At 33.5% G+C, this 144,179-nt stretch overlaps 1 protein-coding gene and 1 pseudogene across 3 annotated transcripts; one reads left to right on the top strand and one right to left on the bottom strand.

The window, feature by feature from the left end:
- Positions 1–24,869: 24,869 nt before the first annotated feature.
- LOC118200035 (AFG1-like ATPase) lies at positions 24,870–82,846 on the bottom strand. Of its 3 annotated transcripts, none has more exons than XR_004760017.2 (13): positions 82,693–82,846; positions 65,643–65,788; positions 59,369–59,426; positions 59,122–59,223; positions 58,488–58,618; positions 57,849–57,948; positions 42,412–42,470; positions 42,247–42,326; positions 37,393–37,463; positions 36,463–36,563; positions 31,410–31,550; positions 27,832–27,935; positions 24,870–25,206 (listed from the first exon to the last, which is right to left on the bottom strand). XR_004760017.2 is itself a non-coding variant. In XM_035371954.2 (13 exons), exons 1-13 carry the CDS (start codon positions 82,829–82,831, stop codon positions 25,087–25,089), a joined length of 1,350 nt encoding a protein of 449 aa, XP_035227845.1. In that variant the 5' UTR covers positions 82,832–82,845; the 3' UTR covers positions 24,870–25,086. The 3 variants fall into 3 exon arrangements, 2 of the variants coding, with proteins under 2 accessions (XP_035227845.1, XP_035227844.1); XM_035371954.2 differs by having other exon boundaries at positions 27,832–27,957; positions 59,393–59,426; positions 82,693–82,845; XM_035371953.2 differs by having other exon boundaries at positions 27,832–27,957; positions 82,693–82,845.
- On the top strand, positions 44,244–45,013 carry LOC146999123 (uncharacterized; annotated as a pseudogene).
- Positions 82,847–144,179: the final 61,333 nt, after the last annotated feature.

The raw sequence follows: 144,179 nt of genomic DNA on the forward strand, positions 1-144,179 counted from the left end.
TCTTGACGCTCACAAACTACGCCAACTCGGCGGTAAAATAAAAATAATAACCTGAAAAGAAACTAAAGACAAGACTCTAACTACGAGACTTTCTAAAAGTAACTAACCTCACCGCGTTTTACAATACCGCTGCTAATTCAGCAAACTTGAAGATCACTTGAACGATTAACAATTCTTCCAGGCAAGCACACATGCCGAAACGCGGGGTTCTTCAATTTCTGGCTAACTACCTCCGCGCTCGTGAAGTAAGAACAGCACACCTCGAACTCGTTTCCTTTCTATTTAACTCAGAATACTTCCGCTGATAATTTGAATCCTTGCGCGTTCTACTAAAATTTACATACTCTGGCATTGGCAGTTCCAGGGGAAAGTAAGGCTTGACAGGAAAGATAGTTTAAACTTAAAATAAATGTTAGTTAAAACAAATATAAACCCTACAGGGTAAACTGGGAATTTAGTAATACTATTCAGTTTTCTGTAATCGATAGCAAACCTTCAAGCCCTTTTATCCGACGGAGGAAACTCGTTCTTTTTCCTACATAGTACAACTGGACTCGCGTACTCACTATTTATGGGCGTTATTATTTTGTTCTTTAACATTTCCTGAATATGTTCTTCTATGATTAGCTCTTTCTGTTTATCATAGCGATAAGGTTTAGTCCTACAGGGTTTGTCGGCAGTTAACTGTATCTCATGCGTAACTGTTTGACAGCTACCAGGCCGTTCTGAAAACATGTTTGAAAAAGTACTCACCACTTGCTGGATGGCTTGACTTTCATGGTCATTCAAATGGCTAAGGTCAACTTGCGGTTGTTCCACTGGTTCCACCACCCTCCGGTCCATCTCCAGCACAATAGAACTGTAGTGAAAATTCAGTTTGGCCTTCGCGGCTTTTAAAAACTCCATACCTAAAATAAGTAGACTTTGCAAATGTTTTACTACAAAAATTAATACTTTAAGGCTTTCATTCTGAACTTTTATCTTTAAAGATAGTTTTCCGATACATTGACAACAAGTTTGTCCTTGTGCTGCTATGATTTCTGTGTTTTTATTTTTAAATAATCGAAACCTATTAAAGTTCTTTAAAAAAATATCGCTCATAAAATTACCTTCTGCTCCTGTATCGATGAGGGCTTCTACTGGTACATCGCCAACCAGGACTTGTATAATTTGCCACTGGGAGTTCTTTACGATGACCGTATTTAAGTGTCTTCTTGATGATTTTTTTAAAACTTCCGGGGTTTGGACCCTCGCTTTCACAGGCCCCTCTACTCGTTTAAAGCTTTCCTTTCAACTTCTGCCTTCTGGGTATGCGGACGGTTGTTTTCGAATTTCCTTTTTGGGCCTTGACCTTCGAGCTTCGATGAGTTAGCTTGATAGCTCTTTTCCCCATAAGAGCGGTTTGCATTTCTGGTCTGCTCATTTGAAGATTGCCTTCGGATTCTTTGAGAATACGATGCCTCTCTAGCTTTTTCCGCTATTCTGCGATTTTGAAACTTGACTGCCAATTCGAAGAGCTCCTGCAATGTGCTTGGGTTTCTAATTTCGAAGTAGTCTTGAACAGCAGGTAACAATCTTAAGATTATTTCAATAATCTCCGCGTCGGGTTTCTTTCCATACAGCATATCCGTCAGCTTAATTTTTCGCAGAATAAAGTCCGTCAACTCTTCTATATTCCTTTGATAAAAACTGTACAGTTCGGCTTCTAGCCTTGCTCGATCTTTCACTATGGGGAAGGCCTTTAATAACGATTTTTTGAAATTTTCAAATGTATACGTCTGGCCTCCAAATTTCCCTAATAAAAATTTGCCTATATTCTTCCACCATAGCGCGGCCTGTCCTCTTAGTGCAGGTGTGGCGATGGCAACTTTTTGTCTTTCAGGCAGAGGGTAGAGCTGGAAGTGATTGTCGAGGCTTTCTAGAAATATCGCCACCGAATTTTTTCCGTCGAAATTGACATTTGGCTTAATTGACGCTCTCATCGTCTGGACCAGGTATCCAAATCCTTCCAATTGGCTTGCCATTTCTTGTTGTTGTCCAGCAACTTCCATCCAATTTTCGGCCATTTCAGTTCGACAAGTGTTCGGGCGCCAATGTAACGTTGCGCGCTTCCAACCTGCACGCAACAATAGTGGTGACTGCTGAGAACTGGAAAGGAGACCAAAGTCTTGAGAAGGGTTTAAATCCCTTTTTATTCAACTTTAGAAATTACAAATGCGTGCTCTTGACGCTCACAAACTACGCCGACCCGGCGGTAAAATAAAAATAAGAAACTAAGAAAAGAATAGTAACAAGACTCTAACTACGAGGCTCTCTAAACGTAACAAACCTCACCGCGTTTTACAATACCGCTGATAATTCAGCAAACTTCTGAATATTACGTTGAAAGATTAACAATCTGCCGAGGCAAACACACAGGCCGAAACGCGTAGTTCTTCGATTTCTAACTAGCCACCTCCACGCTCGTGAAGTAAGAAAGCACACTTTCGAACTCGTTTCCTTTCTATTTAACTCAGAATACTTCCGCTGACAATTTGAATCCTTGCGCGTTCTACTAAAATTTACATACTCTGGCATTGGCAATTCCAGGGGAAAGTAAGGCTTGACAGGAAAGATAGTTTAAACTTAAAAGAAGTGTTAGTTAAAATAAATATAAACCCTACAAAGCAAAATTATTCTTCAAGGATGTTTGCATCTAATTTCTTATATTATTTCTATTCATTATCACTGCTTTTCAGTTTTTTGATAAATGAGGAAGGCCTTTAATTAATACTGTTAAATTAAAAAATATTTGTTCTCCTACAATGTTTTTCATTTAAAAAAAATTACTCAAATAGTTTATGACTTCTCATGACGTCTTTATGACTTGTTTGACACTTCTATAGATCTCAATAGATGTCATTCTCTATCAAGAATGAGAACTATTGAGTTTGTCTATTCGAGATCTTCATATTTATACCTTCAGTTTCTATTTCTATTTGGAAAGTTCAAAGAAAGGGACATTAAGATATTTTTCCATCATAATCAGTGGTATAGCTAGAAGGCGGGGGGTGAAGAAGGCCGTCTGCCACGGGCGACACATTTTTGGGGGCAGCACTTCTTATGTAAAACATTATTTTTTAGGGGTTAGTTATGTGGATTATCGAGGCAGGTAAAGAATGACGATATTCTGATTAGTCATACAGAATTAAATCGAAAGAAACAAATAGTTTTTATTCTATATAAAAGTATATAAGAAAGTTACCACGAGATTTCAGCTTATACCTTTTTTATTCCTTGGAAACTTCAGAATGAAAATTACGAATATCAGTTAAATTCTGATCAAGGTGACATTAATTTGGAAAAAATTCCAAGTTAAAAGAGAAATATTTCAGAGTTTAATTTCCGTTATTGTTGCCGGGAAAAAAAAAAAAAAAAAAAAAAAAAAAAAAACAGGAACGTGGATAGGCTGCCCATTTGAATTTTTGCAATTTATTAAAAAAATATCCGGAATAAAATTCCAAATATTATAATACTTTTACAAACTCTTCTAATTGTGGGGAGAGTTTTTTCAAATAAAAACTATTATCCCAAAGGGGCAATTTTCCCAGAAGGGTTATTAATTTCGCTTTAGCATTTTGCGTCGTCCACTACAAAACGGCATTTCACTTTTCAAATTGTTGCCACCAAATATTAGAGCCCTGAACTGTGTTTAAAGAAACTAAATAATGAACAAATTGCATGAATGTATGTATGTTTCTTGCACTGTGAAAAAACAGCGGGACCTAGAGCCATCAAATTTTGAATATTGTAGTCCTCCATTCTGATATGGGCATCCCGTAGCCCAAATTTGAGATTTGTTTAATAATCTATTTCATATTTTGTAAAACTTTAACGAATTTTTTATTAATAAACTCAAAGATTTCAAAGCGAGCAGTGGCAACACTCTACGGGGGAGGGGGAAAACATTTTTACCTCCAGCGTGCGAGACTGTGTATCGGAAATTCTAAAGATATGCTCTTTTCGCATACACTCTGTCACAAAAAAATATATGAACCCAGAAGGAAACAAACTACTATCAAAAAATTTAACATATATGTAATGTATGAGGAGATAAACAATTAATTACAAATTCAGAGCAAAAGATAGTTTTATTAAGAATTTGTAGAATGAAAAAGGTTACACATCAGTAAGTAGTATAGCCACGTCTGGCAGCTATACAAGCCGAAACACGACGTGGCCACGATCTTTGTAACTGGGCAGTTAATTCATCAATATTCGGAGACGGCTGCAATTGCCTTCCAAGCACGCCCCAAACGTGCTTTATTGGCGAGAGCTGTGGTGACCTGACGGCCACGGGAGTACATAATATCCTTGTAGACATTGTTGGGAGAGTCGCGCAGTATGTGGACCAGCGTTGTCTTGATGATAAATGGCACCTGGGCGACTTGATAGCATAGGCAGTATAACCGGCGTTAAAATGTCGTCCAGGTAACTGTGAGCCGTCATAGTGCCTTGAAGGACGACTAGAGGTCATTATGTCGCTCCCCACACTGTCACAACCAGGGATAAATAGAGTCTCTTCTAATCCTGATCACACCTTGTGTAATCGCCGTATACCGCCCGACAACAAATGCCGAATCGGACCGCTGGCTCGTTGAACTAGGTTCATGTAATCGGGCTCCTGGGTCAGAATACTATCCCAATATATCCATATAATCTTTTATTGAATGTTAGTCGTAGCATGGGAAGGCATAGTATGTAGATATGAAGTTGGAAGCAATTTTTATGGCAGAAAACGAAGTTAACGTTGATGAAAAATTATATCATTTTGGAGAGGTCTATTGCTATTATAGTCCGTATTAGTAGAAAAGAAAAATGCAGAGCGAGGCGGGTAAGTCGATGAATACCTTCAGAGCATGGCATTACGTCCATAGGAGAGGAGAGTGCGTAGCTGAATGAGGTGGTGTGGTGATGTGGTGTATTTAATTATGGTAAAGCACACTAGGGCTATCTGCTTAAGGGGAGGAATGCCTTCGCGGAGGACTTTCTAAGGGAAATTGGCTCGTATACACCGTAGCTGAATGAGAGAGCTGGGTCTGCGAGCAGAGAGTTGTCAGGAAAAGCAATAGTCCGATTGGCTCGGAGGAGGAGCTAAGCTAGGTAAGTGGACGGACCAATAATGTGCTAGGGGGGAAAAGGAGCAAGGCTCTTTCCAGTTTCATACTAATTTAGAAGGGCGATCTAAAGATTGGGGGTGAGGGTAAATTAATTAGCCTGCTTAGAGTTAATTAGTTAAATTTTTGACTTCAGTAGTAAGTGTAATCTTAAGACAGATTTTTTGACAATCATTTTGATATATCATAGTGCCTAGTAGGCTTATTTTAGGTATAGAAAGTAATTTTTTAAAAAAAATGTTTAAGGCTTTTTTTTTTTAACTGATTACATTTAAGGCAGATTGCAATATTTTTAGTAAGCTGACCTGAGGATGGCATTGGGCCTTTTCCTATTTGCTGCAGAGTTTGTATCATAACTTAGGATTGGAATGGATGGGTTATTTGGCTTTGTTAAATTTGAATAAAAATTTTCAGAGAGTTTAATAATGACTTCTAGAATTTGTGGAATTCTGCATTCTTAATGAATTGTATCAGTACGTGTGTACCATGGACAGTTAGTAATCTGCCTTAAAGGGCTATTTTGTAGCGTTTGGATTCTGCGTAGTGAGGTTTTGCATACATATCCCCAGACTGGGCAGGCATAAGTGAGAAATGGTCGCATGATGGCCTTATAAATGAGTAATTTTTGGTCTATTGCTAAAACGCTGTTTCGAGAGATTAGACAGTTGAGTTTGGTTTTACTGTCTCGAAATTTGGAGATTATCTGTTTAATGGGAGGTTTCCATGTGAGGTGGTGATCTAGAATAACATCGAGGTATTTGACTTCCTTGGTCCAGGGAATGGAATATCATAGAAAGACAGGTGATCAGAAATAATTCTTTCCCTAGTAAACATAACTGCTTTAGTTTTATAAATATTTGTTTTGATTTTCCATTTGAGTAGCCAGGACTCTAGTGCATGGATGTGGATTTGTAAATGTTGGATGGCTGAGCTAATAGATGATTTTTGGGAGAGAATCGCCGTATCCTCAGCATATATAGCAATTGTTGTGTTCTATGTGTGTGGAATATCGTTCGCATAGATATTATAGAAGTGCAAGTGACGCCCCCTGGGGGACACCAGCGCAGATTTTTTGTTTATTAGAGTAATTTTTGTTGATGCGAACGATAAAGTATCTATCAGACAGATAGGAATAAAGTGTTGGAATGATGTATTTTGGAAAATCCAGTTTGATTAGTTTATAGATGAGGCCATCGAGCCAAACGCGGTCAAACGCCTTAGCTATATCGAGGAAGCTTGCAACAGTACTGGCTTTATTCTGAAGCTCTGATGATATGAGTTCAGTAACTCTGTAGAATTGATATACAGTTGAGTGGTATTTTCGAAATCCATATTGCTCAGGAATTAAAATTCCTCGTTCTTCGTCATGGTTTATAATTGTTTTGAGGATGACAGATTCAGCAATTTTACTGCTGGTGGGAAGTAAACTGATCGGTCGGTAGGACTCTGGTTTTATTTTGGATCTTTTCATGGTTTGGAGATGGGAATGATGATCGCAGTTTTCCACTGCAGAGGGAAGTATCGAAGATCGATGATGTGTTGTATGATTCTAATCAGCCTGCATAGCATCTGAAGTCCCATTTTTTATCATTTGATTGGTGATATTATCAATTCCTGGATTCTTTTTCTTTCTCATATTTTCAATATAGCTAAGTACGATTGCCGGATTAACTGCGATACTGTTGTCAGCGCATGGTTGTGAGAAGATTTGTGTAATAGTATTCGTGACTGTTTAGTGTCAATATCAGAAATGTTGTTGGTGATAAACTGAGTAGCATAGTAATCTGATAAAGACTGAGCTTTCTCAGTTTCTTGTGTAGGCGATTTTGGTAGGGCCTTTAAGGGGCGGACTATTCGTGTAACATCTTTTATACTTTGAAGTGGCTTTCCATAGTGAATTGTGATCAGTGTTAAATACTTCAAGGTAATTAGCCCAGCGTTTGCGTGTGTGTTCTTGTGTATGGGTCTTGACTTGATGGTACGGAACATTTAATCTAAATTTATCGTCTGGATGCCTGGTTCTTTGCCAGATTTTTCTGGCATAGCTTCTTTTTTTATGTGGTCTTTAATCTGTTTATTTTGCTTGATATTATCCTCAGGAATAGATTTTGAATTGGCATGATAGGCTGTGCAGAGGTCATTAGTGAAATTTTCTACTAAAACGTCTAACTCATCTGCCGTGTGTATTGTTTTGTGTGAGTAGTGAGTGTGGTTTAGAGCTTTGGTGTAATTAGACTAATTAGTAATGACGGCTCTTTGGTGTGGTGTGCTATGGCGACTGATCTCCGGTTCAATTACTACCGGATTATGGTCCCTAGATAGTTCGTCCAGCCATGTTATGCTGGATGATATTGAATATTTTTCAGAATGAAAAAATCCAATGTGAAGGCGGAGTTCGGGCCATAGCGTGTTGGGGTGGGTGGAGCTGCAGTAAGGAGATTGGCTAAAGTTGCAAAATTAAGTAAATGTTTTCCACTAGTATTTGTTGAGCTGCAATTCCATGCGCGGTGTTTAGCAGGTGTCTCCACCTGCAATGACTCTTGTTGAGTTGAAATATCGTTTTTAAATCTGAAACAATATTATTTACAAGTGGTGTGTTATACATAGATGGAGACTAAATTGATGGGATGGTTCAGTGGGTGGAATGATGTTGAAAGCTACAGCCTCTGTGGCTAAAAGCTATGGAAGTGTGAGTCGGCAGTGGGAGATGGAGCGTTTTATTAGAAGTAAGACTCTTCCGAAAGGTCTGCCAGTTGTAGGTCTATCATAGTGTATATCGTAATTAGCAAAATGAAATTTGAAGTGAGGACCAAGAACGTGTTCTTGAAGGAATAAAACACCGGGACTATACTCATTTATAAACTCCCTTGAGTTCTTGTAACTTTTGAGAGAGGCCAATTGCGTTCCAGATGATGATGTTCATCGCGCGGGTGTAATTAGTCATGTTGGGTGTTGTTTAATTCTTCAAAAATTAGGAATATAATGTACATTTTTTCCCATTAAGGTTTCTGAATTTTTAAGTTAAGTTTTTGTTAATGAGTGTGGTTAATTTTGATAGATTTTTTAAGCCAAAAATATTTTCTAATTCTTTAATTGTTTTGAACAGTTTCATGAAGCCAGCAGAGTTGATGTTATTTGAAATTTTGTTAAGTAATGGCAAATTTCAGTGTTCTGTGTTTGTAAGGGGGTGGTATGATTGGGTGGTTGAGAGTGTGTGGTTGCGTTTTGATTGGTTGGGAGTAAAGTTTTCGATGTCAGCGTAAGATTTTATATAAGTAAACTAGTTATAACAGCGTAAGTATAACTAGTTATAACTAGTTATAACCACGTGCAGTGCTGATAAGGACCACGTGTTTCTGTGACTCCTTCTCCTTTATTTTCTTCTTTCTAGGTATTTCTTTCTCCTGATGAGGAGGGACCTTTACCTGCCCTCGAAATCGATTGAGTGTTTCATTATACCTACGCTAAATACAAGGTTGTTTTTACGATTTTGACCATTAATCTGTTTTACTTCAAGACAAAAATGTAAAAGTTGTTATACGAGGTCTAACCAATGGACTGAAATTGAGGACATTAAAGAGGAGCTTGCAGCTCTGGGTTACACTATTGATGATGTTAAACAACTTTCAAAAAAAAAAAAAAAAAAAAAAAAAAAAAACGGTGAAGTTATTAAATTCCCACTTTTCTTGATATCACTCTCCAAAAAAGAAGCTAATAAAGGCATTTTTCATGAAAAGTACCTATGTGATCTCACTATTAAAGTTGAACAGTATAAAGGACGCCAAGGCCCGATTCAATGTTACAGGTATCAGGGCTTTCATCACACGCAGATGGGATGTAATTATACCCCTAAATGTGTTAGATGCGCCCAAGAATACTTTTCTACTGAATTGCCACATAAAAATGATAAAGACCTGACACTCTGTTGTGAAAACTGCGGTTCTTCTCGTACTGCCAGTTTTAGGGGGTATGAGAAGTTCCCTAAAAATAAAAATGGCATACCCAAAACATATCCTAGCCAGGTGGTCGAGAACAAATCGTTTCCCCAGGCACTTTCGACGAGCTTATATTCAGACACGCTTAGTGAAGCGAAGAAAGTTTTCCGTGATTTAGGAGAATTAGTTTCAACTATTAAGATTATTTGGCTTTTTTTTCAAAGAACAAATTAAACAAATGAATCAACTAACTCAGGACAAAAGCCCGGTCGTAAATACTGTTAATGGGAAAATACAACATTAAAAAGGCTTCGATCAAATTAATGGTTTGGAACGCGCGCAGCGTTCTTAACAAAATTCATGAGCTACACAGTTTCCTTCTAAACTATGAGATTGATATAGCTTTAATTACTGAGACATTTGCTACGGCTAGTAGTAGCATTAAAATTACAAATTACAGATGCTATAGGTGTGACAGATTAAGTCATAGGGGTGGGGGAGTCTCGATTTACGTACGTAAGTCCCTGCAATCTCAAGACGATGGCAGAAATGGGCATGAGTCGGTCACAGTCTCTGTTGTGATTCCAAAATATGGCACGGTTGATTTCTGTGCAATGTATAACCCGCCGCTGGTATCGTTAGATGTTGGAACTCTAGCAGAACTCCTCCCGAGAGATAAGCCTGTCGTCTTGTCAGGCGATTTAACGCAAAGAGTATTATGTGGAACTGTCGTAAAGCAAATAAAAATAGTAATAAACTGGAAAAATTCATCACTGATCATTAAGTTACTCTCTACGCACCTGATGAGGCCACTTACTACCCAGATAACCCTCTTTTTACGGACATTTCAGACATCGTCCTTACTACGACTAAGATCCCTATGACATTGGAAGTTAAACAAGACTTACATCTGACCACGTTCCTGTTGTAGTTACCCTCGGGGCAGTTAAAAATATACACAAAGAACCAAAGAAGCTTACGGATTGGCAGCTTTACAAAAACTTCCTTTCTGATAATTTTCGTACGGAACGAAGAGATTCATAATGACCTCAAAATTTTGCGCATTAATCGCTATATACAGCGACTTTCGGAAAAATTTTTCAAAAATATTCAACGTGTTGCAAATCCTGTGCTTCATATGCTACCCGTATATGATCCTGCTGTTGCTTCTTCCCGGAAAAGACCCAGAGCGGTTCTTAACCGGGAATATTCAGCTCTTCCGTTTAAACGGGCTAGATATGAGCACACTGACAGCCACGTGAATAACTACCTCTCGTTCCTTTACCCCCCCGCCTCTAAAGTTATTTAATGTACACGGCATTAACTCCAGGAACCCCCTTTAACGTTTCTTTAATAAGAAACATCACAGTCAAATAGGACTGATTTAAAATATTTTAACTTATCAATTGGCTTAAACTGTAAAAGATTTTTAATTATAGTTTCTTTCTTCCTATAAAAAGGAACTTTCTCAGGCGCTTAACAGCGTCCTTTTCTGCCTTTAAATACCGCATAGAATAGCAGTCAAAAACGGAACTTCTCCCTCCCAGCTGATCACTGGCAGAACTACTTTTTCGACCTGTAAACACGTTCCCCCCTCCCTCCACCCCTGAAGAATGCGCATCGGAAAATCTCCCCTGCGTGTTCTTCATCTCTGACGTATGCAAAACATGATTATCAAGGTTCAAGGAAACTTCACCTTTTATTTTTCTAGTCTAAATTTTATGGCTGCCCCTATCTAAATTATTCTGGCCCTTTTTCGACGCAAAATTAAGACCTTTTGAGTTGTTTGCCTTTTTTTGACTCAGTGTGAAGACACTTATTCCAAGTCATTCGGCTTTTCAAAATTTTACCCTATTTGACAATCCCCTCTTTTTGATGTTGTAATTTCCTTTGAAGATGTGGAGGTAAAGGCGTAATTGCCTATGAACTCCGTAACTTGCACTTCCTTGATCCTTGATCCTTTCTGATAATTCTACTAAGATAAACTGCCTAAAGACTAAGTCCGATATTGACTGTGCGATTGACTCACTTGTGAATAGCATTGTTTCTGCAATTGATACTGCTACGTATACGATTCCAGCCAATCACAATGCTGATCGTCTCCCGAATTTTATTCAGGACCAAATCAGAGAACGAAAGAGACTCCGAAACAGATGGAGTCTAACTTGGGATCCGAAGATTAAAAAAGAGCTTAATGAGCTAAATAGAAAAATTAAGTATAACATAAGCAAATTTAGATAAGAAAGGTGGGAGGAGAAAATTCTCAAATTAAATGATTCGGACGAATCCTTCTGGGCCTTCGCCAAAAGACTAAAACAGAAACCTACTTTGAACAGGCCATTTTACGCTGGAAATAAGACTGCGATTACTAATAAGGATAAAGCAGCAGTACTTACAGATCATCTGGAAAACCAATTCAGGCCAAATGATAATCCATGCGACCATAACTTTGTTGATTATGCGGACAATTTTGTTTCTCACTGGCTCTCTCCGCCCACTGCTAAAAATAGGAACTGAATTTACGTCGCCCAAGGAAATCCTCAGCATTATAAAGAAGCTGAAAAACAGAAAAGATCCAGGGCATGATGACATTAGTAACCTGGCTATAAAAAATCTCCCTCTCAATACTATTACAAAATATGTCAGTATCATTAATGCTTGTTTAGAGAACACCTACTTCCTCATGAGTTGGAAGAGAGCTAATTAATACTTATTCCCAAACCAGGAAAGGACCTCACGAAACTAGAAAGCTGCAGGCCCAGGAGCCTTCTCTCTGGCTTGGGCAAAGTTTTTGAAAAGATCATCATGGTTAGAATGCAATCTTTTTTGACAAACTCCTTATCGAACAGTTTGGTTTTCGCAAGAATCTGTCCACGACAAAGCATCTTGTTTGCTTATCTGAATTTATTGGCGGTGCTTTCCACAATAAGTTAAAGGCAGCCTTATTCATGCTGGAGGTGGCGAAAGCTTTCGACCGCGTCTGGCATGAGAAGCTGATTTTTAAGTTAATAGAACTGAACTTCCCCGGGGAACTCGTTCTTCTTGTGCACTCTTATATCTCTGACAGAGTTTTCTATGTTACTATTGGCAATGACACTTTGGACGTCCATTGCGTGCAGGAGTCCCTCAGGGTTCTATTCTATTTAGTTAGGTCCTATTCTCTATCTATACTATGTTACGGATCTCCTCAAAGATGGAATGGACCAAAATTATTTTCTCGGCTGCTACGCCGATGATACGGCGGTAGCAGTCAAATCGAGTAATGCAAATCATGCAGTCTATAAGTTGCAGAAATACATGCCTACACTCGAAGACTGGTGCTCTCGTTGGCGTATTGACATTAATAGTCAGAAGTCACAACTTTTGGTTCTGCGTAAAACTCGTAGAAATGCTCCAATTAAAAGAAAATTATTCCTCTTCAGTGATGAAGTCTCTCTTGTGACCCATGCTACCTACCTAGGTGTAGTCTACAATAATAAGTCAGAACACATTAATAATGCTAGAAGAAAGGCCTTTGTTGCTATTAACTGTCTGAGAACACTCTTAGGAAACTTCTTGAAGCTTAGCTTACAAAAAAAAACGCATTTATACGGCCATGATTAGGCCAATTTTCTAATACGCCTCGCCCGCCTGGGCAGCTGCCTCACAGAAAGACTGAAACGAAATTCTAGATCAACTTCGAATCACTCATAATCCAAAATAAGATGCATGGCCTGGAGAATTTTACATAAATTTTAATTAAACTTAATGTTTACATATATACAATTTACGCTAAAATGCCTGAATCGAATATTAAGGAAAAAAAAAGAACTGAATAGTTCCACCAAAGAATCTAAATCGAATTACATTGCGTAGTGCATCGAATTCTACCTTCAAGAAGAATATTTTTTCAAGTCACCTGCTCAGAAGGGGAAGCGTCAAGTAAGCCAATAGATGGACTTCTAACGCCATTTCTTGGCGATATCAAAGAATATTCCTTAACAAGACATTGCGCAATTGCAAATTGTTCAAAATAAATATCTCAGGCTCATTACTGATCCCCACTTCTTCGTCAGCAACGACACGCTTCACAAGGATCTTATAGTGGAAAGAGTGGAGGAGTTCTTAAATCGCACGAATGAAAAATTCTTCAGTAAAGCCCTTCACTGTAATCATCTTTCTGAGCTCAAGTAATCAGTTATCAAGTGCTTCAAGAAGACAAAAGATATCATCCTTTTGCTGCTCATCTCACCTGAGACTCTAACTTCCCTACATGACACACTTACATCTTTGACTCGCTGTACGTTACAATTACCACCTTCTCATTCAAATGTACTCATTTTATTTTCAGAGGTATTCTCTCATTTATTTGTTTCGTTTATCTCCATAATGACGCGTTTATTTGTTATTGATCTTACGTGCTACAGATATGCTTCGCTCTGTCCTGCTATGTCTCTCCGTTGGTCTCGTGTCTCCTTGCATGTCCTAAGTCAGCCCCTGCTACTTCATCAGCCTGGCTCTCATCTGTTATGACCTTGCTACGTCATGTGCCAATGTGGCTCCATCTGACTGAGCCGGACGGCGATAACTGTCAAACTTAACTTTTCGATTTGTACAATGAATAGTGACATGTGTGTAATGTTGAATATTTCTTCTACATTTGGTGAGGGTAGTATTTGAATCTGGAATATAGGCATAACTCGCCGAGTTCTATAGCGTGTCATTTGTACAACTTTGTGGACGATGAAGCCTTCTTCTGTAAGAATGTCTTTAATTTCTGAAATCCCATGTCAGTGGGGAGTCCTCTGATAACAGCTTTTATAGGGCGTTGGTGTTTGGGGTTAATGATGCAGTGTTCTACATGTTTATCTTTGAGATATTGTGTAAGTGTTCTGTTATCGTCGGGGGTGAGGTAAAACTTTAAGAAATTCTCCACTGATTTTGCCGAAGAATTTGGCTTTTGTTTGGTCTGTGAGTAGTTTTAGGTAGGAATTGAATTTGTAATCGTCAGGTGGTTTAACCATAATTGGTGGAACAGATTTTGATTGTGATGAGTCAATGTAGGGTCTATCTGAGTTTTGAGCTGAAGTGGATGGTTGATTTGTGGTGTTAGCCGCAGTCTGGGTGAGAAAATATTGCTAATTGCGTGTAGTAGTAGTATAGTTAGTTGCGTTCTCCCAATGTCGCTATGCGTTTGCATTGCACTAATGGAAACGGGGCTTAACTCCTCTTCTGTTGGACTGGCCGCTTCCACAAGCGTGTGCGCTAGTCATTAGCATTGAGACTGAATCGGGATTCATCGCTGAAGATCACACGCATCTGTATATTTGGGTTGATGATGTTTTGTACGACAGAAGTGTTCTGCTTTATAACATAACGTAATAGGTGATTTAAAATTTTAAAAAAAGACATTAAAAATTAATAAAATAAAATATATTTGTTTTTAAAATATAAATGATGGTTGGGTGGGTTGAAGCCTATCTTATTATTAGGTTAAAAATTAAAAAGTTCTTTAAAGCCGAATAGGAGGAGCTATACATAGTCCTAGAGAAAGGCACTTCATTCAATTTCTGACAGCACCGAACGCTTGACCATTTTTTTCCCTACGAAACCAAATATATATATAAAAAAAATATCCGAAAGCTTTCAGATTTTGTATTACGTTCAAAAGGGCGGTTTTTTTTTTTTTTTTTATTTTTTTCCCCCGCGCTGGAGATAAAAATTTTTACTCCCTACAGTGCAGTATTGCAGCTACTCGCTTTGAAACTGTTGAGTTTTTAATCAAAAATTCATTAAAGTTTTATAAAATATGAAATAGACAATAAAACAAATTCCAAATTCTGGCTTCCAGGCGCCCACGTTCGAGTGGAAGACTAAAAATTCGATTACTCTAGGTACCGTTGTTTTTTCACAATGTGAGAAACATACATACTATATTTATACATTCAAAGATAGAATTGGAATTCGGCACTGAGATTTTAGACTTTATATGTTTTTTCTTATATTTGTTTTTTTCTGGCCAGTCCCATTTTTTGATCATACGGCCGGCTACAAGAATCGGGGCTGTGCCCTTATAATAATAATACATTAATGAAGATTTTTCATTATTTGGTTCTTTTAAAAATAATACAGAACAATAATGTTTAGTAGCAACAATTTGAAAAGTGATACATCGCATTTAAGTGATTCAACGCAAAATACCGTTTCTTGACTTTTGTTTACAAGACATAACAACAATAATAAATTCCCAGCTTTATTGTCTAAAAACTCTCACTAAGACTTTTAATAGGTCCAAAAACTGCTTACTCCACTTAACTCTGCAAAACAGAATCTCGGCGAAAACTGAATACTAAACTATTGAATAATGCAAATACATATATGATGAGAGTGAGCAGTAAGACAGTTTCCCTTTTATACATTTTTTGTACCCTGAAAAATACCTTCCTTTTGATATACTGTTAAAAATTTAGCCCTAACAAGTATTACTTGATTACCCCCCTTTTCATATTCGAGGAATTCAAGAACCGCTTTCGAAGACTAAGCAATACACAAAAAATAAAAACGAAAATTCCCAAATGAACGCAATATTTTGCAACAATAAAGCTATGTGTATAATGTTCCCCCACACAGAGTCTATAATTAATAATATAAAAGCAATACTTGATTTGTTTATCGCGCTTACTGCTCGAACAATCTGAATAAACAGAAAGTAACAGCTGGTAAAGCAGCGCATGGCAACCGAGACAGAAGTCACGTCACTAGAAAGTTCATCCAATGAAATAACGGTGTTGGATACTTGCCCCCGTTTCCATCACCACACGTGGAGAAACAGAGACCTTTCGTGACCTAGGTTATACATATGACTTATCTGAAACCATTCAAGCGTTTATATGACGTACTACAGCAGCAGAGCCCACAGTTTTAGAAAGGAAGTTATTACTTTTATACAGTGAAGTGTGATTTTTCCACTAAAACATGCACAGTGGGCTCCCAAAAGTCTTCGTCGACTAATGAGTTTCAGTGAAAAATTGCTTTATTTATTAATAAAAATTAATATTTGAGAATTTTTTTGATAATATCTATAAATTTTGCTTAGCAGAACTACATTAATTATTGTAAGAACACAGTAAAGCATATTTGGGGGGGGGGAAATCAGCTGTCAAAAAGTACCTCGTACAATTTAAAGAAATCTGAACATTTTAGTAAGTACAGTAAGACCCCGCTTAACGCGGGGTATGCGTTCCATCAAAGTAGAGCGTAATGCGAAGCAGCGCTAAACGAGGCTATCTTTACATGTAAATATTGGGGTTAGGGGAAGATGGCTAGGAAATTGGTTAGGTATTAAATTTAAAAAGTATGTTTTTTTAATAAAAATAAAACCAAACGTTTATTTCTTAAAGCCCAAATTAATACCACATCATTATTTCTTGCAAAAATAAAAACAAAATATAAATAACAAAACGAATATTCTTAAAAAAAAACAAATAAAATTCTAAGTCAGTCATATTTAGTTAGCCTTCCGCGTTTTCAGTGTTCTGCCTTTTTGTGACAAAAGCATCTAATGTTGTTTGCCTTTTTCTTTTGCGTTGTTCTCTTAAAAGTTCTTCATAAACGGATATAGCATCTCTAACACCACGCCTTACTTTTGAGCTCCTGTCAAAATTCGGATCATTTTCAATGAATTGATCCATTATTTCAGTTATGGTAGACAAACTCCTTTTTACAAACGCCATCGAAAGTTCTTTTTGCTCTTCTTCTGAATCACTGCTGTCAACATTTTTGTTTTCTTCTTGTTCAGTTAATTCCTTGAGCTCATCATTAGAAAGACTAGCCGCTGCTTCTTGAATTATTTCTTCGACATCTTCCACATTTACCCCTCAAAATATGTCTGTACAATACCGCACCAAACAAGAAATACAAGTACACTCTTTCGGATATGTATTTGAAACCTATCGCTGCATAATATTTCGGGGAATCCCCGTATGCTGCGAGCGATTTCGTGGAATCCCCGGGTTGAAATAAAAGAGCGCTAAACCGAAACAGCGCTAAACGAAACAGCGTTAAGCGGGGTCTTACTGTATTGTAGGATATCCTGTAGCATTTATAACAGCTTTCAAATGTCGGGGCATAGTGTTCAACGATTTTTTTTTGGGAGGGAGGGGGGGGGAATATCTGCGTCAATGTTCCTCCATCATTACTGTTTGATTCGTTTTTATGTTGTGTCTTCGCGTTCTAACCTCTAATTCTGTCCAAATGCTTTCTATCAGGTTTAAATCTTGTAACTGAGGTGGTGTTTTCAGAACTTGTGGACAATTACAGACATACCAAAGGCGAACGTTAAGGGCCACGTGCTTAGAATTCTTATCCTGATACAAAAAAGTTCAGTTGTTTTCAATACCCAAATGTTGGTTGGATAATTTTAAATTATCTTTTAAAATATTTAAATAACGAGCATGGTTCATTATGCCATCAATAAATACTAAAATTACCTAATTCTGATGCTGATATGCAGGTCTTGGGTTTTGGTTCCTTCTTTTTTGTTTACAATACAATTATACGCCCATCAGAACCAAAAATTTTAAATTTGCTTTCATCTGCAAATAAGACATGGTTCCATTATGCTTCGGGCTTATTTTTGTCACTTACAAAAAAAATTTTTTTTCGAGCAGCGCCTACACAATCCAGTTGATCTGAGTACTCATCGAACAGTTTCAGGTGAAACTAAAGTAGAAAATTTTTCAGTAAAATTCTGTAGAAATCATTACAGCACTCAAACGTGGAGATTTCACAAATTTTCTATCCATAAATCTCTGATCACAATGAGTTAACTTTGCCAGATAATCTCTTCTTACTTTATTTTTGATCTGATTTTCTTCTTTAAAGCGTTTTATCACATACTACACCGTAGAAAGGGATAAATTTACTAATTTAGCGATATCTCACATCGATTTTCCACCCGTATATTGAAAAATAATAATTTTTCGAATGTTATTTGTTGTTTATGACTACGAGCTATCTTTAAATATAGAATAAAATATAACAAAGCAAGCAAAAGAGAAAAGCCAAACGAATTTTTAAACGTCACCAAAATGTAAAAATGAAAAAAATTTCGGTGTACGATCACTTGTGCTCTGTTTTATTCGTGCCTGCGTACATTTTCAGTTTTAGAAAAAGATAAGCCACTAATTAAAAAAACAGTTTGATTAATTTTTAGCAACATAAGTGGTTAATCAATGTGAAGTGTTTGTAGTAATAATTATAAATTTATTATTAAACAGGAACACACATATCTGTATCTGAACTTAAGCAAATGAATACACGTAGATAAACATTTATGAAATAATGTATTATATGCAGTGGCGGATTGATCAAAGAAGTAGGCCCTGCCAGGAAAACATATGTCGGCCCTAAGGTCCCATATGGAATATCATTATATAAGTAAGTTATTATTGTCATCATCATCACAAAAATTAATTTTATAAAATAAAAATATACCTTTGCAGAAAAGTAACACTTTATTCCAGCAGTTGATTCATAATTTAGCCATTTAAATATTTTTTTAATTCCAGGCCACTTGGGCAAATATTTCCTCCATTATATCTTCAATTTTTGCACTAGCCAAAATATCCTTCTCTATGTTCATCAACAGCCAATGACTCCAAATTAGCTAGCTTCATAGTATTCCTCAATATACTTTTTACAAATGTTAATTTTGGAAAAGCTATTTTGCATTCAACTTACTTTTATAAATAGGGTGACTACAAACTTATAAGCAAAAAAGAGACTGGCATAGGCGTTACCTAGGAATTTATATACACACAAGACGCAATTTTTGCAAAAATTGCATTTACCTCTGCTTGGTGCTTCCCCAAAGTCCAACAATTTAGTCTTTCCTAAATTCTGCCGTCCGGTGCCGACATATTCTGCCGCTGCTTCTGGGTTAATGGTGATTAACATATCAGTTTTTCTAATTAAAATAGCACTAAATGTAATCTTTTGGCCTATGAGTTTTATTAACAAAATCTATTTTTAGCATAGGAAAAGAAAATGTTGTTGATTTTTTCGTAGTCAACATTTCTTACAGTATTTAAAAATCTATAATCATCGTCCAGCATAATGTTAGCATAAAAGATTGCCATACTCTTGTTATTCAATTACTAATATAAAACAAGTTTAGACATCACAGCATGAGTTATTACTGAAGCCGTCACGTATTGATAAACATGCGAAGATGAAAGCAAAATGTAATAATGACTCGCCAGGTTGGCATCAGGGATATAAAATAGGTGAATGTTTCAGTTTGAGATGTATGTCAAGTAAACACTCAGCTACGGAGCCAAATTATTAATCTAAAAAATTTATGCTTACATGATTGATTTTCCATAACGAGGTATTTTATTTAGTGCCTAAAGAATCGGAATTTTTAAGTGAAAATTTGAGTAAACAGAATTTCCACACGTTTTATTATGGAAGGAAAAATCAAAGCGCATGCGTAAAGCATTAATAATAATAATAATAATAAATATGCTTGTGGCTTTGAGGTTCGGATTTTAGATCATTTCAGATAATGGATGTCCGGATTTCGGACTTTGTACCGTAAACGTGAGCAGAAAAATTATTCTAAAAGTTGATATTTTATCCAGAATAGAATTTGCCATTTGTGATATCTGTGCATTTTGTATATCACTAGAAGGTATACTTCCAGTTTTGTATATCACAGGAAGGTGAGTGAAAGTATTAATTCAACGCACGTTCTCTATCACGCGCTGAGCTGTCTCGCCGAGTCATCTGCATCAATTCCATCATTCGAGTTTGTTGACCAGTCCGAAATCGATGCGCCTTTATTTGCCACTGATTATGTATCACTACTTGGGAATAAAACAACAAACATCTTAGAAATTCGTGATTTTTCATTTTTCGGCTGAAAAATAATACAGAATTATTCTATTATGTGTTGTGCAAATGAGTAATACAAAATTAATTGTATGTTCAGCACCTGAAAATAGTTTCATAAATTCTGAAATTATCCGAATTTGCATAACCCATAATCCCTACTTCACAATTAATAAAGCTGACTTTCAAGATGTATTTTAAGATATGTGATAAAATAGCTTGTAGCTTCGAGTTCTCAATAATGATATATTCCAAGTAAAATTTTATTGGAATTTTTATATAACATTTTTCCAAACTTTCCTTTTTTGATGATTGCTGGTTTTCTTCCTAAGGAACATGTAAAATTCATAAAAACGAAACAAACTGGTGTAATGAAATCTGGTTTCCAGAAAAATAGTTCTTGAAGAAGGTTTTTTTTTTTTTTTTTTTTTTTTTTTTTTTTTTTTAAGAAGACTAAATGCTAATCTATATTTTTATTGCTACAGGTAACTTTATTAAAATGACAGTCAGAATTAGAATCATGGTAGCATTAAAAATATTTTTTTCACTTTCAAGGAATCCATCAGATATTATAAAAGTTATTGTTCAAGGCATCTGCCAGAAGAAACTATTCAATACCATTCTCAATGTTATTATGACTAAACCTTAATGCCAATCCCCTCTACTGAAGAAAATATGAACTAAATATTTATATCCTGCTAAAAAGTCCTTTTTACATTTAAATTTTATGAAAACATTTCAGTTCTTCAGTTTATAGATTTAAAAAAATCTTTAGTGATTATTATATTTTATTATTTTCATATTAATATTTATTACACTTTAATTTTGCAGCCTATGTCCTTTCTTACATCTTGCAAATGTTTCATTTGCTCACCACTGCCAGGGCTGCGATAAGGTGTTCAAATAAAGTAGCTACAAGCTTTATTTAAATATTGATTCTAGACATACACTTTTAATTATGAAGTTCTTCAATATAAGGAATAGAATTTAATAAGAACTGTCTCAACAGGATGTGAGAGATTGCACTACAACTATTAAATGTAACTTTTACATAGAGCAAAAATTCTAATCATCAAAACATTCTTTATGCTGTAGCAAGTTAAGGTAAAACAAAGTTGCATATTTAAATTTGTGAAAAAGCAATAAAACATAAGTGGTTCACCTTGGCAATTAATGGTTTTGTACTGAGTAAAACAGCAATTTGAAGCCGACCTTGAGAAAATATTACAAATATTTTACTAAAATTTTGATGTAAAGGTATGGATATTCTTGCAATTAATTTATTAGTACATAACTCATACACTTGACTTATTACACTTTATTAGCACATAACTCATACTTATTCTAAGGGTATCATAAAAAGCTTAATTTAGTATTTAGAAAAGCATTCTGCCTCTTATGATAAAACTGTGCACAGGAAATTCCCTATCTTATTATGAAAAGCTTAGACCTTAACAGCAAGTTGAGGTAAGGAAGCTTATTTAATTACTAAACAAGTATATTGAAATGCATTAATTACTGGGGGGGGTTACATTTACTTTACTGCAAGTTATTTTAAATCCATAGTTTACATCTTGTAACTTCTGGCAATAAAATTCATGAAGTTTCCAACTTCATTGCAAACCACTGTTCCTAATGTTGTCTGCTAGTCACAAATAAAGTAACACTGAAAAGTTTACACAGAGCCATGGTTACAATTTTTGGATTTTTGCATTCTAGTGCTAAGGATATAAAGAAAACACAAACTCAGCTATTTTGCAACTATTTTTTTTTCTTAGTGGATAATACTAACAAAAAATAATGCATTATACAACAATCATTCACTGGAACTTCTTGAATTGAAACAGCTAGATGTTGCTAATGCATCATCAATCTCTATCACTACCCAATTTTTCAAATGCAGGATAAGGAAATAAATACAACTTATTACTTTTCAGCATGAAAACTTATCACAGTTTTAGTACTGTATCATTAAAATTAAAGCAAATTAAATTAAAATATTAAATTAAAAAATATTTTCATAGTTTCAAATTAAAACTATGCAATAAAGAATTATGTTTACAAGTCCAAATTAAAACTGTCTGTGGCACATGGGTCACATTAAAAAACCACTGAAAAATAGATTCCAACTGTATCAGATTAATCATATACAATGCACCTATATCAATTAATACAAAAGTTATACACATAAAAAAATTTAAATTACAATTTTATGCACATAAAATTCTGTTAACTATTATGCTAAGATAGTTTCTTCAAAGTAAAAAACAAAAAATTGCTTTTGATTTTTGTCTCTTTTCCACAGAATGTTTTAGAAAGAGCATCTCTAAATTCTAAAGTAGTTTGTAATTTTGAGCAGTTCATTAATCAATTTTACTTTAAACTAGCCACTACTGTTTTTTGAAATGTTTCTAATTTTTACAGGAAATTGCAATTCCATAGATCATTTACTAAGACAAACTTTGAAAATGCATATTCATAACATCTAATATTATTGTGGCATTGAATGAGTTCTCGGTATTTCTCAACAGATGGAATTACCAGAACTGCATGCATGTAATTTAAGATGGTGATGCATCTATATGGAAGTACATAAGCAAGCCTGAAATTCAGTGTACATCATTTCAGTAAAGTGTAAACAGTTTTTTTTTCATAGCATTAAACACGTCAAATTTCTTGCTAACAAAAGAGTATTTGTGGGTTATTTCACTGCACTATTTTATCAAAAACAATTCTGTAGCTGAAGCACACAGAATTCTTGTTTAAATTTACGACGGTGATGCTCTGTTGAAAACAGCATGCAGAGATTGGTTTGAGATGCTTAATAACGATTCTGATGTTGAAGATAAAGTACACTCTGACACACCAAAAATGTTTGAAGACAAAGAATTGGAGCCATTACTCCATGAAGACTCATGGAAATGCTATATGAACTTGCAGAATGCTCAGATGCTATATGAACTTGCAGAATTATTAGGATTTGATCATGCAATAGTTTTGAAATGTTTGAAAGTGTTAGAAATGATTCAAAAACAATGTCATTGGGTTCTGTACCAGGTGAAGTTCAGAGACATCAAAATGGCATCTTTACATATGTAAACAGCTGCTTCAAAGGTAGAAAAAGAAAGGTTTTCATATCATGACTGCTGATATAAAATGGTTACACTATTTTATATCAGCAGTCATGTAGCAGTCAGTATTTTATATCAGTAATTAACTATGATAACCCTAAGTGCAGAAAACCATGTGGTAAGCCTAGCCATGAATCAATATCATCGGCAAAGCTGAATATCTATGGTTCCAAGCTTCTGCTCTGCATCTGGTGGGATCAGCTGAGTGTAGTTTACTGTGAGCTGCTCAAATCAAATAAAATCATCACAAAAGATCACTTTTGACTATGGCTGATAGGTTTCAGTTGAGCATAGAAGGAAAAATGGCGACTATACAAGCAACAGTAACGATTTTCCAACATGAAAATGCTTGGCCAAATGTTGCAAACCTAGTGAAAACCTACTTTGAAATGCTTAAATGGGAAGTCCTACCTCCCTGTATTCACCAGACATTGCCCCTTCTGATCATCACTTGTTTCGATCAATGCCACATGGTCTCGCTGAGCAACACTTCCATTCTTAAATAGATGCCCCCTCCAAAAAGGGGCATCACTTGGATGGCCTTAAAAGACATGTTATTTTTCCAACATGGCATTGAAATGTTGCCAAAATGATGGCATAAACTAGTGGCTAGTTATGGAGAGTACTTTCAGTGACATATTTTTTATGTTTTTTTACCATTAATTTTCATGAAAAAACAGTGAGAATTTATTCAATAATCCAATATCAAAATCTTCCAAAACACAATAAAATATATTTTATGGCCAATATATAGCAATGCTAATAAATGCATTTATTAGCATTGCTTCATTTATGTTATGCACAATTGCTTCATTTATGTTATCTGCCTATCACTACTTAATTAACTAATGCTTTGGGAAATTGGCAGTTTATACATAGCTAAGTTTTCCGCAGCTGAAGAGGATGGCTACATGTGCCCAAATACAATGTAAAAAACAAACTAGTTTCTTTTTAAAAAGTCCTTTTTGATACATCTCTTTCAAAGCAAGAAGACTATGAATACCCCCTTACCTGCAAAAAATCCAAGAATAGATATTTTAATTTACAAGTTAGCTTTGATATTTTGCTTGATTAAGTAAGATATCAATACTTTTATTAACTAATGTTACTTTGACAACTTTAGATTATACAGGAATTCTGATTTCCTGTTTCCAATTCTAGAGGAAATATGTTGCACAAAGGTGCATCAGAAGAATTTATACGGCTTGTGAGAAATTTTAATAGAAATAATAAAAAAACTGAATTATAAATGTAAAAAAGTTTCAATCATTCCAATAAATATAGAATTGTGTTAATTGAAGAGGCTATAAGCATTAAGTCAGAATTATTCTATAAATTACATTAAAAATGCCTTTTATCAAATATGCTAATGATTATGTTCATAAAAGTAAAATGGATAATTTTTTTAATAATCTTGTTACCACCTATAATATAATATAAATTTTAGGAGGAAAGGTATTTAGAAATACATTCCTCTGCATTCTTGATATGAAATTTATAAAATATTTTAACATTTACTATTATGTTTGTGGTATGTGATATACAAATATTTTACACTTTTTAAATAATAGCATTTACAACTGTAGACCGCTATGTTTGATACATATAATTCTAGATATTAAAGTGAATGAATAGAAGTTCTAGGGTATATTTTTACATCATTTTATGAATATATGACTATAAATTTTAACAATACACTTTGTTTTTATCATTTACATAATTTAAAGCTTTAAAAAATCCATCATATGAGGTATTTCATAAAGGAGAAAAAGTAATACAACAAATTATCTTTAATATCAACAAATATAGAAAGAAACATTTGTATACTACTAATAAAAATTTCTATACAAAAGTACACTGATTCCATTGCTAATATCACAGTATAAAAACACAATCTCTGTAGTTAGTCTACGTGGTTTCAGATTGCAAAAATGAAGTTGGGATTTAATTTTTTATTGCTGCAATGCATAGAAAAGCTAAAAACTTTAAAAATTAAGAGTTAGATCGAAGCATCCAATATTCTTCTGTTTGCATCTCATTCAAACGTGAAACAGTTCTATCAAATGCAAATACTTCTTCTTCTCCACTAAAAATACTGGCAGATTCATTTTCCTACAATTTGAAGAAACAAAATAAGTTTTCATTAAATTTATCAATTCATCTTTTACTTTACTATTCAAATTAAAAAAGGAATTTTTACATTTTTCACTTTAAAAATTAATGAATTAAAAAAAAATCTTGTCTTGCTTTAAACACTTTAGAAAAGGGATATAACCTCTTTCACCCTGAAGACTTAGGGCAATTTGAAGACAATAATATTAATTATGGCTACAAGAGATATGGATTGTTTGACAATATGTGGACTTTACTTATTGAGATTCTAGAAGGGCCCCCCTCTCAAGTTCCCTGTGATTGTTCAAACAACAATCTCACACGTACATTATTTTGTTGGTTCCTTTTCTGTAGAACTCTTCAGATTTGTTGTGAAGCCATAAACAAAAAAAATTCTGCACTGTGATGTCCAATGTGGAATGCTTCGTTCTAGGCCCTCTTAATTAAGATGAACACATGAAAAAACATTTTCTTGCATAAAAGCAATGCTTCAATGTAAGTAAGGGGGAAAAAATTGCCATAATGCTTTTTTCAAATTGTTTTAACTTCTTACTAAATAGAGAGCATTCAAGATTTAAATCTTTCTTTCCATTTTTATTGTTTAGCTCAAAACTGGCCACTTAACCAGAGCAGTACACAAAGAAAGGGGCATGAAACAATTTTTAATGGGCCATGAAAAGTTTTAAAGCTTTTCATTTTGAGATTATATGTTTTGAATTAAAATGATTAATATACTAATCCATTGTTATGCTACAACTTTACATGTACAAAAAACTAGTTCCCACACAAAACATCATTAAGAAGCAAGCAGAAACAACTCTCGAGCCATTTTATGACAACACACTGTCAGTATCACAACCCTACAGTCTCAATCGCATGTGTACCGTGATTTTTGGGAGAATATATTTTCAGAAACAAAAATAATTTAAAAAGGCTGATTTACTCTATATGCTGTCTTTTAAACAAACATGAAGCCTACATTCTAAAGTGGAATATAACACAATTGCAAAATTTTATGCACATGAAGAATTTATCTCTTTTGTTGGCTTTGTGTTCTTTTTGAGATAAAAATATTTTTACTTAATTATCTTTATAACAACTATAAAAATATTTATTTATTTATTGCATAATTATTTGGATTTCCCACTTCATCTGATTTTTATAAATCTAACAGAGCATATTATTAAAAACCAGATAAAATACTCTATGCACTCTACATTGACTGAAGCACCCTGCAAATGACATGGCTGCTTCTAGATTTAAAATAGATAGTTTGATTAAGTTTTTAATTTTTTATTGGCTTCTACAGGGTTGCTCAGAATATCCATATGTATGGAAAGTTGAAGGGAAGAAGTCCATTCCAACATGGTTTGGTGATTTTAAGTGCTTCTCTAATAAGAAGCTACTTCTATGTCGAGTTTGATTTTCACCACATCCCGTTGAATTATTTAATATGGATGCTCTGAGAAGTATATTTAACCAAATATGTGCAATTTTTGTTAATGGCAGAGAATTTATAGTTTTTTTTTTTTTAAATGTTTGCCAATTTTTACTGATAGTTTTCTAGATATTAACCTACTGTTACTGAGCTGCTGTCTTTGTATCTTCATTGCAATACATGTATCTGAAGTATATGTTGCAGCAATAGCTGATTGACCTAATCTTAACACATTCAAAACGGATGGGGCAATAACAAGTTTATAAACAAATCTTTTAAACACGGAATGGATGTGTGGAGTGGGTACATTTCAAGTAAAAAAATAAAAAGCAGCTGTTTCATGTGGATGAAATGAAAAACAGTCAAATCTTATTATTGTTGTGTGAGCAACTGGTTTCTGATACACTGCAGTCTGAAGACTATCACAATTTCTAAAAATTAAAAAGGTCAAGAAACTGAATGTTATTATTGACTTCTCTATTAATCATAACCCTGGGTGGAGAAGTTTTCTGAAATAAATGTAACCTATACTTTCAGTTCATTTTCTAAATGTTTCCATAACACAAAAATATCAATATATCTCTTCCTCCCCCAAAAGAAAAAATGTTTTAGAGGGATAAAATAGGTTTTGGAGACAACAGCATTTTTTAAATGTTGCATATAAATTTCAACCAACATAGGTGATACTGATGTTACTATAAAGATGATATAATTCATAAAAAAAACTACATATATACTACTACTTTTTTCACACACATAAATTGGAAAGTGTGTGTTTAGAGTTGCACAAATATTAGTTTGGTTACAGCTACAAAAATATTTTTACTAAGCTTGATCAGCTTATACATAATGTAGCAATCCTGAGGGCTAATCAAAGCATTCAAACCACAAAGCTGTTCAGATATCCAAAACTGCTGGAAGAAGATCTTTTGTGATATTGTATGGTATTTAACTGCCATGTAACAGATCCATGACTGAATCTGAATGTTGACAAACACACTGAAAACTCATATAGTGCATTTCATATCAGTGCTAACAGATGACAGCATAAGCAAACAGCAAAGACCAAAGGTTTCACTAACAAGCTTTGTGCCTTGGGGCTGCCATAATAATTTTATAACAAAGTAATGACCATTTAGATTGAATTTGAAAGTATCTTTATTCAATACACAAACAAATATACTTACACTTCCTTTTGTTATATTCAGATCATCCATCAAAGCTCTATTTTCATCATCATATATTACAGGGTTTATAACAGCAGGGAGAAATAGCTTCTTTATAGGAACTTCTGAAGAACACAAAACTCGAACCTAAGTTGTTAATTTATCATATCACATATATAATCAGAATACATAACGTACTTATATTATAGAATATTAAATATAGAACATCAAATTTAAAATCATAAAAAAAATCAAAACAATTTTTATATTATATAAAAGCTATTGAGAAGCAAGCATAAGCAGCAGTTTTTAAATGAAATCAGATTCTAAATTAACTGACTCATAAAATTATCTACACAGGTACTGGGGGAATATAAATGAAAGTTTTTTTAGATCAAAGATGAATTCATATAGGATGTTATATGAGCAATTAATATATATTACAATGAATAATTTTAAAATTACATAATTTAGAGAGGTTTATTATAAGCAGCTACTATTTTTAAAGCAGAAGGAGGAAATAACCAAATTAAAATGGAGATTAAGGAACTATATTAAAGTTTAGATACATATATAACTTTTATTTCACAAGTATGTGCATACACACACCATATTGTAATCAAATTATAATAAATATTAAAACCATAACCTCCAACAGTATTGCAAAAATGCAAGAAAATGTTAAGAACAATTTTTAGAACTAAAGCAAAAGTTTAGAAATCGAAACCAAATGGCCAAATCATTAGAACAGTCAGATTGAAATGTTTCTGCTCTAACTGGGATATGGGCAAAAATAATTCAGTTTTTCATTTAATTAAATGGTAGCCAGGTCAACATTTCTCATGTAATTTTTAAACTATGAATGCAAGTTACAAACAACTGCATAGAAACACCCCCTATGCTAATCTAAAATAATAATAACAAAATAAAATAAAGCACTTTCTTTAAAATGCATAATATATCTAAACTCCAAAAAAGATGCAAAACTCACAAAATATGTAAGTACATAAATCGAATAAATATGTCAAAATGGTCAACTAAAAAAGACTGGAACAACTTTTCACAAGGTGGATCATCAATAACCATGAAAATGCAGAGAAAAATATTGCATTTTTGCATATGTAGCATGCATAGTTGCAATTTTTTAATATTCACGAAGTTTATAATTACAATACAATTTTGCTGCAGAAGTGGAATTATTCTTTTAGTGTAATTAGTTTTTATACTTTTAAGATTTTTATTAATCCCTTTTCCTATATACATAAAAATTATTAATATTAAAAAAATTTAAAACACTTTTCACTTTGTATTTTTTCATATATATATATATATATATAAGATAAAAACATGTGAATTAAAATTATAATTTTAATTTATTAATAATCTCTTAACTTTCTATTGTAATATATGTATAAGCAAGATAAAAAATTCAAAATTTTAATTTGCAATAATCCATTAACTCTCCATTTTAATTTGGATATTTTCCCTTTCTGTTCCAAAAACAGTACCTGCTTATAATAAATCACTCTAAACTGTGTCACGTCAAAATGAATTCCTGACATATAAATGCTCACGAGTAGACACATGACACACTGTTTCAGAAAATTAATAATATTAAATTTGTAAACTTTTAACAACTAATAGCAATTAATCTGAACTGAAACTGATTCACTCAATGAAGATCTTATCTTGGCTATGTCATATTCCTTCTCTCACTTCACTATTGCTAACACATGCTGCTGCTCCTTTCTCCAAATATATTTCCAAAACTTAAAATGTGTGAAAGTTGTTCTTCAAGAACTGGTGCACCTTCTGCACCAAGTTATTTGTGGCTGCATATGTGAATAATAAAAGAAATATTCTACTAGAATCAATGACTGTTACTATCTTTACGCATCAGCATCTAAGTCATTATGTAAATAAACTTTATTTTTTAAATAACAATCTGAAAACCTTTTTAACCGCTTGCCTGATTATCCTGAGTTATCTCGGGTTCGTATATATTGCAGTTAATTATTATCCCGATAAAACTCGGGAGCAGCAGAATTTGTCAGTCCAATTTGTTTTATCACGGTTTTACTCAGCCTGGAGGAAATGAAAGGAAATATTCAGCTTTGATTGGCAGTTTGCCAAGATTTGTTGGTTTTGCGGTTCTTTCGACGGGACTGGTCACATGTTTCCCTATTGTATAGTATACATTGGCTTGTGGATTAGTAATGTATAAAGAAGGATAGTTGAGATGAAAAAAAAGTAAAATAATGGGGATAATGCAAGACAGCGAAAGCGATGATTTTTCAGATAATGATTACGAAGAGGTGGACATTTTCCTGCTACTGAAAAATAAATCTAATCCAACGAGACAGTGTACTCTGTGCTCCCGTAAAAGAGATTCCAGAGGTAAGCCACAAAGAAAAAAAGACCACATATCAGTGTACGGAATGTCAGGTATCACTTTGCATTGTCTCTTGTTTCAAAAACATCATACAAAAACTAATATTTAACTTTTTTCATTTGCCCGAGATAACTTGGGATAGTAAACTAATAGTAAAAGCAAATGCTTTTAAACCTGTAAAAAATTAAAGATTCAACTTTAAAACTACATATTTTGTTTTGTTTGGTTTTCTTGTACTTAATAATAAAATAAAAAATGTGATGATTTTTCGCAAATTTTTTCAAAAAAATTTGTAAGGGAAGCGGTTAAGTAATGTAAATGCGAAAGGTATAACTATAAGCGGCTTCAAAGTGGACATTTTCTTATTTTATTAGAGTTTAATACATTTTTAAATACGGTATATAAATACCATAGTTCCCCTTTTTAAACTAATTTTACCATTTGAAAATCAAGATGGGAATATGTAATTTAATTTCTGAAGAAAGCAATTGCAGTAAGAACATGACAAATAAAAAGTAATTATGTATAAACTACTGGTAACTATCAGAGTATTATTTCTTTATAAGAAACCTACATTCCAGTAAGAACACACAGTAATAGTATTAACATTACAATATCTGATGTTAATTATCTGCCCAGTCTTGTACAGTCACCACATCTCCTCATCTCCTATGAATAAGTCTTGACCACAGTTCCCAAGAGGGACAATAGAGAAACGAAGAAGGAGGGCAAACAAGATATCCAGATTTTTAAAGATTGAATACATGGGCAGTAGATAAGGCTACACTGAGCTGGAATGTAAATAACAGAAGTAAGGTGAAATCACACATGTGGAAAGTTCTAAGTGCGAGAACGCTTTCTATGTTCAGGTACCTTAAAGAAATATCTGAACAAAATATATTTCAAATAATAAATATAATAAATGCATAGGAAAATAAAATACAGAAATGCAATTATAAAACAAAAATACAAATTGAATACACTGAATAATAATAATCAAGAGAATACAGTTTATATTTAACTATTCCTCAGAGTGGAAAACTATGTATGATAGAAGAAAGGAAAATTATGTGAATATTTTTTAAATTTTCAAAACTTAGCACTAAAAAGCTAAAAGGAAAATATGCAAGGAAATAAGGTAATAACATTATTTGAAGGGAGGAAAAATTAATCTAAATTAATTTGAAAACAAAATAAAAATGAATACCTTATTGTCATATAAAGTATCAATAAGTGTTATAAATCTCCTAGCTTGGGATTTTTGACTCCGAGTCAGTTGTGGGATATTTCTGATTACCACAGTATCAAACACTTGACTTATGGTAAGATAATCAATTGCACCTAAAGGCTAGAAATAATTTGTTTATCAGATGCACATTTATCAGGAATAAACTTAAAAAGAGTTTTATAAGGAAAAAATTCATATTTATTCAGATTTTAAAACTTAGTTAATTTAATTCAGATAATTTTGAATATGAAAAAGGAAAGGTTTAAAACTTAACTGCTGCATAAAATTTAGTTCTGCCTAGCAGGTTAACACTAAAGCAACAAGATGGCGTGCCTTCCTTACAAATAACTTCAAAAAGGACTTTCTAAATGAATGAAGCTACACGAGGAGCCATATCTCCAAACCTCTCAATGAATGCGGTACCTGCTCCAATCCATTTACAAAGAGAAACACATCATCGGCACATCAGATACATGTCTGAGGAATCATGCTCATTAACCATAATGGGATACAATGCTACGGGAGACTTAACCAATGAAACTGAGTATGGAAATTACATGTCTGAAAAGTGAGGATGAGAGCATTTTGTTTACTAAATTAACACATGCTGTGAACTGTTTGGAGTTTTTGTTATTATTATAGCAAACTCAATTTATGATGTGACATTTATTTTAGATCATAACTTCCAATGGATTTTTATGCTAATGGTAAAATATTTTTTTCATCTTGATATGAGCAATTTGATATTGTAAGCAACATAGTAATGCATTTTTTTACCTCATTTGTTCCCATTAACAAAATCAGCTAGAATATTTTTTTCCAGTTTAAGAAGATTTTCTTCGCACATTAACAGAAGTGTTAAGGCCCGTCCACACGAGTATGCGCGCAACGGAGTTGACACAACTTTTTTGACGCCGGCGTAAATTCGCTTGACGTAGAAGACGTAAAACTGAGTTCACTCCTGTTCAGCTTTTTTGCCTGTGACGCACGAGCCGACCGAGTTCTTATCACGTGTCATAATCAGAAAACCTTCTTGCTTACCCATTTCAATATGGTGTCAGAACCACACACAGATGAGTTTTTGCTTAGAAATATCATAACTGTATACAGCAATAAAGTAATCAGCATTGTTCATGCCATCTTCAGATTTCTCAAACTGTATATATTGGTATAAATTTAAAATTCTCATTAAAGGGGAAAACTGTATATTTATAAAGCAATGATTCGACCAGTATATCTATATGCTTCACCTATTTATAACACCGTAAGTAATAGGAACCTAAATAAATCACAATTTCTACGAACTCAAAGTTTCTGCCTTACAAAATTCTTCTTAATTATTATAAATATTGGCTATATCATGTGTAATAAAAAGCTCTATAAATATCCCAATATTAAATACACCAAAAACTAACTTCAGCAATATAATAACTTCTAAAGTAAAGCAGTTGACTGTGAAAGAGTATTCAATAAAATACAATTACGAAATTTTGGAGGAAAGTTACAACTTGTGTCATACAGCAATCATTTATTGAAGTTTAATTAAATTACCTTTGCAGCGACTTCTACTTGTTACATTATTTTTCACAAACACTGCTATCACGGATAGCTGAGTGGTCAGCACGCTGCTTTGCAAATGGAAAAGTAGCGAGTTCGAACTTCACCCGTAGACAGTATATAATTCAGTTAGCTTTTCTCGTTTGAAAACATGTTTCTTATATTTAATCATGAATTATTATATTCTTATTTTACCTATTATTATTGTTTTATTTCTTATTTTATTCATTAATATTATTGTTTTTAATTTAGTTTAAAAATGTGCAATGCAAATAGAAATCCTTATGTAATAATATATCTGCATCTCTTTATCATATATCATCTATAAATTCTCTCTTTATTTTTACTTTATTGCATATTTTATCATGCACATAATTTCTCATAAACTGTCCAAAGTTTGAACCGCATTCTAAATTCAAATATAAATAAAAAGAAAAACAAAAGTCCAAGGGAAGGGAAGTTAAAAAAATATGAAGTTGGTTTTATTATATGGTGGATGGTGTATATAAAGATAATTCTCTTAATTTAATTCTCTTTATATACTGTATTCCAAACCAATTTCATAAATCCTAATTTTCATACAATATAGAATCTGCAAGTCTGTGAAACTGGTCAATACTCATCCTGAAGTAATTAAAAAACAAGTAATAAAAAAATTACGTCAATTCCTACTAAGGTTCACAAAGAAAAATTTAAAAAATACAAATAAATAAATAAATAAAAATACAAACAGAATTTTTTAAAATTAACAATTTAAAAAATTTTAATTTGTGAAAAAGCTGTATTAACATCAAGTGTCATTCATTACAAGTTTAAAAAATAAAATAAACTAATTAAATAAACTAAATTAAAAAATTGTATTTGAACTTGAGTGAATGAATAAAAAGCATTTTTAGGTACAGTCAAAAGTCGTTAATCCGGACTCGTCGGGACTTCGGCGATTCCGGATTATCGATTTTTCTGGATTATGGATCATCAGTTTAAATCTGGTAAGATGGCATGCAGAAATTACAAAATTAAAAATATGAAACCGTGATTTATGAAATAAAGAACAATTATGATCTAAAGGGTATCAAAATTTACAAAAAGAAAAAGCTTAATATTTATTTGTTTACTTTATTAAACATTTCTTTCAATGTAAGTTGCTTCGTTTCATGTGATAATACTTTCTCTTTAATTCTATTAAACAGACATAATTTCTTGTTTAGTTACAAAGTTCCGCTGTTCAAGTCCTATAATTGCTGTGTTGAGAATACCGACTAATTTGTCAATTAAAATGTTTTCGTTTTCAACAACCTGTGGGTCACTTTCTTCACTATCGGAAGCGAGTTATAATGACAAGAAACTTGATTTAAATCATATCAAAGACGGAGTACATCGAGATGAAATACTACACTTAGTAAGGAATTATAAGCCAAATAAAATAAAAACATCTGTCCTGAAGATAAGGATAGTGCTGACAGATCAACTTCCAATCCGCGGCGTGAAATTGATAAACAGATTTCGGATTTCGAAACATACTTTCGCGTTGTAGATACAAATTACATATTAGTAAATATATATCGGAAATTCTATTTGACATAATCGAAAGTTCAAGCTTACTTTTATGAAATTGCTCTAACTGTCCGCAAAAAATAATAAGTCGGATCCAATTCGAAGATTAAGGAACAAGGCAATCTGCAACATTAACTGAATTAAATAATTTTTGCTTAGATTATACCACCCGTTACACATTAAACGCGCATGCGCAAAAACATATTCGCAGCCGTAAAGGTCTTACGTGCACTCGTAAACGCCTGTGCGCATGCGTGAACACGACGCATGCGCAGAAAGTTTGTAGCTTTGAGGTCCATATTATAGATCATTCCGGATTATGGGTGTCCGAATTAAAGACTTTTGACTGTACTGAAAACTGAAAATTTGAACAAGATATAGGGAGAGTGTGAGCTAATAGTAGGAATTTAATAATTCCGGATATTCATTTCGCAAACGAAGCAGTAAAAAAAAAAAAAAACCCTCTTTGAACAGGTCACTCTAAATAAATCTTTCGAACCCTTTCTTACCATTTTTTTTTTGCGGTTTTGCCTCTGCTTAATAATTGCACTTAATAGTAAAGTTTCAGCTATAAAAAAAAATCATCTGATTCGGAGAACTTGCCACAAACATACAGAAGCACAGCGAAGTAATAAGATACAGCTCTGTTGACACTATATTACAGGGTCACGGGATTTTTGCACAAAATAATTCTATTGGTTAAACACACTCTTTGCAAGCGTACTCGTTTGGACGCTTTTACGCTGGTAACATAAAAGCATGTTCGTCAGCTACGTCGAGCGTACTCGTGTGGACGGGTCTTTAAAGTTTACATGAACCATAACTGCAAGTTCAAATCCAGCTGAGCAATTTTCTGATTTTTCCACTATAAACAAATGCTATATTTATTTTTGGGTAACTCTGTAATTAACAGTATTTTCTTAAATTTAAATTAAAATTTTTACATGTACAATAATTTTATGTTATTTTATTATTATACATAAAATACAAGTTCTAACCAATGAATTATTTACAGGATAATTTTATGTTATTTACATAAAAATAATTATTATATTTTTATGTTATTTATAAAGGGTTAATTTCCCCCTTAAAATAGAAAAAGCTTGGATTATTAAAATCTATGCTTTATTAAAAATCCAATTATCAGAAATTTCTTTTATTTTATGATACATACACAAAGTATCAGATTTATTTTCGTTCTTCTTATAAGTAAATGAATGATCAAATATGTATGTGTATATGCATTACATTTCACAATTAATTACTTTTTTGCCTCATTAATTTTTTACACCTTTTATTTATTTTCCCATTTCAATCACTTATTTTCCATCTGCTATTAAGTCTCTTTATTATTAATTTAAAATTATTACAACTTATTTTTAAAATGAAGGTCTGAAAAATTAAGGCACTGAAATCTTTGCAAACTATTATGTTTGTTGCGAGACTGATGGAAGTTTCCTACTGGATACAAATCTCACCATCTGCTTTGACTGCTGATTGGCTTAGTACCTGACAGCAACTTAAAAACAAAATTCAGGTGACATGTCTGTGTGGTAAGCTTTACAATGCCACTGAGCAACACTGTCTCCCTGTCTCCTTGCATAGATAGACTTCAAGAGAAATTCATTTTTATTTAAATTACACATGAACAAAATCCATGGAACATGAAACTCTCATAGAAAACAAATTGATATGAACTATTGGACCATTCAATAACTAATGGATTCTATCAAAAAAATATTCAATGAAAATCACAAAAACACTATATAACAGATTGAATTATTTAGTTATTCATACTTGAATTTTGCGATTGCATAAAAAGTGTTTCAAGATTTTTAGGATACAATATGATATAATCTAAGAAAAAGAAATGTAAACTAATGAATAATATACAAATTCATATAACAAAAAATTTGAATACCCTATCACATAACTCCTCAAATGTGCAGTCTGCAACACGTCCACAAGTAGTATTAAGAGTAACATTACGATTCTTGATAGTTAAGATTCTGGAACGAATAACTATTAAAAAAAAGGCAAGTTAGTATTTCAATCTAATTTATATATCTATTAAATACAGTAGAAAATTACAAAAATGGGTACTTATGTATTAATGCAACCACATTGGCGCAACCTGGTGATTTTTTACAGATGAAAAAGTTAAAAGTTACTTTTTTGATTTAAACTGGTGATTTTTGCAAAATTTTAAAAAAAGATTCAAACTAACAATGTTTATTGTAAGTCAGGCAACATTATCAACATCTGAAAAGAAAACACACTCAAGTAATTTATATTAAATAAGGATTACATTACACATTAAAAAGTAAAACACTCATATTTTTCTTCAAATCTTTCTCTAATTTTTGCATGCTATTCCTCTCCCCAAGTACACAGAGATCTGTTTTCACTTAAACATCAAAGAATTGCAGAGACTTGGTATTGTGCAAATATATGCTGTCTACAAAACTCACCTCATCGTTGTTTGTTAAGAAAATTTTTGGCAAAACTCTGCATTCTTACAAATATTTTACCATGGTTTCTTCTATTGCTAGAAAATTCCACAAGCCCATATTTTAAAATCATGTTTAATGTAAAAAATATTGTTATTTCTTTATAAAAACTGCTAAAACTTGAAATACAACAAAAGAATGCATATGAAAATGGTGACATTGCCTGGCTGAAGGATTATTATGAGTACGTTTGTCTGAAGAATGGTTATGCACGTGGTTGTTAGAGTTTGGTACATTCTGGAAATTTGGCAACTTCTACTAAAGTATTTGCGATAACACAAAAATACCGAATAATGCACAAACTAATTTGACAGAACTAAATCTGCACCATTACTACTCACCATCATTTTCTCGACTAGCCAATATCTTGAAAGCTTCATCTAATTCCCGGTTAGCATGACATTCTGAAAAACTAAAACAAGCTGTGATACCAGAAAATAATATAAAATATTATGCATGTCAGAAAATACATAATATAAATAAAATATCGCAAGCACTCAATAATAAAATTTTTACCTATATCCTATACCTCTATCTCTATTATATACCTATTTTCAACAGTGTGACAAAGAATACAACTTGATTTTGTCCTATGCATTATTGGTTTGATATATATCTCTCAGCAAATAAATTTAATACATTCTTTCCCACTGAATAAGATTTAGCCTTTCTACACCTTTCTTAATGTATTTCAATTTTTAAAGAGCATCCTCTTATCTTTTGTTTGTGATTTAACTAAGCCTCTTTAGCATTTTAAATAAGAAATATCTTAAGACTGAAGAAAGAATCAACAGCAATTAATCCAAAGCAAATTTGAAAAAATTAGGCCACTTGTTTCCTTTCAATACTGAAATTTCAATTTCATGAAAGCTGCATCAGTAGGAAAAATGCCTTTTTCTTTATAGACATTTTGCCTATAAAAAGGCTGAAAAAATACATGCTTCTTTGTTGTAGGTAAGGTCCAAATTTGTATAATAATTAAATGTACTGGAATCTTGGGGAAAAAAATATAGAAATCTGCATGAAGGATGCTCAGAAATGGTTTCTATGTCAGTGATGGCTACAGAAGCAATAATTAGCAATTTACTGCTTGTGCCTTGGGAAGGTAAAAACACATACTTTACTTATTCTTGATGTTTCTAATTATTATTAATTTGTTTAATTTTTGTCTCTACCAATTTGAAAGGAAGGAGTATACAATATTTTGTCGAAAGAGAGCTTAAATACAGACAGAACATGGTTCTGGCACTTCTCAGTTTTTGAGTAAAATTATAATTCAAGGTTGAGCCTCTTATAAGATGAGTTCTGATACTTTTATTATTTATATTAAATACATTTCTTCTCACTAATCCTTTTATCATTTCTTATTAATTATTAATTTTTGTCTTTTTACATTCTATTTAATTTTAATTACCATTATTTTGTTCATTTTTATTTATGTTTCCTTATGGCCTTCTACAGGATTTCAGTACTTCTAATTTTAGAAATTAAGCCCTGGCAGTAAGATATTTAATTTTCAAGCTGTCAGGTAAAATTTTATCCTACATAAGCAGGTGGAAAATTAAATGATAAATAAAAGCTTTAAATCATAACATGTTACATTATGTAAAATAAAAATCTGGCTTTATAATTACAATACAAATTCTCAAATTAATAAACATGGATGTTATATGTCAAGACCTATTTAGAAAAAGACAATCAAAAGTTAACATTTTGAATTATCTGTAAATGCATGACCAATGCACCAAAAAATATAAATTTCACAGTTCTGAACCACTTGTACTCCGCATTAACCAGAAATAGCATAATTCACATACAAAAACCAATTATTTATTGTTTTGCCTGACATTATTACATAATTTTCTAAGCTTGCTTTAAGTATGTGCATCTACCTAATAAACAATATTTTCATAAGAAAAATCAGTAAAGTTAACAAGTTATACTGTCCGAAGAGTAAGATCCAGAATCGTCAGGACATTTGGAATTCTGGATTTGGTAATTTTCCAGATTTTAGATTATTAATCTAAATCTAGTAAAATAAAATCTTGTAAGTCTAAATCTTGTAAAAAGTCTAAATCTTGTAAAATAACATGCAGAAATATTAAGATCAAATATTTGAAATAGTTGTTTATGAATAATAAAGAATTTATGACATCAAGGGAATCAAAATTTCTAGAAAAAGCTCTTACTTATTCCTTTGCTTTATTAAACATTTTTTTTTCAATGCAAGTTGTTTTAAGTTGCTTTGTTTTTTGAGCTAATACTTTCTCTTTAATTTTATAGACAGACATAATTTCTTATTCAGTTAAATGTTCAAGTCCTGTAATTACCATGTCAAGAATTGTCAATCAAAATTTTGATTGTTCTCAACAACATCTCTGTCAATTTTTCACTGTCAGTAGTGATATTTTCTGGCTGCAGAAACATATTTTGCTATCCAATAATTGACTGATTCCTGGGGCACTGTCATCACAATGGAATCTGTTATATTATCTTCATTTATTGTAACTTCACATTTCCTTGCAGACTCTATTAACTAGAAAGTTTCGCTTTTTGAGTATGATATCCAGAAATTTTCAAATTTGTGACTATCATCAAAAAGCTTACCTTGCATCCAATATACAATATTAGGGGTGTATCATGAGAGTGGCATATAAAGACATCTTGTTTCGCTAAATTTTGTCTTTCTTCTATTGCGTGCTGACAAAGTTAATCCTGAATTATATTAATTTGGTTAGTTGTTATACTTATGCTTCCCCACACATGCATAAGGCTTAACTGATTCCTGAATAAATAAATTCTCAAATATACTTAAAGATTATCCAGAACTAGTGCACTAAACATTTTAGAGCCCCAGGTTCGAAACTGGGCTCCGAAGTGTCTGTCTAAATTCTAAAAATTTTGCATCCAAACGTCTTCTTTAACATCTAAAGATTTTGCAATTCCTTAATTTTGTTCCTCGGTGCTTTTCTAAATTTTAAAATTCTGCCTACTCTCAATTCACTATTGGGAATGAAACTGGCAACTAATGACATGCTAAAATTTATCGTGCACAGAGAAAGTTAAGCCTGCATTATTAGTTTTGTTATTCATTATACTTATGTCTATTTCCTGCATATGCTTAATGTCCAAGTCCTGATGAAACAAATTTGCTCATATACATTAAACTCTCTCTTAACTGGCTTTCATTTAACCGGATCTTTGCTTTAACTGGCTGTAATTAATGTAAGTATAAAAATAATAAAATAAGCAAAAAATTACAAAAAATTGAAAATTGCATAATTGTATTTTAAATATGAAATAAACTCTAAAAATGAAATTAATTAATCAACTGATTGCCCTGCAATATGGGTGGAAAAGCTGTTGACGAGAAAGCAGTTCAATAACCGAGGACATGTGTTGACCTTTAAGGGAAAAGGCCATATATACCTCAATCCAAAGAATGGTGATTGGTCAGATGATCACAATAAAGTTGGTTGCAGGGAGGGGGGAATAAAGGAAGAAATGATGAAATTTTTCACAACTTGTTCCCAATAGCATTTGAATGTGTTGAAATTTGGAAATTCGTTTAAAATGGCCAATTGTGGCAAAAGAAAATATGTTGCTGTCTCAAAGGAAAGGTAATTAAATGCCTTAGAAAGGAGGTGAAAACCTTAAATCTATTGCTTCATCTTTTGGTGTTGGCAAAAGTACTTAAGTGACTGGAAAAAAGAAAGAGGAATGTGATCAAGTTATTTTGTAGTAACCTTGATGGTAAAAGAAACAAAATTCATATGCTCACAATTTCGGGAGACAAATTATCAACTCACTGTGAAGCCGCAACAAAATTCGAAGAAAAATGGGAAGCAGTTATTAACAAAAAGCCTTATCTAACGAAAAAGTTTATAAAAAGCAAAATTATGCATCAAGTCACCAAATTTCCAGCCTTAAGGGGGGGGGGACTGAAATTTTAAACATTCCTTCTAATGCTATATAAAATTTTTGTAATAATAAATTGACACACTTAACAAATGCTTACTTTAAAAGAAAAGTATTTCCATCAATATCTTTTCTTTCTTTTTTTCTTTTTCTTTTTCTTTCTTTTTTTTTTATCATTCTCTTTTTTTAACCAGAATTTTGCTTAGCCAGCTTAACCCTGGTAAATTTAGACTGTTAAGAGGGAATCTACCATACTTAAGGTGTTACTTTACCATTATGTGATTACATAATGGTATTACCATTACTATTATGTGGCCTGGCATACATTTTGGTGGGTTTTTTTTAATGGTAAACAATATCTAGTTATAACAATACTTTATATATGGCAAACACACACACTACATGGTAGGTAATAGCCAACAGATCATTACCTGCCATGTGACAAAATGCATGGCAGGTGTATAATGGAAAAGTACCCTCAAGGTTTATCAGAAAAAATTCAAGTAGCAATAAATGGACTATGAATTTTCGTCTATAAATACCATTTACAAAATATATTTTTAGAAATTTCTGTTAAATTTCTCATCATCAACACACTTAACACTTTGCAAAGCAGTTGGCTGAAGTCATCAACTCCATGGCATTAAAAGTTACCAAGCTGTTTGGTATTCAATTACTGATAGTTAACACAGACATTGCTTTAGATATTGCTGCCTGAGTCATTTCTCAAGCAGCAAAGAGTTGATATTCATGTGGTGATGAAAGCTAACAAAAATTTAAAAAAAAAAAAAAAGTTTCGTCAGATCGGTGTGAGGGTTATATGATATTAAGCATAAAATAAGCAATAAATATTGAGAGAATTGTTTGGTTTGAGATGAATACTGAGCAATATGGTGGCTACGGAGCCAAATTATTGACCATACATATTTATGCTAATAAATGATTGTGCTTCTTAAATATGGTGTTTTGTTCAGTGGTGAAGTGAAATTAAGAATTAGGACCATACATATGCTTTATGACGAAAACATACTGCATACACATGAGGCATGACGCATGTCCCATTCTTGGAATCTAATTTTTTCTCTCTTAAAAAAAAAAAAAAAAAAAAAAAAAAAAAAAAAAAATTCTAGTTAGTCAGGAGGTCTGGATATTGACGTCCAGATTTTGGACTTTGTACTGTATTAACAGTATGTTATTGCAAAAGCTATTTCTTGAAATGCATAAACATAGTTTAAAGATGTGATTTAAATTCTAAAAATTATAACAAAATAGCATACACAAAAAACTTGTTTCTTGTAGCAACAAATTTTGTCCTATAATCCACACCAGAATCCAGCCACATTGGTCTGCAATATGCCTTTTAAAAAATAAATATGTTACTACAATTATTTAAAACATTTCTTACATTTCAACAAAATTATATAAAAATATTTAGAACTTACTTTTAAGACAGCTATAAATGGAAGAAAATTGCTCCTTTGCAGCCCATTTTTATATAAATCTGCACATAAAAACACATTTATGCAATTATCATCCAGTTAATTTTCTTTATATACTGATAAAATATCAAAAACATTCTACTAACACACATATGCATCCAGATACTCTTCCGATTTTATTAAATAAGAGTGTATGTATTTATTGGATTTTGATGAAAGTTTCCCACCACCGCAAATATCGTCTACACAAACAGTTCATGTTAATCATATTTTATCAAACGAATTTGGCATTTGAAAGAAACAGACTTGCTTTAGAATATTCTGTTATGAAATTTAAAAAAAAAATATCATTAGCATTAAGTACAAGGTGTCTGAAATGGAACTATCATGCTACCAGATTAGAACCATCATTTATTTCCAGTTCTGTTGCAAAAAGTCAGCAACAGAATGTCACCAAATCATGTGTAGAGCTTTAGGTACTAATGTTGTATCATATGACACTATGAAGGTTTGGTACCGTAAGTTAAAAAACAAGAACTATGACATACAAGAAGCATATCGCTCTGATTGGCCTACTGATGTTCATGAGGCCTGTCTGTGAGAACTTGTAGAAGAAGAATCTATATGCAACTACACGAGAGCTTGCTAAGGAGTTAGACGTTACTGACATGTCCATTAGTCGCGCTATGAATAGCATAAACTTGATGTACAAGTTCATTGGCCAGGTGCCGCATGAGCTGACTCATGCAGATAAGGACAGACGTGTTGGGGCCTACACCAATCTGCTTTAATATCAACACAAGGACAACATTCTGGACCAGATATCCCTTGCAATGAAAAATGGATTTACTTCAACAACACAGGTCAAAAAGAGGGTTGGTCTGCGCCCAGTGAGCCCATTGGAAGCATCACAAAGCACAATATAACTAACAAAAAGATCATGCTTTGTATCTGGTGGGATTGCCATGGTATTATCCATAAAGTGTATCTGGAAAAAAGTAAAACCCTCAACAGTAAGGTGGACAGCAAGATGCTAATCCATGTTGACGCTCCTATCAAGGAAAAACGTCAAACTGAGTTCCAGTGCAAAAAGGCAATGTTCCATCAAAATAATGCAAGACCACATGTGTCTGCATTCACCAGCTGGACTCTGTATGGATTTGAATGGATCTTTTGCCACACGTACCACAGAGCCTCGATATTGCTCCTTCAGACTTCTACCTCTGCTGATACCTGCAGCTACATCTTGCCGGTGATATCCTCCCTTCTGCACAGGACATTTGAAATGAGGTTGATCTGTTTTTGGACTCGCAGCCACCAAGTTTCTGGGCCGAAGGCTTTGAAAAACTATCAAAATGTTGGCAGAAAATCATAGATTTGGATGGTGATTACTACCTGCACTAAAATTACTGCTTTCATGTTTTTTCCTAACTTTGTTAAAAAAATTTTTGGCTGAAAACTTTTGATACAACCATATATGTATATGTAGCCAATCAGCAAGAGCCGCAAGAACATCTGTCCTGTTACGTCACAACTTCTGTCTCACCTCCCAGCCTCTTTTTGGCCGGTGCCGTTGGAGTGAAAAGATCGCTATGCAATGCTCCCGGTACAAGTCTTATTCCTGTGTGTATAATAAAATATATTTTTATATTGAATGCTGTTATATTGGATGCTTTTATATTGAATGCTGTTTTTCAATTATGAAGTCAGATCAACTAATATACCACCTTCAATAGCAACCATCCCTCAATGGTGACTTTCGGATGAAAAATCCTTTACAGTAACGAATACTTCTGGTTTTGATTCTTCCCGCTGGCTCATGTTCCACTTGAAATATGGCCGAAAACGAAACTTCTGCTGTGGGGATTCCACCTTTTATTCAAGTTGATCCATCTCTTGAATGTTGGAATTCAATCATCGTCACATGTTGGAATCTACCTTTGAACTAGCTACTCCCAAACTGATAACGGAGCAAAAGGCAAAATTCTACTACGTTGTAGCTCACTTACCAGCTAATATTGCAACTGTTGTTCATGATGTCATCATTCAGCCTGATAAAGTCAACCCATATGATGATGTGAAATCAAAAGTTATAAAAAGATGTTCGGAATCTAAAACTCAAGAAATTCGTCGGCTGTTAGCAGGCGAAAGCCTCGGAGATAGAAAACCTAGCAAACTTTTTGGCATCATGAAACGTTGCGCAGAGAATCACAACATAGAAGATTCACTTTTATTTGAACTCTTTAATCAAGCGATGTCTGTTCCTGCTCAAACTATTTTAGCTTCAATCTCTCCTATTACTTTGGATAAAGCTGCAGAGGTAGCTGATCGAATTTTAGCTATCAACAACACCAATATATCTGCCATCATCTCTAAAAATGAATCTTCTTCTTCAGCTCAACTTCATGAAGAAAATAAAGCTCTTCGAATAGAGGTGTCTGAACTTTGTTGTTCCAGGAGTTCATCTCATACCAGTTTTGCTGGCTACAAATGTTCTAAATCGCGGGCCAAAAATTTGTGCTCGTATCATCGGAAATTCAAGGGTAGTGCAAAAAAAGGTGTTTCTCCATGTTCCTATAAGGGGAACTTGAAAACGGAAGAGTAGAGGTGACCAACTCTTCCCATCCTTGTACATTGCGTCACCTTTTCATTAGTGACCGATCAACAGTAGGTGTTTTCCAATAGATTCGGGGAGTGATGCCAGTTTAATTGTTGCAAATAAATATGAACTGCAGGCACCAGTACTTCAAACTTTTCCTGCTGCTAATGGTTCATCCATTAATGTTTATGGCCAAAAAAAACAATGACTATTAATTTTGGTTTAAGACACAATTTTACTTTCTCTTTTTATATTACAATGTTACATGCTCAATCATAGGGGCAGATTTTTTATATTACTTTAACTTATCTCCTGATTTACGTAACAAGCGTCTAATTGATTTAGCAACAAATTTTAAAGTACCTGCCAAATTAAATACTTGTAATATTTTTTCTGTAAAATCTTCTTGTGTTGCTAATGTATTTGGTAAAATATTGTTACAATATCCAGAAATAGCTAAATTACCAGATCCCAATCAATCTGTGAAGCATAATACTGCACATTATATAAATACTAAAGGTCCTCCAGTTGCTGCTAAACCTAGACGGTTAGCTTCTGACCGTCTCAAAATTGCAAAAGCTGAATTTTAGTCATATGAGACCTTCAAAAAGCTCCTATTCATCGCCCTTGCACATGGTGTTTAAGAAAGGGTCTCTTGAATGGAGACCTGTTGGCGATTATCAATCTCTTAATGCACAGACTGTTAAAGAAAAATATCCTGTTCTTTGCATAGCTGATTTTACCTCAGAATTATATGGTAAACAAATGTTTAGTCACATTGATCTCATTAAATCCCTTAAATAACCAAATTCCCTTAAATCCAGATGATGTACATAAAACAGCTATATGTACTCCTTTTGGTTTGTTTGAAAGTTTGAGAATGCAGTTTGGTCTTTGTAATGCTTCCTCAACCTTTCAATTTTTGATGATTTACTTGTAGCTTCTAATAATGAACAAGAACACTTACAACATTTAAACCTGCTATTTTCTAAACTTCAGGAAAATGGTTTATGTATAAATGGAGAAAAATGCAAATTTGGTCATCTACCACAGATTTCCTAGGATTTAAGTTATTGGGTGAAGGAATTGAACAACTCCCTAATCGTGTAAAATGCATCCTAGATTTTCCTCAGCCCCAGACTCTCACACAATTATGCCAATTCTTAGGTTTACTTAATTTTTATAGACGCTGTACTTCCAAAGCTGTTCATATTCTAGCACCCTTAGTCACATTCCTTGAAGGCCACACAAATAAAAAGAGACATTCTCGTTCCAAAGCTTCTACTGAGCAATTACAATGGGACGATGAAGCAGCACTCGCCTTCAAAGCGTCTAAGGATGCTATCACTAAAGCAAGCCTGTTATGGCATCCCATGCCCGGTGCAAAATTAAGTCTATGGGTTGATGCGTCTGATGTAGCAATCGGTGGCTCACTCATGCAACTTGTTAAACAACAATGGGAACCTATAGCTTTCTATTCAGCTAAACTAAGTAAATCTCAAAGGAATTGGTCCACTTACGACCGTGAACTCTATGCTATGTATTCTTCAGTAAAAAAATTCAGGCACTTGCTTGAAAAGAGAAATTTTAACATTTACACTGATCAAATTTGCATTCCAGCAACATTCTGATAAATGCAGTCCTCGCCAATTACGGCATTCAGATTTTATCTCCCAGTTTAATACTCATATTGAATATATATTAAAGGCTCTGATAACATTGTCGCAGATGCACTTTCCCGAATTGAGATAGATGATATTTCATCTATTGTGATCGATTTTCAAAAATTCACTGCTGCACAATCAAGCGATGAAGAACTTCCACAACTCTTAGCATCAAATACATCCTCACTAAAATTAGAGAAACATTATTTTTCTCTCGAGGATATTCATCTGTATTGTGACATGTCACAAAAACATCCCCTTCCTTTTGTTCCTCAGTCTATGAGATTAACAGTTTTCAAAACATTACGTTTTTTCTCTCATACAGATACCTCAGCCTCCATCGATTTAATTGCTAACATTTTGTATGGCCAGGCATGAGAAAAGAAATAAAATCTTTTGTGCAGAGTTGTGATCAGTGTCAATGAGCTAAAATTGCCAAACACACCAAATCTCTTATTGGCATATTTGCTGAACCCGATGCTCATTTCGCGCACATACATATAGATTTTATAGGTCCTCTACCTCCATCTGACGGAAAACAATTTTGCATGACTTTCATAGACTGGTTCACAAGATGGCCGGAAGTTATTCCAACAACAGATATGACTGCGGAAACAGCTGCTTGTGCTTTAGTACATGGCAGGATATCAAAATTTGGATGCCCAATTACAATTACATCTGACCAGGGTAAAAATTTTGAATCTAATCTTTTTAGAGAACTTACTCGCACACTTGGGTGTAACAGGATTCGAACTTCTGCATATCACCCACAGTCAAATGGAATTATCTAACGCTTCCATCAGCATCTCAAAACAGCCCTTAAAGCACATAATACCACACAATGGACTGAAACTCTTCCACTTGTCCTCTTAGGCATACACTTAGCTATTAAGGATGATGTCAAAGCAACTTCTGCTCAACTTGTCTATGGCACAACATTAAGATTACCTTCCGATCTAGTAACGAGTGATGCCATAAACCAGACCTTAAATTCTGCATATGTAAACGGTTTACATATGAAAAATAAATTATAAATAATGAGATCTTAAATCCTATTTCTACTGCCCTACACGGTAGTCCTAAAATTTTCATCAACCCCTCATTTAAAACTTGTTCTCATATATTTTTAAGATCTGATAAAGTTAATCCTCCATTGACACCACCTTATACTGGACCTCATTTAGTCGTTGACAGAAATGATAAGAATTTTATTATTGATGTAAATGGCAAACATACTACAGTTTCAATTGATCGCGTAAAACCTGCTTACCTCCTGCCAGATGACATTACGCATACCTCATCTTTACCTACAGTTTCAACTCCATCCCCACTTATGCTTTAATAAAACGTCTACCACTAGAAGTGGGCGTAAAGTCCGATTTCCAAAGAATTTAGTCACAGACTACATTCCTTGAGTAAAAACTTGTACTATAACATTTTGTATTCTGCATATGTTTCTACAGTATCTATACCACGTACAGTATATTTTACTATAGTGTATTTCATATTCTATATTGCACTACTATATCATCATTTTCTATATATATTGTAATTTGTAATCGTGACTTCGTCACTGGGGGCATACTCTGTAGCCAATCAGCAAGAGGTGCAAGAACATCTGTCCTGTTACATCACAACTTCTGTCTTGCCTCACAGCCTCATTTTGGCTGGTGCCATTGGAGTGAAAAGATCACTATGCAATGTTCCCGGTACAAGTCTTATTCCTGTGTGTATAATAAAATATATTTTTATATTGAATGTTGTTACATTCAATTATGGAGTCAGATCAACTAATATACCACCTTCGATAGCAACCATCCCTCATATATATATAATTTATTATCAGAAAAGGTTTTTCATATATCATCTCCAAGGAACAGAAATTTAATTAAAGTGATGAATCATTGGTATAAATTTTAGTCAGTATTTTAAGTGTAATTTATTTAGATTTCTATTGTAGTAAAATTTCTTTAAAAACTATAAAGAAATAATATTTTGAACTATAAAAATTCTAAAAAGTAAAATTTAAAGTGCTGAAAAGGTAATTATTGTCATTGACTGTAGATTGACTTGTCAAGGGGACCAAAATAATCCATATATATAAGATAAAAAAAAATATCTAAATCTCAAAATTATAATTTAATTTAGCAACAGTCTCTTAATTCCTCATTTTTAATTTGGGTATTTCCTATCTGTAATCTAAAACAGTAATAATATTTCTGGATTGCATCATTTTTAGATCAATCCATGTCACTGGTCTTTCGTAACGTTGATGTAGCTAATTCAGAACCTGAACTCCAAATTTCCAGAACTGAATCTTTTCCCTTAATCAACAATCTAAACCAAAACCTTCTCTTGATGAGCCTCCTGTATTGGATATCTGCAAACTTTAGTTTTTGCTCTCGCTTCCTATTAAGACACTATTTCACTCTGCTCTCTTCCTATTGCAACAGTATCATAAAGGCAAATGTTCTTGAATAGGCACGATTAGAGTGCAAAGTGAATTGTGGCTGCAAATGTCAATTGGAATATTGAATATTTAATCTTATACGGCTGCCAATTTTCCTCTTCAATATGGATCTACATTCTATGCTATCAATATTGCTATGTCTTTCTTCATATACACATACACACACACACATATATACAAAAACAAATATATAAACAGATGTATATATATTGCTTCAAAAGAATAAAGTAAAGTTAAATTTAATTTTAAATAATTCTCTTGCGCCATTGCTGCAAGTAATGAAATTTGAATTTAACAAACATTCTCTATTCGTAAAAAGCAAATTGAAAGTTAATAAATTTAATGCAAACAAATATTACTATTGGCTGTTTGAGTTTCATTTCAGAATTTTCACCATCAGAATTATGCAAGAGTCATATGACATAGATTTTGCTCAAAATGACACAGTGCAAATAGAGGTTACTATTTTTAGAATACAGAAGGAAATTTATTTTCACTGCTAATTTAATCTTTTACATATTCTTTATTTTTTTATATATATATGTGATGTGCCAGCTTTTGTCCGGAATAAATAGATTGGTGAAGAATCATAGATGTAGTCGTAGCTTAAATTATCAGATGATAAGTTTAAAAAAGAGGATCCATTTATTATATTTCAGGAGAAATTAGCAGTTACAAAAATTAAGATCTCCGGAGTAAATAAAAAAGAATTACTAATAATTTTTTGTATGAAGTTTACTGCATTGTTACATTAAAGAAAAAACCCCGATATTCCTTCGCGAGTCCTTTTATAGCCTCTGGAAAGGTAGAGCTTAAAAGAAATGACGTCAGCCATTCCAGTTCGCTTTATATATTTCCAGAACATTCTATAACTGTACATGTAGAAAAAGGCGGGAAAAACAACTTGACTACAGGGCTGTGAATTTAATCCCACCTACTTTCAAATAAAGACCGTCGCCATTAAAAATGAAAAGAACATACAGCTAGAATTTTAAGTATATTTTTTACTATGAAATTTTATTATTACATATATGTGGGATGTATAGAGAATTTTAACCTAATAAAGTCCAGCAGAGGTCGATTGTAAAGATGTTTCAGAATTTTATTTAAATTTACAAGCCTCAAACAAACAATAATGATTTTAAATCTTATTGTAATGATTTTATTATTTTATTGTCTTAGAGTCATCAGATTTTGTACATGGCTCTTAGTAACTCAGAAAAAAAAAAATGCAAAGATAAAAGGGGGGGGGGAAATATTATCTGCAGTACCACCTTCCCAGTTTTCAAATATTTCAAATATTACAATTATTATTCAGAAATAGAAATGAGAAAAATCTTAAACTTTCATATCCTAATTCTGAAAGGTTATTGAACTTTTCATATGAAAATAACAATAATAAGAGAAAAATATCTTTTATTTAGCATTAAAGTTTTGATACATTTTGATTAATCCATACTCGCCTAAAAAACACTTACAAAGCAATTCACTGTGTTGCCAAATTAGGCAACCCATAACGTCACCAAAATATATTTATAGAGAAATTCACATATATGTATGCATGTAGCAGATGAGTACAGATTTCTACTTTACAAATTCAATAGTCATTTTTCTGGATAGTAGTTGGGCGTATTTATCTGCCCCCCTTTTTTTTTACTCATAAGGAATCACAATGAGACCGTACAATTTGCTGGCTCATGAAAAAGAAAGTGCAGCATTTCTTAAAAAATATAGCATTTTAGTCAACAGTAAAGAATGCAGAAATTTGCATTCCACCAAGATGTATTTCTTAAACAATCAACAACATGAAAAATTCGAAGTGTGTGAAAATGTTAGTTAGAAATTGGTATGACGATAGTCACATCTCATTTATGACTGCTATTTGGTTCATTTATTGTTGTGCAAAAGAATATATATATATCAGTGAAGTTTTGTGAAGAACTGCAATTATCCCTCAATACAACATGGATTGGTGTAATTAATTACCTCTGAGAAGTGTACATGTCTTCTATGGAAAAAGAAGAATGTAAATAAGTTGGTGGTAACAGTGCATCATTGAAATCGATGAGAGTTGATTCATGAGGGGGAAAATAATGCCAGTTGAGTTTTCCCACAACAGTTGATTTTCACAGGAATTTGCTGAAAAACTAACGAAAGTTTTTTTATGACTATTCCTGACTGAATTAAAATATACCCAGATACATTTTTTGCTTTCTCACATAAATATTTTTTTATAAAGTGCTTCTGCTTATTTGTATTAATGAAATATAAAAAGTTAAAGATGGTTAACCTTTATTCATCTCTCATATTACATGATTCTAGTGACTGTGCAGCTTAAAACTAATATATCAACTGTTCTTGGGCGACAATGACAATGGCCAGTGCCAAATTTAAGCACTTCTCTGATTTTTTTTAAGCGAAAACACAGATAACTGTGTACATGGGAAGAATGACAGCATACACAGTGGTAAATTATGTATGATGGCAAGTTTGTAAAAATGTCCCCCCCCCAAGTTAAAACAGATCTATCACCAGGGGATACTAGCAATTCAGAGATCCAAGTTTACTGAAACTGTAATAATTACACATTCCCACTTTTAATAAATGCTTTCAACGGATTTCAATAAAATTAATACAGTAGTACCTCCTAATAAGGGATATCCGCCAGACCAGATATTTTGTCCCTGAAATAGAGGTGACCCTTCTTTAGAGGATACATACTAAAATATGTAGTTTAATTAGAAGTTAAGGTTGCATCAAGCTTTAAATAAATGATATACAGATAAGTAACATAGTCACAAGTATTTATTTGAATTTGAAACTAATGAAAAATGAAAATTCTTAATTTAAGGTTTAATTATTTCAAAAATGTGAGAAATGAACAATGGAGTTTTGTACTTACATAAATTTATTGAAAATAGTACATTACATGGATTTGTTTGAAAGTCTGAAAATTGGAAGCACTTTTTCCCATGTGGATATTATAAATCGCTGAGAATCTTAAATCCTTCACTGTCACCAATAGTAATCCCAAATTGTTTTAATTGGGAGGTATATTTTGAGGCATTTGTGTAGTTTTTTATGTCACATTTGATCTGGTGTTTCTTCATCTTCCTCACTGATTTCCAAGCTATTTTTACAGTCAAAAGTCGTTAATCCGGACACCCATAATCTGGAATGATCTATAATACGGACCTCAAATCTACAAACTTTCTGCGCATGCGTCCACACATGGGTGTAATACTTTTACGCATGCGCATATGCGTGTGCACATGCGCATAATACGTTTATCGCATAATACGTTTATGCACGCGCGTTTAATGTATAGCTGACGGTATAAGCTAAGCTAAAATTATCTTATTATCTATTTCAGTTAATGTTGCAGATTGCGTTGTTCCTTAATCTTCGAATTGGATCCGGCTTATTATTTTTTGCAGATTGTTACAGCAATTTTATAAATGTAAGCTTGAACTTTCGATTATGTCAAATAGAATTTCAAAGGATCTACAAAGCGAAAGTATGTTTCGATGTCCATCAAACAAAAAGTGGAATTCCTGCAAAAAATGGATAAAGGCATATCCTTTGTTTCTCTAACCATTCCGAAATCTGTTTATCAATTTCACGCTGCTCTGCAGAGAAGTGGGGAATGTCGCGGCGCGCAATGAATTGGAAGTTGATCTGTCAGCACTATCCTTTTCTTCAGGGCAGATATTTTATTTTATTTGGCTTATAATCCCTTACTAAATGTAGTATTTCATCTCGATGTACTCCATCTTTGATATGATTTAAATCAAATTCCTCATCATTATAATTTGCTTCCGATAGTGAAGTGACACAAAAGTTATTGAAAACGAAAAAATTTCAACTGACAACTTAGTCGGTATTCTCGACACAGCAATTATAGAACTTGAACAGCAGAACTTTGTAACTGAACAAGAAATTATGTCTCTCTATAAAATTAAAGAGAAAGTATTATCACATAAAATGAAGCAACTTAAACAACTTACATTGAAAGAAATGTTTAATAAAGTAAACAAATAAATATTAAGCTTTTTTTTTGGAAATTTTGATACCCTTTAGATCATAATTGCTCTTTATTTCATAAATTGCGGTTTCATATTTTTAATTTTATAATTTCTGCTGACCATCTTACCAGATTTAAACTGATGATCTATAATCCGGAATCGCCAAAGTCCCGATGAGTCCGGCTTAACGACTTTTGGCTGTATTAAGATTCACATCATCAACTACAGTTGAAATAAAAGATTTTACATTGTCATTGGCATCTTTTGCATACAAGTGTTCATCAATTTCTAAATACTCTTACATTGGAGCACTGCCACTGATTTTGACAAGTCCAAACAATTCACTTTCATCAGTAGTATCTTCATTGAGGGATATCGAAATTGCAATTTCAGATACTTTCTTAAAACAGAGCTGAATATAATTTTGTGACACAGATTTTTGTTATCCACCGAATGGCATTCAATACACTGACACATTTTGCAAGCTGATCGCTGTTTCCACAAGCAGCTTGACAAAGAATATGCCATAAAAACAGTTTTCTGCAATGAATCTTAAAGGTTCTAATTATACCTTGGTCCAAAGGCTGTAATTATGCATTAAGTGATAAACCATTGATTTCATTATGCTTTGTGTCATCCATGACCTTTTACTGTGATGCCAAAGCATCCATAAAGATTTTGGATTGATGTGGTTGAAGGAGCCCCCCCTTTTTTTTAACAAGTGGTTGCTCAAATTCTCATCCATGTTACAATAACAACATAATGAGACATGGCACAGAGAGGTGTTCCTTAGAACTATTACCACCAGAGCACTTTTCTCCTTTAAAGTATGAAGTTTTCTTTCGCAATACTCAATATAATATTCCAATTTCATCTGCACTGTAGATGTTTTTAGCCTCACAAATTTCACTTACCAATTTAATCCAGTCTGTTACATGTTGCACATCTACTGATTTTTTTTCACCACAAACAGCCTTAAAAGTAATGTTATGTCTTTGCTTAAATTACTCTAACTAACCATTTGATGTTTCTGTAGTCCCAGACTTTCTGAAATTTCTTTTGCCTTTCCTTGCAATAATATTCCATTTAAAGGAATATGGTTTGCTATTAAAAACAAAACTAACTGAACATGAAATTAACATTATCAATTTACCATGCTTCAGTTTTTCTAAATTTTACAGTTATGGAATGTTCATTTGAATTAGTAATCCACAGTAATTTTACTTCTCTATCCTTTAGTACATGGTGGTGGTGTATTTAATTATGGCAAAGCACACTAGGGCTATCTGCCTAAGGGGAGGGATGCCTTCGTGGAGGACTTTCTAAGGTAAACTGGCTTGTATACATGTTACACATGATGAAAACACCCATGCAGCCAGCCTGTTCGTGGGATTCGAACCTCGGACCGAACTACGAGTGTTCAGCGACTTTACCGCTCGGCCACTGGTGGGCCCCTTTAGTACATGAATTACTTGATTCTTACTTATTTCTGCCCTGCATTTCTCAAACTAAGCTTTTCAGTTTCTGCTACATGAATTAAATCAACCTTTTGTTTTAATGTTAATCTTTCCCTCTTTGAAGCCATGATAATTAAAATATGTAAAAATAACACAAGTACAAAAAATGGACTTCTTTGGCTCCCCAATCCTAAGCAATTTCTAAGATTCAAGTTTTGAAATTTTGAATTTTAGATTTATAGGATTTAAGTATTCAAATATCTCATCCTTATTTAAAACTGTAAAACAGAAGCTCCTGAAATAACACAGGCAGCAGCAAAATGTCTTTTATAGAATTTTGATTTCTAATTAAATCTAGACTTAACAGGAGTGAAAAGTGAGAAGGCATATAGCTCAATTCCTTCCAATCAACAAGCTAGAAATCCAAAATATGAATTCTATTAAAAGTGTGCAATTATCTGTCATCAAAGTTTTAATAGTAGACTAGGAGAGGGAGAGTAAAAGATTCTGTATATCAGGTATAGATCATCTTATCATCTTTCATTAATAGTGCTGTAGATATTAAATAAGTCATACCAGTTCTCATTAAAAGTATTGTTCACTGTTGACCTACAAGTCATTTATGATCAAACCATGGATGACAAGTATGCTGTGATGCAGTAAATTTAGACAGATTTGTAAATTAAACTAAAAGATGCCAATGATCATTAAAACTGTTAGTCAGCAGCAGCCTACAGGTTGAGAGCTACTTGGGATCAGCCCATATATTATCAAAATAGGGGAATGCAGTAGATATAAAATAGACATTTATACTATTTAACATGCACACTGATAACCATAAAGTCTCTAGGCTACTGTGGCCTACAGATTAATGGTCATTAAAGATGAAACCATAGGGTTACTGATGTAGGGCAGGAGAGTACACTTTGTTAAATCTTTAAATTAAAATAAATCCTACTGTTGCCTGCAAAGGATATTGGTCATTGGTAAAATTATATATTCAGGGTCACCTGTAGTCAAGTGATGAGACATAATGCAATGAATTCAGATGGATTTTAAATTTAAACCTGAAGCATAAAAATTCAAGACTACTAATTAGTAGTCTACTTGTTAATTACTTATTAGTAGTCTACAACTTGAGGGTTAACTCAAAGGTCCCTCGTGTGGAGCAGTGCACTAAATTTAAACATATATTTAAACAAAATTAAACTGAAGCATACTAGTGCCCATCAAGGCTTTTATCCTTGGTGAGCTACACAATGAGGATCACTAGGTATCAATCCATAATCATAGGTCTAAGGTAAAGCAGCACATTTAATTATATATTAAAATTAAATGAAAACATATTAGTGTCATTCAATCAATTAAAAAAAAAGACATTAGCGCAAACCTAAACCATTTTTATTGATGACTAACAAATTTGACAGCACTGGTAGTCAATTCATAGGTCAACAGTCTGTAAATTAAGATTTTAAAATTAAATTAAAGCTCACCAGTGCACATAAGTGCTTTGGTCACCAGTGACCTACATGTTGACAAGCACCAGTACATGGTTACATAGTAAATTTAGATAGATTTTTCAAATCAAACTCAAAATAGATCAATACTTATATCACAAGTTTGGGGAAGCATAGTAAATTTTAGTACATATTTTGAATTAAATTGCAGCACACTGATGCTATCAAGGCTCTCGATCTCTGATACCATGAAGTTGAGGTTTGCTTAAGGTAAACCCACTAAGTCACCTATGTGCAACAGTACAACAAATATTTCAAAATTACAGTTAAAGCACACCAAGGCTGATCAAAAGTAACTGGTGACCTAAGGGCTGATGATCAGTAGGAGTCAACTTATGGGACATGAGTGTGGGGGAATTACAGTAAATTTAAGTAAGTTTTAAAAAATTACACCGGAAAACAATAGTGCCTTTCAAAAAAGATGTTCTTTGATTTATATAAATTGTTAAAACTGAATGAAACCAAACGACACTGTTAATCATATGAGAATGGTAAGATGATCACCAGGGCCACCCATCACTGATGATCCAACGAGTTTTCTGTCATTTAGGAACAGTGTTTTGCTGAATTTATTGTTCGATTTGAAGGCAACAATTCATAATTTAAAATTCCTTTGTAATCCCACCATACACAAAGCATTACTTTTGGGGAAGCAGCCTCTTCTCACTGTTACTAAAGGAAATTCTGGCTTACTCCATGATCTTTTTTTCGTAACGTTATTGGATATTATCCACTTCTCATCTACAGTAATAAGCCATTTAAAAAAAGCAGCATCTTGATTTTTTTCAGCAAACAGCTCCATGCTAAAACTTCAGCAAGCATATTCTACTCTGTTCAAGTACGAGGTACTCATCCATCATAGCGGTTTACATACACGGTCTTCTTCAAATGATTATGTACTGTACTTTTTTGGAACATTCGGTTTCTCTAATATTATTTCCTACACTGCATAATGTGGATTTTCAGTGACAGCTTCTTTTAATAGGCCCTCCCTTGTTTACAAAGGATAGTCATTCAGAACATGACTAACATTTCCACACTTTTCAAAACACTTTTGAAACGTGTCATCAGAATCATATAGATAGCACAAATTTCATGAGCAGTCTGACTAGCATTTTTTCCTTTTTTAAATAAAAGAGCATAATAGGATGAAAATGAACTTTTAAGTTTCTTTATTCTTAGCACTGTACTATAAAAAAATTAAAACACAGTTAGAATTATGCAACGTGAGGACTTTTTTTAAAATATCCACTTTAACGGCTGCTCTTTAACAGCAGCAAAAGGAAAAAGAAAAGAAAGAAAACATGTTGTGATCTGGAAAAAAAAAAAAAAAAAAGAGAATTTTTGGGATCATCCAATACATAATCTTCCCATTCTGTAACGAAATTATTGGCACATGTGCTTAATAGTGACCTTCAAAATATATTTCTACTTTTTTTTAATTGAGAAAATTTTTCACTTTCTATAGAGCACATGAAAATGAAAATTTTTTTAAATTCTGACATTACACTTGCATTATAATGAAGGAGCACTCTAGTAATATAAACAAAAATAAAAATGATAACTGCAAGAAAAGTAAACTTTCTAAAGAGCAGAAACAAATATTTACAGTTTTCATGCAGTCTTTCAGAAAAATACTTATGAGAGAGTATTACATAATGAAAAACAAACATTATAAAATAAAAATGGGAACAATTATGAAAAATACCATCTGGTGCTCGATTTGAAGTAGCAAAAAGTATTGTTCCATTGTTGAAAATTTCTGTGAATAACCGCTTTAAAATCATTGCATCTCCAATATCAGTAACCTGAAATAAGATTTAGAAAAATTTTAAAATTATACATATGTACTCAGGTAAGGCAATTTTTTTTTTTTTTTTTTTTTTTTTTTTTTTTTTTTTTTTTTTTGGAGGGGGAGATACAAATCACTAACAAATGCAGAATCAACTATTTCAAAAAGAAAGCATATCAAAACTATGGCTTTTAAGGACTTCATGACATACATTTAGATAAAAATATACAGCTCAACAAAAAGAAATTAAGGCCAGTTGATGTATTTAAAATTCTGATATAACCTAGAAATACAGTCCACTTCAAGAATTGTTTCTCAAGTCAATGGCAAAATTATTAATTATATACACGAATTTTAGTTTGATAGGAAAAATATAGCCTATCAAACATTAAGCGTAGCAACAATATATTGCAGCTTGTCTATCTACAGCCCTTGTTTACTGAAAACATAAGCACTAAATCTTATTTCTGTTATTTTCTTAAGTTTTTAATTCAGAAAACAATGGATTAAAATAACAATTGTTATTACAGACTTTCTGCATATAAACAATTTTACCTGAAATTCATCTAAACACAAAAACCAAGTTTCATTACAGATTGCCTCAGCCACAGGTGCAATTGGATCATAATCAAGAGATTTTTTACCAGTCTTCTGCTTTAATGTTCTCTTTTTATATTCATGTATTCCTAAAGAAAAAAAAAACAACACATTTATTTTCAAGAGATAATTTTTAAAACTAATGAATGAAGCATAGTAACTGTGCATTTTAGAATGCAAAATTTTTTAAATTGGTTTATTTCGCACAAAGTATGATTAAATTAAGAACAGCCTTAAATCTCAAATATTCTTTTAAAAGTCTGGTAAAGCATAATTAATTTACAGACTTTCATTTAATAAAAATGAAGTAATTTTGTGGCCTACCAAATATTTGTGAAACGATGAACAATGTTTGTTTAGCCTTTGATAGCATTTGCCCCCTCAATAATATGAAAAATAAAATATTCATAAAATTTTACAGAAAAAAATTCCCATTTATTAACAGCTAACTATTTACTAAGAGCTTTTATTACAAGATAATTTTATTTGAATTCACTGTATTTCAGGGTGAGAAATTTTTTTTTTAAATACATGAAGTTGAAAAACAAAACTTCAAATTTACTAAAGCATTTAAATTTTAAATCATACTAACGACTGTGAACATCTAGCATGAAGGAATGATAATGAGTCCTTCTCTTCTTTTCCCGAGTACAGCGTTCATAAAATAAATCCATTAGCATAGTCTTCCCACAACCTAAAATGCAAAATTTAATTCAATCTATAGTATGATTTACTGCTCAATCAATAACTATAAATTATAATTAATTATATTATTCATTTATACTGTGCACATCTCTGGCTACCTATCTATATATTTATTATAGGAAAAAGCAGCTAACCTACTGATCCATACAGATACATGCCTTTTGGAGGCTTTTCTTTTCTTGCTCCAAACATCTGAAATAAAAATATTAACTGATTTTGTGATGTTCTGCAAATTTTTGGCATTTCAAAAGAAATGAATAAAACAATATAAAAATATTCTAAAAAAAAAAAATAAATAAAAAATAAATAATAATAATAATAATAATAGAAAGCACTATCATGTTTAAAATAAATTTAACTTCATTTATTTAGAGACTTGTATCATTCGGACATATTTCAACTCTGCATATATTTTATCTTCTTAAAGTTCATTAAAATTTTATTTTACAAATTATTATTCATTTGCATAAGCATATTAAAAATAAAGCAATTAAAATAACTGAAAGTTCTTAATTTTAGTTTGGCCTCGACTTCCTAGTAGTTTCACTTAAAACACATTACCAATACTTGATTTTTCATTAAATATAAACAGGAACTAATGGGCTTTAAGTAATTATTCATAAAAATTACTCCTTTTAGGAGCAAAATCTGTTGGATGCTTTTTCATTTTAATTATATGCCATTTACTCTAATTTTATTTTTCGTCTTATTAACAATACTTTGCTCAACTACTTGTTAGCATTCTTTCAATTTTTAAATTCTTGATTTCTTTTAATCAGCTTTTAAGAGTATTTTTGTGTTATCTGCCCAGTGTTCCTGCAAAGTCGGCAATGGTTGGTGATTACTTTTATGCCACTCCCACATTTATAAAATCAGTAGTATAACCAAAACAACCATAAGCAAAAGACTCACTTGGCCTTTTTAAATAGTTTTAATTAACAAAACACAATAAAGATAAAACATTACAATTAAGGATGTTATAATTACACATTTAAGTTACAAAGTAAATCTCGGAAAAACAGCATGTTTAGTTCATGATTCCCGTACATCGACTGAAAGATAAGAGTCTTTTTTTTTTTTTTTTTTGACTGGTGTTTATTCCAGTGGCCGCAAAGTGGCGCTCATTGAGCTGTGGGGTTACAGACTCCCCCTCTGGCTCGTACGACGTCTCAGCAAAGAGTCAGAAATACGTTGGTTTGGTCTGCAAATACGAGGGCCATCCAGGAAGTAGATTACGTTTCCGTCTGTGTCCGCTAGGGGCGGGGCTAGCGCGGCCATCTTGGGGTCAGAGCGTTGCGCAGCTCAGTCTGCATCTAGCCGTGCTAGTGAGAGGTTCGTGCTGTGCTCCGTTCAGATACTGTGACGGTTTGAAATGTCTGCGTTAATTGAAAATCCCGCGAGCTGCGAGGTGCGCTCAGTAATAAGGTTTCTGACTGCAAAAAACTGTAAACCGATAGAAATCTATCGGCAGCTTCGTGAAGTGTATGGGGACAACATTATCACTGAAGGTGGAGTGCGTCAGTGGGTCATAAGATTTCAAAATGGCCGAACCAATGTTCACGACGAAGATCGAAGTGGGAGACCCAGCATAGTGACCGCCGAACTTCTCGAAAAAGTCGATGCTAAAGTCCGTGAAAATCGAAATTTCACAATAACGGAACTTTCTTTGAGTTTTCCACAAATTTCGCGAAGTTTGTTGCACGAAATCATCAGCGAAAAGCAAGAAGAGGTAACGAAGTAGTTGAAGGCGCAGGCGGCCGAATTTTTCGACGAAGGAATTTCCAAGCTCGTACATCGCTACGATAAATGCCTTAATTTGTATGGTGACTATGTAGAAAAGTAGTATTTGAGTGTGGCTTTCATCTGTATATAATAAAATTTGTTTCCTATACTTTGTTTATTTTTTTATTCCAAAACGTAATCTACTTTCTGGATAACCCTCGTAGTATGTAACGTCACCCATACTCTATCACCTGGTTCGTAAGAAGCCTTATGACGTCGACGACCATAATATATTTTTGTGCTTTTCATACTCTTCATTAAATCGGGATGATTCATCAGCAACATAGAATCTGGATGATTCCCTTGAAGCTTCATTGAATCAGGATGATACTCTTGAAACTTCACTGAATCAGGATGATTCATTCAAAACTTCATAGAATCAAGATGATGCCCTCCATACTTCATTGAATCAGAATGATTCATTCAAACATTTCTGAATTGGGATGATTCACTTTAAACTTCATTGAATTGGGATGATTCATCACACAACACAGAATCCGGATAATTTTCTTCATACTTCACTGAATCAGGATGATTCAGTCAAAACTTCACAGAATCAGGATGAGTCTTTTCAAACTTCATTGAATAGGGATGATTCATTCAACAGCACAGAATCAGGATAACTCTCTTCAAACCTTTACTGAATCGGAATGATTCATTCAACAGTACAGTATAGAATCAGGATGATTCTAGAAAAGTTCGGGGGTAGATCTCCCTCTGGTTCGAAGCAGTTCTCTTGAATTTTTGCATCTTGAAATTTAGGCTTAATCCAAATATAATTCACACATTTTTTATGACTTTTTCTAAAATTTATATTTTAAAATATTTTTTATAAATTTTTCGAAAACATGTTTGTATTATAACCTATAAAACTTTTAACATTGCTTTAAAGCAGATATATTTCCAGGCATACCTGCAAAAAATTACTAAGATATACATGAATTTACATATAGGAGAATTCTAAATAAAATAAAGTAAGGAATTCTAAGCTGAATAAAATAAAAACATCTGCCCTGAAGATAAGGATAGTGCTGACAGATGAACTTCCAGTTCATTGCGTGCCACAACGTCACCCTTTCCCCCGCAGAGCAGCGTGAAATTGATAAAAAGATTTCGGAATGGTTAGAGAAACAAAGAATATGCCTTTATCCATTTTTTGCAGCAATTAAACTTTTTGTTTGATGAACATTGAAACATGCTTTCGCTTTGTAGATCCTTTGGCAGCTCCAGAATCGGAAATTCTTTGACATAATCGAAAGTTCAAGCTTACTTTAATAAAATTGCTCTAACAGTCTGCAAAAAAATAATAAGCCGGATCCAATTAGAAGATTAAGGAACAACGCAATCTGCAACATTAACTGAAATAGATAATTTTAGCTTAGCTTATACCGACCGTTATACATTAAATGCGTATTATGCGCATGCGTTTACGCATGCGCAGAAAGTTTGTAGCTTTGAGGTACAGATTATATAGATCATTCCGGATTAAAGAATTTTGACTGTAGCATCAATTCAAATTCATTTTAATGTGTACATATATCTCTGTGATATTTAGGTATATCAGTAAACAATGTTGATTAGTTACTGGATTTACAACTGAATAGTGACTACCATGCATTCGGGGATCAGTAAAGATAAAGCAATAGGTGTTATTGAATTTGCTATATTCTCTTGTGATTTGTTAATCATCAACAGTGCATAAGAATAAGAAGTGCATTTTTTGGTAACATGCCTGCATTTTAAGAATTTTGAAGCTCTGCACATGAAACATTGTTTGATTTTTATGACAGTGCTTCTCTTCTACGGCTCGATATAAATAAATATCATGGTTATATATTATAAAATAATCTTGGTATGTGCTTTCTTATTTTAAATTAAAATCTTAGCATAATGGTTCTACTTCTTTTCATGATAATCTGCTAATAGTTCCAAGTAAAGTACTTTTATTTGGTTGCCTAACAAAATTTGTTATGGGCTTCAAGTAAAGTACTGTTTCATGCTGTCCAATTTTACCTAAAACCTAATCAACTCTTTGTATGAAAACACGAAGTTTAAATACAGAAAACAGTCTTTTTTGAAAGTTTGATATAAAAGTTATTAAAGAAGAAAAAAATCATCATACACATACAGACAAACAGACATCTAAAAATAGTAAAAACATTTTGCAGGGGACCCTAATTCACATATATCCACTGAATACTCATTACAGAATTTTTGAACTAAAAACGTTATCTCCCTTACCTATGTATGTAGGTTAGTGGGAGGTAAAAAAGAAACAAATTAGCCACAAAAGATTAAAACAGCATACACGCATCATTGCAAAATTACATTTACAGAAAGAATTCTTTAACTACAATTCTTTTAAATAACAGGAAGGAATGCTTATTCATGGTTCTTGAAATCTTCATCATCCCTGCTAAGTCTCCACCAAAGTAATTAGATAGACTATTTCATTTGCCATTTGGTTTCTACTACAGTAAATACAAACCCTCATTTTGGTGATATAATATTTAATTAATACTTGTATATCATCCAGTTTCCAAAATGGCATCACCATTTTCTTCAAGCAATATATTATCACTCAGTGAAATATCTAGAGTTCTATGGACATGTGCATTCTTACTTTATGAAAATACCTCTTGAGCATTGTTTGTAAAATACATCCACAAAAAAAACTTCATTGTTTCATTTCCAAACACCTATGCACTGTAGATTAAGAGTTTTGTTCTTGATATGTAACTGCCAACTTCATGACAGTGGCAATCAGATCTTTGGGGGGGGGGACTGAAAAAGTCTGAACTGAATTTTAAGGAAAAACTAATACAAATCTAAATATTCTGAAACATAATTAAGACACAATAACATGTCGAATAAATACAAATTCAGAAATGAAACAACAAAAATCAGCGTTATATTTACAAAATTTTCACAGGACTAGTTTTGATGGTTTTACCGAACCACCATCCTCAGCTGTAAAACTGCTGTTTTTACAAATGAGGATGGTGGTTCATGGAGGACTTTCTAAGGGCAATTGGCTCGTATACATGTTACACATGGGGAAAACCACGAAAACACCCTAGCAGCCAGCTCATTCGCGGGATTCGAACCTCGGACCAAACTACCAGTGTTCAGCGACTTTACCGCTCGGCTGCTGGTGGGCTTGTGCCTCTATGAAAAGAAGATTCAATTTTTATGTTCTCGGAATACTGGCCATTTTTTTTTTTTCAGAGGTGCTTTCATAAAAGATTACTCTGCATTATTTTCTACTTTTTTAATGTACCACAGTGATATTGATACATTAAAATTATAGTGAAATTCACAAACCATCCAAACTGAATTTTCAAAACTGAATACATTTTAAATGCTTCAAATGATAATTAACTACAGAACATTGGGATAAACAACTGACTAATTATCTTCCAAAAAGACATATATTTTTTCATCTAGAAACATTCTTCATATTCTCCTAGATAACAGTGGATTAATTCAAAAATGTGACACCAGCCAATGTGATAAATTCTAAGGATAATCCAATGTATTTAGTGGCTACCAAGGGATTTGAGTCCTTGTCAAACTCTTGGTATTCAGTAGTTTTATTGCAGGCCACTCGTAGGTTCTGTGCTACACTATGTTGGAAGCTATTGTAAAAGATGCAGGTATAAAAAAAGTATGCATTTTTCTAAGTTTTGATCAAGAACAAGCATAATAATATAAAAAAAATTAAAATTCTGAAATGTTTCAGATTTTAAAAGTTGCCCCAAAGGGTTTGTTAAGGTTTTTTGTGCTCTCGCTGAGCTCACAGTCTACCAGTCTGCTGTTACACTCGTACCTACTAACTCTTTTTGGGGAAGGGGGTCTTTTTAGCATCATTATTAAGCATCATTTTCTTCAAACTTATGCCAGATAGAAGTCAACAGGAAAATTACAAAAATTTTAAAAGAAGCATAGCTGCATACATTTAGAATTCCCGATGCAGTGTTAAGTGTTGCCATACATTTTTCAGTCTTTTCTCGGATTATCAAATCAATGTTCAGTTTTCTTACTAAAATAGCTTCACAAAACTTTTTTTTTTCTTTCTATTATTAATGCTTTGGGCCTTTACTTTATTTATTAAATATCACACTCCTTGTGCTTATGCCACAGAAAATTCAATTCGACAAGAAAATCACAAAATATTTAAAAACAGTATAGCTTTAAAATTTCTGGCACACAGTTTTGCACGCTGAAGATAAAAATGTTTTTTCCCCATACAATGTTGCTACTGCTTGCTTTAAAATTGTTGAGTTTGTTAATAAAAAATTCATTAAAGTTTTATAATCTATGAAATACATGATAAAACATATTCGAAATTCAAAATTCGAGCTTCCAGGTGCCCATATTTGGGTGGAGGACAGCATTATACAAAATTTGATGGATTTAGGTACCAATTTTATTTATTTATTTTTTTACAATGTGAGAAACATGTACACCTTCATGCAGATTCATTATTTAATTTCTTAAAATATAATACAGGGTGATAATATCTGGTGGCCCAATAATCTGAAAAGTGATACACTGTTTATAGTGATTCAATGCAAAATGCCATTTTGAGACTAATATCCCTTTTAGTTAATAATAATATCTTACTTTAGAGAATAAGTTTGGTTTAGAGACTTGATAAGTTTTGAGCTGTTCTTGCAGACCTTCTAAAACTTCTGCAACTTTCAGCTGGCTCTTATCAACTGTAAATCCTTCATCTCGAATTTTATTCCAATATGCTTCCAAAATACCACCTGAAAGAAACAAAATTTATCTTAAGAATATTTCTATACATTAAAAAATAAAATAATCATAACATGTGCTTTGCTAATATCATCTTCTACCCTTTTTGATACTACATTTTCCAATAATTTCTTTAAACTAATTGCTAGCTTGGTTTACACAGACCTCGGTTAAATAAAGGTTCCAATGTTCCACTGTCAATATATGCAGCTCAAAATTTTAAATGAAACCGTGACAAACAAACATATCATAAAAGAGATGAAGTCTTCTTCATACATTCATTAATAACTGCAGAACTACTTATATTAGTCGCAAAATACTAGTTATGCACTAGTCACAAACATACTTCAGTAAGTTCTCATCATATCCTATAAATTATCTTAATTATGAAAATTACATTTTAAATGCACATTTTAAAATTGCTAATTTTTTCTGCTGGAGATATGTAAAATATTTTAATATGTATATATATATATATACTATGTGTTTATACAGTACAAAGTCCATAATCTGGACTCATCAGGACTTCGGCAATTCTGGATTAGGGTTTTTTCCGGATTATAGATCATCAATTTAAATCTGGTAAGATGGCATGCAGAAATTATACAATTAAAAATATGAAACCTTAATTTATGAAATAAAGAGCAATTATGATCTAAAGGGTATCAAAATTTACAAAAAAAAAAAGTTTAATATTTATGTGTTTACTTTATTAAACATTTATTTCAATGTAAGTTGTTTAAGTTTCTTCATTTTTTGTGCTAATACTTTCTCTTTAATTCTCTTCTATAAATAGACATAATTTCTTGTTCGGTTACGAAGTTCCACTGTTCAAATCCTGTAATTGCTGTGTCGTGAATACCGACTAACTTGTCAATCGAAATTTTTTCGTTTTCAATAACCTCTCTGTCACTTTCTTCACTATCGGAAGCGCGCATGTGTAAACACTTTATTGGCTTTACGCACATGCATAGTGGATGCGTGCATCAAAATGCTTATACTTTACACATAGGCTATAGCTTGAGGAATTACTTTTTAATTTTATTTTCAAATTTTGCAGCTCAATGCGCAAAATTCTTGACCTCACAGGTCCTTTTTGTTTAGTTCATAAGCTTTTCTTACATTAAATATATATACAGTACAAAGTCCATAATCCAGACATCTATTGTCTGGAATGATCTATAATCCGAACCTCAAAGCCACAAATTTTTTTTTTATATACTTTATGCATGCGCATTTAATGTATAATGGACGGTATAAGATAGGCTAAAATTATCTTTACTGATTCCAAGGCATTTCAGTTAATGTTGCAGATTGCGCTGTTCCTTAATCTTCTAATTGGACCCAGCTTATTATTTTTGTAGACTGTTAGAGCAATTTTATAAAAATTAAGCTTGAACCTTCGATTATGTCAAAAAGAGTTTCCTATTCTGAAGCTGCCAAAGGATCTACAAAGTGAAAGCAAGTTTCGAATTCCATACAAAAAGTGGAATTGCTGCAAAAAATGGATAAAGGCATATCTGTCTCAAAATTATGCGAGAAGTATGGCACTGGAACCACAAATTTGAAGATTTTCGGACATCGCAAACTAAAGGTGAAATTTTCCATTTATTGGATTTTGTAAAGAAACGTGGAGAAGCGGTAATAAGTGAAGATGATATAACAGAAGTTTTTCATTGCGACGAGAATGCCCCAATAATCAATCAATTAACGGACAGCAAAACCTGTAGTATGATTCTAGATCCAGAAAATACCACTTCCAATAGTGAAAGGTTACTGAAAATGAAAAAATTTCCATTGACGAATTAGTCGGTATTCTCGATACAGCAATTACAGGACTTGAGCAGCGGAACTTTGTAACTGAACAAGAAATTATGTCTGTTTATAGAATTAAAGAAAAAGTATCAACACAAAAAACGAAGCAACTTAAACAGCTTACATTGAAAGAAATGTTTAATAAAGCAAACGAATAAATATTAAGCTTTTTTTTTTGTTTTGTTTTGTAAATTTTGATACTTTTTAGATCATAATTGCTTTTTATTTCATAAATTATGGTTTCATATTTTTAATCAGGGTTCATAGCCACATTTTAGTTAAAGAAATAATCACCTATAAGCACTTTTCAAGTACATTTTAAGAAAAAAAAAATTAACACCTGTCTAATTACATTATACACAACTGCATAACCTTAAAAATTATAATTGTAATTTAAAATATGAGAAATGCAGTACTTATTAAGAGAGAATAAGTATTACCTCAACCATGGAAAATAATTACTTTTTTAAATTAAATAACAGTTCAATTTACAGAACTAGTTTACAATAAGAGAAAAAAAAACTATGCAGAACTAAACTATATTACAAGATTTAATGATGAAATTTCAGTTCCTAGAGAAAATAAATAATAATAAGGCATATTTATTGTATTCGCTTGGAACCTAATAATAAATACAATTTATTTTTCCACTAATATTGATATTTAAATAATTTAATTCTAAATTTTCATTGTATATCAGTTTTCCCTTAACAGATATTGCAAGCAAAGTAATTTAAGTAAAAAAGCATGCAGTCATCCTTTAACAGTAAAAGCTTAACTAACCCGCACACTTGGAAATTGGCGAATATTCGGACAGTCGAGCGTAACTTGAAAAAGAAGAGCGAAGGGGGGGGGTAGACTGTAGCCGCTCTTTAGATTTTCCCGCTAAATAAACGCTTTTGACATTTCGATATGTGCATCATATAAAAATAAACCAATGGAACTGAAAAATATTCAAGCACAGTAAAACTCTTTTAAGTATTCATAAACAAATTTTGGACAGATCATCAAAATTAATTCTCTCTGCAAAATATCGCAAACATTATTGCGCAATACGTGCTCCGTAATTCTTCCCTACGTGATATTACGCAATCGGAATCAGCAGCTGCCGGTATTGGGAGAATAAAGAACTAAATAACTGGGGTAGTTTTCATTCTAATTTTCAACAGACAGTTGAAATTTTAAATTTCCGGAACAGAATCATTCTTCGCTTGGGTTGGTAGACCGCGCAAACTTTTAGTCCTATTCAATCCAGATTGGAAAGTGACAAAAAAAAAAAAAAAAAAAAAAGTCCGTTGCTTGTTTTGCAGCAAACCGTTACAAGTTTTAATACTCGAGATTTTCCGGAGAAAGAGGAAAACCTCCCAATCTTCGTACTGTATAATGTATTGGCCAAAAAAAATGAAATTATTTTGACTATTCGATTACTTTTTCCTTTATGTAAGCTATTCCGAATATTATTCCTTAGAAAGCTAAATCTGTGTTAAAACACAACCATTTTTGGAAGTTTACTATACTTCAGCAGTTACTGCAACTATGTTATTATAAACATTCACACATATGCTCATAATATAAGCATAACGATCATAATAAACACGAATATGAACCGACCAAGCAGAACGAGAATGCAAATTATTAAGATCTTGATAGAAATTCAAACGTATTTAAACATTATTTATTATTCAAACAAATTTCCTATAGAAAAGGTGTAGTATTTGGGTGGGAGGAAAAGAATGCCGAATGTACCGGAATTTTCTAATGCTTTCGCAATTCTTTGACCAATAGAACGACGGGCACCTGTCTGTACTCTTCCTGCACACCAAAGTTTATGTTAATGCAGAGAAAGGGGGGAAAGCTATTTCCGGGAGTATGACTCACCATCTGACATTCCATATTAGGAAGAAAAGTTGTTTATTTAGTTTCGGCTTTGGTACGGAGGAAAATAGCGCGTTCATTAAAAAAAAAAAAGCACTAAAAGCAAAAAATAAGCACTAAAAACAAAAAATAAGGGCTTTAAAGAAAAAGTAAGCACCTATAAGGACCTTTATATTTTATTTTCAAATATAAGGACTTATAAGCACTTATAAGGACCACTACGAACCCTGTTAATTGTATAATTTCTGCATGCCATCTTACCAGATTTAAATTGATGATCTATAATCCGGAATCGCCGAAGTCCCAACGAGTCCAGATTACGGACTTTGTACTGTATATACTATTTTAATAAATATTTTTCAGATTTTAAACAATAACTTATTTCAGCAAAAAATACTATTACTTAAATTGTTATCATATTTTCAAAGTACCTCAACAACACATCATTTTCTGGAGTTTTTCTTTTCAGATTATCTGAATGGCTGATGTTTCAGAAGTGCAGTTCTTTCGAGAAATCCTGCGGTAGGATGAAGCTTCAAACAAAACATTTTTGGTTCGATTAACAAACTAAAATTTTGGTTTGGTTCTGTGTAGCTAGCTAGGACATTGGTACCAGCAAAACATGTTTTGGCTAGGAAGCTCTAATGGTAGAAAAATGAGAAGCTTCTTTCTCCGAGAAGTTTCTCCTAGCCTCATGCGTCATTAAATATGAAAATCCTATTACAGTAAAGCTATCTCTAGACCTAATTTCTCTTAAATTTCTTGATATGAATGCTAGTGAAATGAAAAGTTATTAAAAATTCAAATAATGAACAAATTTAATTTTATGTGATAAATTAATTTATGTGATAAGTCTATTTCATTATCAAAAACAATTTTTCACATATTTTAGACATTAATTAAAAAGATTAGCCATTATTTAAGAAAATAATATAAACAAAGAAATGCTTGTAATTTCATACTTTTCAGTTAATTCGAGCCACAATTTTTTGGAGCCTTTTTCGGTAAGAAAAGAGACATCCTTACCTTTATCTATATTTCTACTTTTGTTTTTTGTGGCTTCACTCATTTCCAATTGTAATTGTTGAATACATAATTTTTGCATGCTCCTTTTTTATAATTTCTAAGTTAAATGTTTAATAATGACAACCAGAAGTCAATATAATTTACATAATTTGTTGCAGATAGTTCCTATAGAAAAGGCTATAGCTGTTTTTCAGGAGTTTGGTATCTTTCCTACAGCAGAACTTGTGAAAATAATCCTGTGATGAAATTAAGGAAATTATGTGGTAGCATAGCACAAAGGGGTCCTTACAAAAACTAGGTCTTTATGTTAAGAACTGATCTAAGAATAATAGACCATATCAAGATTCATTTACAGATGGAGTTTTATAATGAGATTTATTAAATACTTGAACAGAACTTGAAATGTCACCAAAAATAACAACAGATAAGTATAATAATCGGCATGAAACTCTTTGAATTTCTATAGGATGAGGAAAAAAGGGGGGAAGAAGAAGAAGAAGCAAAAGGCAATAAGGATTTCTCTTGTCACCCAAAAAAATATGATCACAGATAACTAAAAATGCTTTGCATTATACAATTACATATGCAACCACTAGTGAAACACTATCAAATAATTCTGCAGCACTGTATGAATTTATACAAATTAGCCCAGTCACCTTATTATTTTGGCTTTACTTTCATCCACTTCTATCAGAATACAAAATATTATTTATTAGTTAAAAGTTCTTGGGTTTCAGAGACAAATTTTGGAAGCCTTCACTGCATCTTCCTGTTAAGCTAATTTACTGGTTTTAGCTTTAACAAGTTACATTTACTTCACATATAGGGCTCAGCCAAAGCTTACTTAGATGCATGTTAATTTGTATTCATATTTAATTTAGCATGAAAATTTTGTTCTGCATTTCCTGCAAGCTGAGGAGATTTGGTTCTGTATATTTGCTCAATTTTGCATAACTATAAAATTCCCATTGTCAAGAAGCCAAGCATAAGAAAATCTCAAGTTCCTAAAAGACAAGGTTAAATGTCATTTTCTGGATTTTCCCTTACAAGTTACATCTTGAGTTCTTTTCTTCTTTTCTTCCAACACATATATATTAATTCTCTGAACACATTTCAATATACATGTCTGCACACATAAAGTTGTCGGGATTAATATTTTTGAACATACAGTTTGATCGTTTACAGCAGGCATGTCAAACTCACGGCGCTTAACTAGTTTTTTTTTTTTTTTTTTTTTTTTTTTGGCAGATCTTGATTCATTCTGAGAAAATAACAAAAAGTATTTAATATATTCATAAAAATTGGAACTCCACCCAATATTGTAGTATATATATTACCACAAGTGTTAAAAAGAATATTACAAAAATATTTTCTCCACTAACAATGAGAAAATGTTGGCTCAGATCGATATAAATTGAGAGTAACTAAAATCTAAAGCAAACATTCAGTGAAATGGGTATCACCATATTTTACAAATACTTGCTGGTGCCATTCCCAGGAAGTCGCAGATTTGCATCCTTTGTGGTTTCCCCGTTGGGTAGTATGTATCAATATGAATAAGATTTCTCACTTATAAAAAGGTACAAGTCCCCCAGCTAGAGCCACATACAAATATTCATCCAATGCCGTTCTGAAAATTAATAGCGCGAGTAGCATATCTCCAGCTGACTGCAAGAAAAAGGTGGCAAGTATAAGGGAGGGAACACATATTCATTATTTACTACCAGGATTTCCTATTGTTCCTTCTATTTTTTTTTAAAGAATTACAGTATTGCATATTATTTTATGTACTTTTAAATATGTCATCAAGGACAAAAATGACTTTCCTTCACTTATGGGCCTGCACAGTTATATACTAATAACTATTTAGCCCACTTGATGATCCAGAGTTTGATAGGCCTGGCTTAGAGGGTTAATAAATAGGTTTTATTTTAAACCCTCAACTTCAGTTTGTTATGACTGTAGTCAGAAGATAAGATGGAACAATAAGCTGTTCCATGGTTCAAGCAAATTTTCCATACCAAGTAGTGTAGAGCCATACAATATTTCCAGAAGCAGCTTATGTATAAGTATTCTTTTGTTTACCTTTTTAATTATTTGGCTCTACTCTTATATGCGTCCTAATATCACCAAATGTGGCAATATGTGTTCTATGCTGGTTTTTGGCACAATTGCATGTTGTATGGCAACCTTCTTGACGTGTAAAAATCTTTTGCTGAAGCTGTTTAATTGCTCATTGGTTTGTGTCGTGTGTTGATACACGTTGCAATGATAGACACGGTGGCAAGATTTCAGTCACGTATTTTACATTGTGTGGAAAGTAAATTTAGTATTAAAAGGCACAATGTTGGAGTTATTAATGAGTCTTTTGTTCATGGGTGTGTTTATGAGGATTGAAGTGTATTTTTGGAATTTCTGTGGGACTTTTAAAACGGAGTCCGAAATGTGGAGCGGCTATGAGAACTTGGACGAAGAAGGGCATTTCTGATAGTTCTTGTGTGGATTTGCAGTCAAATGGTTTCTGATAAAATATGTGCCTGCCAGCGGAGTTTAAGATTTGGATTGTGGTTTTCGTGTAGTATGTTGACTTTGGAGGAAGTTTTTAATGTTACTTTCGAAATTTTGAATCTCAGAAAGACATGTGATATAGCAAAATCGTGGCACTTTTGTTCAAAGACGTTATTTTATTATACTGGCGAAATTTTATTCAGGAATGTATTATGGTAAGTGCATTTTATTTTACTGTTTTTATTTTGTAGAATGTTATGTTCATTGTTTTTTTAGTATGAATTTCTGTTATTGTTGTCTTTTGAATTGTTTGTAATTTAGTTTCGTTTATTTGGTTGATTTGTGCGCAACGCCTAGATTGTGCAATTAGTAGATTTTTTTTTATTCGTAGATGTTGCGCAATTCGTAGAAGTTTAAACAGAAAGCTGTGTACATGGTATTCTTTGAAATTTATTGTTGTTATGTTAATTTATTGAAACGAGGTATGCACCATTCATAGATTCCTTCACTTCCCAGAATGTGCAATTCGTAGATGTTTTTTTAAGTTAAAACATTATCGCTGTGTACATGGATTCTTGTCAAATATTTTTGGTTAGAAACTTTACGTTTTTGCTATCTAAATTTTTTGTTTTTGTTTCAGATTTTTAGCTTAAATTGTGCCTTTAAAACGTGGTTTTTGCATGTGCAAAAACTGCATTTTTGGAGACTTTTTAGGCTTAAAACTCGAAATGTAGACAAAAAATTTAGGTAGTAATATGGCGGTGTGGAGTTTCTTGCCAAAAATGTTTGGCGAGAAATTTGGCGACCTGAGGGTGCATATAAGAATAATTCCAATTACAGTCAAAAGTCGTTAATTCGGACAGCCATAATCCGGACCTCAAAGCTTCAAACTTTCTGCGCATGTGTCGCGTTGACGCATGCGCGTAAGGGCTTTACGGCTGAGAATATGCTTGTGCGCGTGCGCAAAATACGTTTACGAGTGCACGTTTAATGTATAACGGACAGTAAAAGCTAAGCTAAAATTATTTAATTATCTATTTCAGTTAATGTTGCACATTGCATTGTTCCTTAATCTTCGAATTGGATCCGGCTTATTATTTTTTGCAGACTGTTAAAGCAATTTTATAAAAGAAATCTTGAACTTTCGATTATGTCAAATAGAATTTCTAATATATATTTATTAATATGTAAATGATCTACAAAGCGAAAGTATGTTTTATCTTTAACGCCGCGCAATGAATTGGAAGTTGATCTGTCAGCACTAACCTTATCTTCAGGGCAGATGTTTTTATTTTATTTGGCTTATAGTTCCTTATTAAATGTATTTTGATATGATTTAAATCAAATTCCTTGTCATTATACTTTGCTTCCGATAGCGAAGAAAGTGAGAGAGGTTATTGAAAACGAAAAAATTTCAGTTGACAAATTGGTCGGTATTCTCGACACAGCAATTATAGGACTTGAACAGCGGAACTTTGTAACTGAACAAGAAATTATGTCTGTTTAAAGAATTAAAGAGAATGTATTATCACATAAAAAATGAAGCAACTTAAACAACTTACATTGAAAGAAATGTTTAATAAAGTAAACAAATAAATATTAAGCTTTTTTTTTTTTTTGTAAATTTTGATACCCTTTAGATCATAATTATTCTTTATTTAATAAATTACGGTTTCATATTTTTAATTTTATAATTTCTGCATGCCATCTTATCAGATTTAAACTGATGATCTATAATCCGGAAAAATCGATAATCCGGAATCGCCGAAGTCCCGACGAGTCCGGATTAACGACTTTTGACTGTATTTATAACAATTAATGTATTCAACCACATAAAAATTTTTACTTCAAATAAAGATTTTTTTTTCAATATATCAAACAAATTACATTTGTATGTTTATATAAAAAAATATCTAGACTTACATATATGTTTGAAATGTAAGGCTATTCTGACCCAGAATCAGTTAACGAACCATTATTTAATGGCATGTTTTATGACTTATGCAATCAAAACACTGATGAACTTTATTATCCTTTTATCTCAAATTTTACTATAAATTAATCAGCAAGAGTGATTATTTGACACATTACAGCTACCTGTCTCATGAGAAAGTGGACTTTACAAAAAACTCGTGTGAGAAACTTGTTCATATTTATGTCGCACAGCAGAAAAACATAAAAAAAAAAAAAAAACTCATGAAGCCAGAATGATCAATTGCTACAAATAGAACTATGGAAGAATTTGGTAGTAATGGCTTTTAACTACTTAACCATTGAATGGTTTTCAGTAGATATGAGACATATTCACGATGAATTATTTTTTTCTGTTTATACCTGGTCACCTAATGAAAATTGATTGCATCCATCTTTTTATTTTATTCAAAATATTTAGAACTTATAACAGAAACAAAATTTTAAGAAACATATCACACAGATTTCAATCAATATTTCTACTGAAAAATGAAACAAAACCTTTGTTTTGAAATAAATTAAAACCAGATGAATTAATGCATGTGTATCCTGTAATGAGATAAAATATTAACTATAAAATTAAAATGACGCAGTTATTTGTAGTTCATTTATGAAATCCAAATAAATGTAAAATTATAAGCATAATGAATTATGACATTTTGTGTAGAACTCTAAAAGTTGTGAATATACAAAAACTTTAACAGGGTTCGTAGCCACATTTTAGTTAAAAAAATAAGGGTTGATCTTTACAATATGGTAACTGGTGGTTTGGCGACATTTTGGAGGCGATAAAGGTTACTACCTGGGACTTTGGTAATAATGTGAGCAGTACTCAGTTCCGATTACGCATTATTTTGTGTGAGGGAAATTACAGATCATGGGATATGTCATGTGATATTATTGGACGAATTACGGTTCTTTAATCGGAAAAGGGGGGAAATCGGGAAAAAATCTGGAAATTTTGTATTTGGCTTTATGCTGTGTTGTGTGAAACAGTGTTCGTGAATTTTTGGATCCCATGGCTGTAACTAAAGTGAATTCGAAATGGGTATTTATGTATGTATTAATTTAATGTATGTGCTCATTTATATTTTAAGTAGTGTTTTTGAATTTAATTATATTTTAATTAAATGATAGTTATTTTGTGAATTTTATGTTTGTAGGAGTTTGGTACACGTTTAAGTTGAAGTAAACGTGCATGGAAATAATTTAAATTTTTGATACTAAGTATTTGTAATGCTTGCGGTATGAATTCGTTGGTGACGTGTATAATGTAATAGATGATTTAGAGGTTTTTGGATATTTTATTTATTTTATATGTGGAAATGTTCATATTTGGAAAGGGTAAATACTTTTTCGCGATCAGGTAATTTCATATATGTTCTTTTTACCGGGTTTAAAGATTGAGAAAATTGTCATGTATTTTCGTGAAATTTTTCTAATTTATGAAAAAAAAACAGTGTACATGGATATAGTGAAGAGTGTGCGCAATGCCATTTTTGTGCAATTCTGGGATGTTTTTTTAAGTAAAAATAAGTCGGCGTGTACATGGTTTATGTGTATGTGTTATTTTGAAAAACGCGTAAGGAGTATGGTATTGTGCACTTTTTCCCAATTTTGCAGTGAATATTTGTCATGATTAAGCAGTTTTGTTAGATAAAATTTCTAGCATAAGTGTAATTCGGCTAGTAGATTGTTGGAAGAAGTGTTCAGTAGATAAAAAGAAAAGAAACATGTCTTTACTTTGTGAAGACAAAATGTCGGCGGGAAAAAAAAATAGAGGGTTGCTGTAGGAGAGTTGGTCGCCAAATTTTAGCCAAAAAAACGCCAAGTTACCATAATGTAAAGATCAACCAAAATAAGTACCTATAAGCACTTTTCAAGCACATTTTAAGAAAAAATAAATAGCACCTATCTAATTACATTATACACAACTGCATAACCTTAAAAATTAGACTTACATTTAAAATATGAGAAATTCAGTATTTATTAAGAGAGAATGAGCATTACTCAACCATGGAAAACAATTACATTCTCTCTCACTCTCTCTTTTTTTATTTTAAATAACAGTTAAATTTACAGAACTAGTTTACAATGAAAGGGAAAAAAAACTATGCAGAACTAAATTATATTACAAGATTTAATGATGGAATTTCAGTTCAAAATAGAGAAAATAAATAATAATAAGCCATATTTATTATATTCGCTTGGCACCTAAAAATAAATACAATTTATTTTTCCACTCATATTAATATTTAAATAATTTAACTTAAATCAAAATTCTGAACATTTTCTAAATTTTTATTGCATAATAGTTTTTTCGGTACTTTTCCGTTTTGCCGCCGCAAGCGATAAAGTCACCAATAATGGTACAACCGATGCCAAACGGAATATTCTCGCTGGTAACCTTTTACGCCTCATTTTGAAAACAAGTCGCAGCTTTTTCTTATCAGATTGATTGTTTCTTTCAATACTGGCATATAATTATATAGAATTTTTATCAGATAGTTCAGGTTTATGTCTAAGGCCATTTTTGGTAATTAAGTCAATTAGGATACAATCACAGCGCTTACCCGGAGCCGAAAATATAGAAAAGGTAGGGTTAAATTCATCAATTCTAATGAGAATGCATTAGAGAAGTAAAGCACTGCAGTATTACATAATTTCTGAGTAAGCTATTCGTACGAATTGAAATATTTCTTGCATTTAAACTTGTGTTCGAAATTAAGATTTAACTTGAAATTAATGTAGATAATTACTGAGAGCATTAGATTTTTGTAGAGTAGTTTACGTGAGATGAGATCGCTTGGGGTCACGTAATATGAACCGGCGAATCACGATGTTGAACCATGAAAGCATAGTAAATTCTTAAATTAACGTCTTTTTACAAATTTATTGCCTTTATTTATTGGCTTTTTATATAATTTTAAGCGATATTAAAATGTTTATGCCTTCAAAAAAAGAATTCTTAGAACTAACATTTTTTTAATATTTTTTATGTGTATACTGTATGTTGTCGCCAATAAAGTCTGCTTGGCGAGATTTGCGCCGGCGAAACGGAAAAGTACCGTTTTTTCTTAACAGATATTGCAAGCAAAGTAATTTAAGTAAAAATAAGTAAAAAAAAAGGAACTTTTCTGAAATCAGAAGACGGGAAATTGCTTCATGCAGACATCCTTTAACAGTAAAAGCTTAACTAACTGGCATACTCGGAAATTGCCGAATATCTGAAAATTCCGGATAGTCGAGCATAACTGGTAAAAGAGGAAAGGAGGTAGATTGTAGCAGTTCTTTAGATTTTTTAGCTAAATAATGCTTTCGACATTTCAATATGTGCATCATATAAAAAATAGCCCAATAGAACTGAAAAATAATCTGCTTAGCAAGCACAGTAAAACTTTTATCTCTGCAAAATATCGCAAACGTTATTACGTAATAGGAATCAACAGCTGCCGGTATTCGGAGAATAAATAACTAAATAAAGGAAAATGCATCTTTGCTCTTCATATGGTTCGCACCGTCATGCGCTTATGTGGCATATTTATCATTGAGCAGGACATGTCGCGTGCCATACTCATATTGATTAATAGATTTACCAATCAGGTGTTTTTCATTCTGATTTTTAACAGACTGTGTTAAATTTCCGGAACAGAATCATTCTTTGCCTGGGTTGGCAGACCGCAGAACTTATAGTCCGATTCAATACAGGTTGGAAAGTGACCCCCCCCCAAAAAAATGTTCATTGTCTGCTTTGCTGCGAACTGTAATTTCAATATTCGAGATTTTGCGGAGAAAGGGGAGAACCCCCAACTTCCATACTGTATAATGAATTGGCCAAAAAAAAAAAATTATTTTGATTATTTGATTACTTTCAATTTATTTATGCCCTTCCAAATATTATTCCTTAGAAAACTAATCTGCGTTAAAACACGCTTATCCATTTTTGAAGTTTATCTATACTTCAGCAGTTACTGCAAATATATTAAAAACATTCATAGATATGATCATAATACAAGTATTCCGATCATAATAAATGTGAATATGAACTGACCATGTGGATCAAGAATGTAAATTATTAATATCTTGATAGAAATTCAAATGTGTGTAGTATTGGTTGGGAGCAAAAGAATACGGAACGTATCGGAATTTTCTACCGCTTTCGCAATTCTTTGACCAGTAGAACAACGTGCACCTGTCTGTACTCGCCCACACCAAAGGTTATGTTAATGCAGAGAAAGGGGCAAAAAGCTATTTCTGGGAGTATGATTCACCATCTGACGTTCCATATAAGGAAGAAAAGTTGTTTATTTAGTTTCGGCTTTGGTACGGGTAAAAAGTATGCGTTCGTTTAGAAAAAAAGCACTAAAAGCAAAAAATAAGCACTAAAAACAAAAAAATAAGTGCTTTAGAGAAAAAGTAAGCACCTATAAGGTCTTTTATATTTTATTTTCAAATATAAGGATTTATAAGCACTTGTAAGGACCGCTACGAACCCTGCTTAAAAAGAATTTAGACAACAGTAAATACTTTGAGGCAGGTGGTTTATAAAAATGTCATACCTCAAATTGCTGTTGTTTCATTCCTTGTATACTTCCAAAATCTTTACCAACTTCCATTATTTCTGCTGAAGAATTATTAACTACCTATTAAGTGATAACAAAACAGGTTTCATGCATTAATATATACATGTATAAAAAGATATAATATGTATATAATTATCCACAAATTATGTTACATACAAATTAATGTTCTCTTAATTTTAACTGCCACCAGTCATTAATGTGCAATATGAAAAGCTTAAAAAAGCTAAAATTAAAATATTTTCATCTCTTTAGCTGAATAAATGACAGCCTAAATTTTATTTTAAAATGCCTTTTAACAGAAACAAACTTTTTTGCTAAAGAAGTAATTTAGCTACATCCACATTGAATTAAACACCTACATATTTCTGTAGAAAAGCCTTCCATGAAAATCATGCCATAAAAAGCTATTTGGTATTTAGTCATACATGCTAAAGAATAAATAAATAAATAAAAACTTTATGCAGATAATCTGTTTCATAAGTTGTGTTAGGTATTTAATTTGATAAAGCGCACAAGATTTATTTATTTTGATCTATGGATCCTTCATTGATGATTTCGGAAAAAAAAAAAAAAAAAAAAAAAAAAACTGACTGAAATTTACACTGCAGAGAAAATACTTTACAGAAACCACACAATAAGTTGCTCACCTAAGAACTGAACTGTATGACAGCTTTATTGCATAGACAGGCAAAAATTAATTCAACATTATGTTTTATTTCAAACCTTTGGTTATACGACAATCTTACCCCTAATGAAAAAATAACATACATTTTATGTTTTCTTAATTAAATAATCATTATGTTAAAAATTTTCTATACGTACTTTTTCCATAATTTTTACATAGTTTTAGAGAAAAATAAATATATGATTATATTTCCCTATACTGTCTCCAGAAAACTGGAGCAGCAAGAAACAATGGAAGTCAGCCCGAATATAAACTTACATATTCATATTTCAATATTTTAAACCCACAAAATGCTTATACGACTTTTATTTTCACAATTGTTCGTTGTAGGCATATACTTTCGGTTATAAAAATGACATAAAGATTTCTGTTGTGGAATTTTAAAATTTAAAGAAATCAGTTTTATATAAAATACAAAATCTAACTTTTTACATGTTTCTCTGGTTCCCTTCACTTATATTTAGAAAACTTTTGTACTCATCATAAAAATTAAAACACAAATAGACTTTCATATAAAAAATTTATCAATTTGCAACATTTGATGTCAATTTTATTTGAAAAATAGGAACTAGTAAATCAATAATTTGAGGTTGACTTTTCCTCTCCTAAAGATTATTCAATGATACCGTTTTGTGATTTACTAATAACTTTTCTTTTAATTATTATTATTTCCAATGGCTAAGCAAAAAGTTACAAAGAACTAAAATCTAACAAAAAGACTGAAGTCATTGCCTAAGGAGCACTCTTGCCTCTCAGTATCTCGACACTTCTGTAACACCACGAAAAGTTCCACATCGAAGCATGTGGTCTCTGTCAATTTCTTCTCCAGAATTCATAGATGAGGAGTAGGAAGGCTGCATGCCAAAACTGTAGATCATTTAGCAGCAAAGCATTTCCAGAGTGCACCATGAGGAGGTAGATCTACATCACACTACATAGATAACTTTAATCTATAATTTTGTTAGAAATGGTATGCAAAATGCGCATGTGCATTTTAAATAATTAAGTAATGCTTTTATTTGTATTATTGGTTAATGTCATCTAAAATTATGAGAATAAGTCAATTTTTATGGCGTAAAATTTTAACAAGATAATATATTGTTAATGCTTTTCTAACAATAATCTTTCAGATGATGGCAGGTGTGACATAAATAGATGATGAAATTGAAATTAAAAAAAAATATTATTGATTATCTAAGATGACAGAATAGTTTGATGCATGAGCGTGGTCATCAAAATTAGCAAACCACTGCTGGTGTAAGGAATATATTGTTTTCTGTGTTAACTGGAATTTATGAGAAATTTTTTTCGTATATCCCGTTTAACCGGTAAATTTCAGTATATTAATACTAATTTATATTTTTTAAATGAATTTTTATTTCCGTTATAAATGCTTATATATTGTCTTATGCTTAATAATATATTCTTTTCTGTGCTAACTTGAATTTAATACAAATTTATTTTCGTATATCCCGTTTAACTGGTTAGTTTTACACTTACATGCTTATTATCTGTGAATTTTTACTACCATATGCTTAGTATATTGTTTTATCTGCTAACTTGAATTTACATGCACTAAACACTAATTTTAAAAATATCACGCTTTTTTTAAAAATCACATTTTAAAAATATCACGCTTACGGCTCGGCTCATCATCGATGAACCGCGACCTTGGCGAGTATAAAAATGCAACGGCGTCAACGGGTTCTCTGCGGATGAAAACCCACAAATATTTTTCATTTTGAATTCATGCAAATAATATTATAAGTTTGCTATGCTGAAGCCTGCCACTGTTTTCTAGAACAGGAACTCTGTAAGATTCTGTGTATAAGATCTCTCATTTTGAAAAAATATCATATTGATAATTATTATTTATAATAATCTGCATAGAATTGTTCATCACTTAATCTCTCAGCATCAGAAAACATTTTCTAAACGATAGTTACGTACAAAGGCAATTATTTCGCTCTTCAATTTGTGTACGGCCTTTTAATACGATCACCAGATTTTAAAATGTAACATCTCATTCTCATGCACAAGAGTCGAACGGCAATACAAAATTAACCTTATTAAAATAAGAAAATATGAATCTTCGTGTCACGTAGCTGAACGTATATGTCTACGACCAGAGGTTGCGAAAATACTGGCCGGGTGAGGACTTTTGTAGACACGGCGACACAGCTTATATATATAACATTTTTTATAATTACGGTTTTCCCCAAACTGCATTTTAATTAAGGATGTTTTTACGTTAATTATAGGAATAATGTTAAAAAATAACTCAGATGTTCCATCTTGTATTGCCGAATAATAACCTAACAACAAAATTAACTACCCTGCTGCTATTAACTATTGCAGGAAATAAGAATTCCGTGTGGCTTTATCGACACAGATTATTAAATATAGCGTGTGAAGTGCATAGATTGCATCTATAACGTATTGAATAGCTTACCTTTTTTATAACTGTGATAACGGATATGATTTATTACATAAATTTTCACATTAAATACTTTAAAAAGCATTTTATCGACTGCTGACTCGATAACCTTACGAACAGTCGAAGTACACAGATCAAGGAGGTTAGAATACATGGAGATGGCGTCTCTGCTGTCGCAATACGAGGAGAGTGAAGCCGGGGGAAGCAAATAAGCCACGCCTCGTGAGGGCAAGAAAACGCTGCCCTTACTACGTGAAGTGAGGTTAAACATCAGCTTGTTTGAAGTTTTGAGTGTGTTTTCTGATTTCTTATGTGAAGACGTGAGAGGGTTATAAGGTACTGAATGGTTACATTGAAATAATGTCTACATTTCGGATTTCATTTCAATATAAAAGAATGTTTTTTTAACATGCATAAATAAGTAGAATAATTGAAATGTGCGTTTGAAAAGCCATCAGCAAAGAGTTTTGAGTATTTTCTCGGTGTGACGTGCGCGAAGAAACATCTATAATTCTCAGATTTTTCTTCAATTAATGGTTTGAGTATTATACTCGTAATTAACTGAGTTGTAAAAGCAAAACGGTAAGTAAACAAGGGAAGGGGGAGTGGTCAGCTCATCGTGGAAAAGAAAACGCGTTATTTTAAAGGTGTGATCATATTATATTACAAGTCATATTTTATGTATTTAATTTTATTTTCTGTGCAAGTAAATATTTAATAACAGGATTTAATTTGGGGTGAAATTTGTGGGAGTTTTAAAAATAACAATGCAGAATTTAAATATTATTTTTTATCATTGTTCATGCAATTTAATATTTTTCAAAACGTAAGTAGTATTTCTAACATGGAAAATTGAGAATTATACTTGTATATATTTAGAATAACTAAAATATAATCAATTAATGATTTGAGTATTTATTTATTTATTTTCACAATACCTTTATTGCTAGCATTCATTAATGACAGCATGTAATTACATAATGCATTTCTCATTTAACTCATTTTAAGGGAATCAGTCCCTTTGTACATATATTTTTCCTCTGCATTTCAGAGTAATTCAATTTGTAAACTATGATTAGTTCATTTTATCTTTCAATTTTTGCTAGGAAGTTCAATCTAGTTTTTACATTTATTTCATACATATATAAGTCAAATGATATTTATTTCACATATGTATTAGGAATTTTAATAGCACTTTGCCTACTTTTACATTAAGATTTCACTGTTAAAGATTGACTGGTGCTGATTTGTTCAAAAATAAAAAATTAATCATAAGCATTTTTATTTTATTCAAAAAAAAAAAAAGTTTATTTAACATGTAGAGTTCCATAAGAAAAAATCATGTATAAAAACTATAAAATATGCAAATACAAACATTATTTTGTATTATAAAATATACAAGACATGCAAGTTATAGAATATACAAGTTACGCAATATTTCTATCATTAAATAATCAGGTTATCTCAGTTCATGAAAATTTTGTGTGCATGAAAAGTAATTTATTCAATAGTAAAATTCTAATTTACTATAAGCATTGCACAAATGAAATATATATGTAACTACTAGTTAGCTGATAACATAATATTATTTTATAAAAAATAACAGGATATAACTATATAAGTTTTCAAGGAAGAAATATCTGTGTCGTTAATGAAGCTACAATAATTTATAGAAATGATAAAGTGAATTGCATAGATATATATAAATAAAATTTTACAAAATAAAATAAATTACATACATAAATAAAATTACATAAATTACATATATAAATAAAACAAATAAAAGTATGGTATATTACATCATAACTTCAATTAATGAGCAGTTCATTCAAGACATAACAAGCTCTGTTTGTGAAACAGAATGCAGACAAATTCCATCTGAATATAAAAACTGTAAATTACTCAAAGAAAATCTCAATGCAGTTGGTAATTTGCTTACTGCCCTTTAAACAATACCAGTTTTGTGAATTTCTGTCGTATTTTCTGTTTGTGTAGAAAAAGGGTGTTCTGTTTTGCTTCATAATGAAGCCGTATATTTATGTAATGCATAGCAATGCATTTGACTAAATAGAATAGATGATTATGCTCGGGTTCAGTATCCAGAGCATGATTTTTTAAACTTTCAAAGATGTTTACATCAAGACATTTAATTAAAACATCTGTAATTATAGTTTCGACTTTAGAAGTATTAATTTCTGACAGAGGATACATATTCAAATATCTTCTGAAAAGTATCTCAGTCTCTTTACATATTTTAATGGTATCCCAAGAAGGAAATATAAGTCCTCCGCTAGATTTTATATCTATCAATTTCCAATTTTTTTCTGATGAATAAAGTGCTTCAATGCATTTAGAGCAGAAAATTGTTTGTTCTGTTTTCCGAACAATAAAACCCGCAATATATGCAATAGTTTCTTCTAAATATTCACTAGGCCGGAAATATAAAGAAAGACAGTAATCATGTTCAGCCAATATATTATCATTATGAGTTGTTTCTTCATTTTCTAATATGAAATTTCTTCGGCTACTTTTATTTATGCCTTCTGTTGGATTTTTCTGTGAAGAACATACAAGGATTTTATAGTTTTCTATTGCTGAGCAATTTCCATTTTTATTAATTTCTAGTTCTTGATGAACAAGAATTTTTTTTAAAGCAGAAATGAATTGCCTGCAAGTTGGATTATTATTGCAGCCAAATTTTGATCTTATATACCCAAACAGAAGTTATCTATATGTTATCTTGATTAAATTTGTACAATGGTATATACTTCAGTTCTTCTTTCTTTACTAATTTTTCGAACACTCCCTTGCTACTTTCAATACAGATTAAAAATCCTAAAAAACCTGTTTTTCTGTTGCTAAGTACTAGAGGTGTTTTCTCTCTTCCAGAAAGGTTTTCAATGTAAAACTTTGCTTCGCTGAAGAATTGTAAAATAGTGGAATAATTTTCAGTGCACATTGCTTTTTTATAGGAAGCCTGGTGAATACTTCTGGAATTTAAAATATCGAATAGCCTATTAAATAATTTGATGAATCGTATTGTGCCTGATGCATCTTGAAAGCCATGAATTTCTTTTTCTAAACAAAACTGCAGAGCATCACCTACTGAATCACTAAAAAGTTGTGCAGCTAAATTTACTTTCATTGGTTGTTTTTTCCAAAATACATGGTGCCGTTTCAATTTATTTGCCAAATGAAGGCCCTCTTCTTCTTGTAATTTATTTAAATTAACTATGTGTTCCCACTGAATTATTTTATGTTCATAGTCAATTAGAACACCTTTGTCCCCAAAAGTATTTCTTACCAATTTTAAAGCATGGCAAGGATCCAGGAAGAAATATATGGGTTGCTGTGTTGTGGGATGGAGGAAGAAAGTTTTAAAATCATCCAATTCAAAACTGCAGCCTAGATTTTTCATCATTGAGAAATTTGAAACGGCACCATCACATGTCAGACTAACAATATTAACATTTGCTTCACTTAACCATCTTAAGCAATTAAGAATAACTGATGCACGCTGCTCTCCACTTAATCCAGCTGTAAAAAAGTAGCCTACTGGAAGCTTCCAGTTACTATTAATACAATTTACCAATAGTACAAAAACTTCTTTTGCAACAGACCTTTCGTCACCATCTAAATGTGTTCCAATATCAATATATCCAACATACCGTTCACCATTCCATTCTACATGTTGTCGAATTGCCATTTCGTCAACAATTAATGAACAAAATACTGGATATTGACTTGTTGAACTTTTTGCTTTCAAAGCTGCTAAAGCTTCTTTGCAGAATCCTGGTGATGCATCTAAACTTTCATACCATTTAGAAATGGTACGTGGATGTGGTAACCCAGTGTCAAATTGCTTTCTGACGTAACAGTATGCTTTGGGTGACAAGAAATTTAAAGTTAATGCAAAAGAACGAAGTTGGGGGGAGTATTTGTTATGTTTTTTCTTAAGACGTAAATTAATTTCTTTGGAAATTTCTGGAATGTTATTCAAAAGTTCATAGTACTCATCTATAATTAAATTTTTATTTTTCAATTCGAGTAGAATATTTTTATACGAAAGCAATCGCTTTTGTAAGCGTCGTTTTGTTTGTTGCAGCCCTTTAACTTGAATTTTTGCCTTCTTGAGTTGCAAAGAAGTTTTCGTCAGTTTTACTTTCAACGTTTTTTTTACAGGAGAATCTTCTGTATTACTGCATGTTTCATCAGCTATGAATTCTCTAGTTTCTGAGTTGGCAGGAGCAGGTCTCTTAAATGGAACTTTCTTAGTCTGTGGGAGAAAAAAAAAAAAAAAAAAATTAGCGCTGAAATACTTACGTACATTAGAACAGCTTATTTAACATCTTATTGATCTAAATATATACAGTGAATCGTCTCTTGAGATAATTAATAATCACATTGGAGGTGATGTTCTACATTTATGTTCTTATATTCGCAGAAGTAATGATTGCGCTAATCGCTATGACAAAGCGCTTAAAGCTAATGCCTTAACAATTTCTGTAATTTTAATATTTTTTTATTTGTAACATACATTATTCCTTTTGCAGTATAAAGAGGGAAATCTACAAATATTAAGTATTAAAAATATATATATGTTCATTTATCAGTTACACAGTAGGACATTGATTATTTGAATGCAGTTTTAAAAAATTTTTGGCCTCTCAAAAATTAAATTATTTTTAAAAATCTTTTAATAACATAGAGTTTCACACTGATTTAAAAAAAAATCTGAATCCATGCATTCAGAGAGAAATATATTAATGAAAATTAGTTGCTACAATAAATTAAAACATTTTGCTAAATACGAAGTTTTGGATTACCAATATATATCAGCCATTGAGGGACTCGTCACCAGAAATGCTTTTCAATGTTAGAGCGGGGAACTGATTTTACATCCAAGAGAATGGAGAAGACACATCTCAATTTTGAAGGAGAACACCCCGGGGAATGAATCAAAGAGTCTTCTTTTGTAAAATTAATGAATTATGATAATTTTATTTTAAAATGAAACATAAGGGAAAAACCTTTTGCTATAAAATATATTTTAAATGCTTATTTTATCCACTAATTTAATCTCGTATTCTTTCGAAAAAAGTCTCTGAAGAGCACACTTCTAAGATAAAGAAAGAAGAGTAAACTTACTTTATAAAAAATTGAAAGGTAAAAGCAGTTTACTGGAATAGAGAACAAACATATACTATTGAAAGTGTTTGAAACTGAGGGGGGTGGGACAGTAATGGTGATGACAGATGAAGAATCAAAATTTATGTACAGAAACTGGGATATGACATGACAATTTCAATGCAAACAAAATAATAAATCACAGCAACCTATAGATGTAAGAACTGTGTGTGTGTGATTATGGCAAAGCCTTGAGGGCTATCTGCCTAAGGAGAGGGATGTCTTCGTGGAGGACTTTCTAAGGGAAACTGGCTCGTACACACATTACACACGGGGAAAACCACGAAAACGCCCATGCAGCCAGCCCGTTTGTGGGATTCGAACCTCGGACTGAACTACCACTATTCAGCGACTTTACCGCTCGGCCGCTGGTGGGCACAGAGTCGTAGCTAGGGTTTTCAGCGCCCGAGGACAACTGAAGATTTCGCGCCCCCTACTGCTTGCCAAGGATGGAAAACATTTAATTCTAAAATTTCGTAACATCAGTTTGGCGCCCCTTGGATTCTGTGCCCGGGGATAGATGTCCCCCCTTGCCCCCCTCTAGCTACGCTCCTGGGTGGGCAACAGATGTAAGAATAAATAAGCTTGTAATCTTGAATAGCTATCAAATGAATATTATATGTCGACTTTAATATTTAAAAGAAATTTTACAAACTTGTAACAGATTATTAATTCCTCCCTGCCCTCCAAATATCGCAATGCACAAAGAAAGTAAAAATTAAAAATTCCTCAAAGGTTTTATTTCTGAATTTGCAAGCAGATGTGAGAAACCGAAGCACTAGCCTTACCAGTGGTAGACAGTTATTTAATTAGAAGAGGACTGTTCATAATATATCACTAAATCATATACAAACATTCTTTAATATTAATTTAGAATTTAAATAACAAAAATCAGTGATTTTGTTTGAATTCTAAATTAATACTTGATTGGTGTGTTTAAGTTAATTATGCTTTAATATTATTAAAAAATAAAACACATCCTTATATACCTTTTGAACTTTCTGCAAATAAGATGGAAATTCTTTAAAGATGCTCGGAACAACACCCTTTTTAAGCGTTACAAGGTGGCTAGCGTATCTTTTATTGAAATCCTCTTCTTTAAAATGTTCAGAACAGAGAAATGCATTTGCAGAAGGATTCCAATCTTTACGCCGTATTGCCTGAATCCATGCTTCTCTTAACGTTGGATCTTTAGGAATTCTGAAAAAGAAAAATTCATATGTTGAAGAAGTATAAAAATAAATGTTTGAAAACAATCTAAAATCCAATTTTTAGTATAGTACATGATAGATTAATATAGTACATGATGCAATACAGAAATGGCATATAAAATTACCAAATAATTTTAGTGCATAAATAAATTAAAATTTTTGATTAATTAATGCAAAGCATACACAGCTATTTGCTTATGAGACAGATGCCTTTGTGGAAGGCCCTTTTTATGGTATGTAATTCATATTCATGCAGTATGTGAGATGTTGAGTTTTAAATCTTGGCGTAAGTACAACAATTATCAATGAGCCAATGGTGAGCAATAGTAGCTTTAGGAGGGGTGAAATATAGCCCCACGACAAAAAATCATTCGAACAGCAATCTTTGGTGAAACATTCTAAATACAGTAAAGCAAACTATGTTGGTGAGTATCATAAATTTAATCATGATCTAAAACCTGTAAGAGGGAAAAAATTTTCAACATTCTGAAAATTAAGATAGTCAAATTCTTAAAGATTGATTCTTTTGAAATATGGATAATTTTACAAAATGTTTAATGCTAACTTCTCACATAATTCAACATAATTTAAACTTAACATCTCACATAGTATATGAATATGAATCAGTTACTCTAAGAAGGCCTACAAACTACAAACGCATCTGTCTCCTAAGCAAATAGCAGTGTATGTGCATTAATTATTCAACAATTTTTAATTAACATTTCTGTCAGGATGGATATTACTAAAGGGAACCCGAAGAGAGTGGTTCTTTTATATGGTACATAAAAATATTTATGGTACACAAGTGCAAGAACCAGTTATAATTATTGTACTATACCCTCAGTTATTTTGGTCATATGCAGACAAAGTACTGTTTCCACTTAACTATGATTTATTTATAGGTTTCAAATAATAATTTAATATTATAAAATCATACAAATTATATTTTAAAGTTCTAGGAAAACCGATTTATTATGAAATGTATGAACAAGGTTACATTCTTTTTTGTTATTTATTTCAAAAATTGGATTTTTTAAAATAAATAATTTAGAAATTATGAGCAAATTAACTATAACTCATATTTATATTTCGGTCATGTAAGGCAACTATAGCCACATATCTTCCCTGCATTAAATTACTGGATTCTGTAAAAGTACTAATATATAAAAAAAGGTAAAAGTTAGAAGCATAAATTTATTACCAAATAACATGCTTTGAATTTTTTCAGAAAAATGCATATATAAATGCTTAATCATTACTAGCGGGAAGTTATAATGCTTCCATATATGACTGTTTGCATATAGGTGCAGAGAAAAACATAACATTCATTTTACAGTATAAAGGTAATTAAAGAGCATTGCTCATATCCTGATAATCATTAGAATTGATACAATTATCAGCACTTGCAGCCGTTTCCTTGGATATGTTTTAAACATGCACAGCAAATTTTTATCTAACTTTGAGCAAAGTATAATTAAATAAATGATAGTATATATGTTAAAAGAATATTTACCTGTGAAATGTAATACCGGATCCTGCTATTCTTCTATTTGTACAGCCGAAAGCAACGCAGGAATTTAACATTCTGGCAGGAATAAAAATTGCTTCTCGGAACAATATTGCAGCCGTCTACAAGATGATAGAAAATGTAGAAATAAAATGAAATGGCGGGAAAAAGTGAAGGAAAAAGCGCGCGAAGAATCCACGGTCTTTAATTTACGAAACTGGGTGTGGCTAGGTTCTGCCTCATTGGCTGAAGAGCTCGTCAATCTTTTTATCTAACTTTTATCAATCTTTTTATCAAATTTTTATCTAACTTTGAGCAAAGTATAATTAAATAAATGATAGTATATATGTTAAAAGAATATTTACCTGTGAAATGTAATACCGGATCCTGCTATTCTTCTATTTGTACAGCCGAAAGCAACGCAGGAATTTAACATTCTGGCAGGAATAAAAATTGCTTCTCGGAACAATATTGCAGCCGTCTACAAGATGATAGAAAATGTAGAAATAAAATGAAATGGCGGGAAAAAGTGAAGGAAAAAGCGCGCGAAGAATCCACGGTCTTTAATTTACGAAACTGGGTGTGGCTAGGTTCTGCCTCATTGGCTGAAGAGCTCGTCAATCTTTTTATCTAACTTTTATCAATCTTTTTATCAAATTTTTATCTAACTTTGAGCAAAGTATAATTAAATAAATGATAGTATATATGTTAAAAGAATATTTACCTGTGAAATGTAATACCGGATCCTGCTATTCTTCTATTTGTACAGCCGAAAGCAACGCAGGAATTTAACATTCTGGCAGGAATAAAAATTGCTTCTCGGAACAATATTGCAGCCGTCTACAAGATGATAGAAAATGTAGAAATAAAATGAAATGGCGGGAAAAAGTGAAGGAAAAAGCGCGCGAAGAATCCACGGTCTTTAATTTACGAAACTGGGTGTGGCTAGGTTCTGCCTCATTGGCTGAAGAGCTCGTCAATCTTTCTAAAGCCACGACTACTAAGGGCATGCTTTCCCCCCCTTTTTGGCTTCACTTGACCTGCGCGCAGGGCATCTCCATGTATTCTAACCTCCTTGACACAGATGTCTTGTTTTACACCCACTTACGTCTTTCTGCTCGAAGGGCGATAAATCAAGCTTAGGCGCGAAGAAAAGGGGGAAAAGTGGAGAATCGTCCACGTTGACGTGTTTTTCTCGTTTGAGAAATATGCAACGACAAACGCTGAGAGTTTACGGAAGTTAGCAAGTCTCATGTGAACGATGGCAACACTAAGAGGTTACCGTAATTTCCGCCAAAATTGAAAAATGAAGCCAAATCAAGGAATGTCTTTAGCCAAATATAATTTTTTTAAGCAATACGGTTTTGGGCCATTTTGTTTGTACGTGCGACCGTGATAAGAAGGTATGTAGTATTAGCGTTGATATTTTGTGTTTTAATTATCTTATAGTTATATCTTTGTCTAGGCAATCTGAAAAGATGAAAATACTCATAATCGGGGATTCTATTATTAAATATTTAGAAGAATATTTGTCTGCGACTTTACTTGGTTGATTTTCGTTGCTTTCGAGGTTGACATGTGAATTTGTTTTTACGGACAACAATTTTCATTTAGTTTTGGTCCACGTTGTTACTAATAATTCATATGACGATTTAGATGAAATTCATCCTAAATATGGTTGTCTATATAAGGAAATTGAACTATTAAAGTTTCCCGCGATGCCAGTATTTATTTCGAGATTGTAACCTGTATCAACTACAAGAACTGAATATGAAGATACTAAATTCTAGACTTCTCATATTAACCCTTCAGCACTCGTGCATCACTGCGCTACGGTAGTGTACGCGCGAGACAAATTTTACCCCAGTGTTTGTTTTTCGGAGTTCAACCCCCAAAGTATAAAAAAATGCATTTTCTTTGTTTCAAATTAATGTATAAATGACTCATAGCTTTGTGAATTCTACTAAACTTTTTTCCCACTTTTAATTCGAGATAATCTTACTTTAAGTTATACAAACATTTTCATATTGGTTACCTAAAGTAAGCCATAAAAATCGAAATTTATGCAAAATTACTAACCGTTTTTACTGCTCATCATTGTCGCCAAAAGTAGCCAAATCCCGTGTGCACCGGATACTAGGATTAAACCATGATTTCTTATATTAGAAAAATTAGTTTTCATATGTACGTATTTTTTAAACATAAGTGTTTATTATGCAGAGTGGTTTGATAAAGCACTAGAGGAATATGAAAAGGCTGCATTCTTACTAGTTTTTTCCCTTAAAACTCAATATAATGCCATACAATTATTCATATCAAAGAATAGATTCTAAATACGAATATTAAAAATATAAATAACACATAGGTTCCCCCCTCCTACCTGAGTTTAATTATTCAAATAATCTCGTTTTGAACAATCCTCACATAGTGTGACAACATATTTTTACAAACAATTTCTTAGGGTGAAGGTCTGCAGCAACTTTTATTCCTGCCAACCTTTTTATTCCAATTTTAAGTTCTTTTGAGAGAAATAGAATTACAGCCCTTTTTAGGACATGTACTTTTACAAGCTCAGCTCTAAAGCTAAATCTTTGAGAAAAGCTCTTCAGTTCATATTCACTTTGTCATTATTTGATCGATGAATAATAAAGCATTTATACCTGCAATGTCCATTAGTCCGAAAAATACCGTTAGAGGCCAGCGGTGGCATTTTCTTGAAACGGACTTAAGTTCCACATAACTCATCAACAGTATAAACATCACCTTTTGTAGAGTTGCAGAAAGTTATTATTTCAAGCTTGAGCTGCTCTTTAGACAATGGATCGATTTGATTATCCTCATGCATGGATGATAGAATAAGAACCAGTTTACTCTTTTTTGGAACATACGAAGTAAGAGTTAATTCTTTAAACCCAAAACGCGAAGAGTACAAAAGCCTGTTCTATTTGGCAGAAATTCTTCTGAAATTTCAAGCTTATCTTTTCGAAGCATGTCAATTTGTGTTTTTTCAATAATTCATTGGCAACATGGCATTCATTCATTGACATTCATTAGCAACATTCAATAATTCATTGGCATTTATCAAAACATGTCAATTTGTGCTTTTTCAATAATTCATTGGCAAAAGGAATGCTCATGTACCAATTGTCCATAGTTATATTTCTTTCAGTGCCACTTATGGGTGCAATAAGTCTTTGTACAACATCCAATGCCACATTTGATTGTCTATATAATCCGACAGACTGCTGACCTGCCTAAATTTCTAGGTTATATCTGTAAAATGTATGAGAATCTCACAAAGCAAAAGTTTTTATTCCATATCTTGAGAGCTTACTTTTTATATATTATCTGAATTGACACCTTTCTCGAAAGGGTTCTAATTTTTCGTTTATAGTACAATATTCAGATAAAAAATATATTTTTCGTATGTTTTTGATAAATATTTCAAAAACATTTCTAATAAGTGCAAGTCTAGCCGTCATCAAACCTAATACACCTCAACAGGAAGTGGAATCGGTTGATAGGATAGATAAGTGGAATCGGTGGTTCTTTGAAAAACAGTTATTCCGCTTCTGTCAGCTGACCACAAATCTTTGCTTCTCAGCACTCGAGTAATATAATAGGAAAAACAATGCCTTCAATTCAGCTATGTTTGTCTCTTGTGCATCCGGTTCTCTAGAGAATTTGTTTCTTATTGATGAAATGTAAATGTTTGCTGATTTCACCAAATCTTCCATTATATCTTCATCAAAAATTGGCAATAAACACTCAGTTCTATTTTTCAAATTTCTAAAGCTTTTCTTGACACCAGGTAAATGTGTCATTATATTGTGCGGCCGTGTCCGAACATTTTTCGAGTGTAATTTTTTTACTTGAAATTGTTCTATCTTTTCAAACATAAAAACCATCTAATGTCAAAGAAGATATGCTCCCTAAATCATGTGAATCATCATATTACTGGTTAGAATCAGTTTCGTGAGCCACTTTCAGAAATATTATCGCACTCAGAATCGGAATCTTCAATTTCGCTATCAGTTTCAACACTAGCGAGAAAACCCGCAATCGTTACTGTTCTCTCTTGTACGCACTCATCTCAATGAATGTGTCTCTCTAGAAGTGAAACGTTAGTACACACGCAGGGTAGCTACAATCCCATTACACATTCCTTCCATGAAAACACAAAATCCAAGGACAGGGGAAAAATTCCTCTGGACGATCCCTTCCTAACCTTGATCTTGAAAGGTACATGAAGTACTAGAAAGGTCACGTATGACCTTCTCTTATTTTCTAAGAAAAGACTACGCGTGTGCTGGATTTTACCCCACCGCGTGTGCTGACATGTTAAAGCATATTTTGGACTTTTACCTACTTTGGTAACAGCTAGGTTTCACCAGACCTCGGGCTTTTACAGTAACATATATACATCCATACTGTGTATAATATTTTACTTGTAAAACATACACGATATCTTATATATACTGATTCAACTAATGAATATGGTTTTCCTCATGTGTAACATGTATACGAGCCAGTTTCCCTTAAAAAGTCCTCCACGAAGGCATCCCTTCCCTTAGGCAGATAGCTCTAGTGTGCATTGCTGTATTCACAATACACATCAACTAATGAATAAAACTTAAATGCAATAATGGAAAACAAATGCAAAAGATTTTTTAAAAAATATGTGGTCTTTTTCATGATATTTATTAAATTATAAAATGAACAAATATTATTTCACAATTCGTAAAATTAATATAAATTGATAATAATCTAACTTTTACTTACTTTTTATCCCTAACCTACTTTTTCCCCCTTTATTACAGATACTTTAATAATACCATTAAAATATTCTCCTCTTTCTTGAAAAGCAATAGTATTCAGCAGAATTACTAGATTTTATTTTAACACCAACGAAAGTTCTTAATCTTATCATAAACAGCAGTATATGGTAATAGATACCATTCTAATTAAAGAATATGAAGATTTAAAAATGTATGATACGTTGCTCGTATTTGTTATATTTGTAAGCCTGAAAATTTTTTTCCAGATTCTATAATTTTGAAATTTTAGTTCCTTACATGCTCCACTATGCAACACATTTGTAATCCATGTTTGTTTTATTTGGTTATTAATACAGTACTATGTAATAAGGTTGAAAAATTTAATACGTAATGGAAGTAGTTACCAAATAATTTTTTGCCATTGGTGTTTGTTTACATCGTGTTATTAAGGATTTTTGGTTGAACCCTAGCAGAGCCCACACACCCTTGACGCGGCCACTTGTATGGCGCGTATCGATGAGTACATGGACAAAGTCAAGGGAGTGTACAATGCCGAGTTTGTGCAATTCTCTAATTTTCTTTAAAGTGAAAACAAGTCGATGAGTACAGAGTTTGTGCATTCTTTTACTTGTTATTTTCAAGTTGGCGATTTTTGAGAAACATGCAAAGCAGTGGGCGATTTTGCACCAGTTTGTCGCCAAGGGTGTGAGCTCTCCTAGGGTTTTGCTGAATTTTCTTTAGACTAATCTTTCTCGAAATTCACATGAAAAAGTTTTAAAAAAAGCCAATTATAGTAACCTCAGACAAAGAGTTTGTGATGTATCCTTGCCACCAGCCACTGGAGACCCGGTAACTTCTGTAAACCGTCAGTGTTTGTTGCTGCATAATTATAATGGACTTATGCGACCTTAAATCCTTACCTTTGTGTGGCGGTTAGCATGACCAGTTGACAGTACCTATCTTGAAAAACCAAATGTTTGTAAAATGTTTATGCCCTAGATATATTAATCTGGTTTAAGAAACTTTATTTTTGCTAGTCTGTCTTGTGAATTAACATTTACGAGTTGTTTTTAGAAATTTTTAATTTTAATGAAACATTTTTAAGGTAGTAATTGCAAAAGTGGTTTTACGGTAGTATTACATTGTTTAAAGCATCGGTTAATCTTTGGATTATGGTAACTTAGCGATTTTTTGGTGACCAACCCTGCTACAGCAACTTGCTAGTTTCTGTTTGGACGCCATTTTGTTTTCATGAAGTAAAGGCATTTTTTTTTTTACTCAACATTTTTTCCCAACAATCTGCTAGTCGAATTACGCTTATGCTAGAACTTTTATGGAACAGAAGTACTTAATCATGACGAAGATTAGGTGCAAAATTGGGAGAAAGTGCAGAATCGCTATCTGCTTGCCACGTTTTTAAGAATTGCACATACACGGTATCCATGTACACGCCGACCTATTTTCACTTAAAAAAACAACTCAGAATTGCACAAAAATGGCATTGCGCACACTTTTGACTTTTTCCATGTACACTGCTAAAGTCCTAGCTAGTAACCTTTATCGCCTTACCAAAATGTTGCCAAACTACCTGTTATCATATTCCAAAGATTAGCCAAAGCATCTATTAAAAGTATGCATTGAAAGTTCAGAATAATTTTAAATAAGTGCTTTAAATAATAAAAATGAATGATAATTTAAATAATGATTTTAGTAGGTAATATTGAGAAAACTACCAAGGGAATTTGTTATTTTCCGCTATTTACTGGGAACATCTGTTGCCGCATGTTGTCATTTAATGCTTAATCTTTCTGTGTTTGATAGAAAGTAAGTCAGGTCTTGTATGATTATGTTGTATTTATCAGCGGTCGCCAATCGCTAGTCCACGGACCGTTGGTAATCCGTGAAAACGTTTTGATGGTCCGCAGAAAAATTGGGACATTATTTATGTTTTTATAAAGATTCAGTTTAAAAAATGACGAGTAACAAAACCTATTATGGAATAAGGAATTTGCTTTTTTTAAACTTTAAGCTACCATTAGTGAAATTCTTTATGAATTTAGCTACTTTGGCAGGTGTATATAGCAACATTTGAAAGCGAGAGATGGCATCTATGTATATGCTGCTGTTATCAATAATAGTGCGAACTAGAATTCTCCTTCCTTTTGAATTACAAACATGTGAAATTGTGGTCGTTAATAACACAGTTTTTCTCTGTGTCAGTACGCATCTTGATGGATTTTTAGGAGAACCACCCTCAGTTCTTGTTTATAATTGCATCACTGGAAGTTTGATCAACGGTTTCATTGCTGAGTAAGCAATGATTATTATGTTAACTAATTAAAAATAGACAGCGTAACACTTGTCAGTTTATTGATATTGCTTTACGTTTGCCGATTTGTTCTTGCTTTGTGTGAAGTTCCTGTTCATTGATATGGAAATGTGAAACTTTCTGTACAAGAAGTTCAGATTTTTCGTGTAATTTTTCAATGTGAACAAAGTATGTGTAGTTTGCTGATTATTATTCCATAAGTATTTACATTTTCGGAACTACTCTTATATGCGCCCTCAGGTCGCCAAATATCTCTCCAAACATTTTCGGCTAGAAACTCCAATTACTACAGTTTTTCGTCTACATTTCGAATTTTAGGACTAAAATGTCTCCGAAAAGTGCGAAAACCACGTCTTGAAAACACAATTTAAGCTAAAAATCCAAAACAAAAACGAAAAATTTAGATATCAAAAATGTAAAGTTTAACCAAAAAATATTTGACAAGAATCCATGTACACAGCGATGCGTTTTAACTTCAAAAACCATCTACGAATTGCACATTCTAGGCAGCGAAGGAATCTACAAACTACGCACACCTCGCTTCAATAAATTACTGTAATTTTTGGAAGAAAGGTCGCAACAGCGTAAACGCCGCACTCAAGAAAAATTTCGGGGAAAAAATTTAAATTGCACAGAAATGCTGCATCAGCGTAAATGGTGCAATAGATTAAATTGCGCGTGACATCGTTGTGGGCCGTATAGATGCAAAATCTCAACCTAAGTCCTGATATATGACATATCAGTTAAGAAAAATGCATGAAATGGAACCATAACTCAAAAATAAATTAAAGGTAAGAAATGTTGAAAATATATTTACGTTCACCTATATACTTATATTTACCCACTAAAGACTTCCATATTTGTAATACTTAGACTATATTATAAAACATGTTGCAACAACGAAATATTAAATTTGGATGACAAAAGAAAATTTTAAATTTTACTTACAAAAGGAATTACAGCAAACTATACATCATATGAAGCCATCAAAATCTGATTCTTCACTATCTGAATCAAAAAGATTTAATAAATCGTGATCAAAGTCCAAGTCTTCCAGATCGTCACATTCATCCTCATGGTTTAGTCTTTTTATCTAATATAATTTCAGCTTCTTTGAACCCTGCTATTATTGACGATGTTTTTACCGATTTCCACGCACTTCCTACCCACTTTGCAACTTCTTCATAAGATGCTCCACGCATTTTACCGCTTTTGGTATACGTATGCAATTCTTCACTCATCCAACACTCACACCGCTTTTGGACTTCAGCTTTGAAGGATTTATTACCTGACAAATCTAATGGTTGTATGATTTTTGTCAAACCACCAGGAATTATTGCTATGGTCGTAGAAATTTTTGACATCTGGTTTTCACTGACTTAAGTAAATGAGCATGCATGGAATCCATTCTCAATAACCCTTTTGGTTCAAAAAAAGATCCCTTACGACACTGCCAAACTTTTTGTAGCCACTTATGCATGATTGTTTCGCACATCCAGCCATTCTCGTTTGCACAAATAATTGCATCATTGGGAAAATCTCCCTTCGGAATACTCTTTCGTTTAAAAATGATCACCGGCTTTAGATTTTCACCGTTTGCGGCACAAGCTAACACACATGTAAATGACATTCTTTCATGCCCCGTCGTAAGCACAGATACAGGTTTTGCACCAGTTTCATCAACAGTTCTGTTTGCAGGAGAGTCGAAAGCTAACAGTGTTTCCTCCATGTTTATTATTTGTGACCGAAGAAGTTTTTTTCTGTCAATAATATCTGTCACATATTTTAGAAAAGAGGCCTTTTTATCCTGCCAGTCCATTGGTAATTGTTGCCCGACTGTAGTTCTAGTACGCACAGAAATATTTTTTCTTTTCATAAATTTGCTGCACCAGCAAGGCCCTCCTTTGAAATCATTTATGTTCATTTGTTTTGCTATAAATTTTGCTTGTAAGCAAATTTTTAAAATCGAAATTGCCATTCCCTTTCCTCGTTGCTCCTTGCAGTTTGCAAGGTCATCCTCTAGATTTGGCCACATTACAGTACCACTTCTTTTGGCTCGTTTCTGTTCTGGCATATTTTTAAGAGTTCTTTTTCAGTTCTCCAACGTCGAATACATCTCTCGACCACTTCAAACTCTCGAGCTGCTGCTCAATTTCCAGTTTGTTTAGCACATGAAATTACATTAAGCTTAAAACCAGCAGTGTAGCTTCTGTGTCGTTTAGGTGCTATTTTCAAAAATTTTCGGCTCCCTTCTTACTTAAAAACTATCCAACAAGTGCTTGTACCCAAACTGATGGGATCTATATCTGGCAGAATGCCAAGAAAAATCGATTCATGCATAAGGGGAAATACATCAGAGTTCATTATTGCAAGGCAGGTGGAGTCATGTCCGCCTTTGAAAAAAATTGCAGAAAAGGCAGGGATGGGGAGAGGATGGGTCCTGGAGGATTCATCGAATGGCAGAGGAGAGGGACTATTCAAATTGATGAGAATGTTGATTTGAAAGGAGGAAGGATGTTATATTTCCGAGATCCCGCATAGGGTGAATAGGGCATGTAGGTCCGTTCAAGGGAAGAATGTAAACAAAATAACGTTCGCAAAAAGCAATTGAGTGGTCTTTTATGTGGGAACAGCACCAGTCTATGTACAATGACCATCATAGGAAATATTTTATTTTTAGTGCACCTAAATGCCGCATGGGTAGAAACGGCGCACCCGCTGAAAATTTAAGTTTTAAACACGTAACTGCCGCGGCGTTTCTTCCGGAAATTACGGTAACATAACAACAATAAATTTCAAAAAATACCATGTACGCAGCATTCTGTTTAAACTTAAAAAAAATCTACGAATTCCACGATCTAGGCTACAAACTATGCACACCTAGCTTTAATAAATTAACATAACAACAATAAATTTCAAAGAATACTATGTATCTACAAATAGCACAATCTAGGCAACAAACGAATCTCCGAACTACGCACACCTCGCTTTAATAAATTAGCGTAATAAATTTCAAAGAATACCATGTACACGGTGTTTTGTTTCAACTTTAAAAAACATCTTCGAATTGCACAATCTAGGCAGTATGCATTAATCAACAAAATAAATTTCAAACAATTCAAAAAAACAATAACAATAGAAATTCAAAACACGCACGACACAAACCAACGAGCAATTAAACCACTTCAGCAAAAGAGTTTTCAATATCTAAAGGTTTGCCATACAACATGCAATCGTACCAAAAACCAGCGCAGAGCACATATCTTCACATTTGGTGATCTTAGAGCGCATATTAGAGTAGAGCCACCTTTTCTTTAATTCGCATTAGTGGTCCACCAAATATAAAATTATATATGTAATGGTCTGTGAAATTCTAATGGTTGATGACTGCTGGTATCTATCATTGATAATGAAATATTTTTAGTTAAATATAAATTTTCATTTTAGAAATGATTCGTCTGCAGCCTCAAAGGTTCGAAAGGGTTGATCCCGTGGAAGAAAGGAGAAAGGCTAAAATTGAAACATTGAAAACGCTAACTCGTTTCCTGGTAACTGTGGGTGTTATTCGTGCTCGTAAGTTTTGAAAACTAATAAAGTTCGCTTAGAGTAGATTTAAGGGTGGCCCCTAGTATTATCGTGAAGTTGTTGTTTCATTTATGGTAACCTGAGTAGTTGACTATTATGGAAAACCTATTATGATGTAATTAGTTGTGTGATTGCGGTGAATTTGAATGATGGGAAAGGATTTGTAAGGGCTTGTGGTGTGTGTTGGTTAGGAAGTTCGTTGCATGTTTTGTGGTTTAGAGGGTAAAATGACTGAATGTGGTAAGATTAATTTGAAGTTTCTGTACGATGTGGAGCGTAAGGAGAAAAGAGCTTTAATTGACTGATGTGTAAGTAAAGGTTTGCTTAGTAGCCATTATGAGTGTCCTGTTTGTAGGAAGGAATTGCGTATGGTCAAACTTAAGAGGATATTTTTGACTTTTATCTTTTTGAATTTATGTGGCGATGCCAGTATACAGATACTAGTTCAGAAAATTTTAGGAAGATTTGGATGCTGTTAAAGAATTTTGTTTGAAGATGAAATTCTAAATAAAGTAAGTGGATATTTCGCACTACACAAAGGAAATATCCACTTAACTTATTTAGAAATTTTTGCATCTTGAGTCTGGCACACAAAATTCCTCAACAGCAATCAAAAACTTTACAGCCACGCCTCAGCCATGTTCCCCTTCTAATGGAACGCTTTGTATGGTGAACATTTGAACCTTTCTTGCGACAAAACCATCTGAACGTACTTTACGTTCGATCGTATGCCTTTCCTTCTTACAAATAGGACACTTATAATGGCTACTAAGTAAACCTTCATTTGGACACCAGTCAATTAATGCTTTCTTCCTTTTCGTTTCAAATTGTACAGATACTTCAAGGTATTATTATCACATACAACCATATTACCGTGTAAAGCAAAAAATAAGCAACATACTTCCCAACCAACATCCAACACATAAATAAGCCCTTACAAATATTTTTGCATCGGTCAAATTCACCACAATTACGCAACCAATCACATCATAGTAGCATTTCCATAACATTCATTTGCTCAGCTTACCATAAATGAAACAGCAACTTGGCAATAATCCAAGGAGCACCCTAAAATATGGGCTAACCCCATTTTGTCTCTAAATTAGCAACATTGAAATTTTAAAAAAAAATGAATGATGCAAGCATTAAAGTTGTTGAAGATAAATGAACTTTAAATTATGGAATATATTTGATTTAATTAATAAAATGTTGTCGAAGTATATATATATACAGTACAAAGTCCGAAATGCGGACGTCCATTATCCAGAATGATCTAAAATCCGGACCTCAAAGCCACAATATTTTTTTATTATTATTATTTATTAATGCTTTACGCATGCGCATTTGATTTTTCCTTCTGTAATAAAACATGGAGATTTTTCACTTAAAAATTCCGATTCTTAATTTCACTTAGGCACTAGATAAAATACCTCGTTATGAAAAAAACAATCATGTAAGCATAAATTTGGGAGATTAATAATTTGGCTCCTTAGCTGAGTATCTACTTGGCATACATCTCAAACCGAAACATTCACTTATCATCAAGTTTTATATCCCTGACGCTGGGCTGGTGAGTCATTATTTATTATGTTTTGCTTTCATCACCACATGTTTATCAATACATGACAGCTTCAGTAATAACTCATGCTGTGATGTCTAAACTCTTTTTTATATTAGTAATTGAATAATGGCAATCTTTTATGCTATCATTACGCTTGGCGATGATTATAGATTTTTAAATGCTCTTAAGAAATGTTGACGAGAGAAAATTCAACAAAAATTTCTTTTCATATGCTAAAAATGGATTTTGTTAATGAAATGCATAGGCCAAAAGATTACATATAGTGCTATTTTAGTTAAGAAAAACGGATATGTTATTCACCATAAACCCAGAAGTGGAGGCAGAATTTAGGAAAGACGAAATTTTTGGAATTTGGGGAAGCACCGAGTGGCAAAATTAAGGGATGAGAACTTTTTATGATTTAGGGAAAGCACTGGGATCCAAAGTTTAGGCACAGTAAAAATTTAGGACTTTGCAGAATTTAGGACAAGTAGAGACTGCACCAGGCGGTATCGAGCACCGGCCCTAGATAAAGCCTTAAGTGGATGTGGAGTTTATTTATTCAGGACTCGGATTAGTTTGAAGCATGTGCAAGAAATAAACTTAGGTATAGTAAATAACTAAACTAATACAATTCAGGCTTAATTCAACGCACAATAGGAACAAGACAAAATTTAGTAAAACAACTTGGCTTTCGTCACCAATCTTGTGATACACAGCCAATAATGTATAACGAACGCTATTAAGCTAGGCTAAAATTATCTTTACTGATTGTAAGGCATTTCAGTTAATGTAGCAGACTGCGCTGCTCTCTGATCTTCTAATTTGATCCAGCTATTTATTTTTGGCAGACTGTTATTATTATGGCAATTTTATAAAAATTAAGCTTGAACTTTTGATTATGTCGAAAAGAGTTTCCAATTTTTGAGTTGCCAAAGGATCTATAAAGTGAAACCATGTTTCGATGTCCATTAAATAAAAAGTGGAATTGCTGCAAAAAATGGATAAAGGCGGATGCGAGGAGTATGGCCTTGGAAAGTCCATTGTATATGACACAAAAATAAAGAAAAAGGAACTTTTTGAATTTTTTGTGGAAGGATCTTAAACAACTTGCATTGAAAGAAATGTTTAATAAAGTAAATGAATAAATATCAAGCTTTTTTCTATAAATTTTGATACTCTTTAGATCATAATTGCTCTTTATTTCATAAATTACGATTTCACATTTTTAATTGTATAATTTCTGCATGCCATCGTACCAGATTTAAATTGATGATGTATTATCCAGAAAAATCCCAAATCCGGAATCGCCGAAGTCCTGACCAGTCGGGATTTCAGACTTTGTACTGTATATCTTAGTTATTTGAAATACAGTTTATTTGGCACTTGTTGTTGTATGTGAAATTGTTATCCTAAAATTTTCAGATTTATTCTACCTTTATTGCCATGAAAACTGTCACTAAAGCCATCGAATCATCTGTTACCATATTCCAAAACTCAGTAAGATTTGATACTGGAAACCGATGCCATTTTCGACGTCTTTCGAAGTTGAAACTGACGCTAGTTAGAATCGTCTGAGTTTTCATTTTGATGTTATCAGCAGCATCTCAAAAATATGTCTGTAATAGATCACAAATGTATTTGTCATCTTATTTAATCGTGTAGCTAAACGAATATGGCTACTGACATTTTGAAACTGTTCTTGTGATACTATTATTTGATTTAGGTTTTGCTTATGCGATCTGTATCAGGTTAACAGCTTTGGTTATTCTCTTTGTTGCAGATTTCTTTAGCATTTCAAATGTGGAAACATTAATAATCGTAAACAAATGATTAAATTAACTGCAAGAATATTGTTTGAAGGCGAAATTTGTAGGTTTACAAAAGGAAGATTGTAAAAATTTACTCTACAGGTACCCTTTGGCAAATCGTTTCTTTTTTGACGCCAAGATCAGCATCAGCAAGGATGCAGGGCAATTTCAAGATGGCTGCTACGCAAAACTAAAATAAGAAGACAAAGACTTGCACAAACTCTGTGTCCATGTACACATCAACCTATTTTCGCTTAAAAAAATCAGGGTTGCACAAACTAGGCATTGGGCACTGCCTTAACTTTATCCATGTACACATTGATCTACAAGGTGTGGCTATTAATTTCCAGGACTGCTCTAATAACACCAGAACAAATGATGTGAAAAACGTAACTTTTTAATATGTTGCGAAGTAATCCCCATCTGTCGTAATACACTTCTGTGCTCGGCTGTATAAGTTGTGGAAACAACTTTTAAAGTCCTCTTTCGGAAGGCTGTTCAATGTCAACGTCGATGTCTTGTGAGAAGTTAAAATTATATTTTAGAATTCTCTCTTGTTCTTCTGAAAGACTAACATTAGAAATATTAACTATTGGCTTGATGTTTACAATGGGAAGATTTTTTGAACTACTTGAACTGGAAGACTGTAAAAGAACTGGAAGACTTGAACTGGAAGACTGTAAAGACCGTCATAAAAACACCCTTGCAGTTAAATTCGAAAAACTTCTTTTACAGTCTTCCAGTTCAAGTAGTTCAAAAAATCTTCCCATTGTAAACATCAAGCCAATAGTAAATATTTCTAATGTTAGTCTTTCAGAAGAACAAGAGAGAATTCTAAAATATAATTTTTAATTTTAACTTCTCACAAACCTGTAAACCCTCGATTCCAAAGATTTTGGCTCCTATCGAAAAAGCTTTCAAGTTCAGTAAAGTTTCAGATTCACAGAAAGAAATGATTAGGCATCTTATCGCTCATAATGTGAAATTCAATAATAAACCTTTGAAACCAAATCTAACTGCGAGAGAAAGAGCTACAATGCGCGAGATTCATTCTAACCCGGATATTGTCATTTCAAAGGCCGACAAAGGTGGCCAGATAGTCGTCATGGATAGGAACACTTACATCGATGGTGTCACTAAACTCTTAAACGAAGGACCATATAATCCGATCCCTAAAGATCCTTCACCTTCGGACTTATCCAAAATAAAAACTGCGATCAAATCTTCGCAAATCATTTCAAGCAACTTAAAACATTCGCTTATCCCATCTGTTGCGAATTGTGCCAGATTATATGCTCTTCCCAAAATTCATAAAAGTGGTATTCCTTTCCGCCCTATTGTATCAAATTTAGGTACTGCCTCGTATCCATTAGCTAAATATTTAGTTTCTAGATTTTCCACTCTATTAGACAATAACATTTACACCATAAAAAATTCAATAGAGTTTGTAAAAAAGGTTAAAAACATTTCTCCTCGTAATTTACTCATGGTTTCTTTTGATGTAAAATCATTATTTACCAATGTCCCAGTGGAGGGTGCATTAAGATGTCTAGAAACCAGACTTCGCGAATTTCATTTCTCTTGCATCGAAATTGATGAGCTAATTTCTCTCACTCAACTCTGTTTGAAACAAACACATTTTTTTTTCCAAAATAAATATTACAAGCAAACTGAGGGATTAGCCATGGGAAGCCCCCTCAGTCCCATCCTGGCTGATATCTACATGCATTATTATGAATCAAAATTGTTTGAAACTTTAAACTTCCCGACATGGTTCTGCTACGTAGACGATACTTTTACCCTGTTTGAAGGTAATAAAGATGATTTAAATAGAGTTCTTTCAACAATGAATTCTATTGATCCTGCTATTCAGTTCACTTTTGAACTTGAGACTTGCAATTCTCTTCCGTTTCTCGACATTCTGGTCACACGTAACACATCCAACTTCAGTACTACAGTTTACCGTAAACCTTCATCGGTTTGCCTTCCACCACACTTTAAATCATGTCATCCGACTAAACAAAAGTTAGCTTCATTTTATTCCTATGTTTTCCGTGCTCTTCAAGTTTGCTCCTCCAAACTAGGCCTTGATGAAGAACTAAATTATTTAAAAGCAATAGCTATTGACAGGGGCTTTTCACCCAACATTATTAATCAAGCAGTTAAAAAATTCTCATCTCAACACACTAAAAGCCACACTCTTATTTTAGGAGATTATAAAAATTCTGTTGTCATTCCCTTCTTTCCATCAATTAGCTATAAAGTTGCACATATTTTGCAGAAATTTAACTTTCGGGTTGTTTACTCTCCCATCAATAAAATTCCAACTTCTATACTCAAGGACCCCATTCCGGATATGAATTCCTGGGGTATTTATAGGATTCCTTGCCAGTGCGGTTTAATTTACATTGGCCAAACTAAGAGAGCCTTAAAATTTCGCGTCAAAGAACATGAGGCATATGTTAGAAAAAAGGAAACACAGAAGTCTTCTGTTGCTCAACATTGTTGGTCCGAAAATCACACTTTCAATTTTTCTGCTGCCAAAATTATTCAAAAAAACATCTTCCATTGGAGAACTGGATTTTCTAGAGGCATTTCACATTCATAAAAATCTTTCTGTTCTAGTTAACGATCCTAATTCCAATCCAAATTTGCCTTCGGCTTTTAGAGAAATTATGTTTTAGTTCTGGTTTTGCCAACAGATGGCGCCACTTGCTTATTCTTGTCCAGGCTTTCTTATCTTATCTAAACATTATTTCCTATCTTGTTCATTTACGGTTTTGCAGCTGAAGATGATGGTTCGGTAAAACCATCGAAACTAGTCCTGTGAAAATTTTGTAAATTAACGCTGATTTTTGTTGTTTGACTTCTGAATTAGTAAAAAATCATATGTTGTAGGACTCTTATAATTTATTTTAAGATTCTAGATGATTCTTTGATCCAATGTTGCAGCTTCACAGTTGTGTTTGGCAGCAAATATTCACATGTGTGGAACTCAGTTCTGGAATGTTATTGTGCTAGGTTGTGTTAATCCACAAATAAGATAATTTCATACTCTTCCTTCAAAAACTGTTTATCTATCCCTTTTAACCAGTTACTGAAGATGTCTAGTATCATGCATGCTTTTGCATTGGATACATAATCAACTGGCAGTGTTTGAGTTTCTTTAAAACAAAGTGGATTCTTGAACTTTCCAATCGATAATAATAAGCTTTTTGGTCCCATTCATATTAGTACATATTAAAGCTGTAATCCTGTGTTTAATGCTTTTACTTCCTATGCAAGCATCCCCTTTAAAATATGTTTGGCAGGAGTTTATAAAAAAATACAATTTCGTCTGTATTAAAAATGTCTTTTGGCAGGTAAATAAAGAAAAGCCCAGGCTGTTTTCTACCGAAATTAGTGCTATGTTTTCATTTACGTCACAGCTTTGGCCACATATAATTTGATAAGAAATATTTTGCATGGACTTGAATCGAGAAAGCCATCCATCACTGCATTTAAAATTTTAATTATCCATTTGCCTTGCGAATTAATCGGCCTTCTTATGCAGCAGGGAAGAAAAGAGCATATTAACTTGTTTACACTGTAGGCTTAATTAACACAGATCTGTCAAGGAAACTAGTTTTTCTGAAATTCTAGAAAAACTGATAACAAATAAATAGTTGTCGCCCTACTCCGACCCGTTCACAAAGGGTTCTGAATGAATCCAAGGAAACAGGCTAGGTCAGAGAGCTTTTTTCCATTAAAAACTGTACAGTATGATAATAGCCACTAACGTACAGTGGAAATGCAGCAGTCAAGGAACGCAGGCATGCTCCTGTTTATACAGAAAAGAAATACAGATGATTTTTGACACCTAAAATTAATATAAGTACAGCATGTATTTTCTCCATTAAATGAGAAAAAAGAAATTTGAAAATGAATCGAAGCGATAAAAATTTAGTTCGAATTAATGAGAATATTTTTAATATTAATTCCAATACAAGTTTTGGGGAGACTTTTGGAATTAATGAGCCTCCACTGTAGTTGCTGAACATTGGCAGTTCAATCTAGGGTCAAGTCCTAACTGCAAGAAAGTTTTTGTTTTTCCCTATTTTAATGTGACTATAAGTCAGTTTCCTTTAAAAAGTCCTCTATAAAGACATCATTTCCATCATGCTAATAGCCCTTGTGTGTTTTGCCTTGTCCAAATAATCTAGTCAAATCCTGCTTTTGATGAAATCCCTTTGGTAAATTAGCTGAGGGGTTATACATCTTTTTTATATTTTATTGAATATTGTATATGTCTTGAGCATTATTTAGACCACTCATATTAAGAAATATGAATTTAATTATTATTAGTCCAAGACAGGACTAGGCAGTCTTTTCAGGAATGGGCAGTACATTGTTTGTAATCGTAATTTATTGGTAGAATTTTAAACTAGTAGGCTAAAATTTATATTTTCCTTCATGTGTGTGTTTTTAAAATATCTTACTTTTAAATTATTTATCTGATCAATTGCATATGTACCATTTTAATTAATGGCATTAATTCTTTCATAAAAACGTTTCTAAAAAGGTTGCAATCACATGCTTCACAGTTGTCATTGTCGTAAGGTCATAACATTAATGCCAATAAAGCTTTAGGCTGAATTGCAGCCAGTGAAAGAAAAGTAGCATTATATATGAATTATATTGTCAGTTTTCAGTGAATTTAAACCCCTGTTATAGTTTATTCCTTTTTTCAGTGGTCATTTGTGGTAAAAAAAAACAGATTTCTACCATAGGAAAATGTTACACGGTTTCAGATTTTTAGCACAATAAAAATAGAGCAATAGAAATCTTAGTTTGTCTGTGAAAGTCATAGCATCATGTATTTTGCTTAAGTCAGGTTCTCTTATTGGTGTAAATTTCTCGGAAAACCTGCCAAAACACACTAAGAGCAGTTTTGCATATATACCGTAATTTCCGGAAGAAAGGCCGCATCAGCGTAAACGCCGCACTCGAGAAAAATGGCGGGAAAAAAATTAAAATTACACAGAAACGCCGCAATAGATTAAATTGCGCGTGACATCGTCGTGGGCCGTATAGATGCAAAAACTCAATTTAAGTCCTGTATATGACATACCAGTTAAGAAAAATGCATGAAATGAAACCATAAGTCAAAAATAAATTAAAGGTAAGAAATGTATAGCTTCTGTGCCGTTTAGAGACATTTTCAAAAATTTTCCGCTCCCTTCTTACTTAAAAACTATTCAACAAGTACTTGTACCCAAACTGATGGGATCTGTATTTGGCAGAATGCCAAGAAAAATCTATTCATGCTGAAGGGGAAATACGTCAGAGTTCGTTATTGCGAGGCAGGTGGAGTCGTGTCCGCCTTTGAAACAAATTGCAGAAAAGGCAGGGGTGGGGAGAGGATGGGTCCTGGAAGATTCATCGAATGACAGAGGAGAGAGACTATTCAAACTGATGAGAATGTTGATTTGAAATGGGGAAGAATGTCATTGTTCTGAGATCTCGTTTAGGGTGAATAAGGCATGTAGGTTCGTTCAAGGGAAAGAATGTAAACAAAATAACGTTCGCAAAAAGCAACTGACTGGTCTTTTGTGTCGGAACAGCACCAGTCTATGCACAATGACAAGGCCATCCAAACTATGTACAATGACCATCATAGGAAATATTTAATTTTTAGTGCACCTAAACGCCGCGTGGGTAGAAACGCCGCACCCGCTGAAAATGTAAGTTTTAAACACGTAAACGCCGCAGCGTTTCTTCCAGAAATTACGGTAAGTTCCAGGAATGGGGCAGAAGAGGAAGCTCTTGGAACATTCACACCATGGCATAACCACTGAAACCTTTCTATGCCTGATGGCACAAGAAAGAGGGCAAATCCCTTTTCTTGAACCATCTGATGTTTTGTGTGGCAGTAACTTGCCTTTTGTATCTTTATGCCGTAATGGGAATCCTCTCAAAGCTTCCTCTTTGTAGAAGTCGTATGCTTACTAATGAAAAATTGATCAGTGTTTTTGGCAGGACTTTAAATAGCATAAATATACATCAATAAAAGAACCTCTGGAAGTTCTATACAGAATGATAGTCTGGAGGTGTAGGACCCAGGTGTTAACTTTATATGCACTAAAACACTCTAGCCAAATTTTTAGTCTCCATGTTTAGTGAAATGCATAATGCAGTATTGTTATGTTGTAATACAATACTTTTTCTGAAGTCTTTAAAAGTGCTATCTATGGATACAAAGACATTACATATTTCAAAATCTGAACCACTTTTCGGATGCATAAATGCAAATCCGTGTTAATCTCTTAAGGATAGTTTAGTTAGAGTAGAAGAAATTCAACCTTAAATTTATGTCTGTGTGTGGAGCGGGGGAGATGTTATTTAAGCCTGTAATAGGTTAGTCCTACTTCCTAGTTTACCTGATAAAATCTAAAGTAGGCAGTACAGTCAAAAGTCGTTAATTCGGACACCCATAATCCGGACCTCAAAGCCACAAACTTTCTGCGCATGCGTCGCGTTGACGCACGCCCGTAAGACCTTTACGGCTGCGAATATGCGTGTGCACATGCATATAATACGTTTACGCCTGCGCGTTTAATGTATAACGGACGGTATAAGCTAAGCTAAAGTTATCTAATTCAGTTTATGTTGCAGATTGTGTTGTTCCTTAATCTTCGAATTGGATCCGGCTTATTATTTTTTGCAGACTGTTAGAGCAGTTTTATAAAAGTAAGCTTGAACTTTCGATTATGTCAAATAGAATTTCCGATATATATTTACTAATATGTAAAGGATCTACAAAACGAAAGTATGCTTCGAAGTCCATTAAACAAAAAGTGGAATTGCTGCAAAAAATGGATAAAGGCATATCCTTTTTTTTCTTTAACTGTTCAGAAATCTGTTTATCAATTTCACGCTGATCTGCGGAGGGGGGTCGCCGCAGCACGCAATGAATTAGAAGTTGATCTGTCAGCACTATCCTTATCTTCAGAGCAGATGTTTTTATTTTATTTGGCTTATAATTCCTTACTAAATGTAGTATTTCATCTCGATGTACTCCGTCTTTGATATGATTTAAATCCAATTCCTCGTCATTATAATTCGCTTCTGAAAGTGAAGAAAGTGACCCACAGGTTATTGAAAACGAAAAAATTTCGATTGACAAATTAGTCGGTATTCTCGACACAGCAATTATAGGACTTGAACAGCGAAACTTTGTAACTGAACAAGAAATTATGTCCGTTTATAGAATTAAAGAGAAAGTATTATCACACAAAACGAAGCAACTTAAACAACTTACACTGAAAGAAATGTTTAATAAAGTAAACAAATAAATATTAAGCTTTTTTTGTAAATTTTGATACCCTTTCGATCATAATTGTTCTTAATTTCATAAATTAGGGTTTCATATTTTTAATTTTATAATTTCTGCATGCCATCTTATCAGATTTAAACTGATGATCTATAATCCGGAATCGCCGAAGTCCCGACGAGTCCGGATTAACGACTTTTGACTGTATTTACTTTCTGTGTTTATATTAAGTTTGTTACTTTTTTACTGCAGTAATTTTACATGCTTGAGAAACAGCAAGCAATACATATCAACCTGTAACGTTGACAGAAGCAAGCAGTGAAGGAATGGTAAAGAAGTAATTAGATTGTTACCTGAAGTAACATTAAAAAGAGTAACTAATATTTGATTTTATAATGCAGCGTCAATTTCTAAAGTAGTCTTGAATTCTTAATTGCATAAAATATGAGGTATTCGTAAATTAATATAGGCAAGATACTTAATATTCTTGCCTTGACTTATCATAATAATGTCTAGGGTGTAATAATATACTAGTCCAATTGACATTTTAACTTGAACATTTATTGGAGATATCTACAGTTTTTACTCACTATATAAATCTAAAGTAGGCAGTATGACTATTACAAGAAAATTGTCACAAGGAAGAAAAATAGAAAAAAGTTCTTTCAACTGTGAAATGTGTGTATATTATCTTTGTTTTCTGTATCTCTTCTGTCATGGCGGCTGCATCTGCATTTTTTTCACAAAGTTCTATCAAACGGCGTATATCGCCATCTGTCAGCTGTAAAAGGTTACATCCCACATTAATAAAATATAATTATGGGCAGAAAAAAAGAATTTTACAACTTGCATTTGATTATTTTGAAACCATCAATTTTCTGTAATTTTTCTAAATTGAATTAATGAAATAATAATCCTAAATATTTAATAATATTTAATTGCATCTTGAAATATATTTAGTTTGTTATTTCTTATATATGAATGACTCACAAAATTTCAGTTCAGTCTGTTCTTAAATGCTGTCATATTGAATCTGTGTTTACATTAATCGAGATTTATATTGTATTGACAACTAGTAACATTTTCATCAGTATTCTTTCAGTTTTTTTAATGCTATGTGAAATATTTTCATTAACTGATACAAATTTGAAAATATCAAAAAAGTATGTTTAATAATTATGTAAAATAACATCATATTTTTATTTTTAGTACCCTATGGAATTGAGATGATGAAATGAAGCAGTGTTGAAAATACGAAATATAATTTAACAGTTTAAAATTTTGTGTTTAACATTGTCAGTCTTGAAATGTAATGTGCATTGATTAAAGTTATATCGTCTGTTTTCTTGAGTTATAGTCAGAATTTAATTATGTGTGAATTTTATTATTTAATTAATCTGTCTGAGTACAAGACAGAAATCATAATGTATGCGTGTGGTATGCATTACAAGATAACTCCTATAGAGTTTCCATTTGTCCTCACTGATTCTAGTAGCTAACACTCCTTTTAGACCACCTGCTTGATTTTAACTGTCTCGGATTCTTCATAAACAGAAATTAATTTTTTTTTAAGATTTGTGTTTGTCCATCGCCGGTGGATTCAAAATTATTTTACGGAGCTGATTGCAGTATCTCTGATTCTAAGGTTCCAATCACATTATGTTTCGACTACGCGGAACTAATGCTGTTATCACATCTATAGATGCACACGCTTACCCGGGACAATTCCGAGAAACGAGGTTCCAGTAGTATGGCTTTAAGTGGTAGGCTTCCGAGAAATGTTTCGTCTAGCTAGGAGGAACGTGTCCCGGCTACGAGCAACATTTTAAAACTTTTCCCAAAATGTTCCGGCTGGAGACATGTTCCTCGAATGTTCAACCAATCAGACAAAAGGTCAGCTTCTGAAGGATCACGGGTAACTTTCAATATGGCGATGGCTCTCACTGTGAAGTGATGAACGGTGGAAATAGAGGCCGATTTAATTATTGCTGTTTTGTTGTAATACAACTGCCTGAGTCATTTTTTAAATGTGTATATATTCATTAAATATATAATCGTGGAAATTTCAGAGTTGACAGTATTTTACGACGTTCTCGCATTTCGGATTTGTTTATAAATTGTTCGTAGCCAAAAGTTCGCCAAATTTGTCATATTTCGTGCTGATCTTGTATTATAACACTGTTATATAATAGAATTTTATTTCTTAAATTTAAGTTGAATAATTTTTTTAAATCCGTTTGCATATGCGCGGCTTTTCTCCTAATTACTTATGTTTTAAATTGTTAACTGCATAATCAGTGACACATTTTAAACAGCATAAAAGATGCATAAAAAAGAAAAGCATAGCTTATGTAATAATGAGAATACTCATTAAATTTGTCTATTATTTTCATGTTATTAATGAAATATTTTTTTGGATTATAAATACATTAGAAACTATACTTTTATTGTAAATGCTACATATTGAAAATTTATGGATTTATTATTATGCATAATAAAAAACATTTGTATATACATTCATTAATACAAATCTTATTCATTACATTAATACTAATAAATATATATTAACAACTTCTAAAACGTTGCATCTCTTTATCTGTATGTAAATATATGACTTATTAGATGTGTATATATATATGTATGTATGAATACAAAAATGAACATTGCCAAGAAGTTTATTTGAAGTTACTTTTAATTCAGATAACGATTATGTAATTGGCAGCAACAATAGTTATCAGTTCTTTGCAAATTATTATGGGTATGTAATAAACAGTTAAAAAATAATTGATGAGTATTTGAATACTAAAGAGTGTACACATTTTGTTATTGGGTTAATTCATAATTATATCATACGTATGATCTACATAATAAAAATATGACTAATAAATAATAAGAAATGTAACAGCTGTGCATTTATAACATTTGATTACTTAAAACAGCGCACAACTGATTATCACCTTCATGTCTGTTTACATAATGAATTGCACTTTCCAATTAAGTGCATGGGCCTACTAGTGGCCGAAGCGTCATTGAACGCTGGTAGTTCTGTCTCAGGTTAGAATGCCGCGAATGGTCTGGCTACATGACGTTTCCTTGGTTTGCCCCATTTGTAACTGGCATACGAGCCAGTTTTAAAAAATCTTCTACAAAGGGATCCCTCCTGTTGTTATCCCTCGAGGCTTTGCGGTAATCACATAAAACCAACTGAGCCCACCAGCGGACGAGCGGTAAAGTCGCTGAACACTGGTAGTTCGGTCCGAGGTTCGAATCCCGCGAACGGGCTGGCTGCATGGACGCTTTCGTGTTTTCCCCCATGTGTAACGTGTATACGAGCCAGTTTCCCTTAGAAAGTCCTCCCCGAAGGCATACCTTCCCTTAGGCAGATAGCCCTAGTGTGCTTTGCTGTAATCTCAATAAACCAAACCATAAAACAAACTCATGATGTGAACACCTAATTTCTAGAGTTGGTATAATTAATGTGTTTTAGGTATATTACCGAGTGTTCTATGGGACAGTAAACAACTCGCACATGTTTGATTGCTCATGTATTCATATGCTTTATTTGATCTTCATTTTGCTAAATAGTATCTGCTGGCTGTGAGGAGGTAAATATCAGCCATATAGATTTTTGTCATTTGAATGGACAGAACAGTAATTATGAGCCATAAAGTTAGACAGAAAATGCTTTCACCAGGTCACAAATTTTCCAGTGAGCCATCAAATTTTCATTGAAATGCAGACAACAGAAAATACACATAAGCGATGTGTGATAAATAGACTTATCTAGCACATGTTTTTAAACTATTCTTAGTGTATACAGAATTTGGCTATTACTGATGTAATTGATTGCTATAACCAGAAGTGTGTTTATCTGTTACATGAAGTGCCAGAGTAGAGATCAAAGTGATTAACTTGATAGCAATCACCTTTCTATTATCTTCCATTACTAACAATAAAGTTTAAAACGAAAAGCGTGTGAGCGATACAAAACAACACGAAAAAGCGAATGTCACTTGAAAGGAAACGTCACTTTCGCCAATCTGAGCGATAGCTGATTCTTGTTTGGCTTTCAGCCTGTTTGCCAAGTGAAGATGGTAACCCTATTTCGCCAAAGGCCGTTTCTCAGAACTGTTGCTACAAACGTTTTGTCCCGGGAACAAACAGCTAATGTGATAACGCTTTTAACGTCGAAAGCGACAATTCCAAAAAACACACGTAGCTAGATTACCATTCTCACTTACTACAAAGACTTGAACGCCAAACAGTAATCGATTATCGCTGAAATTGGGATCACATGATTCTTCAGAAGCAGAACTTTCGTGTGATTGGTTGTCTCTACCTGGTACTGAGGTCCAACCGGGACATTTTTGGTGAGGTTTGAAAAATATCCCGCGTAGCCGCAACATTTTTCCGTAGCTAGGCGGAACTTCGGTTACAGCGGGGCTCTTTTTTTTTCTAGGAACCCTCCCAGTTAAACCAGTGCTACCAGAATCTCGTTTCTCAGAAAAGTCCCGTCTAGCAGGGACTAGCCATATGTGATAACCTCTTAACGCGGCGATTGCTGTATAAAATCGTGTTTCGGCGGCAGTAATGTGACTCAACTGCACATCCAATTGCATGAACCATAACGATAGGTCTCGGCGACAGAAAGGTGGTGGCCTAACTGCCACTCGCGTTAATTTTGAAGCAGCATCTTTTTCAACCGCTTTAGATCAATCAAATAAGCACAATAATAATATGTATAGAAAATAATCGGCACAGCTTAAGTATAACCCACCCAGAATTTTAACCAAAAAATATCGCTGAGAGCAGCAATAAATGATATGATGTGGTAACCTATACTATTCGCCAAACGCAATGTAAACAAGAGGATGGAATTACGGTTACAGGTAATACAGTAGTCTGTTACATTTATTCAATTTCAATTCAAATTACCGAGATATCCATTTACTCATAGTTAAATGCACATGCTAATATATTCTTACTTTTCCCGCATAGCTTCTCTTAAACTTTATCTCGCGCTGCATTGCACGGGGATATACAACATTTTTTTAATTAGAATTGTATTAAAATTAACTATCTAAGCACAAAATTCGTAACACTATTTTCGGCGATTGTTTAACGCTCAGATGTTGTGGAGAATACTGTTTTGGAGATCAGATTTTTGCATTTAGTCAACCTTAATACCTTTAATTATTAATTTTACCTTTTCATTAATCATTCCTTAATATTTCTTTCTTTTAAAATTGTGTATAATAGTCTTAAATTTATTTCTATTATCCACGATTTCTGGTGAAATCAAGATGGCTGCCATTTTTGAAACACGGAATATTGTCGAAAATCTGTATGGCAACCATTTTTCAAAACAATTTCATATGCTTTGGCGCCAAACTTTGAAGGTGGGTTATACTGAAGCTGTTCCAAATAATCAATATGTATACAGTGATTCTTGGTACAAAAAGTAGTTTCAGTACACAGTTTCTTGGTACTTGAAATCAGAGAAATTGACGGGTGAAATGCAACAGACGATACATATATCCGCTGAAATTATGACAAAAATACACTGGTTATCATAAATTAAGGAAAAATCACGATTACTGAAAAAGTTACCTGTAGAATTTCATGAAAGAAACTTACTCACAATATAGAACATATAGTAAGGTATCAAATAACATAAAAATAAATTACCAGACAATTATGGTAGTATAGAAATTAGCACATGTATAAAATGAACAAATAGAAGGTGTCAGTTTGCTATAAGAAAAGTACCTTCAGTATGGCGTATGGTCGCCTCTAGAGGCAGTACAGCGATGTGTGATGCTTTCAATTATGCGGTCTATCAGTTCCATAGGAAGCAAATGCTTTGCTGTTGCAAAGCAGTTACATGCGCGGCAAGGGTCTGAGGGAGCGGATTGAGAGCAGCTAGACGTCTCTCTAAAGCATCCCAAACGTGCTCGATAGGATTCAAGTCCGGGGATCGAGCTGGCCACTCTATACGCATAATTGTTTCCTGTTGAAGATAATCATCTACGATGTGAGCCCTATGTGGTCTTGCGTTATCGTCCTGTAACAGGAAAGCATCAACTATTGCCCCGGCACATGAGTGCACGTAAGCATCAAGGATGTCATCTCTATAAACCGGAGCATTCACGGTTTCCGTTGGAAAGATGTGGAGGTCTGTACGTCCACCCAAAGAGATGCCAACACAGACACTGCCTCTTCCGTATGCATCTCTTTAACGGATGTTTGACAGATTATAACGGGTTCCAGGTTCTCTCCATATCAAATAACGCCAACTATCACTTTCTGGACTCATCCGTAAAGAGAACAGGCGTCCAGTGGACATGTTGTCATGCCTACTGCAAACGGTCCCTCCTATGGCGTGATGTCAGCGCCACGCAAATGACTGGTCGTCTCGCATACAGACCGCCTTCTACGCACAGTTGACGTTGACACCAACCTTCCACTGGCTGCAGCAAGAGATGATCTAAGGAGAGTCGGTGTAGCGGTTCTATTCCTGCGTGCACATAATGTAAATTATCGGTCATCGGCGCTCGTCGTATCAGTTGGCCGTCCTTGCTTAACCTCCTAGATGCCGAATCTGTGGTTTGAAATTGCTTCCAAAGTCTATGAACCACTGAAGTACTCACATTTAGCCATCTGGCCACTTCTGTTTGGCTTTATCCTGTCTCTAGTTTCCCAATGACTTTCGATCGTAGTTCTGCAGGCAAATGATGCCTGGAGGTTATTGTTACGAATTGGCTATCTCACATTTCTGATGTCACTATCACAGTGAAATATGTGGGCTTGCTCTCAAACATGGACTTTTATTCTCCTCGCAGATGACGTATTCCGAGTGCAGCGCCACTAATTTGCATATTGCAGTTTTACTCAGCTACTCTTACTTGGCAGCATATTCAAATTTTACACGGTTTGGCTTATTTTTGAGGGAGTTATCGCTATGTTTGTAATTTTTCCTTAATTTATGATAACCAGTGTATGTTCACTCACCAGAATGCGGCACAACACTTGAAATGACAGGTGAAATATCTTACTTGCATCTCATCACACTGGATAACTTACTGCTGCTAAGAATTTTGACATATAAACTCCATATTTGTGCAGCAATGAAGGTTGCTATTCGTAATAAATACGGGTCACCAAGTACAATTTTTTGAGACAAATCGTTAAATAATTATAACAATTGAATAGAATAAATATTATTTTGTTTTTGGTTGCTATGGGTTATTACTGGCAGAGTTGAGTTGTAGTAGGCAAGTTGCCACATATCTATTTTTCTATAATGTAGTATATTGAACTTTCAATTTTTTAAAAACTGTACTTTTTATAAATGTGTAAAATAAATAACGCCTTTTTAAGTAATTCTATATCATCGTATGTCTGATTTTTCCGCTGACACAGATGAATTTCCGAATCCAAGCCTAGTGTAGTTAGGTAGTGACTATTCTTAATATATTTTTGAGTATTTTATGTCAGATTCAGCATTTTATTATTATTTGCATTATTTTCTTATTAGAATATATTCTAGACATTATATTACGGAAAATTTTTTTGTGGGGGGGGGGGGCGTCAAAAAGGTATTTTGCCCTGGGCGCCAGTTATGCTTGCTACGCCACTGGATAAGGATATACGTGTTCGGGCCTGCACTAATCTGCTTGAATATCAACCCAAGGACAAAATTCTGGATGGGATCGTCACTTGTGATGAAAAGTGGATTTATTTCAATAACACAGGTCGAAAAGGTGGTTGTTCTGTGCCCTGTAAGCCCGTTGGCAGCGTCGCAAAGCGCAATTTGACTAACAAAAAGACACCTTCCAGAAGACGATAGCTCATGCGAGCAGTGTGTACTCAGGCGTTATACTGCTGATAGAGGGCAGTGGCCACTCCCTGAAGATAGTGAAGTGTCAGCAGCCGCAGTACATGATCCAAGTATCATTGGACCGTCATAGTGCCCTGAATACGAACTAGAGGTAACCTGGAATCGTAAGCAATTGCGCCCCAAACCATGATGTCGTGCAGTGGGACGTTCCACGTTTGCTGCCGGATTGGACCTTTCTCCGCATGGATGCCACACTCATACGCGGAGACTATCATGGGAGAAAGAGAAGCTTGATTCGTCTGAGAACACGACCTATATTCCATTCCGTCGTCCACATTGCTCGAGCACGGCGCCATTTGAGTCATTGGAGTCTATATGTGGGGTTAATTGCAGTCTTCTTAGCGGACTCCACGAATGCAGGCCACTAGCCACCAATCGACGGCAAATAGCTGTGGTCGATATTGGAGCATACAAGGTTGTCTTGAATGTGCTGCAGAACGGAGGTAGAAGTGACTTGCGAGTGCGTCACCTCTTGTCGCCGGATGCGTCGATCCATAAGTGCTGACATCATTCTGGCTGCACCAGCACCCGTCAAACTTGGCACATTTTTTTGTTCCAACCATCGTTGCCACAGCTGGTGTACTATGGAAGCGTCAACGTGTGTGTCAGTTGAGATTTGCTGTATGGACCAACCTGCTTTTCTCAGTCCGATCACCATGCCCCTCGTAAAATCTGCCTCTGTTGATGGCCAGTCATTCTCTGCTATTAGACGCATCCTCTAAGACAAAAACAGATTTTCTACGATGATTTCCCTAGCAGAAATAATGGCACGAAAATTGAACATTCTGCTGGTTCCTTCCCTTATATCTTTTTCAACGTGCGTTGAAGAGCTGCGCATCTCATATCATTCGCATAATTTGGTGAGGTGCATCTACCCTGAAATTTGCGTAACTTTTGGGCCTGTCCTGCTTGGTGTTGCATTTTCCAATGTCGGGTAGTGTATTTTCTCTCATATCCTTGTTTTAAACAGTGCAGAATTTCGATTTTTGTACCGTTAGATAGGACGAAAAATAATATTCCAAAATAAGAGTTTTGGGAACTTCTAAAGTAATATATCAAATTTTGACTGTTTTTTAAAAAAATCATTCAATTTTTTTTTATTATGGCGTAAGTTTTAATTGTAACGAATTTTTGACTCGAAATATTTGATCCTTCGTTTTTAGCAACGTACAGTTTGGCTGATGCTATTCGCACCAACATTAACCACGCATGTGCATTGAGTCATTTGATCCCAATCGAAAAGAACGGATTCTACGTATGCGAACTGCCTAAGTGTAGTGAATCTTTTTTTTTTTAAAGGCGGGTTACCACCTTGGCATAGTTTATCATCTTTTAAGCGTTGGCGACTTTCAAAAGTTTAGAAAGGAAAATGGATTCCTTTTCTTCTAAATTTTAAAAGAAGCAACAGATTTTCTTTTATTAAAGTATATATAAAAAAGGGCAGATTTTTATGTTCACAGTGTTTCTTGTTTTCCTGAACGGTTGGAATAGTTTAAATGACTGATTTTGGAGGGGGACAAAATCTTGTTTACATTTTTTGTACTTTTTACGATACATTTCAAAGATGTGTTTTGCCCAATCAAGACTTTAATTCATTCTTCTTTGGAAATTGTCTGAGAAAAGATAATAAAAATTAGACAGAGGATTTCTGTGTAGAAAATTAAGACATGAAATAAGTTAAAAGCGATTAAATCAACTATTAAATTAAATTGAAATAAATAATAAGATGTAATTTAAAAGACAAAAATAATTTAATGTAAGCGATTTAGATTTAAAAATTTGCACACACAAATGATTTATCAGATTTTATAAGGTTTTATTTCATAAATAACTGATTTTGAAGTATAAATATATGTGAATGCTGAAAAAGTGATAAATATATAAGAATATTATAATATTCAGTAAGTTTTCTTATTTAATAATGAATTCTGACAGTTCTATGCTATAAGACTAGGGTCTAAGTTTGCATAAAAATTCCTCAGTTAAATAAAATAATTTAAGTAATTTCTGTAGCCTTTTTTGTCAAGACATTAAAGATTTTTTTAACTAATTGCACGTCCTCGCTTGCAATTAGCACCATCATTAAACACCTATATCTAATCATTTCCTGAACATTATCATGTATATAGATTGACCTCGCCTTTGTAACTGATAATTATTACTTGCAAATTATTCTCTTGCTGGTGAACTATTAACAACTCTTTCTATTGCTGAGTTAGGGTTAAAAACCTTCGGTCTCGCTACCGCCTGCCTTAGGAAAATCGGCGTAAAATGCTGGTACATGAGCTGATTGTGCGCGTGCGCGAACGTAGGTGCGATTAGCCACTGTGGTACAGTTTCAAGTGATGGGCATTTAATTTGCACAAAAATGTAGATTTCAGCAGGTATTTAAATTAGCTATTAATTATGTTAACAGATACGGGCTTGGAAGAGTTTGCCGCGTTTTAAAATATTTTGAATTTTTCGAAGAGAGATTATGTTGCAATAAGGCATTTTTAATCAACAAAACGTTCCCTCAAAGCGATCGGCAAATAATGTTTACTCCTTAAATTTAATTTGAAATAAAACAAGAGCCTGGTATATAACGCAATTCAAAAAGGAAGAATTCCCATATTAAAAATTAAAGGGTCTGAAATAAAAATAGAATTTTTATCTTATACAAACATACACATATACAAAGTGATTAAAAATATCAGCAAAATGAAAGGCAGATAGAGGGGATGAAATAAGGAGATTTAATAATGGAATGTATGTTCCATTATTAAATCTCCTTATTTCATCCTTATTTGGCTTACGAGACCTCTGAGGTAGAACGAGAAAAAAAGAAGGTTAGATTGTGTAACCTTAATTCAGTTGAAGAGGAAATACCTTGGTATGCAATTAGGTTTTCGAATTTTTAATCCATCATTCGATTAGTCGCATGGATATTGCGGTTTGTGAAAAACGCAACAAGTAAACGTGCATTTCGAGAGACTGGAGATTTAACCGTTCATGAGATGGAATATGCAGAAAAACTCTTGTAAAAATTGTACAAAATAAGTATTTTCCCTCTGCCGACTCTATTCCCAATATGAGTGTCATCTCAGAAAAAGAGGGTATAAAAAGGGTGAAAACGCGCATTACAGAGCGATCAGACGACCCTGAATTTATTTGTCCAATTATTTTACCAGACCGGTGTATTTTCACCCAGCGTCTGATAGAATATTATCATTTACAAAATTGTCACGCTGGAACCCAAATATTACTTGGAATATTAAGGGAGCGATTTTGGATAGTGAGGGGCAGAAAAGCGATCAGGAAAGTTGTAAAAAATTGTGTAAGATGCAATCGATATAAGGCTAAGGCTCCCGGTTGCGAGCCGGTGTCGCTACCAGGCGATCGTGTCAATGAAGCAGCAGTCGAGGTGGTAGGAGTTGATTTGGCAGGACCTTTGTATGTGAAGGGAGGTGAAAAAGTTTGCATTGTTTTGTTCACATGTGCAATATATAGGGTCGTTCATTTGGAATTGACTTCCTCATTGTCTACCGACGCATTCTTGTTGTCATTGAGACGATTCGTAGCCAGAAGGGGGAGGCCAAGAATAATTTATTCCGACAACGGAACTAATTTCAGAGGAGCGCAAAGAGAACTTAGTAACATCGATTGGGAAAACATTTTGAGGCAAACGGCTATACAACGTATAATATGGAAGTTTAATCCTCCCACAGCCGCTTGGTGGGGTGGCTAGTGGGAGAGGTTAGTTCGTGTAGTAAAGGAACTGTTAAGAAAAACACTCGGTAACGCGGTTCTTACAACCGAGGAGTTGTACACAGTATTGTGCGACTGCGAGTCAATAATTAACTCTAGACCTCTTACGTATGTGTCGGAAAATCCGGATGATTTAATCCCACTTTCCCCAGCCATGTTTCTCATCGAGAATCGTAGCTTAGGTGTTCCTGATGTTGATTTCTGCGATTCGAAAAGTCTTCGAAAAAGGGCTAGACATTGCCAAAAACTGCTTAATGATTTAAGGCATAGATTTAGGAAAGAATATTTAGGCCTTCTGGTCCAAAATAAGAAGAATCTATCGTCAGAGCTACGGTTGGGTGAAATTGTCCTAATAATAGATGACATCAAAAAACGGATGCATTGGCCTTTAGCTCAGGTCATTCGACTAATTCCTGGGAAAGACGGCAAGGTGAGAACTGTAGAACTGAAGACTCAAGCTGGTACGCTGCTTCGTCCCATTCAGCGAGTCTTTCCATTGGAAGTGCAGTTAACGGACACACCCACTGATTCCATAAACGATAACTCTTTTACTAATCCTATTTCTTCTATTTCTAGTGATGAGCATTCAGATTTTAATGATTCTTCAAATGACTCTAGTAACATCCTGCAAGGTGCTAAAGTGTCAAGATTTGGACGTGTGATCAAGGTGCCTCAGAAATTGGATCTCTTCGACCAGGTACTGTATGTCTTTGAGCCAACCTGAAGTCGACTCAAAGAGGGGGAGAATGTTGGAGACGGCCGCTGCAGACAGACGATTACATAACGGCTCGGCGAAGATCAACAGAAGGAGCGCCGCATCTGATTGGACTATTTTTTATTATTCTTATTTTTTTTTAATTGAGAACTAAGCGGGGAAATTCCCTTTTCACTCAGTTATATGTATGCACTTAATAGAGTAATGTAACGTTTTCAGCTTGTGTGAGATATCTATATTAAATCTTTATATTAATAATCCCTGCTGTGATTATTTAATTTGTAACCTGCACGTTGTAGCCCTGAGAGTTGCAACACTTCTTTGGGCAGTTATTATATCTCTGCCCGCAACTACGTAGATAAAATGTACACTATCTGGCTCTGCGTCACCGGATACCTCTAACTAGTACTGGGGGTCTCTCTTCATGACTCATAGTTTCAAAGATCGTTTCGTTTCAGGAGTCAAGGTTGGGAGAGCATTAGAATTTCAAATCAAAACTTCAAGATTTCACAGAACATAGAAATAACGTTTATTAACGATAAACTTCCGCCTATAGCGGCCATGAAACATAATCAAGCATCAAATAAATATGACATGCGTCATTCTTCATGTTCAAGCGTCAAGTGCTATATTTTTCATCGGCTCGCATCAAGAGCGCCACCTATCTACCAAAAAGACGGAACATACTCCGCCCCGATGAACATTGGTTCATTACAACATTATTATAAAGATCTTCAATTTTAGATTTAAACAAGTTTTCCAAAAGTTCAACAGTAAAGACACAAATTATGAATATGCAATTAGTGTTTTTTTTAAGAGTCTTATTCACACAATGGTAAGCGGGAAAATTTATGTATAGGACGCTTCATTTTGCCCAATAACGTTTTTAGTTTCACAACACGAACTTTTCCATCAGCACCAGGATATAGTTCAATTACTCGTCCAAGTCGCCACTTTAATGGAGGCAAATTTTCGTCCTTTATCAAGACTAGGTCATTGAGGGATAAATTTGGTTTATCCCTCAACCATTTGGTACGCCCTTGTAATTGTGAAAGATAATCTCTAGACCAACGTTTCCAAAAGCTCTGGAAAATTTGCTGTGTCAATTTCCATCTTTCAGCAGGGGTTAGCTTATTATTTGTAAGTTGAAGTTCAGGAATTGCTGTTAATGTAGTCCCAATCAGGAAATGTCCAGGTGTTAAAGGATTAAAATCTTCAGGGTCAGATGAGATGGAAACTATTGGCCTGGAATTCAAACACGCCTCGATCTGTGTAATTAAGGTGTGAAATTCTTCGTATGTCAGAACCTGGGTCCCAATAGTCCGCTTTAAGTGAATCTTCATTTGTTTCACTCCAGCCTCCCAAAGGCCTCCAAAGTGAGGGGCAGCAGGAGGATTGAAGATCCATTGAATATTTTCACCGCTCAGGTAGTTTTGAAATGCTTCTTCAGAGGAAAGTGTAGCTATGTATCTTTATAATTCTCGATCAGCCCCAACGAAGTTGATTCCTCTATCGGAAAAGATTTTCTTTTGTTTTCCTCTGCGTGACACAAATCTTTTCAGAGATGCTAGGAATGCTTCAGTTGTTAGATCACTGACTACTTCTAGGTGAATGGCCTTTGTGGTGAAACATATGTAAAGGCAAACATAACATTTATATCTCGTTCCCCCCTCTTCCTTTACTAGCTTTAATTAAAAAGGGGCTTGCAAAATTCAGTCCTGTATTCGAGAATGTTCTATCCGGCAATACGCGAGAAGCAGGTAGGTCGCCCATTATCTGACTGGATGTGCTTGTTCGATTTTTAAAACATTTTATACATTTCCAAATTATTTTTCTTACAATTCCTCGGCCATTAACCATCCAATATTTCTGTCGCAGAGCATATAATGTTAATGTGGCTCCTCCGTGAAGGTTCACTTCGTGAAAGTGTTTGACTATCAATTCAGTAACTAGGTGACTTTTGGGAAGAATGATTGGATACTTTGTGTTTTCTGAAAGATTCGAGTTACAGAGCCTACCACCGACTCTGAGGATTTCTTCTCTATCAAGAAAAGGATTTAATTTCAGGATTTATCAAGAAAAGGATTTAATTTCAGGATTACTGCTGAGATTCAATTTCTTCCCTGCTTTCAAAAGTCTAATTTCTTCTCTAAATTCGGAATTTTGCATGATTTTAAAAATCAAATTGCTTGCCTTATCCAATTCTTGAACTGTTAAAAAACCCTTGAGTTTTAAAGATGTAGGTTTAATATTGTGGCAGAATCTTAAACACCATGCAGTTACGCGTTTCAATTTTTTCCAGGATGAAAACCTGGATGTCAATTCAAATTCAGCCTCTTGGCTAATAACAGAACATACAGTAGTTTGACGCTGTTCTACCTGTACTTCTTCCACCATAGGCTCGATCAAAGGATCAAAAGATGATAGAGGTATTTTTTTTTCTTTTAACCACACTGGTCCATTGAACCAAAGTTTATTTCCCACTAGATCAGAAGCTCTTAATCCACGTGAAACTATGTCAGCCGGATTGTCATTTCCCTTACAGTATTTCCATTGCGAAGATGATACAACATCTTGTATTTCACGTACACGATTAGCAACAAAGGGTTTCCATTTATCAGCGGTACCCCTGATCCAGTGAAGAACAATTTTAGAGTCACTAAAACAAAATACATTATCTTCTTGGATATTAAATAATTTCCTTAAATATTTAACTATTCTTGCGGCAATAATGGCTCCCATAAGTTCTAAACGAGGCAAGGTTAATTTTTTAAGTGGGGATACACGGCTCTTTGAAAGAACAAAAGACGTACAGCAAGAATCAGGATCACGAAAATATGCAACAGCTCCATATCCCTTGAGGCTAGCGTCACAAAAGACAAAAAGCTCTATTTCATCGAAATTTACACATTCATCATTTAATATGTATTTTCTAGGAATACACAAGTTGAGAATAACTTCAATTTCAAAGTACCAAGTTTTAAATTTTTCACTCAAATAACTGGGCAAAATTGTGTCCCAATCAATACCCAATTCCCATAACTCTTGTAATAAGAATTTTATTCTGATAACAAAGGGTGCAATGAATCCAACTGGGTCATAAATTTTTGCCACAATCTGTAATACCTTTCGCTTTGTAACGTGTTTGCAGTCAACTGGTTGTAAAAGTTCTTGCACATCTAATTTCAATGTGTCCTCATCCAAATCCCAAATTATTCCCAGCACCTTTAACGTTTTCTTATCCAAATTATCTTCCTTATTAATTAAACCAATATCTTGCCAATGACTTTTTAAAGATACGGAATTTGATTCAAATTTTCTTAAGTTCATACCAGTGTCTTGAAGAATTTTAACTGCATCAGTTGATAATGAGAAAACTTCTTCAACGGAGTCTGCTCCATGGATAAGGTCATCAACATATAAGGACTTATTTAACATGTCAACAGCTTTGCTATATTTCTTTTCATAACCCTTAATATGATGTTTGATAGTGGCGGACAAAATAAACGGACTTGTTGTCATTCCAAACGGCACTCGGCATATTCGGAAAACCTTAAAGCCTAACCTATTGTCACTATTGTCGTAAGAATGATCAAACCACAAGAACCTTAAAAAATTTCTATCTTCACTATCAATTTGAATTTGGTGAAAAGCCTTCTCTATGTCTACACAAAATGCAACTTTATGTACGCGAAATTTTAAAATTATATCCAACAAGTTAGGATTTAAATTAGGGCCTGATATCAAACATTCATTTAACGATTTAGCTCCTTCAGACTTAGAAGAGGCATCATAAACTATTCTTATTCTTGTTGTTACCCTTCCTTCACGTATAACGGGCCTATGCGGCATATAATAACAGTTAGGTTCATTTTGAACAAACTTACATTGTTCAACAATCCCCCTTTCAACTTGTTCTCTAATTATATTATCATACTCATTATATAGGAAATCATTTCCCTTTAATTTATGCTTTAGTCCTAGAAATCGTTGTTTAGCAACGAAAAAATTATGAGCGAGTTGTGATTTATTGTCCTTCCAAAAGAGTTTTGTTTCTTACCTGCCGTTATTAAATTTTAAACTGTCGTTAAAATGCTTAATAGTATCCAAATCAGTTTCCGAAAATGTTTTGTTTTCATTTTCAATCCCTATCGAATCCAATTTCCAAAATGACTGCAAATCAAATGTGTTTCCTTCAACGGCAGATAAAAACAACGCAGTAATTCGAGTATTATTATTTTTTACTTTACCCATCACTGTGTATCGAAATATCGTCGGTACTATAAACAAACCATCATTCATCATTGAATTACTTCCTGTTTGTATATACCAGAAATGCTCCGCGCCAAGCAGAATATTTATGTTCTCATTAACGGGACTTGTATCCGAAAGTTCCAAACCTTTTTTAGTCATAAATTCTTTAATGTTTTGACATGTTGATGGCGACTGGAATTTTATTGATGATATTAATTCTATCCCGATAGCTTCTACAACAAGGCAGCGATCATCGTTTTTATTTTTTATATTTAGACTATATACATCAAATTCTTGCGAGTTACCGCGCTGATTTCCAAACGAATAAATTGTTAGAGATTCTTTTCTAATGACTTGCAATTCTAAATCGCGCGCTAACTTGTGGGTGATGAAGTTTCGTTCACTACCTGAATCAATTAATAATCTTACGATTCTCGATTTATTTTTGCTTTGAGCAATAACAGAACATGTCTGTAAAAGCACACTATTTTCAGGTTTTAGAGTGTTATAGTGGGAAGTAGATACTAAAGTTTTATTTTGCGTATTTGCGGAGTTAACATCTTCCATTTCTTTCGATTTCAAACGGCAGAAAAGTTTATTATGATTTTTCTCGTTACAATTTTCGCATGGTTGTATATTTGACCGACAAAACGACGACAAATGTGATTTAAGAAAGCATTTGTAACAGCGACCTTCATGTTTCAATTTGTTTCGTTTTTGTTCGTCGGAAAATTTCAAACATCCGGCAGATGTATGTTCGTTTGATTTGCAGAATATGCAAAACATTTTTACCGATGTGTTAAAAGCAGAAGCTTGTGATTTGACTTTATAATTTTTGAACCCTTGTTTAGGATTAACCCCTGTGTATTTATTACCTTTTGAGCTATTAATCAAAATACTTATACTTTCTTCTCGGCATTCAGTTTCGATTTTAATGAACTCTATTAATTCACTTACTTCTATATTTTGGTTAGATGTTCTTTTTCTATAGAATTCAAGAGCTAAATCTTCAGGTAACAATTTAAGAATTATTGGGTTCAATAACTGTCCGTATGAACCGCTAGTAACATCTAAACTACTTAAATTTATAACGCAGATTTGTAACTGATCATAGAGCTTTCTTAACTCAAAAACATTTGAAGAACTTTTAACTGGTTCTAACCAACACCGACCGAAGTAGAGTCGGTGTTGTTCTAACTGTAACAACATCTGCATGAATTTTGATATAATAACATCTTTACGACCAAAACTCTCTTCTAAACTTTTAATGCATATATCATAATTTTCTTCAGATAAAGCATAACCAGAAACACAATTATATGCTGAACCACATGATAAACTTTTCAAATATGTATACTTATCTATTTTAGATAAACTTGGATTGGAATGAATAGCATTATCATACGAATTAAAGAATTCGAGCCATTTACTGGGATCACCAGCAAATTTTTCAATATTTAATTTAGGTAACTTTACTGAAGCACTACTTGTAACAACATTATTACCATTCAGAGTACTACTAATACCATTACTAGTTGTAATTATACTTCTTTCAACAACTTCATTACTGTTAATTTTCTTTACTTTACTAACAATCTTAGCTTTAAACGTTATAATTTTTTCATCATATTCTTCACATACAAGTAGTTCGTTATCATATTCTTTTTTATCAATTATGAGAGCATCGATCTTTGAGTCAAGAGTTTTAAGTTTCTCATGGTATTCAATTAACAATTCATATGATGAATTTAGATCTTCTAGATGTTCTTTACTTAATTCTTCCAATAATAATTTCTCAAGTTTATTTAGAAGTGCAGTAACTTTACTATGTACAATAGCACGTTTCTTTTTCTCTTTTGCTAAATCATGCATTATGTTTCGTTTTCAAAGATCGATACCAAGAACAAATAAATCAAAATTCTTACCTTTCAAAAGGTAATTCCCCTTTTCGCGGGTTTCAGACACCAAAAAATGTATGGTGTCTCTCTTCATGAGTCATAATTTCAAAGATCGTTTCGTTTCAGGAGTCAAGGTTGGGAGAGCATTAGAATTTCAAATCAAAACTTCAAGATTTCACAGAACATAGAAATAACATTTATTAACGATAAACTTATATTACTTCCGCCTATAGCGGCCATAAAACATAATCGAGCATCAAATAAATATGACATGTGTCATTCTTCATGTTCAAGCGTCAAGTGCTATATTTTTCATCGGCACGCATCAAGAGCGTCACCTATCTACCAAAAAGACGGAACAAGTACGTTAATCCGGTTTCAGCAGTTCATCAGTATCGTGTGGGAAACCTTTCGCCGCAGTTACGTCCGAAGCCCTTTGAGGAAGATTTTCCACCAACTTGCGATAGGTTTCGTCGGGAATCTTGCTCCATTCCTCTTGCAAAGCGGCGAACAACTGTCTAGTGGTTATGGGGTTACATGTTCTGGTTCTCAAGCGGCGTTCCAAATCGTCGCAAAGATGCTCAGTATGGTTGATATCAGGACTTTGGGCTGGCCAATCAAGTTTTTGCACACCCATGTCCTCAAACCACGTGTTTATAACACCTGCAATATGACATGGAACATTGTCTTGCTCTAACAGATATTGATCAATACCGAATTGTGCCCACAATTTCGGTAGCGCATAATTGTCCAGAACCGTTTGGTATGCATCGGCATTCATTTTTCCCGGCACTAAAACCAGAGGATTAAGGCTATATCACGAGAAGCGCGACCACACCATGATGCCACATCCGCCGAATTTCAATGTGGGTACGATAGACGCTTGCAAACAACTTTCTCCGGCCATACGTCACACCCACACACATTCGCCGGGCCGTCACAGCTGGTAGCGCGATTCATCACTCCATAGGACTGATTTCCATTGCTCAAGAGTCCAATGGTGGCGTTCCTTGCACCACTGTAAACGACGGCTCGCATTGCGGGCTGTGATAAGCGACTTGTGAACTGCTGCACGACCATGGAAACCAAGTGCGATGATCTCCAGGCGGCCAGTACGATCACTTGCAACCCTACTGGAAGCCGATTGAACCTCCTGTGCCAACATCTGTAGCGACGCCTTCCTATTTGACTGCACCACACATTCAAGCTTCGATGGTCACGATCTGTTAATATTTTCGCTTTAGTTGGTTTGGGTCGGCATGTCATGACACCCTCCCTCTTCCACTTCACGATAACATAGCTCGGGGTATCTGAAATTTGTTGGAAATCCTACGGGTCGAATGCCCGGGTTTGGGTCATAATCCCGACAAGCCAGAATCCCGACAGAGTCAGAATCCCGAGTGTCCAGAATCACGACAGAGTCAGAATCCCGAGTGTCCAGAATCCGGACAGGGTCGAAATTCCGACAAGTTAATATCTAAATACAAACACTCAATTTAGCTTAATAAAATACAATTTTTAACTAACTATTACATATTACTAATTAAAAATTTAAATAAAAAAAATCATAAAAATTATGTCATTACTTAAAATAATTTTTAACAAATTGAAATGACCGTTAAAATTTGAAATGAAGATTTATAAAATTCTTTTTATTAAGAAAAAGAAAACATCACTTACACATGCAAACGACATATTTACAGTGACACATTGTGAGCGATACCACGAAGATATTTCATCACAGGTCGATTATCACCATCGTTCACAACAGTCATAATTCTCCTTTCTCTGTCATCATTTACCTTCCTACGTTTTGGTTGTTGTTCTCTGCGAAGAATGAATTTAACTTGGTATTCCACATGCTCCTGTTCTTTTTGAAATCCTTCTATGATGTTATAAACGCCAACATGGCCCGTCCAATTAAGGTCTCCCATCTTCTGTGCCAAGCCTCGACAGCATTTTGAGTGCGCGGAGCTCCCAGTTGTAGGGAATCAAACACGCTCTAGAGTGCTGGTGGGAACATCGGAGGAACGCGAACGGCAATGCCATTACGCAAACGGCGCCGCATTCTTCCACGAACGTAGTTGTCTTCGAACCACTGAACTACTTCTTGAGCATCGGGTGGCAAGTTAGGAAGTAAAGTGTCAAATGCTGCTGAAATTTCGTCAGCTGGTATAAACGCTAACGCAAATAAATGACGAAGCATTAAACTAAATCTTTCATCTGTGCCGTAGGATTTTTCTCCAACCACACTGACACAGATGGAAAAAACAAGCCTTATTAATAACGTCAGGGAACTCTGATTTTGAAGCATTTATAGCTGCCTTTTCTAGATCACTAATGATTCTAGATGGCTTCAGTTTAATATTATTTTCTTCAGCGAAATCAATTAAATCTTGGAATAATCTTTTGTAATTTTCTTCAGATTTGCTATTCAGATTTGCTATTATAGTCATCAAAGCATATACTAGTGGATGAATTCTAAAATTTTGAGATCCAACAGGTGCGTGAATTGTATGTAGCTGGTCAAATATTGTGGGCACCGTTTTCAATGTGCTGTCCATAATCCAATAAGGTGCCTGTGATAAATGTTTTGGAATATCAATTTCATTCAATGTTTTTGGTTCTGGTCACCTTTCTTTTTGCCTGATCCGTTTAATTTTTTTCGAATAGCTTCTTTTGATGGAAGGTATGGGCGAATGTTCTGAGAGGTTTTTACGATGTTGCTTTGAATTATCTGACACGGTTCACTTCCGGTATGCCAAGCATCTTATTTCAATTGGCTAATACATTTTGCGATAGCAGCTGCACTCGCTTGTGGAGCACGGTTATGCTGAGTAAATTTACGGAGATGATGTTGTCCATTCAGAAATATTGTTGTTACTCGACCTTTGCACATATCGTATTTTCTGTTTTCACAACACCAATAATATAAGTCGTCGCGATTCTTATCTTTCACCATTAAATAACCACGTGCATTAATTTTATTGCTTCCTTTTTGAGACGGAACAATTTCACAAATTTCAGCCATATTTTGGAACAATTTAATGAGCAAAAAATAAACTGGCAAGTGAGCACTGTCTATCTCGAGGCGAACGTAACCCTATAGCATGTAGAAAGCCTAGAGCTGTATCATTCCGTCATTGTGAAATAGTTCCCTCTTTCTCCTATTCACATAGATTATAAAAGGCCTAAAAGATAAGAAATGACTTTTGCGTGAGGTCAGCCGACCCTTTGTCATTACGATGTACTTCCGTAAGCAGCTGTGGAAGTATGTTATGGGGTCATTAGGCCTTATTGTGATTTCGCCCATGTCGGTATTTCGACCCTGTCGGGATATTGGACAATCGGGATTTCGACCCTGTCGGGATTTTGGTTTGTCGGGTTTCGACCCTGTCGGGATTTTGGCTTGTCGGGATTCCGTCTATCGGGATTATGTGCGGATACCCGAATGCCCAAATCTGTGGGCTCTAATGATCATCCCACTTTCCGCTTCTCCAAGTTCGCGTTATCTGTCCATATTGGCTGCTGTAGCTAATTTGAGTCTATTGACTTAGATACATAATATAACCGAGCTATTGCGCAACGCTGCCGGTTCTTGACTTCAAGCCCTAGGGTACATTACATATAGAATTCTGGACGTGGAGACTATCTCTGAAGAGAAAAGGAGAGAAGTACCAAAAAGGAACAAAGATATCTGATAAGTTCTGAGAAGTGACGAGAGTGAAGAGAATTCCACGAGGATCCTAATATAATGTAGGTTCAAAGACAAATAACCGATCTGCACCAATCTTCAACTGAATAAAGATAATTCTGCATTTTATGGATAGCATGATTTGCTTTGATTGATTTAATGCCAATCGCCGTATCATCGGCATAGCATGCTAGAAGAGAGTAGTTGTCCAAACCAGGGTGGGGAAGGTCCGAGATGTAGAAAAGGTAAAGCACAGAACCAAGGATACTGCCTTGCGGGATACTGTATCTTATAGGTTTTGGAGTTGACTTTTCATTTCCTTGTGCAACGAAGAATGTACGGTTTTGCAAAAAGGAGATCAGAAGAATAAGTCCTAGTTTGATAAGCTTGAAGATGATCCCCTCATGGTGGAAGCGGTCAAATGCTTTTGCCACGTCCAGCATAAGGAGCGCAACACTTATTGTAAAATGCAGATCCGACGAATTCAACAATTCTCACGAGTTGGCGAGTCGTGCTAAGATTTTTTCTGAAGCCTTATTGATCGTTAGGTAAAAGACAGAGTCGTAGCTAGGGATTTCAGCGCCCAGGGACAACTGAAGATTTCGCGCCCCCTACTGCTTGCCAAGGATGGAAAACATTTAATTCTAAAATGTCGTAACATCAGTTTGGCGCCCCTTGGATTCTGCGCCCTGGGACAGATGCCCCCAGGGCTACGCCCCTGTCCTTATCTTTTTGAGACAGTTCATGCGGCACCCAGCGATTGAACTTATACGTCAAGTTTATGTGACGCATAGCGTGACTGATAGATATGGGACTAACGTCTAAATCCTTAGCAAGCTCTCGATTAGTTGTATACTGGTTTTCTTCTACAAGTTCTCGCAAGCGGGCCTCATCAACATCAGTAGGCCTGCCAGAGCGCTCTGCTTTTTAAATGTCATAGCCCTTTTTCTGAACTCTCGGTTCCAAACCTTCACAGTGTCATATGTTCCGACATTAGTACCTAAAGCTGTAGTACATGATTTGGTGACATTTTGTAGCTGACTTTTTGCAACAGAATTGGAAGTAAATGATGGTTCTAATCTGGTAGCGTGATAGTTCTATTTCAGACACCTTGTACTTAATAGTAACGATATTTTTTTACAAATTTCACAACACAGTGTACAAGCTAGTTTTCCTGCCTTCTTAGCATGCCTTCGCAGTGTAGTGGTCAGCACGCTGGGCGCGTATTCCATTTAGAGTTCCGTGGTTCGATTTCCGGCGAAGGTGTTGCTCATTTTTAACTTCTCCTGCTTCCAAAATATACCTAATGTCTCTACAGTGGCGCCCGAACTAAAAGGGTGGTGGATGATGATTCTCCACACCCAGGATTTGGCGATTGGGTTCCCTAAAACCCCAGTCGCTCTTTAAAAGGGAGAGTATGTAAGGTATTTCTTCGGCACGTATTCCAGAGATCTGTGGTTCGATTCCCGGCCAAGGTGTTGCTAATTTTTCACTTCTTCTGCTTCCAAAAAATACCTAATATCTCTATGAGTGTTCTGAATCAAATCTCTTTCTTTCAAATGCCAAAAACCACTTGACAAAATATGATTAAACACGCCAACGTATTATGTTTGCGAAGACGATATTTGCGGTGGCGGGAAAGTTTCGTTAAAACCCGATATATATGTATGCTATTATGATGCTCCTTAAAGAGTGAGGAACTTTGTATGGAATCAGCAATAATTCTTCTTTAGTTTTGTATTTACACTGGTGTACCTTTATTTATAATCTGGTAGCTTATATTCAAAATGCATCTAGTATTCAAATCTAAATATGCTTTTCATATTGCCTTTCTAAAATACTTTCTTAATTGCCAATTATTACCACAATAGCCCACTTTTGCATTCTAAATTTCATATCGAATTTCCCAGGAGAAAATTTCCTTTATTTTTCTCTGTTATTCTCCCTCCTTTCAGCACGCCTTCGTGATGTAACGGTTAGCACACTCGTCGCGTATTCGAAAGGTCGAGGTTCGAGTTCTGATGAGGGTATTTCTCATTTCCCATGTCCTCTTGCTCGATTATAACCTAATGACTCTACAGTGGCCTCCGACCTAAAAGGGGGTGGATGATGATTCTTCACCATCAGATAACTTCTTTAATACCCCTGCTCCGTACAACTTCACTTTCCTGACTACCCCAACAATCGTTGCCAACACCATCAGCACCTTACAAACGAAGAAAGCCCCAGGGCACGATGGCATCTCGACCAAAGCACTGAAGCATCTTCCGATCAATGCTCTTACCTGCCTAACTAAGATAATCTACAACATTATCAAATTCGCTCATTTTCCTAACAAATGGAAGCAAGCTATAATAATCGATTTACTAAACCGCAACAAAATCCAACTCTCCCACAGAACTATCGCCCTATCAGTTTACTTAGCCATCTGTCTAAAGTTACTGAGAAAATCCCTACTTTTCCAAATCCAAAAAATTCACCCTTCCATGAATTTTCTCCCAGAAGAACAATTCGGTTTTCGTAATCATCATAGCACTTGCCACCAACTACTTAGAGTTATCAACATTATCACTGAAGGCTACAACTGCAAGTTTCCGGCCGGTGCTATATTCCTCGATATCGCGAAAGCTTTTGACAGGGTATGGCATTGAGGCCTTATTTACAAACTAATCACTCTCAATTTTCCAGATCATTTTATTCTCTTAATAGCCTCTTTTCTCAGCAACAGAACATTCAGAATCAAAATCGGTACTGCTTACTCTACCACCAGAGTAATCAATGCTGGTCGGCACTTTCGCCGTAGCCTTTTAATATTTATACACAAGACATCTCTACAGACCCTTCTGTTCATCTTGCACTCTTTGCCGATGACACCACCATACTTACTAAAGCCTGCACAGTTATTGCCGCAAGAAACCAACTCCAAAGCTATCTCATAAAACTGGAAAAATGGCTTACCCTTTGGAGGATTAAAATTAACACTGATAAAACTAAGGCAATAATTTTCCGTAAAGGAAACATGAAATACTATCCTCCACCCGCTGAAATATTTGACGAAGAAATAGACTGGATTAATGAAACCAAATACCTTGGATTCACCCTTAACCAAAAACTTACCTTCAGAACCCACCCTTCAGGTCCGTAGTACAAAAATTTAAAATCACCACAGCTACTATGCGACCTCTTCTTGGTAGAAAAAACAACTTATCTACTACAAACAAATTAATTCTATATCGCTCCATACTGCGCCCGGCCCTCTTTATGCAGCACCGATCCGGGGACATGCAGCTAAAACCAATATTAAACAATTGCAAATTCTACAAAATAAAATTCTACGAGAAATTATCAATGCTCCTTGGTATATTCCAAACATCTATATTCGCAGAGACCTTTGAATCGAACTTATTCAAGAGTATATTAAACGATTAGCGGTCAACTTCTTTTATTCAGTACAAACCCACAGTAATAGCCTTATTAGCACTCTCAGACACTCCCCGCATACCAGAGAAAAACATCGTTACCCTTGTGACATCCTTCCCACATAAGAATTACAACCTTAATTGACTCATTCACGCTAAACTGACTCTGTGGTTTACCACCCGCAGCTACATCTTATAACGACACTGAACTCCCCTTTTTTCGCCGCCGCTAGTGCGGACCTCATTCTCTTTTTTCCGCCTCCCACACTCCTTTCATCCCTACCCGATCCTTATCAGAAGTCGAGTAAAAAGATGTTTCTACAGTAAAAAGATGTTCTTTCTTCTTGACACTCGAGAATAAAATACGATCTGTGTGTGTGTGTTCACCATCAGGATTTTGCGAAAGGGTCCCCTAAGGTATTTTCTCCATCCTTTCTGTAAGCTTTCGTGGTGTAATAGTAGTACACTCGGTGTGTATTCGAAAGGTCTAGGTTCGAGTCCCGGCGAAGGCATTGCTAATTTTTCACGTCTCCCATATCAAAGAAATCCTGACAATCTACAACTGAATTGAATTAACAGATGGATTATCATTGATTAGAATGAAGACATAAAATTATTTCTGAAAACAATTTTTAGAAATTTTAAATTTAGTTTTAAATATAAGTAACCTAATCTGAAGAGAAGGGGAAAAAATAATAAATTGATAAAAGAACTAATTTTTTAGGAGGGGGGTTATTCTCGTAATAGAAATAAAAGAAGTGATATACGTTTTAATCTTACAAAAAAAAAAACTGAGATATGTAAATTTAACGAATTATCTTTTGACTTTTGTAATCAGTGGAAAATTAACATTATTAAATTTAAGCAATCCAAATGAAGAAACTTATAATTTAGCATTTAATTTCCTATGTAACTTCTTGTGTAGTTTGTTGAACTTAATAACTTCTGTACTTTAAAAGTAGACTCAACTAATGAGTATATCTCAAGAATTCAAAACTTTTATTATTACATTTTTAAACAGTTCACATGACATTCAGCTAGCACACTAACACGTGCATCACAACAACGGAATCACATAGCATGAGCGCCATTAACGTTATAGTTATTTTAAATATACATCACATCCCTTCCTCCAGTTTATAAACAATAATAAAAATACCTAATAATATCGATACAAGTATATTCACAATATGACATACAATAACAAAAAAGTTACATAAAAATGATATATGCAATATGTTACATTATTTTATCCCATGACAAAGTCTCTATATCCTGAAGGTTGTCTAATCAACCGTCTACTTCTTGTTATTGTGTTATTGGATAGATTATTCTGTTGATTTCCTATATTAGTAGGCGTAGAAACATTCTCAGGGCTTCCATTTGAATTTTCCTCTTTATCTAATACTATATCATCATAATCATTATTAACTTTGTAAGGTGATTTTGAAAATTTTATATGGCGTCTGTTTCTTCGCAATATTTCCCCATTTGAATTTCTTACAATATAGGATCTAGGAGCTTTATGTTTTGAAATTATTTCACCTTTATCCCATTGCCCAGTTCTAAAGTTGAACAAGAGTTATACTATCTCCAGGTTTTAACTCAGGCAGTTTCTGTGCGGTTCTATCATAATAATATTTTTGCCTAGCTTGAAGTGCACGAAATTTGGAATAACGTTTGTTTATCTTAGTATTTAACAATTTATTACTGATAGGTAATTTTGTCCTTAATCTTCTATTAAATAACAGTTGTGCAGGAGACAAATTTATTCCACTAATTGGGGTATTTCGATATTCCATTAAGCCTACACTTATATCTTGCACTTTCCTCATGATATTTTTCACTATTCCTACAGCTTTTTCAGCCAACCCATTACTTTGAGGATATCTGGAGCTACTAAATTTAAGTTCGAAATCTCAATCTTCAGCAAATTTCTTAAATAAGTAACTATTACAGGGATTATTGTCGCAAACGACTTCATTTGCAATACCATACCTGGCAAAGATGCATTTTAACTTTATCATAATTTCATTTGCTGTCTTATCTTTTATGTTAGAAACCTCACTCCATTTAGAGTAATAATCTATAACTACTAAGTAATTTTGATTACCAAATTGCAAGATATCAAGGATAATTTTTTCGAATGGTTTAGTTGGAATTTCATGTTGCATTAGAGGTTCTTTTTGATTTCTATTTCTGAATTTTTCACATATTTCACATTTGGAAACAAGCTGCTCAATGTCATTTGTCATACCTGGCCAGTAAAAAATTTCATGGGCTCTACTTTTACATTTCTCAATTCCAAAATGCGCTTCATGAATTAATTGCAACATACGAGTATCTTTTCTCAAACCATAAGGTACAACTAATTTTTCATTAATAAATAACAAGTCGTCATTAATATAGGGATTATTTTTAACTTTAAAGTATGTTTTTACACTAATATCTACTTTTTTGTAACATTTAGGCCAACCCTCTTTAATATATTTCATAACTATTTGCAAATCTGGATCTGATTCAGTTTCTTTCCTAAATTGCATCACTCTTCTTTCACTCATAGGCAAATATTTTGAAGTAATGTGAACAACATTTAGCATTCTGGATCATCACTAATAGTTTCATTCACAGAATATGCTCGTGAGAAAGTGTCAGCAAAAAGCATTTGATTAACTGGAACATAATTTATCTCAAAATCATACTTTAGTAATTTTAAGATCATCCTTTGCATTCTAGACAAGATTTTATGCAATGGTTTCTTAACAATTGCCATTAACGGTTTATGATCCCTTTGTACTGTGACTTTCCGTCCATAAACAAAATTGTGGTACTTTTCAAAAGAAAATACTATGGCTAATAGCTATTTTTCGATCTGTGCATAGTTTTTTTCACTGTTAGTCAGGCTGCGAGACACAAATGATACAGGCTTACCCTTTTGAATTAGACACGATCCTAGGCCATCCTTCGAACTATCACACTGTATAATTATATCCTCATTACCACTGAAAACTTTTAAAATTGGTCCTTTGGTTAGCAGTTGTTTGATGTTGTTAAATGACTCTTCCTGAGTTTCTCCCCAGTTAAATTCTACCTTTTCTTGAATGATTTCTCTTAAAGGAGCAGTAACTTTAGATACATTAGGTATGAATTTTGACATTCATAACACCCTCCTTACTTCAGTTTTTGATTTTGGTGTTGGCATATCAATAATTGCTTTAATATGACTACGATCGGCTTTTACACCTGACTCAGAAATAATTTGGCCTACATATTTGACTTCCGGTACCCTATATTGTAATTTATCAGGATTAAATTTTATATTTAGAGACCAAGCTCTTTCAAGAACCTTAGAGATAATTATATTGTGAGTAACCTCATCAGATCCTGCAATTATGATATCATCAAAATAAACTTCCACACCCTTAATATCACCAAATAATTTTTGGTTTCTTTTCTGAAATATTTCTGGGGCAGAAGATATTCCAAATGGCATTTTATTAAATTTATATCTTCCGTAAGGAGTATTAAATGTACATAGTTCAGAACTAGCTCCATCTAGTGGTACATGCCAAAATCCATCCTTTAAATCTACAACTGAAAATACTTTTTTACCTTCTAACCTACTAATTATATCATCTGGAGAAGGAATTTGATAGTGTTCCTTTTTAATTACTTTATTTAGATCTCTAGGATCCAAGCATAATCTCAGACTCCCATTAGGTTTTTCAACTATAACCAAACTTTGAACCCAATCAGTTGGTTTATTTACTTTCGATACTATCCCTTCTCTTTCAAGTTTATCTAAAGTATCTTTTAATTTAGGCTGTAAAGCCTGAGGAACACGTCTTGGGGGTGTATTAGTGGTATTGCATCATATTTAAGTGTTATATGATATGGTTCGTCAGGAAATTGCCCTGTACCTGTAAATACATCTTTATACTGAGCAATTAAATCATTTTTATTAATGATATTGCACTTTAAGAAATCAATCCTTTCGATTAGTTTTAATGCAGAACAAGCTGTTAACCCTAATATAGGCTTAGATCTTACATCAAGAACATAAAACTGTAAAGGTACATTCTTAAGCCTTTCAGTTGAACAATTAATTATAAGAATACCTTCTGATTTTAACTTAAAATTACCATATGCAGTTAAGAACAAATCAGTTTCATTAAGTTTAGGCTTAAGTTTAACATTATTTAAAGCATACAAAGGCAAAATATTTACTTCTGCACCAGTATCTAACTTAAAATCAACCTTGAAAGACTTATTATTTACATACATTGTAATACTTTTCACCCATTTTTCACTTACCTTGTGAATATCCTTATTTACTTCATCAATAGAATTTGTTAGATCTTTGATTGATTTTGCACTTATTTTAAATTCACTATGCCCGTTTACTGGTCGATTTATCATTACAGAGTTAACAAATACACTATGTTCATTATATATACTAAGTTCATTATTTGGTATTCCAACTTCATAAATGTTCTTGGGACACCTCGCGGCAAAATGGTTCTTTACTTTGCATTTCGCACACGTCTTTCCGAAAGCTGGACACTCCCGATATTTGTGCCTTCTTCCGTTCTTGCAGTCATATTCTAGTGCTGATTGCTTCTGCTGCGACGACAATTTCGGTGGCACTGACTGTTTTGATTGATGCTGCTGTTTTCTATATTTCTTCACGCTGTTCCCAGTCCTTGGATCATCTTTCATGTACCGGAGTTGCTCTTTGCTTGTTTCAGCGGCACGGACTATTTCTATAACTTTTTCTAATCCTAGGTTAGATTCTCGAAGCAAACGTTTGGTCAGACTCCTATCCCGAATGCCTAATACAATACGATGCTAAACAAGAAAATGGATTGATTCGCGAAACTCACAAGTTGACGCTAAAGTCTTTAACTGAGTGACATAACATTCAATTGTTTGTCCTTCTTGCTGACTACACGAAAAGAATTTGTAACGTTCATATACGACATTCTGCCGTGGTGAACAATAATCTTCAAAAGACTTCAAGACGTCTTCGTATTTCTCTTTATTCTCAGGTGGCTCAAATCGAAACTTTCAAAGTAGACTCAACTAATGAGTATATTTCAAGAATTCAAAATTTTATTATCCATTTTTAAACAGTTCACATGACATTCAGCTAGCACAGTAACACGTGCATCACAACAACGGAATCGAATAGCATGAACGCCATTAAAGTTAAAGTTATAGTTATTTACAGTTACAGTTGTAGTTATTTTAAATATACATCACAATATCAAGCCCCATGGAGTCTAAAGAGTTAGTAAATAAGTCACACAATGATAATCTGTCTTTTGCCCGTAGCTTGAATATTTGCTGTAATTAATTTCAAAAATTCCCTGACATACACATCGATAAGAATTTCTTTATCCCCATAACGATCTTGAAAAGCTCTCAAAGCTTTTGAATAATTTTCTGAAGTTATCGGGTAACTTTCTAATAAATGCCTAACACGAGTTCCAGGTTCTACAGCTTGTAGCAAATATTGGCTTATCACAATCATCTAATTCTTTATCTTCATGTATCTTCTTAAACTGTGCCCAAAATGGCAAATAATTAATTAACTGAGAATCAAAAGGTTTTATATTCAATTTAGGTAATTTATACCGTTTAACATTAGAGTTACTACTGACATCAGAATTACTAAAAACTGCGTCATTTGGAACTTTGTTTACATTTAGTAATTCACTAACTTTTCTTTGAATTGTGAATTCATCAGAATACTCCTCGCAGCTTATGACTTCGGTTTCTAGATCATCTTCAGTGGCACTGCCCTTAATCAATAAATCTAGTACCTCTGAATCATAAGATTTTAACTCAGCAGTTATCGTTTGTAACTTCACAATTTTATTTTTTAATACTTTATCTGCTTGAGCATTTTTACTAATTTCGTTCTTTAGAACCTTAACCGTTCTAGTGAAAGCACTGCGTGCCGTTGCACGTTTTTTCTTTATCATATGAACATTCATTTTTACTTTAAACTCCACTCAAATATTTTATCTTAAATTTTAAGTAATCCTTTTAATGTAAACTTATTTCTTCAACCCTTTATTGGAATCTTACACATAAATGTGTTTTACGTTAAAATCACTTTTATTCAAAAACATAAAACTTATAATATATATTTTAAGCTGAAAATACTAAATATCTATTTCTATTCAACGTAAATATAAACATGCTTTCATTCAAAAAATGTATCTTCAGAAAATAAACATATTTCAAGAACTTCTGTTTTCGAAAGCATAAATAACTAGTTCTTCTTTAGGAAGTCCTGTAGCGGACCCAAAAACTTAGTAATAAGTAATTAATAATTAATCAGCTAACAGTAGATCAACAGTAGTTGATTAACCTTAAGTAATTAATCAACTACTGTTGATCGAAGTTGTCAGAATACACTGACGTTCAGGTTCTATTTATAAACAAGAAGAAAATCATTTACCTGTTCTGATGCATTGTTGAATCTGACGTGATGTTTCAGCTGTCAATCTTCTTTACAGAAAAACCACGATTGAATTTTCTTGACATCACATTTTATTTACATGAAACATTCAAAAGGAAAAAATT

This window comes from Stegodyphus dumicola, chromosome 1 (genome assembly GCF_044657685.1).
Source record: "Stegodyphus dumicola isolate Sdum_Otavi_A_Nest chromosome 1, ASM4465768v1".
NCBI lineage: Eukaryota > Metazoa > Arthropoda > Arachnida > Araneae > Eresidae > Stegodyphus > Stegodyphus dumicola.

What these genes read in the sequence shown, in the direction of transcription:
- LOC118200035 (XM_035371953.2), bottom strand. Translation starts at nt 82,831, where the DNA reads ATGTATTCTAACCTCCTTGATCTGTGTACTTCGACTGTTCGTAAGGTT. An exon ending in AACCAAACTTATTCTCTAAA is followed by an intron (nt 59,427 to 65,642) that starts GTAAGATATTAT and finishes TTTTTATTTCAG; the next exon opens with ATGTTTGGAGCAAGAAAAGA. An exon ending in CATTTATAGCTGTCTTAAAA is followed by an intron (nt 42,327 to 42,411) that starts GTAAGTTCTAAA and finishes ATTTTTTAAAAG; the next exon opens with GCATATTGCAGACCAATGTG.